Raw genomic sequence first — 109,341 nt, 5'->3', positions numbered from 1 at the left:
TTTGATTTGCCTGCTGCTATTTGGTTTGTTGCTTTCAACCCCAAAGCATTTTCCCAAAAGAAGACAGGAAGGGAAGGAGAGAAAAATCCTAGAAACAGGACCGCTATGTATTGATTGGATGGTAGGGAATATCTGAGGTAAACAATTTTGGTGTTTTGGTTTAACTGCATTATAGCTAAGAAGAAAAAAAATAGATGTTGGACTTGTTAACAGTTTTTCGTGTCTATACTTTCAACTGGTAGGAGGCTGTATCCCACTGGGCTGTTAAAGAAAATCACTGTCTTCCCATTTGTCCCCGAATCAAAATAATGTGGGTTTGAGGGGGAGAATAAGTGGAATTCAGTAAGAAATATATTTAGAGGAGATAACAGCATGTGTAAGAAAAAGTCTCACTTTAAGAAAATTCAGTTTCTTTGTGCACTTCAAGCTTACGATGATCTAGTTCATACATTCTCTTTTTACATTTAACCCACATAAAGGATTATACAGGTATTCTTTTTCTGAGCTGCAAATGATCCTTAATATGCTCTTACACTGTTAGGCCATGAAGGACAGACATTGGACTTTTTTTTTTTTTTTTACATGTTTGACAAAGACTAGCATTTTATGGTCATTCAGTGGTTACTAAAGAAAAATGATAATGATGAATTGAAAATTTCCTTTTTTACCCTTACTGAAAAATCTGCCTGTAGACTGCTGCCAAATGAATCTTCATAAAGTTTTCATAATCTAGAGTAATAGTTAAGAGCACAGGTGCTGCAGTCAGACTGCCTGGCTTCAAACCTTCCTTCCCTGCAAGCATACTTAAGTAAATGTATTCCTACGTGACCTTGAACAAATTATATAATCTCTCAGAGCCTCTGTTTCCTTAACTATAAAGAGGAGATAATAACTATATCTCTCACAGTACTGTTGTGAGAATCAAAACACATATAAAGTTCTTAAAACAACATACAGTATATAATATAAACTCACTAAGAATGAGTTATTATTACCAGTATCTACCCTCTCCCAAAACCTTCAGTGGCTCACCATTGCCCGATAATAGCAAACAATGACAGAGCATCTATCATGTGAAAGGCACTTTGCACTCATTATCTCTAACTTCTAAAACACCACCATGGAGATAGTATTACCACCATTTCATCTGATTTCAAATGAGGAAATCAAGGTTCAGCAAGCTGAAGAAACTTGACTGAGTTCGTCTGGCTAAGAAGTGGTCCCCTCATTGATCTGACTCCAAAGCCCATGCTCTTTCCATCACCCTACACCGTGGTCAGGATAAAAGCCAAGTTCCTCATCTGCTTTCAAGGTGCCACGTTTACTCACTCAATACATTAAAGTCACCCTTAGTAACCATAATCTGACCTTTCCTTATCTATTTAAACTGGAATTCTACTCCTCAGCATGAATGTGCCCTTCTAATCAGGCAATCTAGTCATTATCCACCCCCTCATATCTGGTCTAAAGTGGCCAAAAAAGGATTTCTCTCAGAATGGCTAGAAGACCAAACAGGCATCACAGCACTTGTTTGATGGGCTTTAAACAAACTAACTAGATTGGGAAATTAATACATTAAACAGAGACATGCACGAACTTTAACCCTCATTATCTAGGAACCTTCTCTTACTATCTTATCACATCTTCTACTTCTCTTTCCATCTAGTATTCCTGGTCCTCCATAGCAAGTTCAAAAGCCAAAGATGACTGCCAAAGGAAAACAACCAGCACAAGAAATGTTCGTTGATTAATTCCTAGATCAGAGCCACATTTTAGAATATTCTATGTTTTTCTAGCGATGGATTGGTCTTGTTTCCTTCACATCATCACTAAAAACTTGCAAGTATTTTGCCTTCCTTTAGTGTGTGTGTTTTCCTGTCTCCTTCACCAGAAGATGAGCTCCATGAAGACATGAATGGCATCTTTCTAGCTCATGGTGTACCCCAGAGCTCAGCCTAATGTCTCGTATTTAGCAACAGATGAGTGAGTGAATGAAGTCTCTTGGCTTACTAGTTATGTAATCCTGGGAAAGTCGTTTTATAGTAACGAATTTGTAGATAACATTTGAAATAAAGTTATATACAAACCAAAAAAGATAACTCAGGGGATGCCTGAGTCAGTAAAGCATGAGACAGGCTCAGTCAGTAAAGCATGGGACTCTTGATCTCAGGATCATGAGTTCAAGCCCACGTTGGGCAGAGAGCCCACTTAAAAAAAAAAAAAAAAAAAGATAATTTAGTGATGAAAAAGTTAAAATTTAAATTTATCTGAAATAGCTGTCTCCAAATAAAGCATCACAAGGATCAACACTCACTGAGGGATAAACTCTTTACAGTCAGGTGACCGAAAGCAAAAAGATGAGTTCCACTTGGATTATTCTTAGTCCCTACTGTGAGCCAGGTACCTTCTAGATGTCAAACATAATGAGTAGACCAGTTCCCTGCTCTCAGAAAGCTTACATGCTAGTGGAGGGAGAGAGAAGATTAATAAATGTCAGATGTAACACTACGCAGAGATTTAAAACAGACTGATAGGGGCACCTGGGTGACTCAGTTGGTTAAGTGTCTGACTTTAGCTCAGATCATGATCTTGCAGTCCAGGAGTTCAAGACCTGCATCGGGCTCTGTGATGACACCTCAGAGCCTGGAGCCTGCTTCAGATTCTGTGTCTCCCTCTGTCTCTACCTCTCCCCTGCTCATGTTCTGTCTCTCTCTCTCAAAAACGAATAAACATTAAAATTTAAAAAAAAAAAAAAGACTGATAATAATGACTTGTGGCTTATTCTACCCTGGATGTCAGGGACAAACTCTTCAGAGAGTTTGACATTTAAGTTGAAATCTTTAAGTTGAAATCTGAAGAAGCAGCTAATCATAAGAACATAGGAGCATTGGTAACTACTAATGCCAAAGTCCTCAAGTGTGAGGCTGAAACATGCTGAATCCAGCAGTGTGTCGAAATGAGGAGGGAGTGATAAGAATATGAAAGATTCTACAGGTTAGAGAAAGGAGTTTGATTTCATTCTTTGTTTAAAATGTTTATTTATTTATTTTGAGAAAGAGAGAAAGTGCTCACGCACACAAGTGGGGGAGGGGCAGAGAGGGAAGGAGGGAGAGAATCCCTAGCAGGCCCCACACTGTCAGTGCAGAGCCCAATGCGGGACTCCATCCCATGAGCCAGGAGATCAGGACCTGTGCCAAAATCAAGATTCGGATGTCTAACTGACTGAGCCACCCAGGTGCCCCTTGATTTTATTCCTAGGTAGAGGAAAGCCTGTGAAGGTTTTCAACAGCAGAATGACATAATCTAACTCAGATTTTGAAAAGATCTGGCTGTTTATGTGTCAAATGGATTAAAGAGGGGGTACGGGTGAAAGCAAGGAAATTAGTTTGAAGGTCAAGTTGCAGTAATACAAAGCTGACTACAGTAGTAACAGTGAAAACGGGGAGAAGTTAATGGATTGAGGATATGTTTAGAGATACAAGGTTGTTTTTTATTGCGGAGCTTTTTCTTTCTTTTTTTTTTCTTTCTTTCATTTGTTTTTACCACATGGAATATTACATTCAGTGTGCTCGGTTTCACAGCTCTCAAAGTTTAACTCCCCCCACCCAAGCCATCAGCACTTACACACAAAGAAAATCAAGATACCATAAAACGTTGAAAGATTAGGGAAGAGCTAGGAAATAATACCATGTTTGAAAAAGAAATATTAAAAATAAGAAATATTAAAGTTATTATATAGGGCTGAGTTCTGTGCTGTGTTGACTCTACTTCTAAAATAGACTGAAACTATAAATGCCAAGGAGAAGAAATGAAAAAAAATTCAACTCCAAAAAAACCCCAAAAAACCCCCCTGGCTATCCATACAAAAGAAGACAAAATATTTTTACTCCTTTCTACCCTCTGGTGGCTACATATTACCATCAAAAGTTTGTCATTTTTGAAGCCCTGAGTAGGATGGCCATTTATCATTCCCTTTAGAAATTCTACTATCACTAGATTTAACTACAATAGTGTTGGATTAAAGAAGCAGAAACCAAGAAGGGAGTCCTCTCCAGTTCTTGAAAATTAATCTAATCCTAATAACAATAAATTCATGAGGAGGTATAATATTTATATTTTTCTTACAAGCCCACAGGATCACCTCTACTGGTACTCCAGCCACCTACTCAAGTCTTGAGTCCACAGTAACAGATAGCATAAACAAGCATTGTTCTGCCTTCTCTTTTTTCTTCTTTTTGCTTGCTTGTGTGTCCTCCTTCTGCTAAGTTTTATGTCCTTTCACGAACTGCTTCCTCTTCAAAATATAACTGCAACCTAAAATGTCTTCTGTTCCTTGATCTTTTTTCCGTCTTGAGAGCAGAGGTCTCAAACTAGGAAAATATTACCTGACTTGGAAATCCACCCCATCCCCCCATATTTGTCAACCTTCTCAAATCCTATACAAAAACCAAAAAAACAAAAAAAAAAAAACAAAAAAAAACCCAAAAAAATCCTTAAAAAAAATTTTTTTTTTAACGTTTATTTATTTTTCAGAGACGAAGAAAGACAGAGTGAGCAGGGGAGGGGCAGAGGGAGAGAGGGAGATACAGAATCCCAAGCAGGCTCCAGGCTCCGAGCTGTCCGCACAGAGCCCCACGCAGGGCTCGAACTCACAGCCGTAGTTGAGCGCACCGTACTTTACTCACCTCTCTACACTGATCCTTTGCAGGTTCCCCGTGTCTTAGGCATCTTCGTGTCCTGTCTCCGGGTGGCCTCCGTGAAGGCTGCTCCGTTTTAATTCGCCGCACTCTGTCACCAATGGCTTTGGATTCAGCTGTCTTCACCTAGAGCTGGACATCGCGGGGCGTGGAAGTGAAGCCAGGCCCCAGGTCCTAACACACACACGTGGGGAGGAACCGCTGTCCAGATTTAAAACGTGGGCTGGCATTCTCTCTAAATGTTTAATCTTGAAATCATTTGTTACATCACTCCTGAAAACAGCTGCTGCCAGTCAAGAGGTGCGCTAACTAAATCATCTCTGGAAGGCCACTGCAGGCCCCGCCACACCCGAAGTTCCGTAACCCCCTTGGTCCCACCAGTTTATAGTGGAGCGGGATCTGTGAAAACCGGATTCCAGACACTAGCCCAACAGCCTTGTTCCCGAACATCCCTGGCCTAAGGAGCTATCAAGGTTAGAAAGATCTGATCAAGGTGCGAGGAGAGCCATCCAGTGGCTTTTTCCTCCGAGACGCCTTCCTCAGCGGGGCCTGGGCCCCTTCAGCGTCTTCAAAGGGAAGACGGAGGTGTCCTTCAACCGCCTTGGAGGCTGCCCTACTGGGGAATCCTGACCCTGTCCTCCCTGTGATTTCGTCGAGTGCCGTGGGACAAGACGGCCTCCACAAGAAACCCTCCCGGGCGGGCCTTCCCACCTACCTCTTGCAGCCCGACCATCTTGGCTCAGCCCTCAAGTCCCTCGAGACGTAGCCTCCCGCCCAAAGCGCTCCTCCCCCTGTGATTGGCCGCCTGAGGAGCCTTCAGCCAATGGGGATGACGTATTCAGGCAGACGTCAGCCCGCGGGCTGGGGGAGGAGGAAGGACGTCGGGCCCCGCGACGCGCCGTGCGCGAGGGCCACAGCGCGAGGTGTGTGGCGCTGGCCGCGTGGCCTCAGGCCCTGGCTGTCACCACCTGCCGGTGCATGAGGGTGCCGGGCCCGCAGCGGTAAGAGGGCACCAGGGAGTGGCTGCAAAGCTCGCGTGGCCGGAGGTGGTGGTGAGGGTGAGCCCTGAATTCGGGCCTCCGGGAGCCTCACGCTCCATTCCCAGAAACCTTTGCGCCTAGAGGTCTCTCTTCAAAGGAGTTGGGCCGGGGCGCCCAGAGCGTGAGGGGCGCCCAGCCTTCCAGGGCCTGCTGTGAAGCCCTGCTTTTCCCGCCAACCCCGATTTCTTGCTTCTGGACGCGGAGCGGAACCCTCAGGCCGTGGGCCCACCTGTGCCGCTCTGCTAACCCTCCCCGCGCAAGGCTCAACTTTGGGAGGAAGCAAGGCAGGCTGGACAGAGGACCCGAGCACCAAGAGGACGCCAAGAGCAACTTCTGCAGAGCTATTCCAGGTCGGGTCTGGGGGCCAGGCGGGGGGCTTGGTGGATCGGGAAGCTTCCCCAGAGCCTATGTTTGGGAACCTTGCAAGAGCTGCCATCCTCCGCCCCCTTCAGCTCTCCGGCTGAAATTGGCATGGAGCCTACCCTTTCTGAATTCACCTTTCCGTCCCCTTCTTTCCTGATAGTTTGACGGGAACCGTTCAGAGCCGTCGGTGCCACCTGACAGAAAACTGCATGCCAGGAAAGGAACGCCAGCTGTGCAGTGAGTGTGGGGGTTTCAGGGCAAAAAGCTGGAAATGGAGTGAGCCTGAAGTCAGAATAGCCAGCTTGTTTCGGAAAGGGAAGGATGCTTAATTATCCTTGCTCCGTTGTTAGCCAGGTGATTAACCAGCCTGACAAACCGAACGGCCAAATCCTTTGCCAGTTTCCAGGCCGCGTGAGGCTCGCTTTGGTCAAGAACATCTGAAGCAAGGGTGGCAACGTCCTTATTTCTTTCTGTGAGAGACCTTCCCACGGAGTCCAGCACCTGCTTTTCTTTACTGTGCACCCTCTGCTGGTTAGTGTGATAGAGTGAGCTCAAAGAAAAGAAGGTTGTGTACAACCTCCTAGAGAATTTTATGTTCTATATTGTTTCTTTAAAAGTGTTAAATTGGGGATTATACCCATGGAACTCAGAAGTGTGGTGCTCGGGAAGAATAGGAGTTGTCAGCATTATTGGTGTTGAGTCTCAGTGGTAACATGAATGAAGAAGGTTTAAACATAATGGTAAGAGCTACCTTTTTTTTTTTTTTTAAAGTTTATCTGTTTATTTTGAAAAAGAGAACAGGGGCAGGGCAGAGAGAATCCCGAGCAGACTCTGCACTGTCAGCACAGAGCCCGACACGAAGCTCAAACTCACAAACCATGAGATCATGACCTGAGCCGAAATCAAGAGTCAGATGCTTAACCAACTGAGCCACCCAGGTGCCCCAACCACAGCTACCGTTTTGGAAGTGATAGTTATTATGTGCCAGGCACTCACAGTACTAAGCAATTTTACCTGCATTGCCTCATTTAACCTGTAAAACAGCCCTACCAGGTAAGTACTGTTATCATTACCATTTCAGAGATGAGAAAAGTGAGGCTCAGAAAAGTTAGGTCAATTGCCTGAGATTATACAGCTAGGCTAATACATAACAGAACTAAGATTCAAATGTGCACATGCTTCTGAGCTCCTACATGTAACCACTATGAAATTCTTTGTTGAGATACCCTTGGCACAATTTCTGGGCTTATGGTAACTCGACTCACGGCTATTCTCTCTCACTTTCAAAATTTCCTTGTCATTTCAAAGACAAAAAGCAAATTAGGTGCAGCCATTCCTCTGAAATGTACTATCTCGTCCACAGGAATCCGATCTTTGAAAACGTAGGTTAAGAGACCAACATGTGCTCTCCTGCCAGTTCCAAAATCCTATATAGGAATCCCCGGTTTCTGCGGTTGGCTTTTGTGCAGCTTCATCACCAGCAACAGAGTGGTGTGTTCTGCGATGTCCTTCTGCAGGCAGAAGGTAAGAGACTGGTGGGGACCCGCTTGAAAAGCCACTCACTATAGGATACTCACGATGGAATAAGATAAAATGAGTTCAGGGCCAGGGAGTAGAGCACAAAACCAAGAAAAGGTATTATCATCACCTTTGAGTATTGTACATTATTTGGTAAAGAACTGTTTGTTTCGAGGACAGTTGGCTGTTTTCAAGAATGAATAGGAGACTGTGCTCTTTTTCTTTTAAATCGTGAAACTAATTGTAAAGTTTAGTAAGCCTAGAAATTCTGTAAAAGATGGATAATATTGTAAGAGGATGATTGTGAAGATGGAGTTAACATACAGCGCTCAGAACGGCGTTCTTCATGAATTGAGCACAATGTAAGTGTTAAATAATACTATTACTTATTTTCCCATTTTCTCGTCAAGCTGCTGCTTTACTTTTCTCATCTTAAAATTGGTGGGTTTTGTTGTTTGTTGTTAGACCTAAAAATAGTTAATTCCCACTCCTTCCCTTTACACTTACAATGGTTGAGCAGCATGAAGTAGAGCCTGGAATCATGTAAAAGGCCCAACACTAGGAATCAGAGTTTTAGTTTTTTTTTTTAAGTCTTAGTTTTGTTACTCAGTAACAAAGTGACAAATGGGCAAGTAAGTCCCACTCATCTCTCGGGAGCTCAGTTTCTTCATTTATAAAAAAGGATTATGAGGGATGCCTGGGTGGCTCAGTCGGTTGGGCGTCCAACTTCTGCTCAGGTCATGATCTCACGGTCCGTGAGTTCGAGCCCCGCGTCGGGCTCTGTGCTGACAGCTCAGAGCCTGAAGCCTGCTTCAGATTCTGTGTCTCCCTCTCTCTCTGACCCTCCCCCGTTCATGCTCTGTCTCTGTCTCAAAAATAAACGTTAAAAAAAAAAAATTATGACAACCAACATCGTGTAGCACTCTACAGTTTGCAGAGTACATCCAGTATAGTGTCTTATTTGATTCTTAAGACAGCCTTATGAGGTAAAATATTATGTGGTTCCAATCTTAAAGATGAGTGAATCAAGGCCTAGAGAGTTAAGCGACTTGCCTGTTGGTTCTCTTAGTAAGCACAGAATTGGGATTCATTCCTTAATTCATACTAAAAAACACAATTGCCTGTTGTATACTAGAACAGTGTACTAGCATGGGCATATAGTATATATGAAGATAAAGTCCCTCTTTGTACAAAAATCATGTAAAGGGGAGACCTTCGGATAACCAGTGCATCCAAGTAACTGTGCAGTATAGGAGTAAGTAAAGGATGATGGAGGAGCACGTGAGAGGGTTACCTTCCCAGACTTGAGGTTCGGGGACAGTGGTTAGGGAGATTTTCTTGGAGAAAATAACCCCTCAGCTGAGATCTGGAGGACAAACAAGTAGAAGGGTGAGGAAAGATTTCCCCAGGCATGGAGAACAGCATGTACATAGATGTGACCAGGGATTTGCGAGTGGTTCACTATGGCTAGAGTGCAGACTGCAAGCGTATTGATCAGAGATATGGCTAGAGAATTAGCAATGTAAGGTCTGAAGTGTTATGCAAAGGAAGCAAGTCTTGTCCTCAGAACATTGGGAAATGTATTCATCGGTTTTCAGAAGAAGGTCATGATCATGTAAAAGGCCCAAGCTTTAGAAATAACACTTGGGCTGCATGAGAAGAATTATTGGATTGTTGTTGAGCCCAGATAGAGGGCTATTTTGGAATCCAAGAGAAGGAATGGTGACCTAAACTAAGGCATTGAGAATAGAAATGTATGGTTTATAATCAGAAAGAATTTACAAAACTTGCTGCAGTTAAGGGCATAGGCTCTGTAGACAAATTCCCTGGATTCAAATCCTCTCCCTGTGACTTGCTAACCATGTAATTGTGGTGAGCATATTACTTAGCTATGCCACAGTTTACTCATCTGTAAGAACAGCTGCTTCACAGGATTTCAGTGAAGATCGAATAAATGAATACTGGTAAAACCCTTACTTAGTACATTATATGGCATGCAAGAAGGACTCAAGAAATAGTCGCTTTTTAAACAAAATTAATGTTTGGGGGCACCCGGCTGGCTCAGTCAGTAGGGCATGTGACTCTTGATCTCAGGGTTGTAAATTCAAGCCCCATGTTGGGAGATTACTAAAATATATGTATTTATCTATAGATCTATGTATATCTCTCTATACAGAGATATATTTAAAATAAATAAAAATAAATTTAATATGTTTGATAGATACAATGAGTAAAGGAGAACAAAGACTTCTAGTTTTCAGGCTTGGGAGTAAAGTGCATACTTATTTTGAAGTAAGAAATGGGAGGTTTTGGGGTTGAGGAATGGAGTTCACCTTCTACAAAGGTTGATGCAGGTTATGGCATGTTCAGTGTCTTGGGAAAGGTATCTAGGCAGAGGTAGGACCTGGGAGTCAGCATCAAGCCTTTGGAAACTGAAGTCATGAGAGATACCAACTAAGATTGACAGGGAAGTGCCCATAAAGAAGGTGGCTCACGATAGACAACTGCCTGGTAGGCAGTGCCTAAGAGGTCGGGAGAGAAATGAACCCTGGTTATATGCATCCAAAGCTCATATTCTGTTAGAGCACAAGCAGCTTCTGTAAAAAAATTTAAATTCTTGTGAGTCAAAAATTTGATGCCCTCCTTTGTGTGAAGTGGTGGGTATATCTTAGCGAACAAGATAGATATGGTCTCTGTCCTCAGAGTTTCACTTTAGTGAAGGAGATGGATGGTTCTAACACTGATACCTAAGTGCTCTGACAGCTAGAGTACCTCTCTGTGCCCGGGAGCAGCTAACCTAGACTGGAAGTGGGGTGGGGAAAGGCTTTCTGGAAGAAGTGATGTCTAAACTAGATTTTGAAGGATAAAAAGTGAGTTAGCTAGGTAATGTCAGAAGGTTCCAGACAAACAGAAGGAACAGACTTCTCCTATTTGAACTTCCACAGAAGGAAGTTGGAAGTAGCAGCACGTTTGGGTAGTAAAGACTCTGCTTAGCCTGTGAACATGCCAGTTTGCAGGAAATAACAAAAGTGTTTGGATTTCCTTCCAGGTGAGGCAGTTCCAGCCCATTGCTGCATCCTGTCAGCCTGCAGCCCCTTCTTCACAGAGCGCCTGCAGCGGGAGAGGCCAGCTCAGGGTCGGAAGGTGGTCCTGGAGTTGGGGGGCTTAAAGATCAGGACACTCAGGAAGCTGGTGGACTTCTTGTATACCTCAGAGATGGAAGTATCTCGAGAAGAAGCCCAGGATGTGCTTTCTGCTGCCCGTCAGCTCCGTGTCTCTGAGCTAGAATCCCTTCAGCTAGAGGGTGGGAAGTTGGTGAAGGCCCCCCCGGGCCGAAGACTGAACCGGGAGTGCTTACAACCTCCAAGTCCTGCACCAATCTCTGCCAGGGTGGTGGCATCCACCCGCCGCCCTCGGACTCCACTGCCTGTGACCCAGACTCCTTGTCCTCTTGGACTAGTGAGACTGAAGTCCTTGGGAAAGGAGGAGGGGCCCCTGGAGAAAAGCAACCAACAGAACGCAGAGAACTCATCTGGCAATCTTCTGCTCAAGAGGAAGGCCAGAGCTTGCCCAACTCCACAAGAAAAAAGCTCTTCACCATCAAGCCACAGTCAGGGACCTAAAGAGAACAAGAGCGACTCTGCCCTTGCTCCTACAGCAGTTTCCCCGCCTGGTATGTACCCCTCTGTGGATGAGCGACTATTGCCCAGAAAGATCAGACTGAGTCGCTCAAAACCATCTCCTGATGTCTGTACACCCAAGTCTTCCAGCACTGTGAGTGGACCCAGCTCAGTACCGACAGCCCCTGGCCGGCGTCTTTGGCGGCAGAAGAGTATAAATAAAGGACCAGAAGACAAGGAGAAGCCAGGAAGAGCTAGTCCTCTCCAAAGCATCCCAAGCCCATCTGGTCTTGGAAACACAGGTGGGAACAAGAAGCGGAGCCCTGAAGTCAGGGCACCAAACTCAGACTCTGCAGAGGAGGGGCAGGTTGGAAGGGTGAAACTTCGGAAGATTGTCAACGGGACGTGCTGGGAGGTGGTACAAGAGCCTCCCCTCAAAAACTCTCAAGAGAGCCCTCAGATCCCAGAACCTGAATGCTCGGAAGAGCCTGCAGGGACGCAGCCATCCTCCATGAACCAGCAGGAAATGTTATCTGCCAGAGTAGATCTGTGTCAGGACTCCCCCGTGTGCTCCAGGCTACAAGATCTCCTGCTCTCTGCTAGCCACTCCCCAGACCACCCAGTGGCAAAGTCTGAGTTTGGGTCCAGTCCAGAGCCGGTAGGGAAGGAGCCCGGGTTGGATATGGACTGCAGAGAGCACTACGCGTTTGACGCAGCCCTGCTGGGGCAGCCGTGCGAGGCTGAGGAGTACCGCATCACCAGTGCCGCTGCCACCAGTGAGCTGGAGGAGATCCTGGACTTCATGCTGTGTGGCTCAGACATTGAGCCCCGCACAGGGTCTCTGGAGAGTCCTGGAGCTGAGGGCTGCAGGACCCCTAATTATCACCTGGCAGATACAGGAAAGAACTGGATCGAAGGGGAAGAATGGTGTCTGCCAGACATGGAACTCTGGCCCAGGGAGCTCACAGGATTGGAAAAGGAACCTGTTGGGGAGAACAAAGAGCCAACAGAGCCCTTTAGCCCCCTTGTCATGCCCTCTGAGAACAAAGAGCCAGATGAGTCCCTAAGCCCCCTTGTCATGCCCTCTGAGGTGAGTGAAGAGGGGGTACTTTCAGTAGGAAGCCCTTGGACTCCGGATCTGGAAATTACCAGTTCCCAGCCACTGGATGGTCAGAGAGAGAAGCTTCTCCACATTGACTCTCTCGACGTTCCTCAAAGGTCCTATGAGGATCTCTCACCCCCCTGTTCAAACTGGATGGACGCTAGGCCGGAAGTGTCCCTAAGTATGGATGAGGTATTATACCCTGCTCCAGAGGCAGGCAAGGAGGAACTTGGCAACTCCGGATCGTTGGACCCACTTCCTGCCAGCTCGGAAGAGGAAGAGATTGATGTTGTAGACTGGACGTCAGAGGGGAGGCTGGTGCCCACGGGTATTCCTTCTGTGTGGCCCGACCCTTCCTCAGAGTCAGACACAGAGGTAGACATACTAACGTAGAACAGGTAGTGCAGGTTAGCAGCAGGGGGAGAGTGGGAAACGTTGACTAGCAAAAGGTGTATTGATAGAGGCTAGCACAGGCCCTGTCCCCTTAGCAGGAGAGGCGGGTGTACTCCCAGCTCTTGGTCGGTCCCTTCCTCTCCTCCCCAGGCTTTGGGAGCCAAGCAGAAGTAGTACCATGGGTACAGAATTATGAACCTGAACCATCTTATTTCTTTGTAATCTATTTTCCAGTTAGTGATAAACAAGTCAAACTATAAACTGTGTGGTCCCCAAATCTACTAGGTCATAAATAACCAACGCCAGGTATCCTAAGTCATAAGACCTCTAGTCACTGCTAATTTAATAATAAATGAGAAAAAACACCCTCTGAAACAAAGCGTTTCAGAAGGTTCGAAACAGTGCTGGGGTGGGACAACTGGGTAAGAGTGATAGGACATTTTCCAGTACCTACTGTGGGGCTTATTCAATCCATTACTGAAGTTCCAGTCAAACCTCTGCAGGGGCCAAAAAGATAGAACTCCCATCATCACTTCCAAGAAGTGAGTTAAAAAGAAATACATGCTTTTAAAAAAAATAAATTTACTTTTTTCCCATAATTTTTGCAAGTATTTCACATGCTGTGCCAGACAGCCTAGGAGCTCCAGGATAATTGGTGACCTTAGAATATGAAAAATAGAAAGGGAGCCAATCCCACAAAAGCTGAGCTCTGTCCATCTAATACCATAACATCAAGTTATTACTCAAATACTTTGTTTCAATTTTTATTAGGCAAACCAAATCCAAGAACTTTTCAGTGCCTTACTAGAGGGCTGCCTCACAACTGAACCATCATTTCTGGAGGGGAAGAAACCAGGGCTTCAGGCACATGACTGAAATTTGGCCATGTCCCGTCATAAATGCTCCAAACGTCACCAGGGACCGAAGGCTGTGAACATGAGAAGGGAAAAAAGGGTTAGAGAAGGGGCCCAGGCAATCCTAAAGCCTGAGAAAGACGTGTCCCCCACCCTGGAGCCCACAAACCCAGGAGAGTTCAAGGATTGCATCCTACCCGCCACATTTCACTCAGCTCATCAGTCAGCTGTCAGTGCCTGACAACATGCAGGAGCATTAGGGACAAAAAACCAGTCAGATCCTTGGGGCCAGGAGTGACAGTACAGTGGTTCTCCCACGGGATCAAGAGAAGGACAACCGCATCTTCCAAGGGCACAAATTGCATTTCTATAGGGTCATTTACATTACCATCAGCATCCTACGACTTAGCTCAAGGACAGTGAAACGTGCAGTTTAGCCAAAAGCACACTGATAAGAAACAATTTTATTGCCGACTTCTAGCTTTCCTACCAGTAATAAGGGGACATCCTGAGAGCAAGAAGAGTTACGAGTGGTAGATCCCGTGTGATATGGGGTAGAGGGAGGGCTGCTTCGCAAATAGCCACAATCCACCCCTCCCGCCCCCTTCAAACCTCAGCGTGAGGACTTCTGCTCAAAACACCCTACGAGAGGTACTTCTTCAGCTCCTTCACCACCTCTTGAGGCTCAGGGAACTTGAGTTTGCGTGGGGGCCCCTTCTTAATCCCAGTCCAGAGCTCCACACCTGGGAAAAGACCGAGAGCTAAGTCATTTCGTCGTGCACCAGCCTCTCCCCCACATCCCGAGGTGCCGGCGGTCTGAGACCGGCGCTTCCCGCCTGCCCCCGGTCCCGGGTGCCCACTCACTGCTGCCGTCCGGGCGCAGCAGCGTCACCTCGAAGCTGCCCCTCCGAGGCCTGGCAGGATTCACTTCCACCGGAAGCTCCGGGGTGTCCAGGCGCAGCGCCTGGCTCAGGGCCGCGGCGTTGCGCCCGTAGACGCGTCAGCTCGTGCTAGGGAGAGACGGGGAAGCTCAGAGGCCGGGGCCTTGGTGTGCCCTGGCCCGCCTCCCCGTGCCTCTCCAGGCCCCTCACCAATGCTCGATCACGACGGTCGCCTCCTCCACTCTCTTCCGGTCGCCCGCCGGCTTCTCCCGCTTCTCCGCCGCCGCGACCACCTCCGCTTCGGCCTTCCGCTTCCTGCCGCGGGAAGCCATGGAGCCGGGAGCCGGGCCGACCTGGGGGGAATAGGGTGGAGACTCGGGCACCGAGGGGGCGAGGACTCCGGCCGGAGCCGCTCTAGCCCCAAACCACAGTCCAGAAAACCCGCCGCCAGGACCAAGCCCCTCCCTCGCTGCGGAAAGCGTGGCCGGGGCGCACACGTGGCCTGGAGGCGGGTTCTCTGGGCACAACCACTCAGCCCGCGGCCTGGGGGTGGGGGTGGGGCCCTGGGCGCAACCACCCAGCTGGAGCCCGGAGGGGGGGGGCTCCCTGGGCACAACCATTCTGCTCACGGTCGGGGGTGGGGAAGGGGAAAAAGTTCCCTGGGCACAACCACTGCCCGCGGAGGGGGGTAAGGTACAGGCAGCCCCCGACGGAGCCACTGCACTTCGGGAGGATCGCCGACTAAGTAGCTCTGAAAACAAGCCGGGCTTCGCACTGGCCTTTCTGTAACCATCCGTCCGGCTAAAGAGCGTGCCCCACACCCCACCACCCCCCACGCCCCACCTCCTCCTTGGGAACCCGCGCACCAATCCCAAACAAAACCCACAAACTAACTTGGCGAGGTCAGGACTCTAAGATTACGGAAACTAGTCTTCCCCAACTCTCCCGGATCCTGGGAACCAATGCCAGGCAGGTGAGGTACACACTTCCTCTGCAGTTGCCAGGCCTTTCTAATAGGCTAGGAACACACAAAGGCGCAATCAAAAGGAAATCCCAGTCTTTATTATTGAAAACCATCAACTGGGTGTTGGGAGTAGGTAGGAGACTGATACCCCATACCTGCCCAAGGGCGGCTTTCTCCTGAGCCCCACCATACAAAGGAACGTCTCAAACCTATTCCCGTTCCTCCCAAACTCCAAAAATTAGGGGGATTATTCAAAACTATCTCCAATGAGTAAGCTCAGTGGTTAAAGGTTTCTCCTGGGGACCAATGACAAAGTTAGCCTTATTAATGAAGGCCACAGACCAAGCCAGAAATGCCTAAAAGAAGGGTCCTTGAGGGAAAAATCCTAGTGCAGACTCCATACCTAGGCATTTTCTGTTAGGCTTAATATAATATAGGTAGACTGTGCAGGTCCACTAAGAGGAAGGATGAAAACACCGCACGGTGGAGACATGTGAGTGGTGGACAGCAGCTGATACTCGGACCCAAGCTTGGAAGGCAAGCATTTCCTCCTCCATCATCAGAGATCTCTCCCTTCTTCCAGTGAAAGTTGGCCACAGCAGTGGAGGCCTTCCCGGAGGGTGCCTGTCAATTCCCTGAAAGCCTCTTTAAAATCAGAAGCAGCACCCTGCCTGACTGAGGCAGAGCCAAAGGGGAAACATAAATAAGAGGCCCAGGCCTCAGGCAGGGCCTGTGGTTACAGAAGGGGCAGGGCCTCAAAGGTGGCAGGGCCTCAAAGGTGAGGAAGCACTGAGAAGGCAGGGATTCTATTTGTCCTTCTTGCTTTCTCCCTCTGGCACTTCCGTGGTGGTTGGGGCCACAGGCTGCTCCTCAGGGATGTGATCTCCAGCCTTTGATAGCTTCTTGGCCCTTTGATACAGCTCATTCAGGTTGAATTCTCGGATCACATTCTCCTGCGCAAAAGAGGTGCACACATTAGGGTTCCAGTTGGAAAGGAGAGTTCTTACTAGGAAGTCAGAAATATTTAAACACAGTGTAGGAGAGAAGGAAGGAGAGGACAGAACCAACTCTAACCTAACTCTCCCTTTCTGGGTACTGGAAAAGTCAACCCTGTACAGTTAGTTAAGTACCTGTTATGTGACCATCACTGTACCAAGAATTACAGCTACACTTGTACTCTACGAAAAAACCCTGTGATCCACAGGCCTACAGACTGGGTACGAGGGCCTTTGAGACTGAATCGTAACTAATAACCATTCCCCAGTACTAGCAATTCTGGCACATGGGAGAAGCACAACAAATTTGCTGAATAAATTCATGAATTAAATCTGGTAACGAGTGCCCTCTCTCAAAACTAGGGGGCATGTGGCAGAGCCAGGAATCAGAGTGGAGCTCCAAAGCCTACCACTGTTCCACACCCTTCTCCAAACCGTTCGCTCACTCTTTCAGATACCTCAGAGAAGGTCCAAGAGACAGCTCGTCCTTTTTTGTCAATCTGGGGCCGCCGCATGACCTCCTTGCCACCTTGGAATAGGATCAGAGTAGGGAGTTGCTTGGTAAGGGGCGACGTGCTCACTTTGTACCTACAGGGCCCAGAAAGTACTCTGTAAGTGCATCTGTCTACGTCACTTAAAGTGATTTATTGCTCAGACCCTCTGTCCAGGCCTTTACATACCGTGTACTAACATCAGTGTAGCGTCCAACGTCCACCTTCCCAAAATTTAGCCCTGTACAGTTGTACCTGAGAAAAATACATTATTTAACATAGTGAAAGAAGGGAATGGATCAAGGGAAGAAGTCCACATATTTGGGGAGGGGGGAGAAACGCCATTAGCTGGGGCACCTGGGTGGCTCTCTCAGTGGGTTGAGTAACTGACTCTTGGTCTCTGCTCAGGTCATGATCTCTCAGTTCGTGAGTTCGAGCCCCCCATCGGGCTTTGTGCCACCGTGCAGAGCCTGCATGGGATTCCCTCTCTCTCCCCCCCATCTCTTGCTTGTCCCCTACTTGCGTGTGTGCATGCTTTCTCTCTCAAAATAAATGAGTTAACTTAAAAAAAAAAAAAAAAGGCTTTGGTTGCAATGTGCAAAAATCAAGGCCAAAAACAATGAGAGGGAGAGTGCAGCACCTCAGTTCCCTTCCTCCCCCACCCTCTGCGGTACTCACTTGAGGGAGAGGTCAGCATAGATAGGAGCAAACGACTGGCAGTCATTAGACCAATTGGCAAAGAACTCCACGATCCAGGTGACCCTCCTGTCCCGCTCCAGCTCTTCCTGCCACACACAGGGAAGAAACAGTGAGCTGGACCACACAGGCTCCCGGGTCTGATTCCTCCCCCTGGCTTTCCCTCTCCCCCCACCGCTCCCTAGCTCTGGTAATGAACCGCAGGGCCCTTGACTTCCATTCTGAAGCACCGTTACTCCTCCTAGCGAGGAAAAAGCACAGATACAAGGTCACCCACGAGGGACCCAAGAAACAGGAAAGAGCACTCACATCAATGGTTTTGTCATTGAAGTACTTGATGTACTCAGGGCCCATATACAGGGGGGGCTTGCACGTCATCAGGAACACTAACCAGAAAAAAGATGTCAGAGGAAACATATAAGGCCTTCAGCAGGGGATTTACTTGCAAACCGACTCGAAGATTTCAGGCACCAAAGAATACACTTTGTGGACACACACAGACCACGGACACGTTTCTCTCTTCCTAAAGTTTCCGTAGATTCTTCTCACCTGAGCCACACACGTAGTTCATGAGGTACAACATACAGAAGAAGGGTATGGAGAAGCCTGTTTGGGGTCGGAACTCGGGTCCCACAACCAATCTCCTTACCTATGCAAAGTGTGATGTAAAGCAGGCCCATGCGAATATCCAGACGGAAGAAAAGAATTGCATTGGCCACTTTACTGAACATGAAGATGTTGCCTATATGTTGCTCCACAGTGACTGAAACACAAAGATGTCACAGGTCAGGCTGGGCTGCATACTCCTATATCCCGTTTGTCTCTCTTCCTGTGGTACTTTGGATTGGGAGAGGGGGGAGAGGATAAAAGTTCAAGATCAAATTCAGCCTTGGCGCGGAATGTGGGACTCCTTCACCAAATCATGCCCCTCGCATAATAAGAATGAAAGCACGACCGGAGGGCAATAGTCCCAACCTCGAGAAGCTGAGGTGCAGGCTACACTTACTAGATCTGCGGTTTTTCATCATCACAATGGCACTGAGGAACATCAGGATCTCTACTTCTCTCTGGAAGAGAACCAAAGTGACAGGAAATGCCATAAACAGAGATGATGTGGGTGGGGAAGGGAGCCAAAAAGGGAAGAAAACCCAGCAGAGCTCCACTCTGGGAATGGTGTCAGCAAAGACAGAAAAGAACCAGAGGGGCGCCTGGGAGGCTCAGTTGGCTGAGCATCAGTTGGTTGAGATTCTTGATTTCAGCTCAGGTCACGATGTCAATGTTCGTGGGTTCGAGCCCTGCCTTAGGCGTCTCTGCTCCAAGCAGTGGTCCTGCTTGGGATTCTCTCTCTCTCTCTCTCTCTCTCTCTCTCTCTCAGCCTCTCCCCACCGCTCAAAATAAATAAATAAACATTAAAGAAAAGGGGAAAAAAAGAAAATAACTGCAGTCAGCTAAGATGTAGTGGGAAAACCACCAGTCAGGGTCCACCCCTGCCGCAAACTGGCTGGTGTCTTTCAGCAGATCACTTAACCTCTGAGTTTTGGTTTCCTTGATGGAACTGTATCTATTTGTTCCAATATCTAGTAATATCTATTACTGTGAGGATTAAATGAGATAATGGGTATGAAAGAGTTGCATAAAGCCTGGTACCATATAAAACTGTAAGACAGGGCACCTGGGTGGCTCAGTCAGTTAGGTATCCAACTTTGGCTCAGGTCATGATCTCACCATTTGTGAGTTTGAGCCCCACACTGGGCTCTGTGCTGACAACTCAGAGCCTGTTTGGGATTCTTTGTCTCTCTCTCTCTCCCTCTCTTTCAAAAATAAGTCAATAAAAAAAAAACAAAACTGGGGGTGCCTGGTGGCTCAGTCGGCTAAGCGTCTTCGCTTACCTTGGCTCACAGGTCATGATCTCGCGGTTCATGAGTCTGACCCCTGCATCGGGCTCTGGTCTGACAGCTCAGAGCCTGGAGCCTGCTTTGGATTCTGTGTCTCCCTCTCTCTCTTCCCCTTCCCTGTTTGTGCTGTCTCTCTCCATCTCAAAAATAAATAAACATTAAAAACAATTTTTTTAATAAAAAAATTAAATAAAAATATAAAAACTGTTAAGAAAATATAACCAACTCAGCGTGACCCTGGCAGAATAAAACTTTTCCAGGAAAACCTTCTCTGTAATATTTCATTAATACAGAATTTGGCTATTTCATTTGGGCAGGGGGGGGGGGTTGCTTATGTTAAATCATTCCTCCCCATTCAACAATCATAGTGATAATCCAAGCACCTTTGACCGAATTTGAAAGCTGGCAGAGACCTCAGAGCTTCAGAAACCCTTTTTCAGGATCCTGGGCTCCCAGTTCTTTCTCATTGTCTCAACTGGAAGGTCTGTGAGACAGACAATCATCACAACAAAGAAACAAACAAGGTAATTTCAAAGAGTAAAGACCACAGTGAAGAATAACAAGGACCATGTGAGAGAAAGCATGGGAGGAGGGGCAACTAGAGCTTAGATGGTCTGAGAGGGCTTCCAGACCTTTCTGTTTACAACACAGGTGCCCAAATCACTATTTCAGACAGAGCTAATCAACTGTGATTTACAGCTGGGATTCAGGGACCTCTTAGGTCCTGGATTTTTAGCATCAATCTCCAACAAAAAGTAATTGACTTTAGAAAGAGACCTGTAAAGTGGGGGTCAGGGAATACAACAGACCCTACTAAATCATCCTGAGCAGAAAGGAGCAAGAGTTTTCACAAATGGAATTGGGTTAGAATTGGGACTTAGCAAATATGGAAAAATGAACTTAAAAAAAAAAAAAAAAGGACTGTGGTCTAGCAGGAGAACAAAGATAGGACTGTAAGGAATATTCTCTGAAAACAGAGTGGGTCAATAGCAAAGACTGGCTGTGTATACTCCAAACCAGTTTCTCTTTCCTCCTGGGCGTACTTGGCAGTGAGATGCTCTCTGTCCACCTGCACCTAAGTAGAACTGTGCACCAGTACTCCTGAGTGGCGCGTGAGTAGAAGCGATGTGCCATGTCTGTGCCAGGCAGTAAGAAAGCATGTGGCCTTGCATTCAGCCTTCTGTCTTGTCTGCTGACTGGATGATGCAAGGATGACCATAAGGCAACAGAGTGGACTGGGGTTCCAGACCAACAATGCAAAGCAGCTGCCCCTTTAGTTGTTCTGCCTGCTTGTTCCTAGTTTTAAACCTTTTATTACAGAAAGTTGCAAATACACACAAAAGTAGAGAGGACACTAAAAGGTAGTGGAATTTGCCACCCCAAAATATGCTACTTTTGATTATTCTGCATAATAATTTTGGACTTAAAAGCAATTAAGAATAGATGTAAGAAAAGCTCCTTGGGACGCCTGGGTGGCTCAGTAGGTTAAGCGTCCGACTTCAGTTCAGGTCATCATCTCACAGTTCATGAGTTCGAGCCCCGCATCAGGCTCTGTGCTGACAGCTTAGAGCCTGGAGCCTACTTCAGATTCTGGGTCTCCCTCTCTCTCTCTGCCCCTCCCCCACTCACACTCTGTCTCTCCCTCTCTCTCAAAATTAAACACTAAAAACATTTTTAAAAAAATGGGGGGCCTGGGTGGCTCAGTTGGTTAAGCATCCAACTTCAGCTCAGGTCATGATCTCATGGTTCATGAGTTCGAGCCCCGCATCAGGCTCTGCGCTGACAGCTCAGAGCCTGGAGCCTGTTTCAGAGTCTGTGTGTCTCTCTCTCTCTGCTCACATTGTCTCTCTCAAAAATAAATAAACATTAAAAAAATTTTTTTAATTAAAAAAAAAAAAGAGATAGGAAAAAATTAAAAGAAAAGCTCCTTGCCCTCCCTCTCTGTGTCTAAAAGCAGGACATAAATTTTTAAAGGTGTTCCTCCAACCCTCTCTACCAGGAAGGACAAAAGTTAATCAAGGGAGACAATTTTAGACCCTATCAGCCTGGAGACAGCACCAGAGGAACCTAACATAACTAATGGGACTTTATCTGCCATTAGTTTACCTTCCCACAGTTTGCTGCCCTTTGAAGCCTAAAAGTTCTTTCCTTTGTCCGGTCATTTCTCCAAAAATGTATTGCTCTTTGTTGAGCCAGAGTTCTTTTTTTTTTTTTGAAAAATTTTTAATGTTTTTATTTATTTTTGAAAGAGAAAGAGAGAAAGAGACAGAGCATGAGCGGGGAAGGAGCAGAGAGAGAGGGAGACACAGAATTCGAAACAGGCTCCAGGCTCTGAGCCAGCAGCACAGAGCCCAATGCGGGGCTTGAACCCACAAACTGTGAGATCATGACTGGAGCTGAAGCTAGACACTCAACCGAGCCACCCAGGCGCCCCTATAAGCCAGAGTTCCAATCCACTTCTGAGTTAATTCATTTTCCCTGGGTATCTTCATGTACACATGAGGTATACATATGAATAAACTTTATCTTTTAACTGCTTTTATTTTTTTTTAAGTAGGCTGCATGCCCAGCACAGAACCCAAAATGAGGCTTGAACTCATGACCCTGAGATCAAGACCTGAGCTGAGATCAAGAGTCAGATGCTTGAGCCATCCAGGGGCCCCCCTCTTAATTGTTTTCAATCTGTCTTTTATTACAGGGGTTTCAGCTAAGACCTCAAAAAGGTAAAGAAAACTAATTTTCCACCCCTACAATACTTTAATAAATCCCTACTACTCAGATTTAACAGTAATGTTTTGCCAAAACGGTTCCATTTCACCTATGCTACCCACTTGTTTTGGAGAAACTTAAAGCAAATTCTAACTATTATCATTTCATCTGTAAATACTTCAGTGTGTATCTCTTACAGATAAAGACTTCTGTTTTGTTTTGTTTTTAAGGAACCCTTTTTTTTTTAAGTTTTTTTTTTTTTTTTTAAGTAATCTCTACACCCAACATGGGGCTTAAACTCACAACCCCAAAAGCAAGAGTTGCATGCTCTTCCAACTGAGCCTGCCAGGCTCCCCAGGACTTCTCCTGCTTTTCTTTCTTTCTTTCTTTCTTTCTTTTTTAAACAAACCAAAATAGCATTGTCATATCTAACACAATTAATAATTCCTTGCTGTCATTTACTACTTGGTCCTTATTCAAATGATCCCAGTTATCTCAAACTGTCTTGGTACAGTTGCTTGTTCAAATAAGGAACAAGCAAGGAAGGTCCACACAGTACATTTAGCTGATGTGCTTCTCTGGCCTTCCTTTATCTCTAAAGGCTATCTATTCTTTCTTTTTACCCTAGGCTATGTATCTGTTGAAAACACGCATCCAGGCGCCTGCGTGGCTCAGCCAATTGGCTGAGCATCCCACTTCGGCTCAGGTCATGATCTTGAGGTTTGCGAGTTTGAGCTGCTCACTGGGCTTGCCGCCATCACTGCAGACAAGCAGAAGCCTGCTTCGGATCCTCTGCCCCGCTCCCCCCACCCCTCCCCTGCGCCCCTCCTCCACTCTTGAGAGCTCTCTCTAAAATAAACAAACATTAAAAAAAAAAAAAGAAAAAGACAGTCATATGAACTGTCAACTTTCCCGCTTTCTGGATTTGGCTGTTTGCAAACTGATGCTATGTGTTCTTCTGATGATGATTTTCTATCCACTGTATTTTTTATAAAGTGGCAATGAAACCTAGAGGCTTGCATACAATGAAATCCACATCTTTTGCAAGAAATACGTCATTGGTGGAGTATCTAGCACCACCTTCTACATCCCTTTAGAGATGGTTTTAGCATCCACAGATGATCGTTGCCTAGGTTTATTATTCCATTAGGGGTTGCTACCTGTTTTTTGGTTGGTTGACTGGTTTTTTTAGTAAGCTCTATGCCCAACATACAGCTTGAACTCACAACCCTGAGATCAGGTGTTGTATGCTCCACAGACTGAGCCAGCCAGGCATCCTTGCTAAATGATTTTTAAATTCTATCAGTCCTTCTGTATTTATTAGCTCAAATTTGTCTATTAATAAGTCAACATTCCCTTAGCAATTATTTGGGTACTCTGGAAGACAATATATACAGATAATGCAAAATGATTGATTCTTTCCTTTTATTTAATAAAACAGAAATAAACTTTTGTTAAGTCACTGAAAATCTGAGGTTTACTTTTTTAGAAAATATTTTATTTATTTTTGGGAATAAGGTGGGGAGGATCTGACGCCGGCTCTGCACTGACAGGCTGACAACAGCGAGGCGGATGTGGGGCTCGAACTCACAACCTGTGAGATCACTACCTGAGCTGGAGTCCACACTCAACTGACAAGCCACTCAGGTGCCTCTTGTTATTTATTTATTTTTATTTAGCTGTTATTGCTAACATTATTTACCTTAATACCCTAACTTCTCAGTCACCAAGGTAAATCAGTAAAACATGGGTTTTCCAGGAAAACAAACACTGGCTATAAACTCTAAGTAAAAAAAAAAAAAAAAAAAAAAAAAAAAAAAAATCTATTAGAGAAATAGTAAAATACAAAAACTCCAGTATTTTACATATTATTAAAGGAGAGTATACAAAGAAATTAGTTCTATAAAAGGTCCCTACACTTATTAAAATCTTTACTACTACTACCCACTTATGTCTTGTATCTTTGAGTCCCATTTTGGTTAAATCAGTATAGAATACAGTGGTCCTCCCTTATCTGTGGTTTTAGTTACCTGCGGTCAACCTCGGTCAGGAAACACATCATCCTCTTTCTGACATATCAACAGAAGGTCAATAGTAGCCTAATGCTATGTTACAGTGACTATGACATTCACCTCACTTCATCTCACCTTCCTTTATCATCCGATATTATCATCAGAAGGATGAGTATAGTATGGTAAGACACTTTAGGGGAGGGAAAGAGAGAGAGAGACCACATTGACCTAACTTTTATTACATTATATTGTTATACATGTCCTAGTTTATCATTATTGTGGTTAATCTCTTACTGTACCTAAATTGTAAATTAAACTTTACCAAAGGTATGTATGTATAGGACAATCCATCATATATATAGGGCTCCATGCTATCCAGAGTTTCAGGGAACCACTGGGGGTCTTGCAATGAATATTTACTCCCCACTCACCTCAGATATACAGGGGAGGGGGACAGATGGACTACTGTATTAGATAAAAATAGGACCTTCTAAAGTAGCATGGGTACACGTGAGCTAATTAGGAACACTAAGGACAGAGGAAACATGAATGAGTAAACAAGGAATGGAGGACAAAAATAAGGAGTGGGTTCTGGTAAAGGTCAAGACTCATTTGGGGGTCTGAGAAAAAGACAAAACCCAAGGTTGACCCTCCTCCCTCAGAACACAGCTGCTGTTGTACAGCAGAGAGAGCACAGAGCTTCAAGTCATTTTTCTGAGCGGTCTCTCCTCTCCTACTCAGGAAGTACAGCAAGAGGCTTGAGATAGATTTCTTTACAATTTTTTTTTTTTTTTTTTTTTAACAATCCCTTTTTAACAGACCTAACAACTGTGTTCATTTTTACGTCCGGAGGCCGCAGGGCAGTGCCTAGCAGATAGTGCCCACTCTGGAAATATTAATTGGACTAAGAAACGGCTGATAAGAGTGTGCAGGTGCTATGGCCAAAACAGTGGTTTCAAGTCGCAATCACTCACTAGCTGACTCACTAGTGATTAGTTTGGCAACTCGCCTAACCACGCCGAGATCAATTTCTTCATCAATAAAACGTGAATACTACTACCCGCCTTGTTTATTTCACTGGCTCGTCAAGAGACTTTACATAATGGGCAGCCCTGTAAAACACTGTAAATGTGTAGTTTGGGTACGGCTCTTGGCCAGCAGGAATGCTGAGACAGAACCAGGACTCAAGAACACTAAGAGCTAGCCTGCTGTGCAGGATATCCTGTTTTCCCGTCTTAATTAAACATGAAGTGGTTTAGGCTCGATGATGGTCCAGGCCCTACATTCTAACAATCCGTAGGTCCGCTACAGGCTGGGAACCTCAGGTATCCTCAAAAAGGTGAATCTCGAGGCTCCCGCATGCAACCGCTGGGGACAGGGACAGTCAAGGTCGCGGGGTCCGCTCACCCAATCAAAGTCACACGGGTTGCCGTCTTCTCGTTGCGTGGGGAGACTGCTGCAGAGAGGAGGTAGCTTCCTCACGAGTAGGAATGCAGCAGAAAGCAGGGCTGACAGGAGATAGTAAGGTCGGGCCAGCCATCGTGAAAGTCGTGGCACCGAATACACCAGAGCAATTAAAGGTGCGAGGACCGCCATCTTCCCGGCCCCTGCGGCGCCCGCCGCTCTTCGGCGTCTGTAGGTCTGGCCCCGCCTCTCTCACCATTGAGACTGCCATTGGGCCTAGTCTCGGATGCACCGCCTCTGTGCCCGGAAGTAGATCTCTCATTGGACGCTGCTGCAGGTAAGCAATTAAAAGGGATTTAACACCTTATTGGTCGATCTAGCTGTCGCTTTTTCCACTTAAGTCATTTTATTGGATATGCGACTGTCCCGAACGGAGAACTACAGAGAAGAATTTAATTAGGTTAGATAGCACTTCCTGAACGTTCTCATAAAGCGACGGAAGTAGTTGCCGGAAAAAGGTAGGCGGAACACCCAATGAAAAGCGGCTCCTGAGGAAGGGGGCGGGACACCGTGAAAAGATTGTCCAATGAAAACTACCGACGCCAGACACCGGGACAGGGCCGGGGTGGAGGAGACGATGGAGAATTTCTCGGCGCTGTTCGGTGCTCAGGCTGACCCACCACCGCCCCCAACCGCACTCGGCTTCGGACCAGGGAAGCCACCACCTCCGCCTCCCCCTCCTCCGGGCGGGGGCCCCGGCACGGCCCCGCAGCCCACCTCGGCCACGGCCCCGCCCGGCGCCGACAAGTCAGCGGCTGGTTGTGGTCCCTTCTACCTAATGCGGGAGCTCCCAGGTGAGTACTAGGCCCGGCCGAAAGCAGCCAATCAGATCATAGTGAGGAGATGATGGGCGTGGCTCTCAGCCGGCTGGCGGAGGTGTTAGGTAACCTAGGCAACGCGTGCCAGGACCTTGGAGCTCAAAGCGAGTCGGAAGGGGTCTGAGGATTCCCACCCCTTTGGATGAGTGACGTGAGTTTTTGGCAGGGATTGGGAGGTGGCAGAGAATAAATTTCCGTGACCTTCTTTCACACCATATCTGGCTCTGTCCCTGATCCTGGTTCATGATTGCCTAAAGATTATCCCGAATTTGAGTTTGGAACTCGACAGTCCTCATTTAACATCCCTGGAGACCTAAGGTTTTCCAAATCTGCCACCAACTTGCTGTTGGTTTGAGGCATGTTGCTCTCCTACTCAGGGCCTCCACATTTCCTTATCTGTCCGAAGGAGCGATTAGAATTGAACCAAAAATTTGCTTTGCTGGAGCACCTACTGTGTACCAAGCACTGTTCTAAATGCGTTAAGGTTCAGCTGTGAATAGGGTTGACAAGATCTTTGCCTTTTCTGGAGTTTACATTTCAGAGGAGGAGGCACAGAGTACCCTAGATAACATCAGATAATGGTTAGTGCTAACAGGAAAAAAACTGGTAAAGAATTGAGGAGGCCGAACTACTTTAGCTGGAGTGATCAAAGAAGCCCTCTCTGAGTAGATAATTTCTGAGCTTAAATGTAAAGAGTCAGCCATGTGTGAGGGGGAGAGCTAAATCAACATTCAAGAAACGAGGTCAGAAGCCCTGCTGTGAGGGAAAAGCTTGGAATATCTGAGAGTCAGAAGACCAGCCCAGCCGGACTCCAGTGAAGGTTCAAGGGAAAGAGTTACAGGAGATGAAGGTGAGAAGGGCAGGCAGAGGACTTTGATCTGAAGTTCAGGGGGAGCCATTTTATTTGTTTGTTTTTTAGTACTCTCTATACCCAACATGGGGCTCAAACTCATGACCTGAGATCAAGAGTCGCATGCTCTACTGACTGAACCAGCCAGGCGCCCCTCAGGGGGAGCCATTTTCACACAGGAAAGTGACATGATCTAATTGTTTTAATCACTCAAGCTGCTACATTAAGAATGGAAAGTGGAGGTGGGGGAAAGTGGGGAAGTCAGTCAGAAGTTACTGCTTAGTAGTCCAGGAAAGAGACGTCGGTTTGGACTAGGCAGTAGCAGTGGAGGAGAGAAGTGAACAGATAGATACAGGATAAATGTTAGGGGTGGAGCTTATAGGAACAAAGGATCGAATATAAAAGTAGAGAGGAGGGCACCTGGGTGGCTCAGTAGGTTAAGCTTCCATCTCTTGGTTTCGGCTCGGGTCCTGATGTCACGGTTTGTGAGTTCGAGCCCCTTCAGGCGCCACGCTGACAGTGCAGAGCCTGCTTGGGATTCTGTCTCCCGCTCTTTCTGCCCCTACTCCGCTTGTTCTTTCTCTCTCAACTAAAAACTAAAACTAATGATAATAAGAAGAAAATGTAAAAAAAAAAAAATAATAAGTCTTTAATAAAAGTAGAGAAGAATTGAGAATACTTGTAAATCTCTGGCTTGAATAATTGGGTGGATGGTAGTGCTGAGACCAAGAAGGAACAAGTTTGAGAAGGTGGAAATCAAGAGTCATTTTGGACGTGTTCAATCTCCCAAGTGTCTTTTTTTTTTAATGTTTATTTTTGAGAGAGAGTATGTATGTGCGTGACTGGGGGAGGAACAGAGAGAGAGGGGGTCAGAGGATCCGAAGCAGGCTTGAAGTTGACAGCAGCCAGCGGATGTGGGGCCTGAATTCACTGTGAGATCATGACTTGAGCCGAAGCCGGATGCTCAACTGACTGAGCCACCCAGGTGCCCCTCCCAAGTTGCCTTTCAATTCCTCCCAAGTCCTACTGCTACATCAAGAGTTGAGAGAAATAATAATGCATATTGGTACAGTGCTTTGAAGTTCACAATGCAGTTAAATACGTATGTAATAGAGTTTAATACTTAGAATAGCCCTTTCAGGGCCCCCTGGGTGCCTCAGTCGGTTGAGCATCCAGCTCTTGGTTTTGGCTCAGGTCATGATCTCACAGTTCATGAGTTCTAGCCCTGCATCAGGCTGTCTGCTGTCGGCACAGAGCCTGCTTCGGATCCTATGTCCCCTTCTCTGCACCTCCCCCGCTTGTGCTGTCAAAAATAAACATATAAAAAAAAAAAGCTCTTTGAGGTAGGCATTTTATAGCTGGAAAAAAAAATTAAAGCATAGAGAGATTGACTTTCCTTTGGTTAGTGGTTGATGTCTACCAGAAGTTTCTCCAACCTTATCTATTCTGATGGTACCTGTTTGTATCAGTCAGTTGATAGAGATATTGAATAGGTTTTGGGCAAATGCTGGGTATGTAGGAAGTGGGGTATGTGGTGAGAAGGGGAGAGAACTAATATGTCTAGTCCTTGCTTTTTTTAAAAAATGTTTTTGATGTTTATTTTTGAGAGAGGGAGAGAGAGAGAGAGAGAAAATGAGTGGGGGAAGGGCAGAAAGAGAGGGAGACACAGAATCTGAAGCAGGCTCCAGGCTCTGAGCTGTCAGCACAGAGCCCGACATGGGGCTCAAACCCACAAAACATGAGATCATGACCTGAGCTGAAGTCTGGCGCTTAACTGACTGAGCCACCCAGGCACCCCTAGTCCTTGCTTTTAGAGAGCTTATTTTACTTAGGGATATAAAATATGTGGTTTAAAGATAGTGTCTATATTACTTGTCAAGGCTAATCTCATTACTTTGTGGTCCTGCCTCACATACAACTAACAACTACACGATGGGGGGCCCTGGTTGGCTCAGTAGGTAGAACATGCAACCCCTGATTTTGGGGTTGTGAGTTCAAACCCCACGTTGGGGGTAGAGTTTGCTTTAAAAAAAAAAAAAAAAAAAAAAAAAAAAACAACAACCCAGAAACTACATGATGGTTTTAAAAATGTTTACTATCCAAAATGACAGAAAGAGTTGTCACTTGAGCCAGACCTGGAAAATTCATATTGGTGAAGAAAACTAGAAAAGATGGTCTTATAATTACATCAGTATAAAAACAAATTTCCTAAAAGGAAACAAAATGAGCGTGTTTTTCAGGAGATGATGAGAGACTCATTTGGATGGGTCAGAATTTGGCACAGGGGAGTAGTGGTTGATCACACCCCAAAGCTTACAGTAAGATATGTTTTATCGTGAGTGCCAAAGGAATTTGAGCTTTTTCCTTAGGGTAATAGTACATCATTGAGATTTTTGAGCTGCGTAGTACTGCTTCTAAAAATACCTGGAGAATATGGGTGCCATGTATTGAAACAGAGAAACCATGAGTGAGGTGGGGAGTATTGAGAGTTTAAAAAGATGAATCTGGGGGCGCCTTGCTGGCTCAGTCAGAAGAGCATCCAGGGGTGCCTGGGTGGCTCAGTTGGTTAAGCGTCAGACTTTGACCTAGGTCATGATGTCGCCATTCCCAAGTTCAAGCCCCACGTCAGGCTCTGTGCTGACGGCCCAGAGCCTGGATCCTCCTTCAAATTCTGTGTCTCCCTCTCTCTCTGCCCCTCCCCCACTCAACGCTCTGTCTCTCTCTGTCTCTCTCAAAAATAAATAAATGTTAAAAAAAAATTAAAAAAGAAAAGCATCCAATTCTTGATGTTGGGGTTGTGAGTTCGAGGCCCACGTGGGGCATAGAGATTACTTAAAAATTTTCAAATCTTAAAAAAAATTTTTTTAATTCAAAATTAAAAAATGAATCTGCATGAAATTGACTAAGAGGAAGTTGGAAATGCAAGATTAGTTTTTAGGAGGGGAGTCAGGGCTGGAGGGAGAGATTTATAAATCACCTTCGTGGAACTGACAGTCAAAACGGGAAGTTGGGTGGACGCGTAAAGTGTTCCAGAAAAGCAGGAGTGCCTTCTCACCTCAACCTTGAGCATGACCACCTGGAAGAGGAGAGCCGACCGGGGCGGGTGGGGAAAGCAGGGCACGCTTATGGCAGGAGGCAGTGCCTAGTTTTGAGGAGCAGTACTGTGGCATTGAGTCCCCTGCTGTTACAGTAGACCACTGCTGAAATGTTTGGCATGGAAAAGAAAAAAGGGAAGAAGGGAGGGCCTAGGGGTATGGAGGGGAAAATACCTTGCTCACTTAATAGTTACTGAGCACTGAAGGTGTGTACTGTGTTGGGCACCAGCGACACAGGTATGAACAGGAAAGACCTGGTCTCGGCCCTCAAGGGACTCCCGGTTCAGAGCCGGAGTTTTTCCAAGTGAATGATTATGAACAAGCCACTCTTGTCATTTGTATTCTTCGTGTTCATCATAACTGTAGATGAAACTGTAGGCAGGCTAGACAACTCCACCCTTGCCTCTAGATCCTTACATTACTAAGAAGTTTCTATTCTTTGAAAAAGGTCGGCCGTGCAATATTTGTACTGATAGTGCCTTGCATCTATAGAATATACTTTTCAATGTTTTCATTTAAACCTTGAAAAAAATTAAGTGTGCTTAAGAGAGCTGTTACCCCACTCCAGAGATAAGAGGAAACTGAGGCATAGAGTATGACTAGGATGAGAATCCTGTTTGCTCAGCTGCTAATCAAACATTTCTTTTTTCTAGGCAAAGCATTATACTTTAATTAGGAAGAATAGAGACGGCGGTAACAAGTTAGGCAGCAGTAGCTTAAAAAAAACCCGTTTATTCCCTATGTAATTAGTGGTTCTTGCTATTAAAAAAAAAAAGAAAGAAAAAAAAAGGGGTCCTTGACCAGAGACATTCAAACCATTGGGTCATATCTGGCCCTTACCTTGCTTCTAGTTGAGCTCTGAGGTAACATCCTGCTGGTGTCAGAGAGTATAATTTCTCGCTGTGAAAAGCACTCGGAACTGTGTTTAGCCTGGAGTAAAGATCATGTAAGTTACTACTGCGGTGAGTCCAAGGAAGGGAGAGTGTCTCCTTCATTAGGGAAGAGCAGTTTCCATGTGCCCTGTTTGGATTTTTGCCGACTTGTCTCCTTCCCATTCCAACCTACCCTACCATTCTACAGTAGTATATTTTTTAGTGTTTATTGTATGTTATTTCATTTTGCTGTTTTTTACTTTAAAAATAAATTTAAATCTTTGTAATGCTCACCTAAAAGATTCTTTACAGTCCTTCACTTTCCCTGTGGGGTTCTTAAAAAAATTCTTCAGGGCGCCTGGGTGGCCCAGTCAGTTAAACGACCGACTCTTGATTTCGGCTCAGGTCATGATCTCACGGTTTCGTGAGTTCGAGCCCCACATCAGGCTCTGCACACTGACCGTGCACAGAACTTGCTTGAGATTCTCTCTCCCCCTCCCCTGCTCGCGTGCTCTCTCTCAAATAAATTTTAAAAAAATTTCTCTTGGGACTGATTTTTTTGTTGTTGTTCTTCTCCCTGTGTCCTCTAGGTAGCACTGAGCTGACAGGCAGCACCAATCTGATCACACACTACAACCTGGAACATTCCTATAATAAATTCTGTGGGAAGAAGGTGAAGGAGAAGCTAAGTAACTTCCTGCCTGACCTGCCGGGGATGATTGATCTGCCCGGTTCCCATGATAACAGCAGCCTCCGCTCCCTCATTGAGAAGCCCCCTATTCTTGGTGGCTCTTTTAATCCTATCACAGGGACCATGCTGGCTGGCTTTCGCCTCCACACTGGCCCGGTGAGTCCCCTCCTGGGGAGGAAGAAGGCACATGGGGAGGCCTGAAAGGCATGGAGGTGGTTTTTCTGTCCAAGTCTGTTCCTTCATAACTTACTGAGCAGAACAGATGATGGGAGCAGGGGATCTCCTCCCTCCTCTCACCTGGACCTTCCTTTGGTTCCTTCAGTTGCCAGAGCAGTGTCGTCTGATGCATATTCAGCCTCCCAAGAAGAAGAATAAACACAAGCACAAACAGAGCCGTACCCAGGACCCTGTCCCCCCAGGTAAGAAGCAGTTCTGTTCAAAGCCAGAAAACCTGGATCTGGTTGGACCTTCCTCAGTTAAAAGGCCAGAGAGGTTCCTTACACAGCCCTGGACTCCCAAATTCTCCTGAAACTGATCTCAAGGTAATTAGTGTTCCTTGCAAGTAGGTCTCCTGGGCAAGTAAAAACCTGGAACCGTGCTTTAGCAGTGCCTCCCTATGCTTTCTGGCCGCTACAAGAACAGCAGTTGCCCTCGACTAGGTTTTCCTGTGGTCTTTTGAGTTCCTAGCAGTAAGGAATTTTGAGCTCTGCAGGTGATAAGCACATACTCTCCTACAGAAACGCCATCTGATTCTGATCACAAGAAGAAGAAAAAGAAAAAAGAGGAGGATCCTGAACGGAAGAGGAAGAAGAAAGAGAAGAAGAAAAAGAAGGTAGGGTAGGGGCCTGTTGCTGCAGCCCCCCGGAATCTCCCTACTTCACCCCGCCCCCAGTAGTCCTTTGCCTCAGCTTGGACCCAGGATTGAAAACCCAGGGCACATCGGTTTTTTCCTGTACAGCCCTGATCAAGGCCAAGGCTACTTCCTAGTTGTTCTTACCCTTCCTTCCTTGTCTTCCCCAGAACCGACACAGTCCAGACCACCCAGGCGTGGGCAGCTCTCAGGCCAGCAGCAGCAGCAGCCTCCGCTAACAGGGCTCTACCAGAATGGCTTTTCCTGCCTGACAAAAGCTGCCTTCCAGGCTCGGACACTGCCTTGGGAGCATCCCCTGCAACCGGGACAGAAGCCAGCTCCTGCTGTGCTTGACTGAGATTAACGCATTATATGACAGAAGGGCCATGCTTTTGTTAAGGCTCAGCCCGGTTGGCTTTCTCACGGACCTCTCTTCCTCTCCCAGGAAGCTTTCTTTTCATCTCTTTTGTGCAATTGGTCTGATTTAGGACATTGTCTCATTTGTTAGGGTCTTTCTTTTTTTTGAAAAAAAATTTACATTTATCAAACTGGGTGAACTGTGGCTGCCTATTAAGAGGTAAGTGCCTTTCTATGTGAGTCAGGGTTTAAGCCAAGGCATTCAAAGATCAGATCGAACTTGGGTCTTATCATTATGTTATCTCATTAGCAGGCAGGGAAACCACCAGAGTAAGATCTGGGAGCATGGTCACAAGTAAGGCAGAGCTTGCTAATACCTGTCTACAGCAGACACATAACACTCTGCCCATAGTGTTGAGAACCAAGCACCTGGATAGGGCTCCATCTGAAGAGTCAATCCAGTTAAGTCTCAACTGTCTTCTGAGTCAATCTTGCATTGAAACAGAATCGCCAACTGAAAAAGCACCCACAGTCACCAGTGTAGTTCAACAAGGTTAATTCCTGGTCAAGCCTGTGATTTTTTTTTTTTTTTTTTTAAATAAACCTCTGGCAAGCAAAGGTAAATGTTTTTCTCGTCTTCATAGGAGTCTTTGAAGTGCCTCATTCCTTAATTAAGACAATTAAATTATTTGGCTGATTCGAAAACATTTCTAAGCTAAGACAGCAACAAAAAGGCAGCCTAAACCACCAAAATGCAATAGAAAACCCAAGCTAATGTAATCTGACTTTAAATAAACTTGACACAGAAGAGTTAAAATCTGTTGCCATGAGCCAAGGTTGTTACTTAGATCAGTAGGTGGAAAACCACTCGTTCAGCGAGTTTTAATCTAGGATATCAGAGCAAGAGCGTATATACTTAAGTCATGGACAGCGAAAATAATGGGTTCTGGTCAATTGCTGAAGATTTAGTATCTGAGGAGGCCTATTTAAAACTAGGGCACAGCCTTTTTGCTTCTGACAAACAGAAGAGACAAAGTGAGATACCAAATTAAAGTGCCAGCCATATCCATCCAGTCAGTCCGCCTCTAACAGGCTTTTTCATCCCTCAATCATCCACTGTCTCACCTTTGGCTACATCCAAAAAGGGCTTTACTTTCCAGAGACAAAATTCTGTATTAAAGAACTGTGGCAGTCAAGATTCTCTAAGCTTTGAAATGACCAGGAGTTTTGACGGTCACAAAAGACTTTTCAGGAATTTTTAAATTAAATCACCAAAATAAAAACAGGACCTGTCCTGTAACGTTTCAAGTAGTTATTTTCACTATAATCCTGCCTAAAGGTGAGCCAGGACAAGAGAAGCTTATGAAGTTTTCTTTGTAACTTCCCACCAGAGACCATTCACCCTGCCTTAACCAGACAAAATAACACAAGTCAGGGGGAGCTGGTTAGATCAGGATTTCTTTTTATTCCTTGTTGGTTTAAAATGGCTAATCAGAATAAAAAATAAAAGGGCCTCTGTCTAGAGGCTGGGGTCTCCCCTATTTAGAGGTTAGAACCCAGGTACCCCCACTATCCAGCACCATACTGAGGTGGGCAGAGGGGTAACCCCCAAGGGACAATCGGAGGGGCCTAGGCCTGCCGCTCCTTCTCTCTATCCCATTTTTGGCATGTGATGAAAAATATTGCTTTTTGGATTCATCTCTCCCGGCCTTGGATTTAAAAATAATGTTAACCGTATGAGTTGGGGGAAGGCTCTGAGGGGACTAAAGGAGCCCACCCTAATCCCTCTCCCCCAAGAAGCAGGGGGGATTATCCAATATTGTTTCTGGAGTTCAGCCAAGCTCGTTTCCTGATCTCCCCACCACCACCAAAGTCATGGGGCTGTGACCCCTTTCCTGGGGAAACTAAGTGCCAGTGAGCCTAGAAAACTAACTCTCCTCTCCAAGTCCTTCCCTCCTCTGACCAAGACCCCAGACTCGCCTCTCCCCCAGGTGTCTTTCCTGATCACTATGCACCAACAACAGGGGGTGCTGTTTCCTTAGTGGGTAACTGGGACAAGAGAGGGAACCACTGGAAAAGGAAGACTTCGATGGATGTCCCCACTTCTTTCCTGCTGGTCTGAGGAACGGGAAGAGTAAAATACCCCTCCTACATATCCCTCCCTCATTTTCCCATCCCAGGATAGATATAGAATTTCTTTGATATTTATAATATATATATATGTATATATATATATATATATGTACACACACACCTGGTAACGCAGAGAGGAAAAAAATAGAATCCGTAACAATAATAAAAAAAATTATTTCTGGTTTAAAAATGATCTGGTTCCCTCCAGGGCGAGCAATTGCACAAATGTCCACTGAGTCTGGTCCAGGGGTTAAGGAAGGGAAGGTCTTAAAAGGTGAAGGGGATTGCTACCCCAGTCTCAGGGCCCCAACTCTCCAACTCCCCAACCCACTGCATTTTATAAAACGCTCCTCATCCTCTTGGAATCGGTGGTTTAAAAAAATGTCCATGCAGGGGAGGGGAGCCCCTTGAGGAAAGGAAGGTGGCCACCTGGGGCCCTTTGGTGTAGGCGCAGAGGCGTGGGGCGGAAGGGAGGTGCTGAAGGCTCACACGGAAATCTCATAGGTGGTACCACCCACCCCTGACACCTTCTTGACTCCACCCCTTGTGGGGCTGCTGAGCGGAGGCTGGCCTGGGCCAGGGGAGGCAGAGCCTATACTCTTGGGCTGCCCGTTGGATTTGCTGTAGGCGGTCTTGAGCTGTACTTCATCTCTAGGAGGGAAAAAAGATAGGTGTCATCAGAACTGGGACACGAAACACAGAAAAGGGAGACTGTTTTAAAAATTACTAGAACGGGAGCCTGGGTTAAGGGCCCGACTCTTGATTTTTTTTAAGTTTATTTATTTATTTTGATGGGGGCAGGGGGCAGGGAGAGAGGGAGAGAGAGACTCCCAAGCAGGCTCCACACTGTCAGCACAGAGCCCGATGTGGGGCTCGAACCCAAGAACCGTGAGATCATGACCTGAGCTATAACCAAGAGTTGGATGCTTAACCGACTGAGCCACCCAGGCACCCCCTGACTCTTGATTTTGGCTCAGGTCATGATCTCACGGTTCACAGGCTCTAGGTCCGTGCTTAGGATTTTCTCTCCCTCTTCTTCCCCACTCGAGCTCTCTCTCTCTCTCTCTCTCTCTCTCAAAATGAATAAGCTTAAAAAAAACGTTATGAGAACTGATGTGCTTTTCTACATGCATACTTTCTTATCCAAACGTTCCCACCTATTTTATTGCCCTGCTTAACACAAACCTGATGCCCTATCTCCCCTATTTATTCCTTCTCTCCAACAGCGGCTACCTGAAATACTTGCTCTCAGGCAAATAAATACATTTGGGGAAGACAGGATAAAGATAAAAGTATTGCTCTTTAGGCTTTTAACAGGAATAGCCCATGCAGGCAGCTGGAGAGAGTGAGCGAAATGAGCGATCTACAAGCAGGCGCCTCTGAGTCCACCTGCACACAAGTGAAGTCATGACACCTTATGTAGGCCCCGAGGCGAACTTTAAAATCCACTGAGGGTCAAGAAGGACTCATACTTACTTGGGGGTCAGTAATGGCTGCAAGGCTACTTCCTCTGCCTCGGAGACACCAGGTGGGGCTTTTTGGCTGCTGTAAGACATAGATCGGCCCAGGTATGGGGCAGTTGGGCCTGGTTCAGGGGACCCTAGTCCCCGGCCCCTTAGCCCATCTGGCTTGCCAAAACGGGGGGCAGCTGGGCGTCCCAGTGGAGTCTTAACCAAGGGTGATCTCTTTGAATCATCTGAGGAGGAACTAGTACGAGGGGCATGGCCTGAGCCCGGCGTTGACTGAATGCCTGAGTCCCCCAAGCCTGGTTCTTCCTCACGGCCCGGGAGTGGGGGTGACTGGCGTAGCAGCTTCTCTCGTTCCTGGAGGGAGGCCACAATATGGCGCGACAGATTGTCGTACCGGACTGGCGAGGGCTCTCGGTGCGTTGGACCAGTTGGCACCAGACGTGGGTGCCTCTCGGCTTCCCGTTGCTGGGCCAGCCGGGCTGACAGGAAGGGAGAGGTGTAGCCTAAAGGTGGGTCTGGCTCAGGCCCTGCCTGCACGGACTCGAAATCAGGGCTGTCTGAAGGAGTGAGCAGGCTGTCATAGGACAGGCTTCCGTTGCGTGTCTGGTTGGCCAGGCTCTTATAGGAGGTGGAGGTTGTGCCCTCTGAACGAATGGACTGCAACTGGCCCAGCTCAAAGCCAGTGCCCTGGGCCGACTTGAGGCTGGAGGAGCGTGAGCCACTGGACAGTGGATCGAAGTGAAAGCTTTTGCCGAAGGTGGGAGAACGGAAGCTCTCTGGCTCCAAGCTGGGCTCCGAGCGGTAGCTGGGATGGCGGCTGCTCTCCGCAATCGAGGTTGGCTCCTTCAAGCTGTCCCCACGGCTCAACTGAGGGAGAAAATAAAGCGTGCTCTTAGCACTCCTCCTCTTGTGACGGATCCTAGGCCCAAGAGCCTAGGCCCAAGAGTCAGTCAGAAACAGTATTTGTTACATGCCGCCAGTATGCTCAGAACTTTTACACGCATCATCTTGTTCAACGCCTAAAGCACACCTACGAGTTGGAACAAGTATCTCATTTTAAGATGCAAAAAATGAGGGACACCTGGGTGGCTCAGGTGGTTAAACCTCCGACTCAATTTGGGCTCAGGTTGTGAGCCCAGGGTCATGGGATCGAGCCCGGGGTTGGGCTCGGCGCTGAGGGTGGAGCGTGCCTCAAATTCCCTCTCCCTGGGCCGCTCTCCCTGGCTCACGCACACTCTCTAAAATAAATAATTTTATTTCATTTATAAGTTATCTAAAATAAAACAACAAATATATGAAATAAGATACAGAAAACAAGGCTCAGAGAGGTCAGGTAACTTGCCCACGATGCATGCTGAACTCAGATGTGGTGCTATCATCAGTGCTTTTATCTAGTCTGCTACGTTGCCCCCTCTTTGAAGGACACGCTGTCAAGGAGACTCAAGCCCATTAATGCCAACAATTGGTAAAATGTCTTCAGTTTCTTCCTTCCCTTCTCCGATATTCTTTTTCCCAGAACAGCTGACCTACATCAGAGCCTTACTTCTCACAGAGTACTGAGTACCTTGGCGCTGGAGGAATGAGGCATAGCGGCTGACGTACTGCTGCTACTGTAGCCCGGCCGGTACTTGTACATGGTGGGTGTGGGAGGGCTGTCCTTGCCCAAGAGGCTGCTATCTGTGGGAAAAAAGGCCCGGGGACACCGCTTTACAAGCCGTTCTCTTAACGTGGCCAGCGCTCCTTGAAGGACGGAGGGAGAACAAGGTACGAACAGATACACCCGGCAACAGAAAAGTCCCAGGAACGTGACTTTGCTGCAGCCGAGACTAAAGACTCATACCGGCCCAGAACCCAGAGAGACAGAATGCACCAAAGAGGTCTAGGAGGTTCTTTGGTCTATCTGAAGGCCAACAGTACCCCCACCTCCCCCGCCCCCACCCAACGACAAAAGTTCAGTTCACTGCAAACAGCTAAGTGGCATCCCCTTTCTCCTGTCCCGGCTGTCCAAAGAAGCGGCCCGAGGCCCACCTGTTGGGTGTTCTCAGCCACCCAACCTTGGCTCCCCACCCTTGGCTGCCCGTCTTCTCCACAGCATACAGCAACCTTCTCACATCTGCCACTGCTCTTACCCTCATTAGTAGCCAGGCTGAGGTGTGTTCGTAGCCCTGTGTAACGGCTCAGGTCCGGCTTAGGAGGAGGTGGGGGTTCGGCATCTGCAGACTGGCTCTCCGTTATCTCCAAGCTTCCCTTAGACTGGATAAATGAGGGAAAATCAGATTTGGAGAACTGGGTGTAAGGGCAGCTCCAAGGATTAATTAAACTGGTACAAGCGGGGCGCCGGGGCGCCAATTATGTATTTCTAAACTGGGACTAGAAGACAAGGGACAAGAGCCATTTGAGGGATGACAACAGATAAAGAAAAGTCTTCAACAAGGTTTAATTCTGTCACTTATTTGTTCATTTCCACCAACTATTTGTTGAGCTCCTACCATCTGGAAGCTGCTACATTAAGTCCTATGAAGACATGGAAATGAATGGACTCAAATTCTACCGTCAGTGAACCCACAATCTAATGGAAAGAAGAAGATATGTACTTAACTAGTTCTTTAAAAGATTTTCTTTCATTTATTTAAGTAAACTCTCTACTCTCAGTGTGGGGCTCGAACTCATCACCCCAAGGTCAAGAGTTGCATGCTCTACCAGCTGAGCCAGCCTGGCACCCCTGTACTTAAGTAATTTTTAACACAAGTCAGAGAGTGATAAATACCGTTAAGAGTAATGTCAACTAAAATCAAGTTTCCATCTCTTTGCCATGCAAGTCCCCAAGTTACCTACTTTACTTCCCTAAATTCCTCACCTTGCTTCTCCTCAGCTCTCCCTGGATACCATTGTCCATGATCTTCACAGTTATCTGCCCATCTGACACTTCTGGTCGAAGGAAGGGAGGTCTGATAACAATCGTCTTCTCTTTCTTTGGTCTTCCCAAGTACCTGAGTGTCAAGAGTGAGACGGCTTTCATTCACTCATTCTAAAATATCTATTGGTTGCCTACCTTGTATTAAGCATTTTTACAAATACAAGCACGGTCTCACCAAGGCAGCAAAAAGCTTAGCGCTGAACTGATTTCTTAGATGCCATGAAGAACTGCACCACGACTAGGCCTCTGGGCAGATACCTAGATCAAGCCTCTCTGCAATAAATCTCACCCTGAACTCTCAAAGGAGAGTAACCATAATACCTGAGGAATGTCAACTGAATTCAGAAGGTCCACTACAGGATGCCATTTCTCTCCCTTGTAGGCACTTCCCATTGTAAGAGAACCCTCCCTAACTGGCAGTCTCCCACCACCCCCCCCCCCCAGACTAGAACAAGCCCAAAGACAAAAGCTTTGACCAAGAATGAACACTAGACCAGAGGGGTGGGTGTACCTGGGTGCTGGGGAACTGCAGAGCACACGGCTGACGTTGTTACAGCAGCCATTGGTGAAGGGATTCACACCTCCTCGGAATTTACCCGTAACCTAGAAGGAGCAAAAAGGCCCTATCAGTCAGACGATGGGACCTTGATCCCCAAAGGCCAAAACAAATCAATTATTGTGCACCCACCATTTGGGAGATAAAAAATGAGTAAAACACAGTCCTGCCGTCAAGAAGCTTCTACTTGTCATGGCTAAGAATGGGGACTCCAGAATCAGGGTCTTCAGTTCAAATCCTACATCTACTTCATGGTAGCTACTTGACCGTAGGCCCAGTGTTCTCATGTGAAATGGGGATACGCAGATAACATACACGTAAGCAAGTAAGGTCACTGCTATTACGTGCATGGAGATAAGTGTCTTCCTTTAAGCAGCTCTAGAAGCTTTCTGAGCACTGGCCTAGGTTTATTACTGTTTCCATCAGCTCAGAATTCAAACTGTCCAGTATATGAGTGAGCATTCTGCAAATGGTTGTTAACTGAGAATGGCTCTGTGCTCATGCCTGCATGAGGAGCGTGGACACTGCATCACAGAAAGTACCCATCAAGCAGCCATCTACGGAAGCACTCCACTCCACTCCTACTGGAGGGCTAAGACTCCCGCGTCCAGCTCTACAGAGGTTTCCCAGCCCTTCTCCCCGTACCTGCTCATTGGTTGTGCGTCCCCTGGCCACCAGCACCACGTGAAATCCTGTGAGGCCAGCTACAGGGATGAAGAATAAGCCAGCCACACACATCACTGCCATTCTAAAGCCAAAGAATCAAGGAGAACAGAGCGGCTCGATCCCACCATCCCCGGCCCCTGCAACAGCCACGTGACCTTTGACCCGCGCCACCACAGCACTCAGCTTTCCTCCTCCTCCCCCCTCCCCAGCCCGAAACCCATAGGCCTTGAAGGATACGTGACAGCCGTGCGGACCCCTGAGAGTTCCTCCATGTGGTAGAGGACGTAAAGGAGGCCAAAGCCAAACACACCCATAATGTGTGCTGTCAGGGAAAGGAGGAAGAGGAAGAAATAACGGTAGTTCCGGCGACCAATACAATTGTTCACCCAGGGGCAGTGATGATCAAATTCCTAGGGGCAAAAAGAGAAAGAATGAGAAGCGTCCTTGGACCATAGCCCTAAATCGCTTCTGTCAACAGCAGGAACAAATGTCAGAACTGAAGTTTTACTTTCAGTAATACGTGATCAAGCTCACCGTTCAGCTGCAAAATTAACAACAGGCTCATGCAGTTTATCTTGCTCTATCAAGCTGTAAGGAAGACCTCCCAGAAGCTGATCAAAGTTTATCCAATGTGACCAAAGAACTCCAAAAGGGATGAATATCAGAGACTTTGCAAAAACATCAAGATTCACAAGAAGAGAGGCCTGGAAGGAAAATCTGGCAGACCACTGCTTCCAGCTAAGTAAAAACTGATTGGAAAAAAAGGGTTTAAAAATAAAAGATGAGGGCTGCAGCAGTTCAAGCAGGAAGAGAAATATAGCTGTAAAGTCTGAATGCAACGGACTGCATGATGTAGTAGATGCAAAAAGTAACACAAAGCCAGGACCAATAACCAAAGAGATGAGTCAAGGGACAGAAGGCTAGGGCTATGAATCCTGGTGTCAGGAAAGCCCATTCCCATTTGGGGTCCCTCCTATAACAGACAAATAGTTATGCTCTCTACCTCTCGGGCGGACAGCCTTTTTTTTTTTTTTTTTTAATGTTAATTCATCTTTTGAGAGAAAGAGAGAGAGAAAAACAGAGCACAAGCTGGGGAGGGGCAGAGTGTGAGGGAGACACAGAACCCGAAGCAGGCTCCGGGCTCTGAGCTGTCGGCACAGAGCCTGACACAGGGCTGGAACTCACCAACCACAAGATCATGACTTGAGCTAAAGTCGGACCCTTAACCGACTGAGCCACCCAGGCGCCCTCGCGTGTACATCACTGGTAACACTTTTTGACAGAGCTTCCAAAAGGCCCAGACCGTTAGCCAGGGCTGTATTTCATCCATGGCCCAGAATCCAGAGGATTCAATTCTTCTTCCAAGGGCGGGAAGAAGAGAACTCAGAGTAGGCACCCAGGCCGACCCCACTCAGGGTGCTTACCTCCACACAATTGTCACAGACACTGCAGTGGGAACAGCGGGGAGGACGGTAGAAACGGCAAGTGGCGCACCATTTCATGCGCACTTGGATGCCCTTAATCTCCACCGTTTTGTAAAGGGGAGCTCGGAAGTCATCTTCCTTGTCTTCATCCTCCTCAGCTGCAAGAGAGGAATAATCAATTAAAAAACAACGGTGCCAGGACCGGACTCAGCACGAGGGATGCAGTGATATGTAAGTATGGCCTCTGCCTTCAAGGAATTCGGTCTAATGGGTAAGAGAGAACAGGAACTAGTAACTAAAACCGTGAGATCAGCTCTGTACCCAATGCCACGGGAACACGGTGGGAAATGAGGTTCGGGAGAATATGACTCAGAGGTAGCTCTGACATGGGTATGCTGACACTTGGTTTACATATTACGAATTACATTTTTGAGGAAATAATTTACATATCAAAGCACATACACAAAGAGTCGGCATAATAGTTCAACATCTATACGTGAAAACTACAGCAATCCAAGAGAGGAACTAACAGCAAGCTTTTTTTCCACGCACAAACCCCTTCCCCAAAAGAGCTTCCCCTATTCTATTAATCTCCTGTATATTTCAGCATTGTTTGCTGGCTCAAGACACTCTCCTTACCTGAATGCCCTTTCAATTTTCAACTATCAGAAACTCATGATCCTACTTCAAAACTGAAAGTACATTATTTGCCTTCTCATCTGCTGTGTACAATTTTTATTTTTTATTATTAATCTAGAAAAAATACATGTGGGAAGGAAACATTAAATAAACGAAGGAGCAGGGATTAAAAATTAAGTTTCCAACTTTTACTGATCTGGGGAAGTGTTTACAATACAGATAGGTAAAAAAATGCAAGGTAAAGAACTGTACAAACAAAAAGATCGTTTTGAAAACAGACACAAAAACACATACACGTTTGCTACAGATAAGTGGTACATATAAATGTTATATACATAAATCCTCAAAACACTGAAGGGAAATATAAATAGTAGTTATCTTTGGGCTGTGTAATTACAGGTCATATATTTCTTTTTTATGCTTTCTGCATAATAAATACTCACTACTTATTAAGGTCTTTTAGAAAAAGTTTCCTCTTGGGGTTCCTGGGTGGCTCAGTCGGTTAAGTATCCGACTTTGGCTCAGGTCATGATCTCACAGTTCGTGAGTTCGAGCCCTGCATCAGGCTCTGTGCTGACAGCTCAGAGGATGGAGCCTGCTTCGGAGCCAGTGTCTCCCTCTCTCTGCCCCTCCCCTGCTCGCTGCCTCCCTCTCTCTAAAAAATAAACAAACATTAAAAAAACAGATAAAAAATAAAACAAGCTTCCTTTTAAAGGAAAAAAATTAAAATGCTACTTATTTTGAAATTTCTGATCTTTCCACACCCATCATCTATCAGAAACAAGCGCTTTCTCTTCTTAAAACACCACACGGTTCTTTAGTTACTCTTAGACCTTAGCACACAGTACAGGACATTTATTCATATAAACGTCATCCCTATTTGTCCTTCCACACTGAGCTATTTGAAAGCAAGAACCTTTAAAAAAAAAAAAAAAAAGTCATCCCAAATGACCACGATAATGCCTTCCATATTAGATCAATAAATATTTAATATATGAACATTAAAGGCTCATTAAAACAGTCCTCTTTGGCTTTAGGGACTCCAAGTTCCTTCGGTTCAACTAATCTTTGAGACAGGAGTCACAAAGCACAGCGACACAGGCTTTGTGAGTGCAATGATCTCAGGAAAACCTCATCTCTCACTCTTAAAAGCTAACTTCACGTTTGACAGAAAAACTGGTTATCAGCAACAACCCTTATCGACTTCTAACTCTAATGACGGTTCCTGACTCTCACCTCCTCTCCCAGAACAGCCTGCTTCTTCTGTAAGCACAACCCTTCCAACGTGTGCAGGAAAGCACACCCTCACTCTGGAAGGCCTCTCTTCCACCATCTCCCTCGCCTCTCTGGTTCCACCTCCTCACGTGACCAGAGTGCTTCCATCTTCTCTAGCACGCAAAAAAGAAAAAGGCCAAAAGCCTCTCCCTCTTTCGTAAGACATCCATCCTCTGCCTTCTCTAACTTCTTGAAAGAGTAATCCTAACATTCATGGACTCTGCTTCCTCACTGCCCATTCACTGCCTTCCAAACCATGGCAGTTTGGTTTATTATTTACCTGTATTTTTCCCACACACATACATACCTAAACACACTATGACAACTATTCTCGTCAAGATCACAAATTCCAACGGGCAGTTCTGAGTTTTTCATACTGGATCGAATTTCTGATACTGCGAACCATCATGAACTTCGTGATCCTTTCTTATTAGTTCCCACTCTGTGCAGTTTCTTCTCCTACTAACCTTCTTACTCAGTCCCTCTTCAGTGGCTCCTCCTCCTCCTCTGCTCATTAAAATGTCAATGCTGGTCAGATCTGACCTTGGTTCTTTCCTTACCTTGAACTTTCTCTAGACAACCTTACTCCCATTGCTTCAAACACCACATGGCTGAAGCCTATGAGACCCAGGTCTCTGACCAAACTGCCAGCTGGCTGACTATACCTATCATATAGGTATGACCCATAACTATCTCAAGTTCAACATGTCTAATGGGCTGTATTCCTTCCAAACCTGTTCAACATTCCTATAACTCATATCTTGTTTTATAAAAATCAGCATCCAACTATCTCCCAAGTTAGGAACCTTGGGATGACCCTAGACAATTCCTTCACTCTCCTACTCTCCCCCAATAAGCAAACGGTCATGAAGAACTCTGTTGAGTCTACTGAAAAAAAGTCTATAAATCCAGCCTCAAATTCAAGTTCTCATCTAGTTTACATTATTGCAATTGCCTCCCAAAAGGTATCTGTACATTTTTATAAGATTTATTTTTGTAAAACAAAATCTGATCCCATGATTCCTCCAGTTAAAGACCTCTTGCTGTCCAAAGGAAGAAACAGCATCCATTAATTTAGCACACCAAAGTCTTTCACCATTTGGCTCTTGGTTTACCTCCTACACCGTCTGGCCCCACTGTGCACTCTGTCTGCTACCCCACTAAGCATGGCATTCGTGGCTCCTGCTGCTTCCTCAGCCGAGAACACACTTCCCTGCCATCCTCCGCTTGAAGTCTTTCCTGCCTCCTCCTCGCAGCATTTCCCCAATTTATTTGGGCAGCTCTAAATGCTCCCTTTTCTGTGTTCTCCCAGAACCCTGCCTATGCCCCCACCAGTTTACCCCATACTGTGATAACCGTCTAATCCACTGTAGATTATCATTGTGCCTACGGATAATGCCCAGCCCACGTGCTTGAAATGAATTTCTGATGAATGAGTAACTGAAAATCAAAGAGTTGACCCAAAGTGAATCACATGACTAGAAGTTAGGACATCTATTCCAGAAGACCCCAACCCGCTTTTCGCCTTAGACTACAGAAGTATCCCAAATCCCTAGGAGTCCTAAGGCCCGGGACCAAACGTGTATGTCAAAAATCACTAATTTTCAAAGGTAGTGAGGAGGTTCCAAGAGGAGAGAGAGATCTTACCTCGAGGGAAAATCCCTGGGTCCATGAAGGTGGCCATGCTGAAGTTGGCCAGCACAAAGAGAAAAACAATGGCATTGTAGATGGGCACTGCAGGTGACACGTAGAGGCTGAGTCCTGGACAGCTGTACGGATAATAAAGAAAATGAGGGGATGCTCCACCACTCTGGACACCAATCATGCAGCCCCACAGCTAGAAATCTTGCGTGTGCCACCTCTACGGTCTCAAATTATCTTTATCCTTCTCCACAAGTACGTCTAGTTTCCCACAGAAACACTCATTGTAGATCAAGGTACAAGACTCAGAATCTCTCCTACTGTAATCCCTTGTACTGAGGCCTGTGTTCTTCAGATTCATTCCTCCCCAGTGAATCTTTCCATGTTTCAGAACCTGTCCTCACCTCCTTTTAGCCAGGCACAAGAGCTGGGACCAAGTATGTAACTGACACCAGCCACATTCCCTTCTCGAGCAGCCTCAGGCTGCTGGATCTCAGCCATGCCCCACTGACCTGCACATTGGCACAAAGCATGGGATACCACCTGCCTCTCTGGCTCCCCTTCCCTCTTCCCAGCTGGCTTTGAACCACTCTCAACTGCCTAAAGTTTCTTCCCTGCATCAGATATTCCTGAGAGTTTTATTCAACTAAAAGCTAGTTCTCAAGGGAGGCAGGGGGACCACACACAGAAAAGACTAGCTACCAAGACACAGAACTAGACCTCTTGAGGCCTATAAATGAAGTAGAAGAGTGGCAGGGCCGGGGGTGGGGGAGAGCAGGTATCAGACCAAATCAGCCCTGAATTCTATAGGAAAAAGAAACTAGCCAAACATATCCAATATTCCAAGGGTCCAAACCAAAAGATATGCTTTAGGTTAACTTTCTTTGACAGAAGACAAGAAGAAAAGGGTGCCCTAGTCCAGGGTTACGCGCCATTTCTGTGAGGACAGGAGTCTGAGTAGGAACGCCATAAGACCTCTTCCTTTCTCTGGGAGCTGGAAGTTTCAGAACATCTGATGCGCTGGTTGTTTTGTCAGTACTATCAAGTACCCTCTCTCCTATCTCAGCTCAGGAAGAACTTCCCCTTACAAGACAGTGGCTAAGTACCCTAATCTGCTTTGTGGCTGAGAACTTAATCTCCAGAATGAGGACAGCATCTGTCCTTGTCCCCTTTATCTAGACCAGCCAGAAGGAAAACGGAGAGTTCACTGAAAGAAAGGAAGAAGGGGCCAGGAGAACAAGACAGCAAATGAGTCGGGAGAATTAATCCACAGCAGCCCTGGATTCTGCTGACAGAGGAGCTCTATCTCCATCAAATCAAAATGCACAGCCCTGAACAAATCAGGACAATTTTCAGGAATTGAGCTCTCCAATCAGATATAAACTAATAAGAGCCAAAACTGATGGTCACAAAGCATCTCACAAGTCTTGACCACCTCCAACTATTTATTCAAATTCCATTTAGCCATTCATTAAAACCAAAAAATGTAAGTCAATGTTTATTGCGTGCTAGGCTTTTTACATAGTAAATATCAATTAACTCTTTGTTTCTCTTGGCGGGTCAGCACATAACTGGGAAACAAAATAACGAAGCAAGGCGCAGGCCCTGATTTCAAGGGAAAACAGAGCCTCCATCACAGCTCTCGTCTTACTCCAGCCACGTCTCCCACGGAAGCCTCATCCTGTGGCAGTTCTCTGGCTCAGAAAAGATGTCCCCGTACTCTGGCAGGGTTTGGGGTGAATACAAGCAAGAAGAGGCCTTACACAGCCCCACCCAAAGCCTGACCTCCTAGGCTCCTTAGGAGGGAGGGAGAGAAACTGAAAACCAGTCATCCAGGTCAGAGCCCCTCCCTAGCACTTAGCTGTCGCTTCAATTTCCGCCAGGGGAAGAGGAGAAGGGGTGACTCACTGGACTCCTACAGCCTGGGAAGATAATTAGAAGGGGAAAAAGAAATGGAATCCTTAGAACACAGAGGTGCCCATGATTTAAAAGTCTCATTCCTAGAATGGACAACTGTAGCCACTGTGGCCTCTTGAGCTTCCGACAAACTACAGGTTCCTCAATCCCTGAGGGAAACTGAGGTGAAGGAGGAGGAGATGTCAGCCCCTCCAAGGCCCAGATGGCCGTCTTTCTGACCCCATTCCTTCTTCAGCTTCTCCATTTCCAAGTGAAGAAAATCACCCAGTTTTTCTTGGGTGTGCTGCCAACCACCACCCCTGGATAGTTGACGTCACTCCTGCAACCTTCTTTTTCCCCTCCAAAGACTTTAAGAGTAACCTCTACACCCAACGTGGGGCTCAAATGCACACCCCCAAGATCAAGAGTCGCCTGCTGCACCGACTGAGCACGCCAGGCGCCCCACTCCTGCAACTTCGTATCAACTCTTCCCGGCTGAAGTGTGTAACCCCAGAATCCAGTTCTGGTATCTGTTGCCAAAATAAAGCCCACCCCCACAGGAGCAGCATCTAGAAATGATGCAAGTAAGTCAACTTCACAGGCAGCACCTGCCCCTAGATCGAAATCCAACCCACTGCTTCCAACCTTCACACTCTAGCTGAGGGAACACCCCACCAAGGAGAGGCGTGAAGGAACAGAGTCCGTTCCTGCCACATCCCATACTCTGCTTAGCTCGTGGAGAGGTTTGCAGTTGCTATAGTACTTTGCCAGATTCCTAGGTGACCACTCCAAATGGCCTGTCTGAATCTGTTGCCTTCGATGGAAGGAAGGGAGGAATGAGCTGAGGAGGAGCTGTTGGGGCTGGTCCTCAGCCTATGGCAATAATCACAGGGCTCCAAAGCCTAGGGAGTGGCCGTAGCCCAGAAGGCTGGCTGACTCACTGATGAGACTCCCAGACCTATACCAACCCAGGAAGAACAGGTTCTTCTGCCCACCCATTCAGTACTCCTGTTCTCAGGGAGAGTGGGTTTCATTACCTACACTCCCCGGGGCACCTGGCTGGCTCAGATGGAAAAGCATGCGACTCTTGATCTCAGGGTCGTGAGTTTGAGTCCCGCACTGAGCATGGAGATTACTTGAAAAAAATAAATAAAATTAAAAACAAAAAACCCCACATTTCTGAAAATCTGTTTCCAAGCCCTCTCTAACACTTCCCTGTTATAAAAAATGGTTAAGCTGCTGGTAAGAAAAAAGTAGGAGTCAAGGAGCTTTGGCTCCTAATCCCATCTCAATCAATGCTTTGCTATGTAGCCTTAGGTAATCTGCGAACTCCAATCGTGTTACTTCAGCTACATAATAGATATGAGAATGAAGGAGACATATCTGAAAAGATCCTGGAATTCTTTTCTAAACCAGCTGTCTTAATACTGAGCATTCACTGGATAGAAGGCATCCCCCCACACCAAAAAAAACCCCACATGATTAACAAACACCCTCATCATCAATTATCATTCCAGCCCCACCTTCATCCTTAATTCCACTTCCCCTCTGTGAGGTACTAGAAATTCAAGAACACTTAAAACAGAGGCGCTAAGCTCCTGAAGCATAGGTCTATGCATTCCACCGATGCCTGGCACATAGTCTATGGCTACTGCTCCTTGTTGATGAGGCAAGGCTGGAACGAATATTCCACTTCCCGCCGCTGGGGATCCTCAAGATTCCAGGAGAAAACAATTTCTCCCCTTCTGGGTAGGTAAGTTTCTCTTAAAACACTTGATTTGCGGTGTCTTTACGCACACTTTCAAGCAGCCGAGAGCAAGATGTAGGACTTGGGCACTTATTCCTGGATGTGAAAACAACGTGGGAAGTAAAAGGAACATCCACTGCTCAATTAATGCCCTAAATCACGAGGCTACTCCCACTCAAATCAGGTGCTAGCACCTCTGCAGTCAAGAAAAAAAGGACCAGAGGGAGAGGCACTGAGGTTACCCAACACCGTGGGTAAAAGAGTTGGGAGGGGCTAGAGGCAGGAGCTGAACAGCAGAAAGCACTCTCATGGATGGGACACACTGGAAACACCATCATGGATTTCCGGACAACCCTGACTTTTTTTCCTTCCCGCAGAGGACCCCCTGCAGCAGAGATCTTACCCCTACGCCCTCCCTCCAACTTGAGAAGTAGACACACAAAGAGACAGGAGCTGACTTAACTCACAGCTCAAGGAGATTTTAGGAGAGGCAATTCAGTGGTTTATTTCAAACCTTATTGCCAGGAGTCCTAAGAAAGACTCAGGGATCCCCGAAAGAGGCAAAGAGGAGACACCAAGCAGCTGGGCCTCTCCACACCAGCCTCACTTGAAGCAGAGCAGCCCCCCTCTCGTGTCTTATGCACTGGGCTTCCACGGAAGATCTCACTGGATAAAGGGTCATGGTGCTTAAATAAACTCCTCAAGGTCAACTTCTTCATTACACAAAGAATAGCTCCACAACAGTGAACAGACTTTACCAAAATTAGTCTCCTGACCCCCAAAACAGTGCTGATTCCTCTTACCTGGCACTGCCCCCCACCCTTGCCAATCACGAAAGGGGACTTAAACTAAGATAGATGATGATCCAGACCCATTACCTTAAACACAGCATCTAGGACCTAACTGAGAGGAAGACACTCTCCTTCCCAGACAGCGAAAGAGGAAAAGAATGAAAACAGAATCCTCAATAACTCTCCCGCTCAGTTTTGGTACAGGGCAAACTGAGCGAATGGGAAGGAAGGGTTAGAGTTCTGAAGGGAAGGCCTCAACTGTTCTACTCAAGCTTTTCCAGGGCACAAGGTCACCCTTTGATGACCAAGCCCAGCCAATAATTTCTGCTCACAGCTTTCCCTACCTGACAGAGAAAGACGGAGGGTAAATTGTTCCTAATGAGTTCCTAAGGCTACATGCCTGCACTAATTATGTCAGCCGACTGAGAGGGACTCTCCCTCCCACTTCAGGTTCTCTACGCCCCAAAGTCATCCCCTCTTGGGACTCAGACTGATGTAAGAACAGACAGTTACAGGCTAGCGAAGAGAACAGGAGGAGGACAGAGCAGTTACAGATTTAGGGTCCCAAATAGGAGCTGATTCAAAGAGAGCCTTTCCCTGGGACGCCTGGTTGGCTCAGTTGGAGGAGCGCTTGACTCCTGATCTCGCGGTTGTGAGCTCAAGCCCCACGTTAGGTGTAGAGACTACTTAAAAATAAAAATTTTAAAAACAAAAACGAGTCTTCCTCTGGTCTATCTGAAACCAGAAATTCTTTTTGAGGTTGTAAATAGTTTCAAACAGGGAGGTTCTCCAAAGAATTGAACCTTAAAAGAGATAGAATCCACGGGGGAACAGTTTTTGAGAACAGCAGCAGCTCAGCCCAGACCTACACCTACAGAGGAACCGCTACGGTCAGATGGAAAGGAAAAGATGATAATTTCACAGGTACCAAGAGGTAGGTGATAAAGAGAAATAGGGTGTTTGTCTCCATGGGGAAGAAACGAGCCCAGAAACTGGTCCTGAGGAAACTGCCAAGGGAGACTCCAGCTAGGACAAGGCTCTTCTTCGAACTCTGGATTGGAGGCAGTCATTCCAAAGTCCATACTGTCCAAAATTCTTTTTCCTGGGGCTGAGACACCATGGAATTAGGAGGGCCCCTACTTCCAGGCACCAAGGAATGAGAAAGTAGGTTAAATAGCTTCAACTATCAGTTGAGAAAATGCCTACGTCAGGACAACTCTTTGTGGCGAAACTGGTAGAACCAGCCAAGCACTTTAATGGCTCCAGATTAACAAAATAAGAATGGGGCTTCTCCCTGCCCTATCTCAGGAATAGGTGGGTGAGAAGAAAGAAACCGCTCCGTGAGTCCCTTCAATTTCTTAGCTGCCCCAAGGCTGTGCCTTTTTTTTTTTTTTTAATTTTTTTTTCAACGTTTTTATTTATTTTTGGGACAGAGAGACAGAGCATGAACGGGGGAGGGGCAGAGAGAGAGGGAGACACAGAATCGGAAACAGGCTCCAGGCTCCGAGCCATCAGCCCAGAGCCTGACGCGGGGCTCGAACTCACGGACCGCGAGATCGTGACCTGGCTGAAGTCGGACGCTTAAGCTTAACCGACTGTGCCACCCAGGCGCCCCAAGGCTGTGCCTTTTGAAGGAAAACAGACCCTCCCGAATTAAGCAGGCCTAAAGGTGTCAACCTGGTCTTATAATCTATCCCTCCTGACACAGCACCGCAACTGCCACAAGGATATACACATCCCTTGGTTAAAATGCTGATTCAAGGGGAGCCCGGCTGGCTCAGTCAGCAGAGCAGGAGACTCTTGATCTTAAGGTTCTGAGTTCCAGCCCCATGTTGGATGTAGAGATTATGTCAAAATTTTAAAATCTTAAAAAAAAAATGCTGATTCTACTTGCTGGCCGTAATAGCAGAAACCAAAACAAGTCATACTGAAGACTCACACCTCCTTCTCGATAATCAATGCACGAAGGACAGAACACTGGGGGTGCCTGGGTGGCTCAGTCGGTTCAGCATCTGACTCCTGGTCAGGAGATGCTGCTCAGGAGATCAAGCCCCGCATCGGGCTCTGTGCTGACAGCATGGAGCCTGCTTGGGAATTTTTCTTCCTCTCTTTCTGCCCCTCCCTGGCTCACACACATTCTCTCTCTCAAAAGGAATAAACTTAAAAAAAAAAAAAAAAAAAAAAGGACAGAATACTGAACATGTTGAATTTAAGCAAGAGAGACAAACTATGAGAGGTAAAGTCAGAGAAGAGTAGGGCTGCTTTAGATCCTTGAGGGACTCAACAGGCATGCTCAGGCTGGAGAGCTGAGGGCCAAAGAATCCTCCAGCCTCCAGAGGAACAGGTGAAAGTTGGAAGATGCTCATACCTCAGATAAGAGATTCATTTTTTTTCCTCGTTTAAGACTCAACAGAAAAACATCATTGCTTTACTGACTCTACTAGCCAAGCAACACAAATCTTTTAGAATTCCTTTTGGCATCTGAAGCTCAACTTGGGGCAGGAGGTGGGGGGGTGGTCTTCCTCCCCTCCTCGAATTTAATAACAGTTCTCGGTTTCTCCGCATAATAGTAACTGCTCCCCTCTCCCCCCACCGCCAGCAATTCCTGCTTCATTTTTCCTTTAATGAGTCGAAACTGCTTTTATTCCCTATCCCGTCGAACCATCTCCTTCCTCTTGCCAGCAACCTAACACTGCTCTCAACAACACCTCACAATTAGGTCTGAGCCTCAATCTCGGCAAAGTGAACTCCCCAGAAAAATCTAGCATGCTCTGATTGTTCCAAGAGCTACAGCTAGAACACTAACTCAGTGACTCAACAGTTTAAGGCTCGGAAGCCGGGTACACGTTAATTTATAAACAGGTAACAGCAAAGAGGCTGGCCAGGTGGGTAAGAGCTAAAATACAGGATGAGGGAAGATCAATCAGTCTCCTCCAGTGACCGGCAGATGAACAAAGTCTGAATACCCTAAGCAGGAAACCTTTCGATGCCAACGGCTCTTCCTAATAGGACCAGGGAATGCAAGAATTACTGCCATCCCCTCAGCAGGGAGGGATGTGAAGGCAGCCCGCCAGGGCTCTTCCTAAATAAAGCCTGCCCTTTCCCAGTGGCCTTCACTTCTCCAGGCGTCGGCTCTTAAGAGTACAGAGAAAACCATCTGAGTAACACAAAAAGCCCAGCTGTCTCATTGGTATATCTTCTAAATCAATCCTGCAATTCTCCAGTATGCTCAGCTCCAGAGAGCCCGGGGAAAAGCCATTACTCTGTGAAAAACCTCTCATCTAGTCTGGTTCTTTCTCTCACAGAACTGATTGCTTGAGCTGCTTCAAGCCTCTCTGGTGGTTTCCTCCTACTTCCTTCCTAGTTCACGATCATCTCGTGATGGAGCTGGATAGGAAAACACAAAGACATCTGTGATTCCAAAGGAAGGGAAGCAATGAAAGGTAGGGGATTCAGAAGAGTACAATTCATACACAGCAAGGCTGACAGGACAGGCTTTTTCGCACTCGTCTCCCCAGGTCTCTGAGGTTTGTTTTCATCTCTATCGGACACCAAGCCGCCCAGGCCTGGCAAGTAACTGGCAAAACTCCAGAGAAACCGCACCCCCACCCCACCTCCCACGGAATGCCCCCCCCAGATACCACCACTGGGGGAGAACTCACGTAAAGGCAAAGAAGAGGGTCGTAGCTCCCACTAAGAAGATGGCGGCTGCGGAGACTGGAACATACTTGCTGGGCTTGAATCTCTTTCCAGACTCTGCGGGCATGTTGGAGCTCTGATGGGAGGTCTGCCCTGCCGCATAGCCCAGGCCCACACAGCGGCAGAACAGACAAGAAAATGGGATGAGGGAAGCAGCGGACAACGAGAGCACAGAAGGAAACCAGGGGAAACCGAAATTGTGAAAGTATCACCCTTCCCCCTCCCAAATAAAACCAAAGGTCAAAAGATCTCAAATGAAGGAAAGCACATGGGAGGGGGAAAGGTGATTCGAAATGATGAATAACCACCTCCCCAGAACAAGGCAGAAGGAGAGATTAAGAAACACAACTCGTACAGTCTACAAAGAGGGGACAAACAGCAGGCTGTACACATGCAAATGGTTGCGGGTGGAGAACATAGGCCACCAGACAGATCGAGGAACAGCTCATGGATGGAGGCAAGTCTTCCAAGGGCAAGAAGGGGAGACTGTCAGGCAGGGCAGAACACCTCGGGCAAGGCAAAAGTCTTCTGAGGAGACACTATAGCACCTCCAGGACTACCACACTCCACAAGATGTGAGGTGTCCCTCAGAGAGGTGCGCCCTGTGTTTCTATTTTAATCCAAAAGGGAACCTGAGGCCCCTTCCAGTTCTGAGGAGAAGCGGTTTTCACTGCGGTCCTTGTCCCTTTTAGGCAGTTTCCTCAATGCCACCACTCCCACACCTTGACTTCAGGGTCTGTAGTCCAGCAATGGTGGTTTAATTTTATTTATTTTCTCTTGATGGCTAAAGCTGGGCAGCAGCTGTTACAAGGTTGAGTTGCAAATCCTTTTCTTCAAAGGGGGAGGGAAAACAGAGAGAGAGAGAGAGAGCGAGCATGCAAGCGAGCTTGTCGGTCTTCAATCTCTTCTTGTCATTCCCAAGCCCCCTAAGGGCTCCGTTTCCTATCAAGTTCATGCAAAACTAAGGAGAATCGTAAAATCCCTGAAGCCATGTTCTTCCCAACAAGCGAAATAAGATGAAGAAATCAATTCCACTCAACGATAGTTTTAAAAGGGTACTGTGGATGATGAAACCAAAGTCCCAAAGAAGTCCCTGTTTCCAGGTTAGTCAATGTCTCTGATCTTTCTTCTTCAGTCTTGGGCTTTCTAGATGCAGAATTCAACTGGGTTACAGTGATTCACCTGGGGGGAAAAAAATACCTTTATCAGATAAATTCTTTCAGGGAATTTCTTGAAAACATCATGACTAAACCCCACAGGCTACTCTGTTTAAAAAGTGCCTTTTATGGCATACATTTCACTTATGTGCAGGTGGGAAAGGACTCTGAATTGAGAGAACAACGGATTCACAATCTTTACTTCTTCTCAGTGCCGTTCATATTGGAAAGAAGAACATGGCTTCACTGGCCTAAGGTCATCAAAGAACTAGCTCTTGTAAGGGGTGCGTCTCACCTGACACCAACGGGCAGTAACAAATATCAAGAATATCAAAATCTAAAAACATACAAGGGCACCGCGGTGAAGGGCAGTCCTAGAAAAGAGACTTCTCTTTGGAAAAAGAGAGTATTTATTGCAACAATGAAAAAAGAAGAAAGTAACCTCAAAATTAGGACAGTATGTCTCATTTCCTTTCTGTGTAGGTCTCTGTCTCTTATCTCTCTATGCTTTTTAGTTATAACCCTGAAGAGGCAGATGCTGAGTTTTTGGTCTGCTGGAATAACCCATGAAAGGACCTGGGTGAGAAATGTCCTTGAACTGAGAGGTGAGCCACTCTCTATGAGACTCCGAGTCAACCATAGGGGCTGGTCCTGTTCTTGCCAATTCAACACCTTATTCCTACACTGGCCTATCAGAAGTTCAACTGCGCCCCACATTCCCCATATGATTAAGAGTAACAATTATTTCTGTTGACGGTAGTACCCAAATAACACCAGCACTTTGGATTTTATAGGATGCTTTTCATCTAGTGATCTCAAAGCACTTAACTCACATTATCTGGTGACACAGTCCCTTACCCCACTCCATAAAATTGAAGGCTAGAGAATGCCTGAGGCCATTCTACTTAATCGCTTGAACAGTCAGGTTAAGAACCAGAGTTCACATGCCCCTTTGCCAAACCAAAGCCTTTCTACCACTTTCTCATCACTACACTACTTGCCCAGTGATTACATTTGGGAATCTGAAGACCAAAAATTTTACTTAAGTTAGAATTTAAAAATAAAAGTTCAGGAGTGCCTGGATGGCTTAGTTGGTTAGGCATCTGACTCGTGATCTTAGCCCAGGTCTTTATCTCAAGGTAGTGAGTTCAAGCCCTGTGTGGAGCCTACTTTAAAATAACTAACTAACTAAATAGATAAATAAATAAATAGGTAAAAAATAAAAGTTTATTTGACCAAAGCAGCCTGCTATTTCCCTTAATACCAAAGGCAGAGATTCAAATGTCAGAAGATTCAGACAGCAAAATACAAATGTGCCCTGGAATTTACCGCTTCCTCTCTTACCTGTGGTATGGAAGGCAAAGGCACCTTCCTTCAAGATTCACTGTCTCTTTCCTTAAAAAAACAGAGTTTTACAGGGCCAAACAGCAATATTAGAATACAGTGAACACTTAGAGACTATAAGAAATTGTTAAAGGCCTAAAAAAGATAAATCCCCTCTAGCTCTTGATTTTATGATTATTTAACACTGAGTTTCTATAGGACTGAAAGCCCAACCGTCTCAATTTAGGCCTGAGTAACTTTGTAAACACTGAGAAGCAAATTCTTGGTTTGTGGGCAGTACTATTAAACTTACCCCTCAAAAGCCCAAAGATGTACAGAAGGCAGAAAGCTGCACTGCTTAGATTTTACCCGAAGTAACAGCATTTAGACACCTTACTTTATTTCAGATTGTATTTTCTGACAAGAAAAAAGTCACATGGGCTCATATTGCCACAGCAATACAGGGTCACAGGGTCATAAAAGGCCATGCAATTTGGGGAGTACTGTGACGGGAAACAAAAGAGATCAGCATCTGAAATCTTTAGGGCACATATGTGAGAAGGGAGAAGACAAAAACTGAACAATTTACTCGGCATAATAAACACACACCAAGTCTTAACAGAAGAATGTGCTACGGGCAGTAGGGATGAGACTGCAAGGTGAGTGTGGTTCATCACAGCCAGCAGTCTGGATCCACACCAGCATGAGAAAGGTGTACAAGAATGTGTATGACACATGCAGACACAGAGTAATCTACCGAATGGAAATATGTATATGTAAAACAAACTATACAGGGCTCGCTATAAAGGCTTAACACAAGTGGGTACCTCCTTAAAGGGGGCGAATGGGTATGGGCAGTATTACCATAACACAAGTATTATTTGTCGAAATAAAGTAATGTTAACAGAGCAATATAGTAAATCTGAACACAAAGCAACCAAGGTATCATGGAATAATCCACATGTCAAGATGTTGGCTGGAGTCAAGCATAAGTTTAATACTGGTGTTACTACCTAGGAGGTATGTATGTATGGCAATACAATTCCTGTAAGCATCCGGCGGATTTTTAAAAATGGGTGATTATGAGCATTCTGAAGAGATTTGATGGAGTACAGAGGGATACTGGGACAAAAGGACAGGGATGCTAATATAAGATCAACCTAGACAAAATGGTACTAACCAGGAAGTGAAAAATCCAACGCAAATAAAAGGACCAGAATATAACACATATCCGATCCTACACCTCCTTCCATAACTTTTAAATCACTTTCTTACTTCTCGTTAAACTGTTTTCATTTGGCCAAGTGGGTAAAACACTTTCCACCCCTTTGTCCCACAAAGAGAGACCTATAGGTAAAATATTGGCCAACACATTCGAGCTCCACTAGCAAAAAGTACAAAGTACTAAAAGCACGGAGCACCCAGCTGGTGGGGGTAGGGGGAGAAAGCGGACGGATGCGAGAGAACAGGTAACAGGATGAGGCTTGAGCCAAAATAAGTATCAGCAGAGGAGGGCAAGGGACCTGAAATGCAGGGAGGCAAAAGGGGAACAGCACCCAATCGCCACCCTGGAGCTGGAGACGGAGAATCACCATACGGGGCAGAGCTGGCTGAGACCGAGAAGACGGAATCCGCGGCCGCAGGGCCCACCGAGGCTGCGGGAGACGGCAGAGCCCGGGGGCGCAGGACCGGGGGCGGAAGGGGCGGCGGCCGGGCGCCAGGCGCGCAGGGACCAGGGTCCCGGGCCAGGACCGGGCGGCCGGGCACTAACCCGTCCAGAGCCCCGGCGGCCGCGGATCCCCGGCCTCTACTCGTCGTCCGTTTCCGGGGCCCACGGGTCCCGCCGCAGTTGGATGACCCGGCCCGGAGCAGGAATGGGGCCTCAAACCACCTCCCCCCTTTCTCGGTCCCCCTTCCCTAGAGGTCACTCTCCCCTCCCACCTCCCTGGCCCGGCACTTCCGGTTCCGCAGGGGCCGGTGTCCCCGGTACTCACCCCCGGCGCGGTTCCCGTCACCGCCGCCGTCGTTGTCGCCGCCGCCTCCCGGCAGTGCCGTCCGGCCTCTGAGAGGCCGCGCGCGGCCCCCGCACGCTCCACGCCCGCCCTGCTACGCGCGCTCCCGCTCGGCGACGCTCGTCTTCGAGCCGGCGCGCGGCCGTTGCCCTCAGTGCCGGGTCTCGAGCCTTCCCAGCGTTCCCATTGGCTCCCCGTCCCGGGCGCGCGCGACGTCTCGCGCGGGGCACGTTTCTCTCATTCATGCGGCTCGCGCCGCCGCGCCCGCCCCCGCTCACTCTCCCATTCACCCATAGCCCCCACCCCCACTCCGCTCCAGGGCGTGCGCGCGAACCCGGCGACCGCGGCGACCTCGCGTCCTGATTGGCTGCAGGAGCACGGCGCCGTACACACGCGAGAGAACGAGCGCGCGCGCGCAGGACCGTCGGGTTCCGCAGACGACTGGGAGAGGAGGATTGGCGTACTGCGGAGTCGGAAATGGGGAAATGTCCGGGAAAGTCTTTTTCCTGCTTCCCATAGGCTAGCCCCACAGTATCCAGGAAGAAATCCTTGGAAGTAAAAATAATTACATGTGTGTGCTGGAAATACTCAAAAGCAAGGACCTAGCCTCTCTCATTCTCTAGAACCCCTCCAAGGAAGTGTGGTACGACCCAGACAGGCTTCCTGTGTAACCAATCGCCAGTCGGCCCCGCGGTCCTCGCCTTTCAGCCCCTTCGTGCATTGGCTAACCCGTTGGAGACGAAATAGCTCCCACCCAGCCAACCACCTCCATTTTTTTTTTTTTTTTTTCTGGATGGCGAAAACTTTATTTAAAGCAATCTTAACGGAGGAGTCCTCAGTCGAGCGAGCTCCCTAGTGCCAGCAGAATCCCGGGATAATGGAATGGTCTGGATGGGGCTCGCGCACGGTGGGGGCTCCTGGACTAGAAGAGTCGTGTGGGGCGAAGCTCCTGCCCGAGGCCCCGGAGGAAGAGGAAGGAGAGGGGCGCCAGTCTTGCAGCGTCCGTGGTGCCGACGGTGGCAGGAGGCGCAGGGAGCGAGCGCCTTGTGAGGCGGTGGCAGTCCCCCTGAGTGCCAGAGGGCTCTGGGCTTCATTTCCTTAGTTTCTCACTGCGGCACAGGGGATGGGCGCCCGCTTCCCTAACTTTGCCCAGTCCGGGAATGCAGGCTGGAGGACGGCTGTCAGCCCTGGCGAGCTGCTGGCCGACCGCGAAGATCACAGTGCCACACTTTGCCCTAATTAGCCCTACACAGCTGTGAACCCAAGAGGAAGGCCAGGTGTTGTTCTCTCCTCATTTAGCTCAAGGCCATTTCTCTTTTGAAAGCAGCTCTGGCTATTACATAACCAAAGTGTTCCAGCAGCCACTTCTCTGAAATCAAGGTTCTTCACCTGTAAAGTGTGATTCTAAATCCTGCGGTGTGTCCTCGGGTTTGGTGTCAAATGTTTCTGGTTTAACTGTGGTCTGATACTTTAGTACTAGGCAGCAAGATAAAGGACAAAGGTTTTCTGGGATCTAGTCTAGCTCCTCTGACATGGCGTATATAATCAGGTTCTAGTTCATTCTTTAAAAAAAAAAAATTAACGTTCATTTATTTTTGAAGGGGAGAGAGACAGAGTACGAGCGGGGAAGGGGCAGAGAGGGAGACACAAAATCTGAAGCAGGCTCCAGGCTCTGAGCTGTCAGAACAGAGCCCCATGCAGGGCTGGAACTCATGAGCCCAGAGATCATGACATGAGCAGAGGTCAGATGCTTAGCGGACCAAGCCACCCAGGCGCCCCAATTCATCCCAATTCAGGATTTCAGTCCATTTACTGCAACACACTATAGAATTCTTTTACTGGCAGTGTGTACTAGAAAATGAAAGCCCCCCCCCCTTTTTTGATAAAAAATGAAATCTTGATAACATTTTAGACCATATAAAAGGCAAAGCTAAGGTATTATTGGAGACACAGTATTTCTTTTATTTATAGAGGCTTTTCTATCTGTAAATCAGGTTAATTTGTTTCTTTAGGAAATCATATTTCACTTTTCTACTGCATATTTTTGATTTTAAGACTTCATTTCCCCAAATTCACAAATCGGGCGTCTTTCTTTTCCTACTTTCAACACTCTAATAACCTGTCAGTTGTCTTGTCTTTTAGCTAGAGACACTACCAAATGAAAATAAAAATTTCATCTTCCACCAACCAACCACACAGCTAAAACTCCCCTAGGACACTTGACTACTAGATGCCAGCCTCTTAGCCGGAGGAGCAATAATGGTGGCATAATCATTATCCCAAGATTTAGATGAGATTCCATTTTCTTGTCCCGTTTGTTTTAGGATCATGCAAGATATTTCCTGGAAAGGATGTTTAGTAGAGCATAAGGTTTAAAGTACCAGCCACTTCTGAAAACTACTGCACAGTAAAATCTAGGCTAAAACAATGAGGTATCCACACCACTCAAACTTCAAATAAATTAATTTGCTATGTAGATCAAATAACACCTTATAGTTTTTGTCTATAGTTTTCCAGTCCTTTACATCTTCTCATGCTGATAGATGGCAAACTACAAGGTCAATTTTACTTCAACTTACTGGTAAACAGGCAGGGGCGCTTGGGTGGCTCAGTTAGTTAAGTCTCAGACTCTTGGTTTGGGCTCAGGTTGTGATCTCACTTGGTTAGTGAGATGGAGCCCTACATCGGGCTCTTCGCTGAAAGTGCGGCGCCTGCTTGGGATTCTTTCTCTCCCTCTCTCTCTCTGCTCCTCCCACACTCTCTCTCAAAACAAATAAACTTTAAAAAAAAAAAAAAACAGACAAAAACAAACTGCTACCCTTGGATTTAGGCACAGAGATGAATGCCCTTTCAGTACCAAAACCATCAACGATCTTTTATTTTTGTAGTAATCTCTATACCCAACCTTAGGCTTGAACTCACGACCCTGAGATCAAGAGTCACGTGTTCTTCCGACTGAGCCAGCCAAGCACCCCACCCTCTTTATGTTTAAATCCTGCTGCCTTCCCACCTGTCCTTCTGAGAGGTCTCTGCTTATGTTAAAGCACTTTCTCCCCTTGTGCTCTGGATCTCACCCCCTTCACTCCTACATTTTCTTCTGAATTTCTCCTTTGACCTTGTGAAACACAGAAAAAAATAGAATGGTGTCAAGAAGATTCCCATACCAATCATTAAATTCTCTCCCTCTAGTCTGTTGATATGCTGTGTCACCCTATCTAAAAAAAAAACTAACAAACCCTCCCTTAATCCTACATCCAGCCCCCTCTTAGCAAAGCTTCTTGAAAGAGTTGTCTATAGATGTTATCTTTACTTCTTCAGTTCATATTATTTTTTTCAATAATATATATATTTCAATAGGACTTTTATCTCCACCATTCCAAAACTACACTCATAAGGTCAATACTGACCTCCATGCTTTCAGATCCATAGCCAAGTCTCCTTTGCTAGCTCCCGTTATACTTTGCCTCTTATGTTTGGGTGGCCTGAAAGTCCATCTCTATCTTCTGATTTCCATTTATACAGTTCCTAAAGAATTTTATCCAATACTACTGCCTTAAAAGCCTTCTACAAGCCAACAGCTCCCATAAACCTTCAGCCTTAACTTTCCCAAACCTTCCAGATTCTTTCTTTTTTCTACCTGTCCGCACAGCATCTCCATATGGATGACTAGTAGACAGCTGACACTTAATATTGCTAAAGTAGGACTCTTGATATTCTCTCCTCCTTCCATGAATTTCCCCAATATCCTATCCAATCTAGCCACTCAAGTAAGAAATACAGAAATCAGCTTTGATTCCACCTTCTTTTCTCCACCACTTCCATCAGCCAAGTCGTACCTTACCTCCAAAATATCCCAAGGCAATCTACTCACCAATTCCACCTCTGCTAGTCTAATCCCCTATCAATTCTCACACTGAAACTACCCAAGTCTAACTTGTATCCTTGATCCTAACTCTTTCCATTATCCACAGAGCAACGATCTTTTCAAAATCAGACCATTCCTCTGTTTAACCACCTGCTTTAGTCTAAGTGTTTATGTCCCCCCAAAATTCATATGTTGAAATAATAAGCCCCCAAAATGATGGTATTAGGAGATAGGGCCTTTGAGAAATGCTTAGATCGTGCTTCGTGAATGGGATTAGTGCCCTTGTAAAAGAGGCTCCACAGCATATCCCTGGCCCTCTGCAATGTGAGGACATAGCTAGAATTAGGCAGTCTGCAACCCCAAAGTGAGCCATCATCACAATAGGACCTTGCTGGTGCCCTGACCTTGGACTTTCCTGCCTCCAGAACTGTGAGAAATCTCTGATGTTTATAGGCTATCTAGTCTGTGGCATGTTGTTACAGCAGCCTGAAGGAACTAAGACACCACCCCTCTCCCATCATTTGCCACTGCTCTTGGATTATAAAAGCCTTACATTATCTGGTCTCTGCTGCCCCCTCCAGCCTCAATTTTTACCAAGCTTCCCTTGATACACCAGCCTCTCCCTTCATCAAACACATCAAATTTTTTCCTTTCTTAGCGTTTTGCAGGGTTTCCTCCCCCAGGAAGATTTTGTCCCAGTCTCACCCAGCCATTTAGGTCTTAACGCCAAACGTGCTCAGGGGAGGCCTGTCCTGACCACCCAGTCTAAAGCACTGTCCTAGTCACTCTGTCTCAGATCACCCAATTTTCAGTCTCTGCATAGCACTTACTGTTTTTGTTTTTCATTCTATGTCAGCTCTGTAAGACTTTGTCTATGTTGCTCCCCATCTACAATAGCAAATAACAGATACTCAATAAAGATCTTGTGGAAAGAAGGGCATCACATATTTACTCAATCCAATCTAAACTAGGAACACAAATAATCCGCAAGAAATCAAAAGAGAATGGGCTTTCCCAGCTTCTTACCACCTGAAAAAGCTGAATTTACAGTTGGACCTAGGACCCAGTTCCCAACCGGACAGACAATAGGAAAGACAACTGCAGCCGAGACAGCAAATGAGCTACGTCTGGAAAACGATCAGGCTAGAAATCTCAATCCAACTTTATCACCAGCCGCTTCAGCTCGTCATAGTAAACCAGCATGGACAACAGATTTAGCATCTATTTACCTATGAGGGAAGGGAAGGGAAGGAGAACTATTATAAAAATTCACTTGCTTGGTTCACAAGTGGGCTCTTGGCTTTCCTCTCCTCTAAGAGTTTAGCAGTAACTCGTTCCAGTGATGTTTCCATAGTGCTTAGGGGAAAAAACAAAATTTTTAAAAATTATACCAACTTCCGTGATATGGCAAAAATATTTATTAAAATTTTCCAAGTTTAAACTTGAAAGAGGCCTCCTGATTCAATCTTTCATCCTGGATAAATGAGATAACAAGTACTATATACAGAATACAAAGCAGTAATAGTAAAAAAATTTCTCCTAAAAATTAGTCCACCAAGTGGACAGTGGCAGAAATGGGACTCTCCAGGGCCTCAGAGAATTCAAAGTGGCACCTTAGGTGATCCAAGAAACCAATTATATTCTCCTAGTTTTCCATTTGGCTCAAGAGTGGAAGAGTTAGGTTACCACCAGCTGTTTCAAGAGGTAGAAATATGCTTTCTACTAGTTCACTATTTACTGGCCCGCATGGCCTCAACAGATTCTCATACCTCAGCCCGTCTGCCTTTGGTGATGACCAGAAGACCTCTACGTCCCAGGCAGTAAGGCTTCCTGCTAGTCTCTACTTAAGATCCATGAACCTGATATCCATGATGAGAAGGAAGTTCTTAGGCAGTGGGCGGGGGGCTGGAGAGAGAACAGTAAACACCTGATGCTCCAGGTCCACGCTGGTCACCACGATGAAGCCAGCGACACTTGTCTCAGAAAGGTTCTCCTCTGTGCCCTCAGCAGTGCTAACACTCAGGAGGTGGTGCACCATATCGCGGCCAGGCGTGACAGGTACTAGCTTGAGCTGATTGTCCTCCTGAGACATGCCCAAAGGCAAACAGGAGTCTGGAATGGTGGGTGCCCCAACTTTGTAGATTTTCACATCTGAAAATTTGACATTGAAGGCATGGGGATAGAAACAGCCCCGGAATCCATAGAAATACTCACGGATACGCTCATCCCTACATTCCCGCCGGAAGTCTTTGGAGCGTTCAACCACACCCCCGGATTTAGGGAGCAGCACAGTGCGTACAAAGTGAGGCAGGTCCCGTTTTAGTTCGTTGTACAGTCGTTCTTGATCCAGAACCACAACCACATCTACCTCAAAGGCTGAGGCAGCGTGCACCAGGGCCTGGTAACCAGAGCCCTTGACCCAGCCACAGGTATTAATGACACAGCCACTCACAGAGGCCCTTCGGTTCACTTCACATCTTTGATTGAACACATCCGCTAAACGAGAAGTAATCTGCAGAAGAAAGCACGAAGGTGAGGAAAAGAGACACAAAACTAGCAAACTCATAGCTATGTAGAATAAGTGGTTATTACGTACAAGAGAAGATGACATTCTTAATGGCTTTTAACCTCATTAACATGGATTTCGTTTTTATGTTGTTTCTTCTATTGTTTCATGTCCTAAGTAGAGATTGAGTTAATTACTTAACAACGGGTCCACAGACTTGTTTAACAATCTGAGGTTGACTTATATCTGAAACGGTCTTTCCCAAAATCATCTGGAAGTAATACCAGCTGAGAGGGAGCAAAGAAATGGCCACAGACGGTTTTAATTAGCACACTTTTGCACAGCTTCCTATCCGGATAGTAGCCCTTCCCTCCATCCCCCCTTGGCGCCGGCTCTGACCTTATTATAAAGCTTGATGTTGGTGCCAGGAGTGGTGGAGCCAAAATGATACACCAGAGGGGCCTGGATAGAGAATCCCTCTTCAACATCTGCCGGCCGCTCAATGTAGAGGGCCCCCATGGTACCAGGGATGGAAACAGAGCCCTGACCCACATCCAGCTCCACGTAAGTAGGACGGCGGCCCAAACGCACTGCGTAGTTGAGCAGTAGACGGCACACTGTGGACTTGCCCACATCAGTGGGGCCCACTACCATCACCCGGGGGCCTCGCTCTTCTTCCTTCTCCGCCTGCCTCCTCATCTGCTCCAAGGCTGTGTGAGTGTTGAGATAAAGTAACATAGGAGTGTCCTTGGAGACATAAGCCACCTCGGTGCGGCCACTCAGCTGTAAAGAACAGCCATGCCAAGTGAAAACAGCCACCTTGGCACCGGCATCAAAAGTGAATTTCTTGTTTCGGGTCAGCTCTGTGCCGAAGATTTCTGCCATCCCAGCCAGCAGCTCCAACTGAACTGACTGAGATGCCTCCACCTCAAAGCGAAGTTCTGTTTCTCGCTCTAGTTCAAATTTAGTTGTTGGCTTCTTGTCATCACTGGCCTCCTCTCCCATCTTTTCTGTGTAGCTGCTGAGCCTAGAACACAAATTAATTATCAGATCTAAACAGAAGTTAGGCCACTGTTCAAAATCCTCCAATGGATACTTCTCCTTACCTGCTTTATTTTTCTCCTTATCTGTGATCACCACCTGTCTCACTATACATTTATTGTCTGTCTACCCCCACTGGAACGTAAGGGTTGGGCAGTCTGGTTTGCTGCTGTATCTCTAGAATCTAGAATAGGACTGGACAACCGGTGGGCACCTCATAAGTACACCGAGTAAATAAATGACTCAGACATAAGAAAACTGTATCTACAGATTGACCTAAGACTTGGTTATATCACCTCCATTGCTCCTTTCGTCACTCGCGGGATACTCGACATAAGAGGGCAACTGATGCCCTCTTATTCAACAAGAAAGGGCGTCTGCAATCTGGATGCAAAGCAGAGAATATGGAGTTTGCACTTGGAAACAGCATTAAGGTCCCGCTCAGCAACTACTAGGTAGTGTCTTTAGACAAATCACCTAACCTTCTCCTCAGCTGTCACCTGGAGTCACTTACACTTCCTCTCACAAAGTGTTGTGCTGGGGACTGTTGGAGGGAAAAAATTACTCCGTAAACTAGAAAACGCCGAGAAGTAATGAAGAATGATTTCCGATCCCGAGCCGCAGCTCTAAGTCCAGCATCTGTCCCGGCACTCCCAGACGCCGAAGTCTGTCCAGGCTCTAAGGGGCGACGGTTGCATTCCTGAGTTTATCATCTCACCTGCACAAGCCACGAACCCAAACCGGTAAAACGACGAGCTCCCCGCCGGACCTAAACCCAACTACACGCCACGCTCGCCCAGTTCCACGCCGGAAACAAAAGCGGTTCCGCACTTGCGCAATGGAGGAGCCGCGGTCGCGCGATGTCCCTTGGGATATGTAGTTGTGCGGGAACGGCCTCGAACTGTTGAGCTCGCGCAGCCGCTCGGCCTTCTGGGAGTTGTAGTTAAAGGATTGTTTTGATCGTGACGCCGAAGGTGGGAGGGGCGGTGGCCCGTATTGTTTGCGAAGCCGGCGCGCCGGGGGGTAGGAGGCGTGGCGGTTACGCCCCGCGCGGGGCGGGAACCCGCCGAGGAGCCAATGGTTGCCGAGGCGCGGCTGCTGCGGATTGTCGCCCCAGTGTGCCCGCTCACCTGCAGCCGGGAAAGGAGAAGGGCGGCGGGAAGCGGGGGTAGGCTCACCATCTGGGTCCCACGACCGTCTGCTTGCCGGGACCACAAGCCAGGATGTGAGAAAATGCGCAAAACCCCACGTGGAACACGAGGAAATCTGAGAGTAAGGAAAGCGAAGGAGAACAGCTTGTCCGAGGCCAGCCTGGGCTGTCATCCCCTACCTGACACAGTGCATGGCACCTAGAGGGCATTAAGATTTTTTGTTTGTTTGTTTTAATAAAAGAATAACAACCCAAGAATTTCTTCCAGTTACTCTCTAGGTCAGTCATTACCCAACAACGTCTCTCCTATCGAGTGGGGAGTTCTGTTGGGGACTCCTTTCCCTCCCTGAATCCCCGTCAGTTATACCAGGCCAACCATTTACCCCGCAGGCAACAGGTTGGGCCACGGTCTGTAATTCTCACGAGCTTGGGCTCTGGAATCTTGTGCTCTGCTATGCCACTTTCTCACTGCGTGACTTTGGGCAGATCAGGCTCAAACTCTGAGACCCAGTTTCTTGTCTAAAATAGGGATAATAACTGTACTCAACCTCTTAAAGTTGTTTTTAAAGATTGAATGGGATGATACATGTAAAGTACTAAGCACACTGTAACACAGCATTTGATTATAGCTTTTTAAGTTTTTATTATAGGTTGAGGAGGGGGAGCACGAATAATGCCATCCATTTGTACAGTAGTTTAAATATTTTTCAAAGCCCTTTTCCCTATCTTCTTTCACAGCCACCCTGTAAAGTCAGTTTTATTATCTCCACTTTCAGACGAGAGAGGAGACTAAGGTAGGTGAAGGGACTTGCTCAAGCTAGAACTCAAACCCAGGATTTGGGAGTTTGCTATTATAATAGCCAACACATAGTGTTAGATGCTAGGTACTATTCAAGGGGCTTGACAGGCGTAAATTCATTTAATCCTCACAAGAATCCTGTGAATATACTGAAATTGTCATCCCCGCTTTACAGATGAGTACTTTCTTCACTCCGGTTACCACGGTTAATCCGGGTCCAGAAACCTGGGATGATTTTCTGGGTTGCCGTTTTCACAGTGGCCCTACCCTAGCAATCATTTGCGTGGGAGTGCCATCCTCACTGCTCACAGCTTTTTCTTTAATGGTTTGCTTTCATTCATTCATTCACCACGGCATGCATTCTCTGGTGACCTGTTAAATATCCCATGATCTTTCACCGTCCTTCAAAAATTCAGTTCCAGGATTCTATTTGCCAATTTTTTTCCCAGAATGAGCACAGCCTCTCCTGTTTCCCTGCAGTCTACCTCCCAGATCTGTTTCTTTGCCTCCACACTCTCTCCCTTGAGGCAATTTCTCCCAAATATCTGAAGGACATCTTTATTTGGATACTGTATAGCCATCTCAAGCTGAATTTCACGCAAAGAAACCCCTCTCCTCCTTTGGACTGTTTCACTTCTTAAACAAAGTGACGGCACAACATATCCATGCTTGCCTAAGCTCTCCTTGCTTTTTAACTTCCACCAAGAGCCCTTGTCATCTGCACCCCCAACAATACGGTCCTCATGTGTCTTATTTTCCTCTCCAGCTGAATCTTTGATCATTTTCTTCCTGAGTTAAATTCATTGGTATCCCTTTTTGCTTCCAAGCTCTCAATCCTGGCCCTAAGAGCTACTCACCTACCCTTTCCCCACTTCTGTCGTTTCCCTGCAAGAGTGGTTCCTCAAATGCCTCCCTCCACTTACCTTTCCTTTCTCATCTGCTGCCCAGACAGAAACACTTCTTCCTTTACCCAGTTCTCTCTCTCACTTCCAAACCTCTGGTGATATCACTCACGGCACCTGCACTGTGTTTTCACAATTTACCTCAAACCCCAGAATCTTCCCTGATTAAATATTCAGAATTCCTTGTATTTTTTCATACCCAGCTAGCAAGGCCTCCCATTACCCACATCTCCCTACTCTTTCCTTCCTTGCATGTGAACAGACAAACCACCCACAAGCTGTCCTTTCTAAGTCCCTATCTTTGTCACACTTTTCTTTCTTTCTTTCTTTCTTTCTTTCTTTCTTTCTTTTTTTGTCACACTTCATTTTCTAGATGGTAGCCTCTGTTAGAAGTTGGGGTTTTTCATCTTAGAGAATGTGTTCTGTGCCCACATACTTTAAAGATATGCACAGGACAGTACTACATGAAAAATAGAATCTGAGTCAAATGAAAAATACTTGGAAGCTGATAGAAAAAATAGCACTGAGAGATATAAGTTCTTCCTAAGATATCAAGTTGGTATGCGTCTCTTGAGATCTCAGAATTTAAGAGTAAATCCTCTCTGGGTTTAAGGATATTAAGTTGAGCACACTATTTTTGAAATAATAGTAGCTGCTGTTATTTATATTTATATTTATATTTATATTTATATTTATATTTATATTTATATTTATATTTATAGCGTGCCAGGCACTTTTTAGGTGTTTACAGGTTACTTCACCTTATTTCACCTCTCCATGGGGTAAATGTCACAAGCTTCATTTAGCAGAAGAGGAAAACTGAAGGACAAACAGGATCAGCAACTCGCCCAGTGGTTCCTCACGAGCATATTGGCAGAGCTGGATTCAAACTCAGATCTCTCTGAGACCCAAGCCAGACACTCGGACCACGTCTGAAGATGCAACTCAGCCGCTGTTTTCTGACCGTCTTCTGGATGCGGGGCTCTGCGCTAGGCACTGCAGTCCTGGGATGCAGAGAGGAGTTTCCCAGAGGACGCTTCTCAGAAAGTTTACAGCCCGTTAGAGAACCTTATGTAATGTGGGTGTTTCTGTCCAGAAAGCACAAGTAGCTTGGAGGTAGCTGAGCAGAGGTTCCTGCTTGTGAGATGTCCAATTTCATCTGTGACCCTTTTGGGGACATTAAGCTGAGGCTTGGAAGTGTCCGGTACAAGCTTGGGGGCACAGTTTGCCCTATGTGACAATTAATATGTCTCTCTTTTCCCTGCGTCAGGGCTGGCATCGGAGCTGAGATGGGAAATATATCATCTTGGATGTGTGTGCACACGCCTCTCTGCATCCGTCTCTCACTGTCACCGCCTGGCCACCTCCTTTCCTCCAGCCCTGCCACCCATACTCCATCCTGGCCAGCCCTGTCCTTCCTCCAGGTTCCTTCTGTCTCCTTGGCCACACCGCCTTCCTCCTCGGCAACCAGCCTTTCCTCCTGCGCCCCCCTGGCCATCCCGGCCCTCTGCTCCCTCCCCTAGCCCCATCCCTCGCCGCCTGCCCCCTCCCTTCCTCCCGACCCGCCTCCTGTGTCTCCCAGCCCTGCTCTGACGTGGGAGGTGAGGGGGTGGGGGGACGGATGACTCACAGTGTTATGATGCAGTTCCACAACACACAGCTACATTCACCCACAGACCGAGGTACAGACGAGAGACAACCTCTGGCCCCCCAGCAGCTGGCCAGCTTGGCAGCCCCAGTCTCGAGCCCCTAACTACTCTCCCCCGCCCCCATCCCCTTCCCAATTGAAGGAGCGGAAAGAGAAGAGAGAAGAGTGAGCAGAGAGATTGAGAGATTGAGAGAGAGAGAGATAGACGGAGATCTCTGGAGCAGACCTCAAGGTGAGGGGGCAGCCCTTCTCCAAATGAATTTTTTTCCCCTTTGCAAATTTCCTCCTCCTGCTGCGTGTTGCTTTCTCCCCATCGCAAAAGCATTATTCATCCACCCTTTGTCCTCCCTTCCCCCTCCCCGCTGCCTCTGCTCCTCTCTCCCTCTCTGAGCTCTGACGGTTCCGCACTTAGATTTCCCGGCAACTTCGGCTGCTGCATCAGGCCTCACTGTTTATTGTTTTGCTGCTGATGCAGACCCCCGAAGCCCGACCGGGGAGCTGGCTGCGCTGCTGATTATTTGGACCATACCATACCGAGAACGCCAGCCCGGGGGGGTGGGGGATGAAACCTCGGAGGAGATGAGAAAATCCATTGTGAGCAGGTGTTGCGTCCGCCCCCCCCCCCTTACTCCCCCAGGCACAGGATTCGCACCTGGTTCCCCGAGCCTCTGCCTGGGCGCCTCTGCTGTCAGCACTGGTTGCTCAGCACACCGCCCGCCCCCCCCCCCAGCCCTCCCTCTCCCCTACCTCCCACGGTCCAGCCCAGGCTCACTTGGGGGAATATCCTCTCCCTAACACTCAGCTTGCCTTTGTTTTTCCATCATTTGCCCAACTTGCTTCTCCCTGTGATCTGAGCCAGGAAAGAAATGAACCCATCTCCCCCTCCCAGCCCCCCCCCCCCCCCCCCCCGCGAGTCATTCTCTGGCCTTCTGTGCAGCCTCTCTTTGGCCTGATGGGGAAGCAGGGGAGAGAGAGGGAGGGAGGCGTGACATAGGCTGGGGAAGGAGCTAGAGAGCAGGGACCCAGCCAGCCCCTTCACAGGTGCACTTAGGTGGAGAGCAGCAGAGGGGAACTCAGGCAAAGTTTGAAGGCAGACCTGGGAAGTGGACGCTGGTGAGGAGGGCCCAGACTCCTGCGGCCAGAGCCCAATGTCACCCTGAACTCAGCTCAAGGTGTCTTTCTGGGGCCCAGCCACAGGGAAAGGACCTCAAACTGAAGATGGGCTCTGTTGGGGGTTCTGTGGAGAGACTGCTGCCTGGCGGCCCCAGGAAATACTAAAATAGCTGGGGCACCAGTGGCCACCACAGAGGACATGATGAGAGCCCCTTTGCCCTGACTACTCGCAGCCACACTGTCCCTGCTCTGCTTAGTAGCCTGGCCTTGCCAGAGCACCGAGCTGGCACCTCTGAACTGGACTTGAGCTAAATCACCCACAACAGGCCTGAAGGCCCCATGAAGGAGACGCCTTATCAGAGGCAACAGAGGACACCTCCCTTCTTATCCTCTGCCTCTTGTACCCTCAGTCACTTTGGGACTGGAGTCTGGACAGATACCAATATCTTTCTCACCATTCCTAACCAGAAACCAGCAATGATTTTATCTGCTGTCACCCACAAGAGTCACTGCTGTTGGTCCCTGGCCCTGGGAAAAGGTGGAAACGTTCTCTGCCTTATGCCCCAGAGCATAGGTTTTGAAAATAAGAATCTCCCACTTCTGCTCCCACTGCACATCACCTAGCCCAGGAGTGCCACCCTCCCCGAAGTGATCCCCACTTCCCATGGCTTCCGGCTGTCAGGTCTGTCTCTCCACGGGCTGAATGTCCACGTCTTTAACTGAGGCTAAGGCAACAGTTAGAGCAGTACAGACAGACCAAGGGGCTCAGAAGCTGAGAAAAGCTGGAACGAGAGGACCAAAGTGCGGGACCGGGCGAACAGCCACATCTGAGGTTGTCAGTACCAACGGAGACAGCCATGAAGTTCTAGTTCCGGGAGTGCAGGACCCCAGGCCCAGGAAAGGGCCGAGCAGGGCGTGTGTACTTGCCCGCCTGCTGGCCTCTCTCCCACGCGACACCTATGAAGGACCAATTGCGTTGCAAATGGAGGCCACAGAGAAGAAAAACCGCCAGGCTTCCCCAACTTGCAAGAGGCTCTGAACCTGAGCCTTCCGGCGCACGTGGGACGCAGACCCTCACCAAAGAGCCAAAACCCAGGCGAGAGCAACTCGCAGATGACGTTGCTCCCATGGCAGCATTTGCACCAGCAGGCTGCTCTCAGTGGAAAATGGTGGAGACTGCTCCCGCCCCAGGAGGGAAAGACACCACCTCCCCGGCTGTGGCACCGGAGGCCTGGAACAGCTGCCAGAGCAGGCGGGAATCCAGGGACCGGGGAGAGAGTGCGACTGGACGCTGCGAGGGGGGGGGGGGGCGCGGGGGAACGATCGTGATGGGGGAAGTAGGGGCAGGGGAGGGCTGAGCCCATCTTCCCCGTTCCCTCGGGAGGGGCTCTCCTGATCCACTCTCCCCTCTTCCCAGGTGACTTCCATTTCTATCTGGTTCACGTCTGGGGGGGCCCTGGCCGGGCAGCCCCCCCACATTTCTCCTGCCCCGAAACACGGCTCTAGCCAACCTGCTTCGCTGCTTCACCTGCGACCGACTGTGTGGGGGCTGCACGGCGCCAGCCCCTCCAGCCCGCCAGGGCATCGTCCTCCAGCCCGTCATGCCCAGCTGCGACCCGGGCCCGGGCCCTGCCTGCCTCCCCGCCAAGACGTTCCGCAGCTACCTGCCTCGTTGCCACCGCACCTACAGCTGCGTCCACTGCCGTGCGCACCTGGCCAAACACGATGAGCTTATTTCCAAGGTACGCCAAGCAGGGGGGGCCCGCCGCTCGGCCCTGCCGGCTCCCACCAGGATTGTCCAAACTCACCTGGCGGAGAGGCAACAATGCCCACCCGCCCTCTTCCTTGCCCCTGGGGGACCCAGGCAGTGGGGCCCAGGGCATCCCGGCAGTCATCGTCTGTCCTATGTCTCCACAGTCTTTCCAAGGGAGCCATGGCCGAGCCTACCTGTTTAACTCCGTGTGAGTCTACCTCTCTCTTTGTGTGTATGTGTGTGTGTGCGTGTCTGAATGACTTTCCGGTGTGGGAAAGGGAGGTGAGCCATCCGCAGGTGGCCTGGCGCCTCCTGCTTTGGCAAAGGGGGCCAGAGACCCAGTGTGCATTTCTCCCGTGGAGCATGTGGGCAGAATTGGAGAGGGAAGGCCCGGGCACTAGTCATGAACGGGTGGATTGCTGCCGGCAGGCCTTCCAGTTGGGCAGGGCTCAGCGCTCTCCAGATGGCAGTTCCTTTGGGCTGTTTGGGGGCTGAACTGATGGAACAACTCCACTGGTGCCCGGTCCTTCCTCTTTCCTGAGACAGGGTCAACGTGGGCTGTGGACCAGCCGAACAGCGCCTCCTGCTCACGGGGCTCCACTCGGTAGCTGATATTTTCTGCGAGAGCTGCAAAACCACGCTGGGCTGGAAATACGTAAGTCCCAGGAGAGAGGGCCACCCTCTCAAGCGGACAACCAAGCCCCCCCCCCCCCCCATGGCCAGGTTTTTGCATGAGGCCCAGAGGCAAGAGGGAGTTAGTTGCTGGGTTGCGGGGGGGGGGGGGGGGGGGGGGCTCTTGGGAGGCAGGGGTAGTACAGCAGTAGTAGCAGGTCCTGGAGGGGGTCTGCTTTGTCCTGCTTTCACTGCTTCCCCTCCACCAGGAGCAGGCTTTTGAGACGAGCCAGAAGTACAAGGAGGGGAAGTACATCATTGAAATGTCACACATGGTGAAGGACAACGGCTGGGACTGAGGGGCTCAGGCAGGCTGTGCCCTTCCTCCGCATGCCCACCCTCCCCGCACCCGTCCCCGGGCCCTGCCAAGCAGTCCATACCAGCATGAGTACTGCCCCACCCCTGGGGGGAACCCAGCTCCCGGCACCCCTCCCCCGCCTCCACCTCATCACCCCCAGGCCCCTTTGGAACAGGGGTCTGGGGTACCCCAGGGGTGTTCAAGGCTCAGGAGTGGGCAGCAGTCAGGGAGAGCCAGAACTGGGGAAAGGGGATGGTTGCGGGTTCTTCTAGCCCTAAGATCCTGAAAATGGAGGTGAGGGCAGGGCGGAGATCAGGCAGAGGACCAAGGGAGGACCCGTTTCTGCCCCAAACTCTTTTTGAGTGAACGGAGGACAAGTTTTGAGGCATGGGGCTGGTAGATCCCAGCCCACAGAATAGCAGGTGAGAAGGGGCTCGAGTTGGGAGTGAAATCTTGGCTTCAGACACTGCGACACACCGGAGTCTGAGGGTGAAGTTTCCCACCCCTGTTTGTAGGAGAAAGCATTCGGGGGTGGAAGGAAAGAAATCCCAGATCCCAGGCCCTGGGAAATGAAAGAATCACAGGGGTTTCCATTTTACTCCACTTGTTAGTTTATCTTGGCACTAAAGAGGCACTTTCGAGTACGTGACTTTCGCCAGGGGGTGGGGTGGGAGAAGCTGCCGCTGGAACAGCCCCCACCCCCCACTGGCTGTTTCCAGAGCGAGCAGTCCGTACGGGCATTCTGAGGCCCAGCCACTGCTCCCTGGGACCCAGTCCCTTGGAGGGGAGGTGGGACATCAGTGCCACGGGGCCAGGCTTCCTCGTGGCTGCCACCAGCGAACGAAACTTTTGTATGATACATAAAGTGTTTGGGTCTATTTTTAATAAAAAGGGGAAAAGCAACCGTGAGGCACTCTCTCCTCTTGACTTTGCTTCCCATGCACAGACCTTAACACTATTCTGTCACACTCCCCCCCAGTACCTGTCCCTTTAGGCCACTAGAGGGCAGCAATTGCTTTGTCTGTGTCGAGACCCCACTTGAGCCCTCACCAGGGGGATGGGTCTTCAGGTGAGGTTTGCTTAGTGAAGCGAGGGCTTTTGTGAGCAGTGTTTCCAAAGGGGGCAACCAAAACAGCGCCTCTTCCAGAGCCCTTGACAATGAATTAGGTATTGCCAGGATCCAGGATTGGGCACCTGGAAGAGGCTCACCCCTGAACAAGGGTGTTCTTGGGTCCTATTGCCTTTCAGCCTGGACTTGGAATGTTTGGGTCAGCTCATGGCCACACTCGAGGCTGAAAGGAAAATCGATCAAGCAAGGCAGCTTGATCCAAAGTGGAACTGAACAGCTCAAGATGGCAGCCATCAGTGCAACCATGTGACCCACGTGCATTTTCGGGGCAGTGATGTGAAATTCCCACTGTTGTTGGGTCACTGACAACCGCAGGGAGGACTGTACACATCATAAAAATCACCTTTTGTAAGCTAGCTTGTTATCCAGATTCGTTCATTGATATTGCAGATCTTTGCAAAGCACCTGTTACCTGCCAGGCATTGTGTCATGCACTGGAGATGCAGTGGACAGCAGGGCAGCTGTGGCCTGACTTGGGGGGGTGGGTGGTGCTCTCGATCTAATGGGAGGACAAACAGTAATCAGATGATTCCAGAACAAGGGCTCTGAGCAGGGATGGGGAGTAGGCTCAGGGGCTCCTAGCAGAGGCTCAGCCTAGATATGAGGAGTCAAGGGAAGACTTCACAGAAGTGATGACTGAAGGCACGTGGAAGAGACATCGAGTGGACACAGGAGAAATGGGGAGGGGCATATTTCAGGCACAAAGAACTGTGTGCCAAGGCTTGAGCTTAGTTAATTGGAGGAGGGAATAGAAGTTTCCCCAGAAAAACAGACCATTTGGGGAGCTAGATTTCATCCCAAGGGCATTGGGAAAACACTGAAAAATTCTTAAGAGTGGAATGACATCATCAAACAGCTGTTTTGTGCCCAGAGAAGAGGCTCAAACAGAAACGGTAAGATGCTGAAGAAAGTTAAGGGACAGAAGCTAACTGTACTACCAAATACCATATGGTCAGTGTCAGAATGGAGAGGCTGTTTGGGCAGAAAGGGAGAACTGGCAGATAACAGAAGTGTGTGAAGAAGGCAGATACAAGCCCTGAAGGAATGACGGCCAGCACCTCCAAGACCTCGGAGGCGTCTGTCCCGCCATTCACTTTCTGCGTGCCTGGTGATGCCTAGAGATCCAGAAACCCAGAAACCCTCAGTCCTACTTCTGGTGTCAAAGTTCAGGAAGGGTTCTCTTCTCAAGCCCCAAGCACTAACCCTGAAAATCAGGCACAAATGAGCTACCTTCTTAAAGCTCCCCCAAACTGCCCCCCCTTTGCTTACTTTCACAACTTATTTCCTAGGCACTGTGGGAAACAGAGAAGTAAATGGTGTAGCCATTGTTCTCAAGTTCTTTGTCATCTCCCCAGAAGGAATCGTTCTGTGGCTTGGCTCCAGGGATCCTATTTAATCTCTAAGGTCAGGCCATGGGCAGTGCTGCCCAAACCTTGGATGCCCAGACAGGTGTACCCTGGATAAGCATCAGGACCAAACACTCTTATTTCCCAGCAGGGTTGTGCGAGGAACTACAGGTGGAGATGAGGGATCCTTTTTATTCCCCAAGAGCCAGGGGAGGAGCTGCAGGTGCAGAATGCAAGGTGCACACAGGTTCTTGTCCCTGGCGAGCAGTCCTTCCAGGTCAGCCCTATCTCCTTTCCTGTGCATCCAGTTTTTCTCATGGAGGTCCACTTGGGTCCTATCGGTGACTCTCCCAACCTTCTCCACGCACCCTCCGACCCCAGGCTGAGTCTGGGAACTCTTCCTTCTGAAAGGTTTGAGGCTTTGGAAGATACCCCCCTACAACCAGCAGGTGGCATCAAAACCTTCCAACCCTCAGCTCAGGCAACCTCCCCGCGTACAGAACCTACTCCAATCTCTCCAGATAGGTCTACAAAAAAGACCGGTGAGCTGTCAGACTTAGGACAGGGTTATAGCTAGGCGCTGCAATGTAAGAGCTGTATAACCATGGCCCACACTGCTTAAACCTGCCTGGCCCTCAGTTTTTTCATCTGTAAAATGGGGATGTTACTTGCCAGGAAGTTATTAGTATGACGTGCCTAGTGCGTGGAAGTGCTTCCAGACGTGGGAGCGGTTAGTGCCGCTAACAGGCTTCCCAAATTCTCACCAGGAGGATAGCTGATTGGTGCCCAGATGGGAGAGGGAGTCTTGATACAGGAGACAGCCGGCGCTGGGTAGCACTACACGGCCAATGCCCTTTTAACATTGCACTGCTAGTGGTAGGTGCAGACAGTAGCACAATGTGAAAAGAGCTCCGGCCCGCAGCAGAGGCATGCCGGCCCTGCCTCCTCGCCCCTTCTCCCAGGCCCCGGCCCACTCAGCTCTCTTGGCCTCCCTCTGCCCCTTCGCATCTTCAAGACAGCTTCCCTCCCTTCTCAATACTAACCCTTTATTTTCTTTCCCTTCCTCCTCTGGCCTCCTTCCTCATACCCTTCCCAGAAGAGACTGCCTTTTATCTTAGTGTTTTGGGGCGCAGGAGGGGAGGCGGGGTCCATGGAAGCGGCTAAAGGGACACCTTGAGCTTGGCACTCAATTGGAAGTGACCGGTAGCAACCCCAAGTGTTTGGGGGTACACTCACATGAAACTGTTTCCCTGGATTTGATCTCTGCCAGCTTCTCTCCCGAGGGAGCTTGCTGACCAGGACTGCACCACACTCTAGTCCTCCCTGCTCAAAAGCTCTCTCCTCTTCGTTCAGATAAAGGGGAGTTCTAGGCCTCCAGGGGACCACCTCAGATGCACCTCCAGGACCAGAGGGAGGAGTATAGTCACAGCTCCCAGGCAGCACAGTGAAGCTTCCAGGTCTAGAGGAGGAAGCCCCACCCCTGCATCTCCCCTCTGTGGTCTTCAAATCCACCTTACGGAGTTCACATTGAACAACATCGTGAGGATGAGCCCCTCTCTTGTACTGAGCGTCAAGGATGGGCTTTCAATGGCAATGAGAGCAGAATCGGAGTTGTTCCCAGACTCCCCTTAGAGTCCAAGCTCACTCACAACTTGCCCATCCTGGCCCAGGGAAGGGGGCTTAAACACTGGATAAACAATCCTGAGACTGATCAAAAGCCAAAGCCAGAAGACTGCCTCCAAGGGGCACCTGGAGAGCCCCGCAGGACCCGCTCCTGGCTAAAGCGGTGGTCCCAGAAGCCGGACTCCAGTTCTGACCCGGTAAGCGGTGTGTGACCCAAAGGGGCAGAGGCTGGAGGGTGATTCCTCAGGCACACTGATCTGTGAAGGCCTTCGCGGGATGGAGCTGCCTCTGGGCCATACCCTCGTCCCCACTCCACCGCGGGCAGGAGGCACGGTTCCGGTTAGGAGCCCTTCCTCCGGGCTTCCCCTTCCAGCTTCCTCCCGCCCCTCCAGGATCCGCAGACAAGGGGCCCTGTCCTGCAGTTTGCACAGTTGCAATGACGGAAACCAAGAGCCCGCTAGGGTCAGTCATCAGGCCTCTGTGTGGGGCAAACCAGTCCGGGCTGGGAAGTGGATCATGCCCACAGGGAGCAAAGGAGTGAAGGTGGGACTGCCCAGCCAGTCTCGGGGGGTGGGGGCGGGGGGCAGTGAAAGATTATATTCACCGACGAGCGCCCAGATCTCTCCTTGGGGAGGGCAGGGAAGGGAGGCTAGGGCCAAGATCCCCTCAGCTCTCACACCCAACTCCTTCCAGAGCGGGCCTTGCGATTCACCAGCCAGCAGGGCCCCTCCCCCACCTTGGGCCCAGGAGCCATCCCCCAGCTCCTTCCAGAGGCGGGTGTAGAGACCGAGGAGGAAATGGGGGAGGGGAGGCCCCGGCTCAAGTTCTCTCCACTCCCCCTCCTCATTGGCCACCATCTTCCGGCCCCTGCCCCCCAGAGCAGCAGGGGATGGGGCCCAGCCTGTGGAAGGGAGAGAAAGGGCAGGTGGAGGGTTAGCCGGAGCAGCAGGGGCAGGGGCAGGCCCCAACTGTCTCCTCCCACCCCCTCCCCGCAGCCATGGCGACAGGCGGAGGAGACCAAGAGGGTCCTGAAAGCCGTGTTCTGTGAATGGGATGAGAAGGGCAGGGCAGGGGGTGGGGAGGTGGGGGGAAGAAGGGGGTGCGGGGCTCTCTGCCTCAACACCCAACTGTGCTGTACCACCCCCCGCCCCCCCCCCCCCACACCTCCAGGCTGGACCACACACGCGCGCACACAAACTCCCAGCCATACTTGCCACACAGCTCAGCCCTTACTCCACACTTACCCAAACAGCAAGCGCTGGAGTGTGAGCACACAGCTCCCCCACATCCCCGCACCCCTGAACACCGCACACTCGCAGCTCAGGAGCGGGCCTCCCACCCACCCCCAGCCCCTTGGCTCACCCCACAACTTCTCGGGATGCAGAACTCCCTGCCCGGCTCCAGCCCCTTCAGCCACGGCGTCTCCCCCCGCCCCGCCCCCCCACCCCAGCCAGGCCCCCTGTGCCCCGCACCGCCCCCCCCCCCAACACACACCCTCCCACACACGCCCGGGCACGGACAGATGGCCCAGCCCCAGCCCTGCCCAGCCGAGCCCCCCGCCCCTTCCCCACCACACCCCCCGCTGGAAAATGACAGGGAAGCCACCCCGGCGAGACGTGCCCAGTGCTTCCCAGTTGCAGTTGTTTCGAAAGGAGAGACCGAAGAGATGCCCACGAGTGGGGGAGCATGAAGAGGGGAGCGGGAAGACGAGAGAAAGAGCCCAGACCACCCCCTCCCCGCCCGAGAGAGAATAAAACCGAGAATCGGTGGCGTTACCCTTCTGGGAGCTCCCGATACCTACACATTTCTCTTCGTTACGTTCCTCTGCCTGCCACCTCCTTCTTCCCGGGCTCTTTCTCTGCCCTGCCCTCCCTCTCGGCTTCCCTCCCTGGCCTCGCTCCCCCTCTCGCACGCCCTCCCGCGCCCCGCCGGCCCCTCTCCCGGCCGGGGCCCCCGGCCCCCCGGCCCCCCGCGCCCGCCGCGCCGCCCGCCGCCCGGACCAAGTCCCGAGGCCGGCCGGCCGCGGCGCCCGCGTCTCTGCCCGGCTCGCTCTTTCCCCCTCGCCCCCTTTCTCCTTCCACACTCCCTGCCGTCCATCTTGAATACTTGGGATTCTTGAATGGAGTGAGCAGGATCCGCTCCCCCAGGCTCCCATTGGCTGTGGGTTAACCCTTTTGAAACGAGATCCTCCCTCCCATTGGCTGCCGGGCTCCCCTCTTCTCCCCCAACCCCCATCCCCTCCGCCTCCCGGCAGCCGGCGAGGTCAGGGCGCTCCCGGGCGCCCCCTCCCCTGGCCTCTCGCCCCCTGCCCCCACCCCGGGACGCCCCTCTTCCTGCCCTTTCTCTCACACCGCCCCCCGCGCCCCCCGGCGCAGGGCGGCAGGTGAAGGCAGGTCCCGTTCCCGCCAAATGGGGCCCCAAGGTTGGGTCGGCAGAAACCTTGTTCCCAGATGCCCCTTGTGCTGGACTTGGAGACCTTGTTAGACGCCGGGGTGCAATTTCCTGCCCCCCTGCAACCCCTCCTGGAGCAGAAGTACCTCTCCAACGGGGAATCCGCGCAGCTTTTCGGCCTCACCCCGGAGATCGGGGAGCTCGGGAGCGCTCCTGAACCAGGCAGCCCCCTGGGCTGGGCAGGAAGAGGGCAGCTCCGGAAAGAAGATCTGAGGCTCTTCAGAGAAGCTAATTCCCTGAGTGCCGCGGGGCAGGTCTGACCCTACCAGGAATGTGCAGCATCTGGAGCTCTGCTCAGTCACAAACATCGCCTGGGACCAGCTCGGCCTGGCCCACGTGCTGGGCCCACTGGGGGCTCTGAGTTGGGGGAGCCCAGAGAGGCATGGGGGAAGGAGGCAGCAGGGAGTAAGGGATGAGTCAGGCCCGGCCTAACATGCATGGGGAACCTTTGTTCTAGGCCCAGATCCGCCCATAACATGCTTGGCGAGGTCATGCCTGCTTGGCTGGGCCTCAGTTTCCCCATTTGCAATAGATTGGTCTAGCAGAACACTGTCCTATAGAAGTTTCAGCGGGAACACGGAAATGGTCTGTATCTGTGTCATCTGATGTGGTGTCCACTAGCCACATGTGGCTACTGAGCACTTGAAATGTGGCCAGTGTGACTGAGAAACTGGCTTTTTAACCTGATTTAATTGTATTTTTTTTCCTTTTTTTAAGGTTTGGTTTGTTTTTGTTTTTGTTTTTGTTTTTTGAGAGAGAGAACACCCTTGCGTGAGCGAGCAGAGGGGCAGACAGAGAGGGAGAAAGAGAGAACCCTAAGCAGGCTCCCCACTGTCATCGGGGAGCCTGAAGAAGGGCTTGAGCTCACTGTGAGATAATGAAGCCAAAATGAGCCAAAATGAAGAGTCAGACGCTTAACTGACTGAGGCACCCAGGTGCCCCAAATTGTAATTTTTAAAAAGATTTTTAAAAAATTTTTGAGTCATCTCCACACCCAATGTGGAGCTCGAACTTGCAACCCTGAAACCAAGAACAGCATGCTCTATCGACAAAGTGAGCCGGGCGCCCCTGTAATTACTGTTAAATAGTCACATGTCGCCAGTTGGCTATCATTTTGGACAGTGCAGGTCTAGAATCCTTGTGGTCCTGCTGGTGAATAACATCCTATGATTCTTGTTGGGGGAGGCGGGAGTGGGGAAGTCCTTTCACTTCATCTTCAGGTACAAAATGTTCTAGATCCAAATCACAAATCGCCAAGGGCATCAATACCCGGGAAGTGAGGCTCAAATCCCCGCCACCTCTATCAGGAATCGCTTTCTTATGCTCATCTCTGTTCTGAGAAGGGATCTGAGGTACACAAACCCGCAGTCCCGTGGCGGATTTGGGCTAGCAGGGAATTTGCGGGTTTGCCCAACCTTCTTGGTTTTTCAAGGATGGAAACCACGATGTTGATGAGGGTGAGGGTGGTGGATGTCACTTGCCCAAGGGGGAGCAGCAGGTTACTTTGCTTATAAGTTAACACACACCCATACATTTAGCACATGTCTTTGGGCCTCTGCACTCCCCCCACCCCCCCCCCCCCACCACATATGACTCATGAAGTCCATTCGATAACTGTACTTCTCTGACCCAGGACAAATGTATGGCTGATGTCAAGGGATAGCCATCTCCATGGGAGGGCCAGACAGGCTCCTGGGTATGCCACCTGTTCCCTGAATTCGTGTGCTTGAGAGACTCCGTTGTGGCATCTTCGACCACGAGGAAAGAAAGCTATGGGGCAGAAGAGTGACTCTGGGCTGACTGGGAAGCAGAATTGGCGAGGGACCGAGTCTTCTGGAGGAGGAGGGGTGCAGGGTGTCAGGATTCTGGTAGCTACAGGCTGGGATGGGTGCATGCAAGGCCCTAACACCAGCAGGGACAGAGCTCTACAGGAAGCTGGCAGAGTGGAGACTTCTGTGCCAGCCTGAGCCAGTGCAGTATTTATCCACTTCCCACTTCCAGAGGTCCTCTGCCTGGCTGATGTGCCACAGGGGCGGGGGGAGAGGAAGACACAGCACCTCCTGGGGAATGGCTTCTGTCTTCAATACTCCCTTACTTTCAGGTGGAAATTGCTAAATGCCTTGTCTGGGTAACAGACGGATAAGGAGTTCAGCGGAAGAAGGACCACTTCCGATAGAGAATGGAATCTAAGAAGGCATCCTGGAGGAAGTGGCATCTAAGACTCCAAGGCTAAAAAAGATTTGGAGATGAGATGGGAGAAGGGAGGACAAGGGAACGTGAAGGAGAGGAAACAACACGCACTGAATGGTGGGATGTGTTCGGGGTGGGTGGGAAATTCAGTGAGAACCTAGGATGTACAAAGGGGAATAATAACAAGGATGAAAAGCTGGGCTGGGACAGATCATGGAGGTCTTGAACATGTCCATCTTTCTTCTTGTTTTTCTTGAAGTTGCTCGTCTCCTTTTCCCACCAAGAGACGCGTCCCACCTACTCCTCCCTCTACCTCAGTGCCTCCACCCCCAGCTCTCTGCTGCTTTCACTTTAGCCCGCAGGCCCCCTGTCCACAAGTGTCCTTCCTGGGGCACAGTGGACACCAGGCCAACAGGGGACTCTCCTGGGTCCCTCTCAGCTCAGTCTCCAGTCTCTGGATTCCCCACGCCCAGGAATGAACTGCATGGAGAAAGCTTCCTGTTTCGCTTGTCACCTTCTAAATCCCTGCTTGGCCCATTCGTCCTCAGGAAAGAGTTGGAAGGAGGCCAGGAACAGCCAGACGAGGTCCAACCTGTTGTAAGAGTGTAAACCCCACCCCACCTCCGAGTCCTTCCCTTCTCCTCTGGGAGTTCCAGAATGCGCCTGGGCTTTGTCGTAGTCTCCATTTCCCATTGTCCTCCTAGCAAATCCAGGACCATTTTGGAGGTGCCCCCTCCGCCTCCCTCCCCAATCCCCAGAGTCCTACCCAGCTCTCTGGGTGCACCCCGTGGAATTCTGTAATTGTGAGGCGGGGAGACCATCTGCCCCAATCCTCCCCCTCTCGGAAGTACTGAATCTGGAATGTTTGGGAAGAGTTGCCTCCCTTCAACATCAGGGGGTCTAACTTGGTTGCTGATCGGTGGCTCCCATGTCACTGAGATGATACAGGCCTTTACATGTGAGCCTCTGCAATTTCCTCTCCTTCCAGGATAAAGTGCCTCTGCCTTTTTACCGCCCTGCTTCTCTCCACCATTTCTGTGTCTCAGCGCTTCCTGTGTGGAAGGCTGGGAAACATCCCTGGCCCTGAGGTGCTCACAGTTGAGGAGTACAAGGCAGACACACAAAGAGGGAGTCAGGCTGCAAAGGTACCCAAATAAATGTAAGAACCTTCTTTCTGGGGCGCCTGGGTGGCTCAGTCGGTGAAGCGTCCGACTCCAGCTCAGGTCGTGATCCCACAGTGTGAGTTTGAGCCCCACCTCTCTGCTGTCAGCATAGAGCCCACTTCAGATCCTCTGTCTCCCTCTCTCTCTCTGCCCCTCCCCTGCTCGTGCTCTCCCCCCCCCCCAAAATAAACATTTTTTTTAAGTCTAAAAAAAAAAGAACCTTCTTTCTGAAGCAAACCCATTTCTCTGAGGTCTTAGTACTATTCTTGCTTTATCATCTGCCCCATGTATTAGGCCCCCCAATCCCTTTCCATGAGCCTAGAGCAAGGTCAGCGAACTACAGCCCACAGGCCAAATCCTATCCTCTGCCTGTTTGTGAATAAAGCTCTTTGGGACACAGAGGTGCCGATTCCCTTAAGGATGGTCTCCAGTTGCTCTCACACGACAGCAGCAGAGTTGAGTACTTGTGACAGAGACCACACGGCCGGCAAAGCCTAGCACAACTGGCTCCTTATAACAGGAGTTGGCTGACACCTAGTTGGTAGGTAGTTTGGGACCCTGTTGGCTCAGCAAGATATAAGGGAACTCAGGAAAGATGACCGAGTTGGGAGTGGAGGGGCCTAGCCCAGACTTTCCTCCTCAGCCTACACGTACGCTCAAGACTTCCAGAACCTACAGGGAAACCTCTCACTGTGCTAGTCGGCTTCCTACCTCTCTGTTTCATGTCCCACCCATTCCTAAGCCCACACAGCCGGGCCTTGCCCCTATCTTCAACTGAAATGTTCCCACTAGGACCACCAATGACCTCCTCATTACCGATTCCATTTTTTTCCTCAGTCCTCCTCATACACAACGTCTCTTAAGCATTTGCCTCTATTGACTATGTCAGAAATTCCCATGGCTTCTGGGAAGACTGGTCTCTCTTGGATCGCCTCCTATTTGTACAGCTACTTTCTCTGGTCCCTTCTCATGTGTCCTCTTCCGTCCCCCTGCTACCTACATACACGCGGTCTGCAAGGATTTGTCTGGTCCTCCTCTCCCTCCATACTCTGTCACTGGGACAAAATCATACACGTGCCTGATTTCACCTGTCACTTTTGTATTGATGGCTTCCCAATATACAACCTCTGAACTAAAGGCCCAGATTTTTTTTTTTTTTTTTAAAGTAGGCTTCATGCCCAGCATGGAGCCCAACTCGGGGCTTGAATTCCCGACCCTGATAGACCGAGATTTCTAACAGAAGTCAACCTCTGTGGCTCCTCAGATACACGTCTTACTGGCCAAACTGCATCTGTCCAGCATCAAACGCTGTCTTCCTCTACCTCTCTTCTCGCCTAATCGCCTTTGCTCTTCTTCCAGCTGCCCCTTTATTTGCTGCTGTTCCCAATAGATCCGCCCTCGACCCTTCTCTTTTGGGAGCAGTTGTATCCATTCTTACAGTTCTGACAGTCGCCAATCCCCGAATCACTGCCCAAGCTATGTCGCCAGATGTGTTTCCAGCTGCCTCCTTACATTCCCAAATATTTGTATGAGGTAGACATCTGATGCTTTTGCCTGCCCAGATTTCATCCCCCTTCTGGTAACTACACCTTCGCTTTCCTTCGTGGAGACACCTATTCTCCACTTTGAGTCCCCATGATTCACCCGAGGCTGACCTCACCTACCCCTCCAGGGGCAATCACACAACCCAGTTGTATCAGTTGTCTGTTGCCGTGTAACCATTTAGCCCACAGCTTAATAGCTGAGGACAACACACATTTATTTTCTTGCGGTTTCTGTGGGGCGGGAATCTGGGCAGGGCTTAGTTGGGTCCTCTGATCATGATGTCTCAGGTAGCTGCCCTAAGAGTGTCTGTCACTCAGGGCAGGGGTTCATCTGAAGGCTCAGTGGGCACAAGGAATTGCCTGCAAGCTCACTTTCTTGGTGGTTGGCAGGATTTCGTTCCTTGAGGCCCTCATTTCTTTGGTGGCTGTTGGCTGGTCCTCGGTTCCTTGCAATGTGGCTGTGTCCAGCATGGCGGCTTGCTTGCGTCATCAAAGCCAGCAAGCGAGAGAGTCTTTTGGCAAAGCGCAATCTTTTGTCACCTAATCACAGAAATGACAACTCCTCAGGGCGCCTGGCTGGCTCAGTCAGAAGAACGTGCAACTCTTGATCTTAGGGTGGTGAGTTCGAACTCCACGCTGGGTGTAGAGATTACTTAAAATAAATAAATAAAATGAAATTTAACATTCTTTTAATGTTTATTTTTGAGAGAGAGAGAGAGAGAGAGAGACAGAGCGTGGGGGGGGAAGGGCAGAGAGAGAGGGAGACACAGAATCCGAAGCAGGCTCCAGGCTCTGAGCCGTCAGCACAGAGCCCGACACGGGGCTCGAACTCACGAACCGTGAGATCGTGACCTGAGCTGAAGTCGGAAGCTTAACTAACTGAGCCACCCGGGCACCCCAAATAAATAAAATAAACTTAAAAAAAAAAAGTGACAACTCCAACGTTGCCATATACTATTAGTTAGAAGTAAGCTACCCAAAAGAAGGGGATTACAAATACTGGGAAGTACCGTCACTAAAGGGCCAACTTGCAGACTGTCAACCACAGAGGATTTGGCCAATTAAATCACCGTAATTGATTCAAGGATGGGTATCCACTCAGAGTCCATCAGCATTAAGACCCGAGAGGTTGGCTGGAACCTTGGGGACAGTGGCATTGCTGGGGGGTTGTTATGCTGGCGAAAGGCAAGCTTGAAATTGCTGATGGCCTTCTTCTATTCACATAGGGTTTAGGACCCTGTGACCCACAAGCCAAAGGTTCCCAGCTGATCAAAAGTCTCAGGGATGCCTTGGATTCAGTTTGCCCAAACCCACGTTGATTACCATACCTTCGTCTTTCCCACAGACCCACTTCTCTCCCTAGGTTCTTCTTCACCATTAAAACTATAGCACAGTCGCTCAGGCTGAAAACCTTGGAGTCACCTCCAGCCTTCCTTATCTGCTGTGGAGATTGGAATGACCCATGCAACATGGCTTAATTCTATAGAACTGTAAGAGAGACCTGCTGTATTTGCAGAGATGGGGGAGGCTCTGAGGTGACCCCCTGACACCATTTTCATATAGGCAAACAAGTCACTCTAGGTTTTTCACCAAGCCACTAGAATCTTACAGAATTTCTGGATGTGAAGCACATGGTGTAGAGAATGAGAATAGGGCGTCTGACTCTCCTAGCAAAATGCACCATAGGCTATGGGGAAATTCTGGCAAACTGCCTGGTAGTTTGTGGTTTGGAAGGCACCCTGGGCTGGATTGGTGAGAATATTCCTTCTGTCTCTAAGGCAAATTAAAAGAAATTGTGCCGATGGGATGTCAACTGTACTCCCAAAATTAAAAAAAAAAAAAAAAAAAAAAAAAAAAAAAAGAGGGTGGGTCTGTCGGTTGAGCATCCGACTCAGCATTTCGGCTCAGGTCATGATCTCACAGTTGTGAGTTTGAGCCCCACATCAGGCTTTGTGCTGACAGCTCGGAGCCTGTTTGGGATTCTCTCTTTCTGCCCCTCCCCTGCTCTCTCTCTCTCTCAAAATAAATAAGTTAATTAAAAATATACTGAAAAAATAAAAATAAACAAATACAAAATTAAAAAAAAAATTTTAGTGTTTATTCATTTTTGAGAGACAGAGAGAGACAGAACATGAGTGGGGAAGGAGCAGAGAGAGAGGGAGACACAGAATCTGAAGCAGTTCCAGGCTCTGAGCTGTCAGCACTGAGCCCCATGCGGGGCTCAAACTCACAAACCTTGAAATCATGACCTGAGCCGAAGTCAGCGCTTAACTGACTGAGCCACTCAGGCGCCCCAACAAATACAAAATTAAAAAAAAAGAAATTGTGTGGTTTGAAAATCAGTCACAATGTCCTTTATATCTTCTTCCTTAGGGTTCCAGTCATAAAGCTAATCCGTACCTCTCTTTCCCTATGCTACTTTCATCCAATTGACCTAAATCCTGGGCTCAGATGTTCCTATTTTCACCATTCCCCTGCCAGCTGAATATCAGCCTCTGAAAACTTTCCCCCCCCTTTTTTTTTGTTTAATGTTTGTTTATTTATTTATTTTGAGAGAGACAGATAAAAAGCAGGGGAGAGGCAGAGAGAGAGGGAGACAGAGAATCTCATGTAGGCTGTGCATTGCCAGTGCGGAGCCCCACGCGGGGCTCGAACTCACGAACCTAGAGATCACGACCTGAGCTGAAATCGAGTCAGATTCTCAACCTACTGAGCCACCCAGGTGCCCCTGAAAACTTTCCTCTTAACCTCCGCTCCGTCAGAGTGCAAGTCCACAACACAAACCTCCTATCGTTCACCTGCCCCAAATTGTGATGGCTCCCTAATTGCTTCCTGACCTTTAATAGGTCATGGACTCTTTTTTTGAGAAGGTGATGGAAACTGTGGGTAACTCATTCTAGAAAAATCTGTATTTTGTGTTTGGGTGTACATCACAAGGCAAAATGAACCCTCTGGATTCTATTTGCATACTGCCTCCCTGACAACATACCCTCCCATCTTCCTCCAAGTTAGACCTTCGTAAAAAGGATGTAGTCCAGATTTTTTTTTAAGCAAGGTATACTTTCTGTTTTTCTTCTCTTTTTATTTTTGAGAGAGAGTATAAAGGGGGAGGAACAGAGAGAGAGACACACACAATCTGAAGCAGGCTCCAGATTCTCAGCTATCAGCACAGAACCCGACCTGGGGCTTGAACTCATGAACTGTGAGATCAAGACCTGAGCCGAAGTCGGACATGCAACCAACTGAGCTACCCAGGGGACCCCTCTAGCCCAAACGTTTTTGCACAGTATTCAGGACCTTCCAAATTCATCTCCACTGCCTTTTTAGCTGCACCTCTGCCTTGTGTGATTATTGTTATTTTATGTCTGTTCCCCATCAGACCAAAATCCTCCCTGACAGCAAAGACTGTGTGCCCTCTCATTTTTCCTTGTTACATCTCCCCAGATGGAATGAAAGTTTCTCTGGAGCACTAATCAGAACACCTAGCTTAGTCTAGATAAAGTGTTGGCTCACTGTTAGACTTTAAAAAAAAATTATTTCATTGTGTTCAGAGCACTTAACATGAGATCTGTCCTCTTAACAAATTTATAAGTGGACAATACAGTATTGTTGACAATAGACGCAATGTGTTCAGCAGATCTCTCGAACTTACTCAGCTTGTTTAACTGACATCTTATGCCATTTGATCAGTAATTCCTCACACCCTCCCCCCACCTTCGGCTCCTGGTAACCACCATTCCACTCTTGGATTCTAAGGGCTTGACTATTTTGGATACCTCATAGAAGTGGAATCATGCAGTACTTGTCTTTCTGTGTCTGGTTTATTTCACTCAGCATAATGTCCTCAAGGTCCGTCCATGTTGTTGCATCTTGAAGAATTCCCTCCTTTTTTTAAGGTTGAATAGTATTCCAGTGTGTGTGTGTGTGTGTGTGTGTGTGTCCATCTGTATATACATATATATATGCGTATATATATACTTTTTTAAAAGTTTATTTATTTATTTGGAGAGAGAGAGAGGGAGCACGAGCAGGGGTGGGGGGGCAGAGAGATAGAGGGAGCGACAGAATCCCAAGCAGGATCTGCACTGTCAGTACAGAGTCCAGTGCGGGGCTCGATCTCATGAACCACAAAATCATGACCTGAGCCGAAACCAAGAATCTGATGCTTAACCGACTGAGCCGCACAGGTGCCCCACATTTTCTTTATCTATTCATCTGTCGAACATTTGGTTTGTTCTTTCTCCTTGGCTATCATGAATAGTGCTACAACAGACTGCTGGGTTTCTAGTAATTTCTAACAGCAAAGGGGTTTTAGGGTGATGGGCCTAGATGATATGATACAATGTCATAGTTCCCAATCTATATTCTAGTAGAGTTCTGAGTTCAAAACTTTTCAGTTTTAGTGGACCCCATGGAAATGGGTATTTCTTAGACCTTGTGACATGATTTTGGCTTGGGAAAATATAGGTCCCCACAGGTGAACTTAGCACATTTACCATTACTGTTGCCAGGAATCCTTTTTTGGTAGCTGGGGCCCTTCGGGGTCCCACAGAAACTTAAAGAACTGGCCTAGTTGGTGGACTCTTAGATGAGTTTATTGATTCATATTGTAGACCTGACCCAATTCCAACCCCCAACACAGGTCAAGGCAGGAATGTCCCCTAGGTCCCTGCAAAATAGGCCTTGTGGAGAAATCTGGGACAAAAGAAAATTGCCCCTCCTTGGTCACATTTCAAGATCCCTCCCACATTTTGTCCTTACCCCCACACCTCTCACATACACTGGGATATTTCATACCACATGGTAGAAAATGGGAGGAAGACAGTATCAGTCCATAAAAGTGCGTGTTCTGAGGGGACAGAGACTCTGTTTGTCTTGTTTGACGTTGTATTTCCAGTGTCCAAACAGTGCCTAGCATGTAGTACGCACTCAGTTAATACTTAATGAATGAATGAAGGGGGCATTGAGAGAAGTCAGTGGATCTTTAGCTTCCAATCTGTAAATGCCTTGTAATTTCATCCAACCATAAGCACTGAAGGATCTGGGTCACACCAAGCATGGCAGCACCAATGGGATGACTTCAGATTTCTCCTACATGCAACATATGGAACACTGAGAAACCAGGCGTACTCACTGTGTGCAAGGGTTTCATGTGACAACATCAACATGCTGTGGTTTGGATTACAGGTTCAGATTTGATTCTGCCTCAAGCTCTGGCCATCGTGTTTTATCCCAGCCAGCAGAAGGGAGGAAGAGGGACTGAAGAAGGGTGTGTCCCTATTTTAAGGACCCCTCCCAAAAGTTATCCTTGACACCTTTGCTTACATCCCATTGGCCAGAACTTAGTCACATGTCCACAACTACCTTCAGGGGAGGTCTTCATTTCAGTTGGCCAAGTTGCCAGCTAAAAATCAGGGGTGCTGTTACAAAGGAAGAAGTGGGGAACATATATGGGGAGACACTGTTGATGTGGTTGGGGAGGTGGTTTGACATGGGAAGTCTGGCCTTGCAAAACCAGAGAAGCCTGTCTGAACTCAAGCTCCCAACTCACTGTTCTTACCTATAGAGTGAGGGTCACCAGGCCAATGCCACCTGGGGTGCAAGAGTGTGCTCTGTGGGTAAAAAACATGGCTGCTGAAGTCAGGTGGCCATGGGATCAAATACATCGCTGGATCTCTTCCTTTCTTTCCATGTATGAAGCAAGGACAACAATACCCATCGAATAGGTTATGATGAGTATTTTACTACTGGGAAATCCCTGGGACAAGGTTGTCACCCAAGAATGGTGCTTTTTCTTATTATTATTCTTGTGGTAAAACACATATAACATAAAATTTACGCTTTTAACCCATGTTTAGTATACAGGAGTGTTAATATATGCACACTCTTGGGGTGTCTGCCTGGCTCAGTGGATAGAGCATGGGACTCCTGATGTCGGGGTCATGAGTTCAAGCCCTACCTTGGGCATGGAGCCTACTTTAAAAAAAAAAAAAAAGAAGAAAACAATACAGTAAAACCTTGGTTTGCAAGCATAATTCGTTCTGGAAACATGCTTATAATTCAAAGCACTCATGTATCAAAGCGAATTTCAAGAACCATTGGCGCACGTTGGGATCATGTGACATTGGCGACCCATACTACTCGGATTGCAAGACAACGCTTGTTTATCAAGTTAAAATTTATTGGAAATGTTTGCTCGTCTTGCAGAACACTTGTAGAATGAGTTACTGGCAATCCAAGGTTTTACTGTATATATATATATATATATATATGCCCATTCTCGAGCAACAGATCTCTAAAATCTTTTTGTCTTGCAAAACTGAAACTCTACACCCACTGAGCAAGAACTCCCTTCCCTGTCCTCCTACCACTCCCTGGTAGCCACCTTTCTACTTCCTAAGAGCATGACTACTTTACATAACTCAGACGGAGACTCATGCAGTATTTGTCTTTTCGTGACCTGTTTCTTTCAGCTGGCCTGCTGGCCTGAAGTTCACAGTCATGCTGTGGCATACGGCAGGATTTCCTGCCTTTTTGTGGCTGAATAATGTTCTGTTGTATGTATACACCACATGTTCTTTACCCACACATTCTTCGTCTAACGGACATTTAGGTTGCTTCCATCTCTTGGCTGCTGTAAAGCTATAAGCATGGCAGTTCCTATCAGAAACTGGTTTGGTTAGTATCAGAAACCAGTTCGTATCGGAAAGTAGTTCTCTCCTTTTTTTAAAAAATGTTTTTAATGTTTATTTATTAAAAAAATTTTTTTTTAACATTTATTTATTTTTCAGACAGAGAGAGACAGAGCATGAGCAGGGGAGGGTCAGAGAGAGAGGGAGACACGGAATCTGAAACGGGCTCCAGGCTCTGAGCTGTCAGCACAGAGCCCGACACGGGGCTTGAACTCACAGACCGTGAGATCATGACCTGAGCTGAAGTCAGCCGCTTAACCGACTGAGCCATCCAGGAGCCCCAAATGTTTATTTATTTTTGAGAATGGGGGGGGGGTGGGAAGGGGGAGAGAGAGAGGGAGACACAGAACGTGAAGCAGGCTCCAGGCTCCGCGCTGTCAGCACAGAGCCTGGTGTGGAGCTCGAACTCAAGAACGGCAAGATCATGACCTCAGCCGAAGTCAGAAGTCAGATGCTTAAGCCACCCAGGCGCCCCTATTGTCTCCTTTCTTTTAATACCCTTGCCGGGGAACTTCATGGTTTGTTTGCTTTTTCTGCATATAACTAATTGTTAGGTTAAACACTTCAGGTGCTTGGACATGGGAATTCTTTAGATACTACATATCAATTAGGGGGAAAAGGGAAAACACCCCCTCTCCCTCAGGATGATAACAGAGTATAGATTCTCTTTAGGTGGCCCATTTGAATAGAAAAAGAAAGACAATCTATCTGCGGGTTGTCACAACTGTTTAATCCTACAGCTACAGTTCCAGACTCCAGATGTTGCCTTCCACGAAGGGTGCAGAACCATCCCCCAGTTCCGACTGAAGCTGTCCATCCGTGGAGTCCTAAATTCTGACCCCAGGAATCGAAGACGGGGGGCAGCGGTGAGGAAGAAAGACCACCCACACAAATGTGTAATTCCTTGGTAGAGAGAACACTTGTAAGGCAAGCCTCTGGCCGATAATAACCGCAAGAAGCTGTGCTTTGGTATTCCTTCCTCTAGTGGTTTCCTGAGGAGACACATTAAGTAAGAATAACATCAATGTCATCATTATAAAGTAAAATCTTTACCCAAATACGGACATTGCACGCTCTGTGGGTTTTTTTTAAAAACCATTTTTTAATTAAGCTCTACGCCCACCCGATACAGGGTTTGAACTCAGGACCCCCGAGATCGAAAATCTCTTGCTCTACCAACTGAGCCAGCCAGGCACCTCTAGACATTGTACACTTTGAATCAAAAGCTTTTGCTGCACGTTTATAGGCATAGGTGGTGCCACAGAAGCACAGTGCGAATCAGGTTCCCAAAGGAGCTTCCTAGTAGTTGGAGTGAAAAGGCAAATACTCATGAACATGTTACAAGTTATGTAAGGCAATATATGCTCAGCCTGGTGCTTGGAGGAGGGCGTGGTGCTATTGGCTGGGAAGACCAGAGAACACTGCTGGCTGGGGGATGGGGATTTGCACTGGACTCAGAATGGCAGCATTTAAATAAGTAGATAGGATTTAGAAAGTATTTTGTTGTTATTCTCGTGTTTTAGCTGGTATATACTAAGGGTCGGCTCTATAGATGCCAGGCCCCATACTTGAAGCTGAAGATAATGACAAAAAACCACGGTCCCGGCCTTCAAGGAGGTTTTCAGAATTATTTCAGCATGGGAGCAGAGTTTTCCAGTGAGGCCCACACTGCCCTGGCCCCAGAAATACCTCCAGGACACTCAGTCCCCACGAAGTGGAGCTAGATGACCAGGGATTGGGGATCCAGGGCTGACAGTCTGGCTCTGATGCTGTGTCCCGAAGCCAGCCACGTCCAGCACACTGGGACCACACCGGTGGGCCCCATGGTGGAGTCATTGCAGCCTGGCTGGCTCAGCGCCCTGCATTTTCTGCTCAGCCCCCGACCCTTGGCCCTTGAGGCTGGTATTTGGTATTTGAAGGTGGGACTCCTTCAGACTTTGACTCTTTAGTTGATTTAGGAGAGAAGACGAGGAAGAAGTGCCAGTGTGGCTCCCAAGAGAAAATGCTCAGCAATGATCTGGCAATGTGGGGAGTCACCTGCCTGGAGGTGGCAGGGGGTGGGCAGTGGGAGAAGCACGGGGATTCTGGGATATGCAAGTAGCCGACTCTGGTTTGAATACCTTCTCTAGCCCTCCCCACTGGGTGACCCTGAGCAGGGGTCTGTCTTTTCTTTCTTTGCTTCTTTCTTTCTTTGTTTCTTTCTTTCTTCTTCCTTCCTTCCTTAAGTTTATTTATTTATTTATTTAGAGAGAGAACGTGAGCAGGAGATTGGCAGAGAGAGGGAGAGAGAGAATCCCCAGCAGGCTCTCCGCTGTCAGTGCAGAGCCAGACGCAGGGCTGGAACCCACAAACTGTGAGATCATGACCTGAGCCGAAATCGAGTCGCATGCTTAACCGATTGAGCCCGCCAGGCGCCCCTGAGCAAATTACGTCTTACAGGCTCCTCTTTTTCGTCTGCAAACCTGGCAAAACAATCCCAAGGTGCAGGATTATTGCAAAGTTGCAGTGAAATACTGAAGCCCGGTGTGGAGCACACGGTACAAGCCGTTGGCCAAGGGGTAATAGATGCAAGGGGGGTGGAGGAGTGTTCCGTGAGCTCTCCTCGGTGCAGAGAGGAGTCAAAAGCTAGCAGCTGAGCCAGGGCATGCCCGTAGTTACGATCTTGGACAGCACTGCATTCTCGGCTCCAGCTTTTTGCTTGCGGGAGCCATTCTGCGGTCACTCAAGGAGAAATGGAGTGCAGTGGGGGAGGGGCCCAGGAGGCGGCTGCACGGCCAGCCTGTCGCTCCCAGATGATGGATGAGCCTGTTCCAGGCCTTGTAATTAGTGCTGACTGGCTCTGAGACCCCTACCGTGGGGGAATGTTCCCTGCTTCCCCCATGTCCGGGAGGCCCTCCTCAGGGTCTGGGGCTGGACTGGGTGTAAAGTTTGCCCGGACACTCCAGCACACCCTTCCCGAGACCGGTGTGCATGTGTTTCTGTACACGTGTGTGAATGTGAGTGTCTGTGCCTATCTGTGACTTTGGTGACCGCGATTGTGTGTACATGTGTGTACACACATGTATGAGTGTACTTACACATCTATGAGTGTGCGTGTGCACTAAGTTGTTAGTCGAGCCCAAGATTAAATACGCGATGAACTTTTGGCTTTCAGCCGGGAGGAGGTGAAGGTGCAACTGTCTTTGGTCGCCGTTCATCCAACACCAGCCACCTCCACCAGGCCACCTAAGTTCGACGCCACCAAGATCAAAGTCATATACTTGAGGTGCGCGGGTGGGGAAGTCAGTGCCGCCTCGCTGTAGCCCCGGAGATCAGCCCCCCGGGTCTGTCTCCAAAGCAGGTTGGTGATGATATCGCCAAGGCAACCGGTGATGGGAAGGATCTGAGGATTTCAGTGAAACTGACCATTCAGAGAAGACAGGTTCAGACTGAAGTGTTTCCCTCAAGGAACGGCCAAGAGACGGAAGCAGAAAAACATTAAGCACCGTGGAAATATCACTTTTGATGAGATTGTCAACATTGCCCCACAGATGCAGCACTGATCTTTAGCCTGAGAACTCTCTGGACCCATTAAAGAGATCTTGGGGGCTGCCCAATCTGTGGGCTGCAATGTTGACGGCCACCACCCTCGTGACATCATACGTGACATCAATAGTGATGCAGTGGAATGCCCAGCTAGTTAAGAACTACAAAGGAAAATATTTCAATAAAAGATCATTTGAAAACCAAAAAAAAAAAAAAAAAAAAAAAAAGCAATGAGAGGAATAAATGCTAGTCTTTAGTCTCGGTCACTTGAAGCAGACTTCCTATTTCAAGAAGTCACTTGACTGGCCCCTCTTAGTTATCCAAACATCTGGCAACCCCAGTCCTGAGGGAGGAAATAACAGAAACGTCCATCGCTCTGTGCAGGCTTCCCCTCACTGAGTAGCCACATCAGGCCAGGCAGGAGGAGGTGTTCCACTTGTATAAGGGTTTTTCTGGAATAAGGGGAATTCATATTTCCCCAACAGTTCTTCCTAAGAGTCAAAATTGAGAAACGCTTTTGGGATGGATGAGTGTGATTTCAACCAAGGCTTAGGACAAGGAATATCAGTAAGTTCTGAAAAATGAAATTACCTTGGGGTGCACCTAGCTGGCTCATCAGTAGGGTATGAGGCTCTACATCTCAGAGTCGAGAGTTCATTCCCCACACCAGGAATGCCTACTTGAAAAAATAAAATAAAATAAAGTCTTCAATAAAAGATAAATAAGTAGGGCACCTGGGTGGCTCAGCCGGTTGAATGTCTGACTCTTGATTTCGGCTTGGGATCTCAGGGTTGTGGTATCGAGCCCCATGTCAGGCTCTGTGCTGAGTGTGGAGCCTGCTTGGGATTCTCTCTCTCTCCCTCTGTCCCTCTCCCCCACTCACACTATCTCTCTCTCTCAAAAAATGTGAACAAACAAGCAAACAAACAAAATTAAATTATCTTGAGAGAAAGGGAATCTGCGTTCCTAAGCACTGGGGTCTACTCTCCACCCTGTCATTCATCAACTACGACACCTTAAAGGAGTAGATTAACTGCTTTTGTTTTTTTAAGTTTATTACTTTACTTTTATGTAATCTGTACACCCGTGTGGCTCGAACTCACCACCCTGAAATCAAGAGTCACATGCTCCACCGACTGAGCCAGCCAGTGACACCTGATGAATTGCTTTCGAAGGCTTCATTTTTCATCTACATCATTTACATTTATATATTATGTAAATTTGAGTTATGCACATTTGAAAAACTGCAAATCCCCCTAAATTAAAAAAAAAAAAAAATTCGCTGGGGCGCCTGGGTGGCTCAGTTGGTTAAGCGGCCGACCTCGGCTCAGGTCATGATCTCGCAGTCCGTGAGTTCGAGCCCCACATCGGACTCTGTGCTGATGGCTCAGAACCTGGAGCCTGTTTCAGATTCTGTGTCTCCCTCTCTCCGACCCTCCCCCGTTCATGCTCTGTCTCTCTCTGTCTCAAAAAATAAATAAATGTTAAAAAAAAATTTTTTTTTTGAAAGAAAAAAAAAATCGCCAAGGTTACATGATTTCAAAATCGGTGAGTTGGGGCGCCTGGGTGGCTCAGTCGGTTAAGCGTCCGACTTCAGCCAGGTCACGATCTCGCGGTCCGTGAGTTCGAGCCCCGCGTCAGGCTCTGGGCTGATGGCTCGGAGCCTGGAGCCTGTTTCCAATTCTGTGTCTCCCTCTCTCTCTGCCCCTCCCCCGTTCATGCTCTGTCTCTCTCTGTCCCAAAAATAAATAAACGTTGGAAAAAAAAAATTAAAAAAAAAAATCGGTGAGTTGAGCGGGCCTGTGGACTGCGTTTACAACCACTGTCACGTGACTGCATCCATTGAGCTGCAAAAGTAAATAACTGCTATTCATGTTCATATCGTGTGAATTGAGCCATTGTTTATGCGCATCATACCTTCTGAGAGTGGACGCTAATGACTGATGGGCTGTTACTTTAATATTCAGCCTTAACATTTAAAATATTTTCTGTATCCTAGGGCGATATTTTCTGAGTTCATTAAGTGGTGGCATGAGTGCCAAAAAACACGGTCCAGAATCAATAACTTTTGTAATGGAAGTTAGATATGATAAAACACTCTGAAAAAGCCCAAGGAACTGCCGTGACACGCCAAGTAGTTAATTTAGGAGCGCCTATTCCCTGAAACGTTAGAGTTTCTAGTGTTTAGCAAATAAAAAAAAAAAAAATAGCATGAAGGCAAAGATGTTCTGCAGTGGTTGAGGCTTCCTCCCCACCCCACCCCCACCCTGCCCTTTTACAGTGATTCTTTTGGAAAATACAGTGTCGAAATACTTAAGTCTTGAATGATCCAACATCTTTGGTAGCATCCCCTTTTTATAAGGTGTGATGTCTCCTTAAATGAAATTTTATAATCCATGAAAATTTCTTAGTGTGGCGCCTGACGGCTTGCTAAGTGCTGGGAGCACGTTAGGTTGTTGCTGCTGTTGGGGTTATCAGCCTGGTCCTAAGGGTTAGCCTGGTCAGAACCAGGCTGGTTCTGACACAGCATGTGGCTCAGGAGGTCTTCTGGAATCATCAAGGTATTGATTTGGGGGTGATAATGGCTGAACGAGGGTAAACCATGACTTTATTTTTTATTTTTTATTATTAAAAATTTGTTAATGTATATTTTTTTTTGAGGCAGAGAGAGAAAGACAGAGCCAGCATGAACAGGGGAGGGGCAGAGAGAGAGGGAGACACAGAATCCGAAGCAGGCTCCAGGCTCTGAGCTGTCAGCACAGAGCCCGACGCAGGGCTTGAACTCACAGTGAGATCATGACCTGAGCTGAAGCCCGACGCTTAACCGCTTAACCGACAGAGCCACCCAGGCGTTCCAACCGGAAACTTTAGAATGGAAGTTGAAATCCCCACCTTGGCTATTAAAGTGTCTGGAACCTCATGGGAAAATCACAAATGTCCAAAAGGCTATGCAAGACAAAGTTTCAACAGTGACACCGCGTGGCAGCAAGGACCAACTGCAACGGAGTCCTAATCCCACTTCTAATCACACAGGGTCCTTTCTCAGAATTCCTTCAAATCAAATCCTCCAGATGTGGAGGATTGTGTACTTGGGGAAGGAAGCGGGTCATTGGAACTCGGTGGGCTGACCCATAGGACTTTGTCCTAGAATAAGACCACAGTGCGTGGCGGGGGGGTGGGGGTCCTAGATGTGTGTATGTCTGTGTGTGACCCTCTGTCTTTCCCAAGTGACACGTATGAGGAGTGAGCGCTTGTTAGATATGACACAGAGATAGCAGCAGCAGCAAGAGAAAAACTATACGTAAGCAACTTGAAACTTCACATAATAAATCATGTCTGATATTATGATATAGACCAAAAGTCCTTGATTCTTTAAGGAAAATCTCAGAGCAGCCAGTTGCTTGGGAAAGTTGCTAATAGTTTTTCTACAGATATGTAAGATCACTATAGTGGCCACAACTATTCGTGCTTCCTTACACCCCGGCTCTTTGCAGAGTGAATTTGCAGGATACTTTTAAGACCGTGGAGACCTGGGGCGCCTGGGTGGTTCGGTGTTGGTTAAGCCTCTGACTCTTGGTTTTGGCTTGGGTCATAATCTCATGGTTTGTGGGTTCAAGCCTCGCATCGGGCTCTGTGCTGACAGTGCGGATCCTGCTTGGGATTCTCTCTCTCCCTCTCTCTCTTTCTCTCTCTGCCCCTCCCCCACTTACTCTGTCTTTGTCCCTCTCAAAATAAACAAATAAACTAATTTTTTTAATGTTTATTTTTGAGAGAGAGAGGCAGAGTGTGAGTGGGCAAGGGGCAGAGAGAGAGGGAGACACAGGATCCGAAGCAGGCTCCAGGCTCTGAGCTGTCAGCACAGAGCCCAACGCGGGGCTTGAACTCACAGACAGCGAGATCATGACCAAAGCCAAAGTCGGACGTTTAACTGACTGAGCCACCCAGGCGCCCCTAAATAAATAAACTTGGAAAAAAAAAGAAGTGGAGACTTGTTCCCTCCACTTTCATTCTGAGGTGGTCTAGAACGAGCATTCAGTGCCTGTTGTATTACTTCCCAGTTTCAGACTCAAGAGACTTTGCACACCTCTGCTTCCACTCTTAGGCTCCTTTGACCTCCACGAGGGAGCCCGGACTAGCCTCCTAGCAGATGGGAGACGATGTGGAGCAGAGCAGATCAGCTGACCCATCTCAGCCAAGATCCAAGATGTGCAAAACAGACCCTATGAGCTCAGCAAAGCCAAGCTTCATCAGACCTTCGAGCGAACCCCTCAGCTGACTGCAGTCAATGTACAACCAGGGCCACCCAGAAACTGTCAGGCCCACATTGACTCAACGACGCATAAATGTTTATTGTTTTAAGCAAACAAACCTAAAAAAGTGACACATGTTCTCTTAGAAGAAAATCCCCAGATCAGAAAATATTTCAGTTCTCTCCAATTCCAGATTTTCTATTCTTTCCTGCTACCAGGATGTGGTGATTCATTCAATCATTCATTCAATAGTTTATAGTGTGTGTGTGTGTGTGTGTGTGTGTGTGTGTTTTAGTGTAAGGCACTTTAATAGGTTTGGTGGGGGTATATGGTTGCGGAGCATAAGAAAACACAGATACAGGGTTGCCTGGCTGGCTCTGCTGGTGGAACTTGTGACTCTTGATCTCAGGGCTGTGGGTTCAAGCCCCACATTGGGTACAGAGATTACGTAAAAAGAAAAAAAATCTTTAAATTTTTATTTATTTTAGAGAGAGAGAGAGAGAGCATGCACATGCACATGAGCTGGGGAGGAGCAGAGGGAGAGAGAGAGAGAGAGAGAAGAGAAAGAGAGAGACAATCCTAAGCAGGCTCCATGCTCAGCACTGAGCCCAACGTGGGGCTTGATCCCACAACCCTGGGATCATGACCTGAGCCAAAATCAGGAGGCAGATGCTCAACTGACTCAGCCACCCAGCCTCCTCTAAAAAAAATCTTTAAAAAAAGGAAAAGAAGGGCTCCTGGGTGGCTCAGTCGGTTAAACGTCCGACTTCGGCTCAGGTCATGAGCTCACGGTTTGTGAGTCCGAGCCCCGCATCGGGCTCTGTGCTGACAGCTCAGAGCCCGGAGTCTGCTTGGGATTCTGTGTTTCCCTCTCTTTCTACCACTCCCCTGCTCGTGCTCTGTCTCTCTCCTCCCTCTCAAAAATAAATAAACATTAAAAAAATTAAAAGAAGTACAAAAAGAAAAGAAAAGAAAAAGAAAAAGATCTGATTTATAGTTTAGTTTGGAAGGAAAGGAAGCCTGGCCTGATAAACTACCTACTAAATTTGAATTCCGACACCAGTGGGATCAATTTACAGCTGTGTGACCTTTGGATAGTTACTTAACCTTTCTGAGTTTCAGCTTCCTTATCTCACAAACAGGAGTAAAACCTGGCTTTCAGTGCGGTGGACAGGGTCCAAAAAATTTACAAAGTGCTGTGCCCATGGGTCAGAATCATTTTCCACCTCCTGACTTAGCTTGTCTGTATCTCAGGTGGGTACTGAGCACGTACCCCAAGGAGCGACCTTCAGGTCAGGGTCTCCCCAAGGAGCGATGAACCTTCCAGAATGAGCAGGTAGGGGCCTTTGCTTTCAACAACCGCTCCCATAGGAATCAGCCCAGACAGGAAACGTGGCATCTTCCCAGCGGCCTGCGATTGACTTTTGCCCCCTGTGAAAGGGAACGATGTGCAAAGATCACCCTGCAAATCAGGCCTGTTGGGAAGTGGTGAGCTCTCCGTGTCCACAGAGCTACAGGTCATCTGGGTGGCCCTTGTCTGGTTCTCAGCCTCGGCTGGGAGACTGAGCTGCAAGGAAGGCCTTTGACCTGGGACCTGCCCTCCTGAGGCTTCGCCCCAGGAACAGTCCACGGTACACAGGGGAGCAAGTGTGAGAGCAGAAAACAAGGTGATAGGTGAATACAGGGGAGGGGACAAGCCAGGAGTACCTCTCATGTCTTCTTCCCGCCTCTCTGAGAATTCCGACGTCCTCCAGAACGTGCATGGACGAGAGGACGCTGACCAGTTGAGGCATTAGGGAGCCGACGTGCTTGGTGATCAGAATCCATCCCGTGCCAGTCCGGCCAATGTTTACCGAAGCTGCATCACCGCACGCCGGAGAGAGAGGAGCCGGACTGAAGGCTGAGGGCGGGGAGCCTGGCTGCAGTACCCAGCTTGGCCAGTGATTGCACGGCCCCCCTCCCCACGCCTCAGTTTCTCCTCATGACCAGGGTGTTCACTGAGAAGGGGGATGGGGAAGCCAGATGCTACAGGCAGCAGAAGTCCCTGGAGCAGGAGGCAGCGGTGATGTGGTGGCTTTGATGGCCTTAGGAAATCACTCACTCTACAGAAGCAGCTCAGGCAGGACTAGCTTGACTGAGGTTAAGACCCTGTCAGAAAATCAGGGCACCTGGGTGGCTCGGTCTGTTGAGCGTCTGACTCTTGATTTCAGCTCAGGTCATGATCCAGTGTCGTGGGATTGAGCCCAGCGTCGGGCTCCGCACTGAGTGTAGAGCCCGCTTAACATTCCCTCTGTCTCCCTCTCTACCCCTCTTCCCTGCTCGTGCTCTAAGGAAAAACAAAAAAGACCATTGGGGCGCCTGGGTGGCTCAGTCGGTTAAGCGTCCGATTTCAGCCCAGGTCATGATCTCACCGTTCGTGGGTTCCAGCCCTGAGTCGGTCTCTGTGCTGACAGCTCAGAGCCTGGAGCCTGCTTGGGATTCTGTGTTTCCCTCTCTCACTACCCCTCCCCCACTCATGATCTCTCTCTCAAAAATAAATAAACATTAAGAAAATTAAAAAAAAAAAAAGACCCTATCAGAAAATCAAATCTTCCTGTAGGGCACATGCCTGATGAAGCTCTTGTGGAACAGGGATACATCCAGAAACCAGTCCTCCTGTTTGGGTTGACAACACTGTAACTGGGGGGGGGGGGGGGGGGGGGGGAAGAAAGGGGTACAGACACATTTGGCAGGGAAATAGGGACAGGGGACTGAAATAAAAATGGGATGAGAAGGGGAGAGAGGGAAAAAGGGAGCTAGAAGGGCTAAAAATTGGAAGAAAGGGGCGCCTGGCTGGCTCAGTCGGTTAAGCGTACAACTTTCGGCTCAAGTCATGATCTCATGGTCCGTGAGTTCGAGCCCCACATCGGGCTCCGTGCTGACAGCTCAGAGCCTGGAGCCTGCTTCAGATTCTGTGTCTCCCTCGTTCTCTGCCCCTCCCCCACCCACATTTTGTCTCTGTCTCTCAAAAACAAATAAACATTAAAAAAAAAAAAAGGAAAAAAAATTTAAAAAAATAAATAAAATTTAGAGGGAACATTAGCGAGTCAAAGAGCAGAAGGCAGACATGAGAAAAACACATTGAGACATCTTCAGGGATGCAAAGAACATTCAGTATTAAAATCTATCTTTTAAAAAAATGTTTATTTATTTTTGAGAGGGAGAGAGAGAGAGCACGCATGAGCAGGGGAGGGGCAGAGAGAGAGGTAGACACAGAATCTGAAGCAGGCTCCAGGCTCTTAGCTGTCAGCACAGAGTCTGACGTGGGGCTTGAACTCATGGACAGTGAGATCAGGATCTGCGCCAAAGTTGGAGGCTTAACCCACTGAGCCACCCAGTTGCCCCTAAAATCTATCTTCTTACAGGCATCTGGCTGGCTCTGTCAGGAGAGCATGAAATTCTTGATTTGGGGGTTGTGAGTTTGAGTCCCTTGCTGGGTATAGAGATTACTAAAATAAATAAACAAAACTTTAAAAAACTACTAAATACGAAATTATATCTTCCTATTTGTCTCGTCAAGCTGTAGGTTTTGAAGGCAGGCACTAAATTTAAGTTATCTGTACACTTTCGGTGCTTAGCATAGTGCCCGACACGTCCTAGGTATTCAATGAACAGATAATTAGATATTTAAGAAAAGTCAGGATTTTAAGACAGAAGGGCACAGAGATATAAGAGAGTAGCTCTGAATTTTCAGAGTTAGAAACATGCTTTCAAATCCATTTCCTAACTGTGTGACTTCGAGCGAGACTTCATCTTTCTGAAGTTTTCCATATGAAGTTGTGGCAAGCATTAAAGGTCTGCAAAGTTCAGAGCAGATTGCCCGTGTAAGCTCCCAACATTAGTGACTGTTAGTGTCGCAGTTGTTTGCAGACAAGGGACACGGGGACTGTGGTAAATGCAGGTCACCAAGAGCCCCCGACTCATGGCCTCGTCTGGAACTTTGTAGTGCCCTTCCATTCTCACACTAGATGCGGGCAAATGACTTGCTCTGGCTGATGGTAAACTTGATGCAGAGGTGTGGAAAAGACCGCTCATTTCTGACTCTTTCTTGGAACCCTGCCTGCAGGAAGGATGTGGGAGACCTGCAGAGGAGAGCCAAGGTATCCCAGTGGAATCCATTATAGATCGGTCATCCCCCAACTATTAGAGATGCATGAACAATTCCCGGGAAGATCAGCCAGGTCGGTAAGACCACTCCTCCACTCCCAAGACTTAGGTGAAATAATAAGTGGTTGCTATTTTAAGCCACTAAGTTTGGGATGATTTGTTACCCAGCAATACTAGCTGATACAGGGGCCATGGGAGCCCTTGTCCTCAAAAATTGAAAGGCAAATAAGAGAGGAAGTCATGGTCTGCCAGGTTTTATTTGTAGAGTCTGGTGAACTTGAGCCAGAGAAAGCTGCAAACAAGTGTTTTGGGGAGCCATAGGGAAGGGACATTAGATGTAGGTCCCTCAGCAGACCCCGAGGGCACCCTTCACATGGAGGCAGGGAACACACGAGGCGGGAAGTGGCTGGAGGTCAGTCCAGGCAGGCAACAGCAAGGCTGCCACCAGAAGGGCGAGGCTTGAGGGGGAGGGCTTGCCTTAGCCTGGTGGCCTGCAGGTCTCAGATCCTGGGGTCATACACCCGCCCCATGAAGACAGGGAATTTGTGTTGCTGGTCCCAGATCAGGAAGAGGAAGGGCTGCTGCACTTCAAAGACTAGCAAATTGCGGGCCACGGAAACAGCCGAGGCCGCAGCCGCCTCCACCCCGGACTCCGTCAGCTCTAGCACGGCCTGGTGCTGCATCGCAGAAACCTGAAGATCCGTGTCATCTGTCAGCCCGCACAGGTTGAGGTCGTAAATAAAGTCAAAGAATTCTAGAGCAGACCAGAGAAAAACAAAGAGTCAAAGACCAGCAGGAGGGATGCCTGGCTGGCTCAGTCAGTAGAGCGTGCAATTCTGGATCTTGGGCTTGTGAGTTCGAGCCTCACATTGGGTGTAGAGATTATTGAAAGAAAGAAAGAAAGAAAGAAAGAAAGAAAGAAAGAAAGAAAGAAAGAAAGAAAGAAAGAAAGAAAGAAAGAAAGAAAGAAAAAGAAGGAAAGAGGAAGGAATAAGGAAAGAAGGAAAGAAAGGGAACAAGCAAGAGAAAGGAAGGAAGGAAGGAAGGAAGGAAGGAAGGCCGACCAGAATGAAAGCCTCAGCTGCTGAAGACATTTGTCCTATATTGTCTGGGTTAGAACCAAGCCCCAATACTCTCTTTGTCCACTTCCCTTGCTTGTCAAATTATATATTGTGCCTTCTGGTCCACTTTCTTAGATCCTGTAACAGTGGGCTGATCTTCACTCCAACTACCACCCTCTCCGAAGAGGTGAGAGGCCTTGCCATACCCCCCCACCAAAGAACATTGAGAAATGATATTCTTGCTTCCTTGGACCTTAGAAGTGAGGTCATACACCAGAAAGAGGTCATATGTTACCAAATGAGGTCATATACTAGGAAACAAGTTCACCTATTAGAGGGTTCTATAACAGAAAATGAAATGATATATCTGGACATGAGGTCAAAGATTTGGAAGTGAGGCCAAAAGTCAGGTAAGAGATCTCTGTTGCCTCCCCTAAACTCAGAAGCCTCCAGACTCTATTATGCAGATAGCTTCTTGCATAGTCCATGGGGTGGCTGCGTGTTGTGAAAGGTCCCTGGGGAAGGAGCATCCATAACCCATCCTGGGCACCTGTCCCGGTGTCTATGACACGATGAACCAGAGTAGGAATAGTCGAGATGGAGACCTGGGTTGATGTTCTTGTTCATTTCTAATGAGCTCAAGGGACCTTGGGTGAGTCATGTAAACACCAAGTCTCAATTTCCTCAATGATCCAATGGGATGATAGCATCTTCCCCTCTAACTCACAGGACTGAGGAATAACCTGAGATGACGGAGGTATAAAATATCCTAGAGAGTGCTAAACCACATCCTAAGGATACCCTCCTCTCCACCCCAATGGCCTCGGAGTAATCCTGAGCTGCTAGAGCTTACTTAGGTTCTCCACGACCGTCAGCAGGTCTTGCTTGCTCATCACTTTGATGCGGGGTAGCGTCAGGAGAGTGGGCTGGAATTTGGTCATCTCCAGCTTCTTCATGACAGCCTTGAAGACAGTGGGGCTGAGAGCCCGTTCCAGGTCTTCAAGATGGTGTTTCGTGTTCTGGGGCACCAGGATCACCAAGCTGAGGTTGTGGGAGAGCTGCAGCTGCCCCACCTGGAGGGTAAGAGATGCGCCTTCTCAGCCTTCCGACCCCGGCTCTCCTGGCTCCCACCCCCTGCGTCCCGAGGCTTATCGTTGGTCTGCCGCCATAGTCTGCGCTACCGCAGCAAGCCGCAGCCGGACCGAGGCTCCCAAGCTTGGCGACAAAATGGGGAGGCTGGCTGGGTGAACGGTGCCGGTCTAGCTCTGTGAGTTGCATCTCTGGCGAGATGCAGAGAGAATGAGTATGGCTTTCTGATCACACAGGCGGAGGACTATACCCTGACTCCGCTGCTGACTAGCTACACAATATAGGCAAGTAAGGGGGCACCTGGGTGGCTCAGTCGGTTAAGCGGCCAACTTCGGCTCAGGTCATGATCTCGCGGTCCATGAGTTCGAGCCCCGCGTCGGGCTCTGTGCTGACAGCTCAGAGCCTGGAGCCTGTTTCGGATTCTGTGTCTCCCTCTCTCTGACCCTCCCCCATTCATGCTCTGTCTCTCTCTGTCTCAAAAATAAATAAACATTAAAAAAAATTAAAAAAAAAATATAGGCAAGTAAGTTGATCTGAGCCCTGTTCCCTTCCCCTCCACTGTGCTGTGCATAATGTATATAACAGAGTCATCACATCAGTCCTTTTATTTATGTGTTTAATTTTTTAAAAATATTTTTGAGAGAGAGAGAGTGAGTGCATGAGCTGGGGAGGGGCACAGTGAGCGAGGAATCCAAAGTAGCTGTCAGCTACTTCTGAACGATCAGCAAGGAGCCTGAGATGGGGCTCAAACCCACAAACCATGAGATCATGACCTGAGCCGAAGTCAGATGCTTAACCAACTGAGCCACCCAGGTGCCCCAAATGCTTATTTATTTTTGAGAGAGAGAGAAAGTGGGGGAGGGGCAGAGAGAGAGGGGAACAGAGGATCTGAAGCAGGCTCCGTGCTGACAGCAGAGAGTCCGCCGTGGGGCTCGAATTCACGATCTGTGAGATCATGACCTGAGGCAAAGTCAGAGGCTTAACCAACTGTGCCACCCAGGTGCTCCAGATCAGTCCTTTGAAGGACGTTTTAAAAATTTTTAAGATATCTTTACACCCACCATGGGGCTTGAACCCACAACTGTAAGATCAAGAGTCACATGCTCCAAAGACTGAGCCAGTCAGGCGCCCCAGTCCTTTTAAAGACTTTTGGTGGCTCTTTATTGTCTATGAGATTAAGTATAAATCTCTTCATGTGGCATTTGAGATTGTGTACAAGCTGATCCTAGCTTACCTGTCAAGCTTGCCATTAAAAGGACTTCCAACTGGTGGTCAGACAGAAGTGTGACACAAGTACAGGACCCATAGGTCTAATACAGAGGGGCTCTCAACCCAGGGTGAATTTGCTCCCAGTGGACACTTGACAATGTCTAGACACATTTTGGTTGTGACAATTGGAAGGGAGGGGACCCACAGTGCTGCTGGCATCTAGCGGTAGAAGACAGGGATGATGCTAAAATCTACACAGTGCCCAGGATAGCCCCTCATAACAGAATTATCTAACCCGAAATGTCAATAGTGCCAAGGTTGAGAAACCATAGTCTAATAGGATGTAAGAGACTATAATTACAAGGGCACCATGGTTGAGGTTGGGATAGGAATGAGAAGAATCTAGAATGCAGAATTCAACTGGGCAATAAAGAAATTAATGGAAACCCATCGATTGATGGAATGCAAAATAATGGCCCGGAAGAAACTGGCAATAAGCTGATATCAACTGAAGAACACGGACAAAGGCTCCCTGTTGGCATAGGCACTGAATAGGGCAGACTCATCTGGAAATGGATACCCTTCAGGTCCTGGGTACAGACCTTGAATCTCTTACCATAAGATTACCATGTTGTGGTCTTAAATTTTCAAGCCAGTAACCCTTGTATTCCTGAATCGGTAAATCTAACCTCCTTAGTTGGGTAAATGTTCTTGAGTCCCAGTAAGCCTTAGAATTAAGTACGAGTTTAACAAAGTAAATCAACTCCATAGTATTAACATCAGAGTATATTCAGGGTGGTTGGTGTGTTCATTATTCAAAATGGTGTTTATAATTTTTAAGAGAACAGACATTGGGGCGCCTGGATGGCTCAGTCGGTTGAGCATCCAACTTCAACTCAGGTCAAGATCTCACGGCTCGTGGGTTCGAGCCCCACACTGGGCTCTATGCCAACAGTGTGAAGCCTGCTTCAGATTCTTTCTCCCTCCCACCCTCTCTCTGCCCCTCCCCCGCTCATGCTCTTCCCCATTCTCTCTCTCAAAAATAAATAAACATTAAAAATATAATAAATAAATAAACTCATAAGAGAATCAGACATCTTAGTTTTATGCTTTTAAGCAAAAAAAAAAAAGGTGTAGGATAATTAAATTTGAGAATGATATTGAGATGTTGGTGGAAAGTTGATTTACTCTTCAAATTCAATTTTTACTTTACAGTAAGATTTAGGTGCTTGGAAAGATCCAGGCAACAGGGGGGTTGTAATTCAGCCCTGATGGGTATCTGGCAGGCTTAAAAAGAAAATCAAGTATATTAAACTTATAAAGTATTTTTATAAAGCAAAATATATGGACAAGCTCAAATTGCTTGTGGAAATATGAACCATATTTGTAAATGGAATAAATAGTTTAAAGGAGTTTAATCTGGCGGCGCCTGGGTGACTCAGTCAGTCAAGTGTCTGACTTGGTTTAGGCTCAGGTCATGGTCTTGTGGTTCATGAGTTCGAGCCCCACGTTGGGCTCCACGCTGACAGTGCAGAACCTGCTTGGGATTCTCTATCTCTCTGCCCCTCCCCTGTGCATGCTTGCTCTCTCTCTCTCTCTCTCTC

At 48.1% G+C, this 109,341-nt stretch overlaps 8 protein-coding genes across 17 annotated transcripts in view; 3 read left to right on the top strand and 5 right to left on the bottom strand.

Annotated features, from left to right (window-relative positions):
• Window positions 1-5,637: 5,637 nt before the first annotated feature.
• On the top strand, window positions 5,638-12,736 carry BTBD18 (BTB domain containing 18). The gene is made up of 4 exons (XM_047878986.1): window positions 5,638-6,087; window positions 6,261-6,337; window positions 7,464-7,624; window positions 10,668-12,736. Exons 3-4 carry the CDS (start codon window positions 7,501-7,503, stop codon window positions 12,731-12,733), a joined length of 2,190 nt encoding a protein of 729 aa, XP_047734942.1. The 5' UTR covers window positions 5,638-6,087; window positions 6,261-6,337; window positions 7,464-7,500; the 3' UTR covers window positions 12,734-12,736.
• A 748-nt stretch (window positions 12,737-13,484) lies between these two features.
• SELENOH (selenoprotein H) lies at window positions 13,485-14,983 on the bottom strand. The gene is made up of 4 exons (XM_047876727.1): window positions 14,679-14,983; window positions 14,452-14,597; window positions 14,200-14,330; window positions 13,485-13,661 (listed from the first exon to the last, which is right to left on the bottom strand). The coding sequence occupies exons 1-3, from the start codon at window positions 14,798-14,800 to the stop codon at window positions 14,230-14,232; spliced, it is 369 nt and encodes a 122-aa protein (XP_047732683.1). The 5' UTR covers window positions 14,801-14,983; the 3' UTR covers window positions 13,485-13,661; window positions 14,200-14,229.
• A 525-nt stretch (window positions 14,984-15,508) lies between these two features.
• TMX2 (thioredoxin related transmembrane protein 2) lies at window positions 15,509-26,251 on the bottom strand. Of its 3 annotated transcripts, XM_047877755.1 has the most exons (8): window positions 25,638-26,251; window positions 18,621-18,681; window positions 18,264-18,377; window positions 17,924-18,000; window positions 17,597-17,703; window positions 17,108-17,173; window positions 16,886-17,015; window positions 15,509-16,385 (listed from the first exon to the last, which is right to left on the bottom strand). In XM_047877755.1, the coding sequence occupies exons 1-8, from the start codon at window positions 25,824-25,826 to the stop codon at window positions 16,239-16,241; spliced, it is 891 nt and encodes a 296-aa protein (XP_047733711.1). In that variant the 5' UTR covers window positions 25,827-26,251; the 3' UTR covers window positions 15,509-16,238. The 3 variants fall into 3 exon arrangements, with proteins under 3 accessions (XP_047733711.1, XP_047733714.1, XP_047733715.1); XM_047877758.1 differs by lacking the exon at window positions 25,638-26,251 and having other exon boundaries at window positions 18,264-18,451; window positions 18,621-18,652; XM_047877759.1 differs by lacking the exon at window positions 15,509-16,385 and having other exon boundaries at window positions 16,923-17,015; window positions 17,119-17,173.
• Window positions 26,221-33,845, top strand: MED19 (mediator complex subunit 19). Its single transcript, XM_047877760.1, has 5 exons — window positions 26,221-26,488; window positions 31,920-32,176; window positions 32,343-32,439; window positions 32,758-32,852; window positions 33,041-33,845. The coding sequence occupies exons 1-5, from the start codon at window positions 26,221-26,223 to the stop codon at window positions 33,107-33,109; spliced, it is 786 nt and encodes a 261-aa protein (XP_047733716.1). The 3' UTR covers window positions 33,110-33,845.
• An 827-nt stretch (window positions 33,846-34,672) lies between these two features.
• Window positions 34,673-58,830, bottom strand: ZDHHC5 (zinc finger DHHC-type palmitoyltransferase 5). Of its 4 annotated transcripts, none has more exons than XM_047877751.1 (12): window positions 58,555-58,830; window positions 54,044-55,262; window positions 45,954-46,075; window positions 42,393-42,550; window positions 41,206-41,378; window positions 40,948-41,050; window positions 40,258-40,349; window positions 39,687-39,819; window positions 38,959-39,082; window positions 38,394-38,506; window positions 36,837-37,696; window positions 34,673-36,011 (listed from the first exon to the last, which is right to left on the bottom strand). In XM_047877751.1, exons 2-12 carry the CDS (start codon window positions 54,145-54,147, stop codon window positions 35,846-35,848), a joined length of 2,148 nt encoding a protein of 715 aa, XP_047733707.1. In that variant the 5' UTR covers window positions 54,148-55,262; window positions 58,555-58,830; the 3' UTR covers window positions 34,673-35,845. The 4 variants fall into 4 exon arrangements, with proteins under 4 accessions (XP_047733707.1, XP_047733710.1, XP_047733708.1 ...); XM_047877754.1 differs by lacking the exon at window positions 58,555-58,830 and adding an exon at window positions 58,332-58,351; XM_047877752.1 differs by lacking the exon at window positions 58,555-58,830 and adding an exon at window positions 57,741-57,760.
• Window positions 58,831-63,837: 5,007 nt separating this feature from the next.
• On the bottom strand, window positions 63,838-66,900 carry CLP1 (cleavage factor polyribonucleotide kinase subunit 1). 5 transcript variants are annotated; one of them, XM_047823963.1, is made up of 4 exons: window positions 66,281-66,899; window positions 66,050-66,179; window positions 65,343-65,970; window positions 63,838-64,949 (listed from the first exon to the last, which is right to left on the bottom strand). In XM_047823963.1, exons 3-4 carry the CDS (start codon window positions 65,946-65,948, stop codon window positions 64,278-64,280), a joined length of 1,278 nt encoding a protein of 425 aa, XP_047679919.1. In that variant the 5' UTR covers window positions 65,949-65,970; window positions 66,050-66,179; window positions 66,281-66,899; the 3' UTR covers window positions 63,838-64,277. The 5 variants fall into 5 exon arrangements, with proteins under 5 accessions (XP_047679919.1, XP_047679921.1, XP_047679920.1 ...); XM_047823965.1 differs by lacking the exon at window positions 66,050-66,179 and having other exon boundaries at window positions 65,343-65,995; window positions 66,499-66,900; XM_047823964.1 differs by lacking the exon at window positions 66,050-66,179 and having other exon boundaries at window positions 66,499-66,900.
• A 3,588-nt stretch (window positions 66,901-70,488) lies between these two features.
• Window positions 70,489-75,798, top strand: YPEL4 (yippee like 4). Its single transcript, XM_047824008.1, has 5 exons — window positions 70,489-70,715; window positions 73,014-73,338; window positions 73,514-73,557; window positions 73,896-74,004; window positions 74,231-75,798. Exons 2-5 carry the CDS (start codon window positions 73,198-73,200, stop codon window positions 74,318-74,320), a joined length of 384 nt encoding a protein of 127 aa, XP_047679964.1. The 5' UTR covers window positions 70,489-70,715; window positions 73,014-73,197; the 3' UTR covers window positions 74,321-75,798.
• Window positions 75,799-104,616: 28,818 nt separating this feature from the next.
• SERPING1 (serpin family G member 1) overlaps window positions 104,617-109,341 on the bottom strand; it is a 12,590-nt gene continuing 7,865 nt past the window's right edge. Inside the window, exons 7-8 of the mRNA XM_047823734.1 lie at window positions 106,293-106,512; window positions 104,617-105,132 (exon numbers count right to left, since the gene is read on the bottom strand). Of these exons, the coding sequence (XP_047679690.1) occupies window positions 104,879-105,132; window positions 106,293-106,512 (474 nt within the window). The 3' untranslated portion in view covers window positions 104,617-104,878. The remainder of the gene's footprint in view (window positions 105,133-106,292; window positions 106,513-109,341) is intronic.

Source organism: Prionailurus viverrinus, chromosome D1 (genome assembly GCF_022837055.1).
Source record: "Prionailurus viverrinus isolate Anna chromosome D1, UM_Priviv_1.0, whole genome shotgun sequence".
Classification (NCBI taxonomy): Eukaryota; Metazoa; Chordata; class Mammalia; order Carnivora; family Felidae; genus Prionailurus; species Prionailurus viverrinus.
Note: the sequence above shows the minus strand (reverse complement) of the source record. Positions and strands in the feature narration are given on the sequence as shown.

Excerpts from the sequence above, each read along its gene's own strand:
- BTBD18 (XM_047878986.1), top strand. The coding sequence starts at position 7,501 with ATGTGCTCTCCTGCCAGTTCCAAAATCCTATATAGGAATCCCCGGTTT. Across the intron at positions 7,625-10,667 it reads TGTCCTTCTGCAGGCAGAAG|GTGAGGCAGTTCCAGCCCAT; the intron begins GTAAGAGACTGG and ends ATTTCCTTCCAG.
- TMX2 (XM_047877755.1), bottom strand. The coding sequence starts at position 25,826 with ATGGCGGTCCTCGCACCTTTAATTGCTCTGGTGTATTCGGTGCCACGA. Across the intron at positions 18,682-25,637 it reads ACCCGTGTGACTTTGATTGG|AGAGAAGTAGAGATCCTGAT; the intron begins GTGAGCGGACCC and ends GTTCTCTTCCAG. Across the intron at positions 16,386-16,885 it reads TCTCTTGGACCTTCTCTGAG|GAGAATGTGATCCGAGAATT; the intron begins GTATCTGAAAGA and ends TCTTTTGCGCAG.
- MED19 (XM_047877760.1), top strand. The coding sequence starts at position 26,221 with ATGAAAACTACCGACGCCAGACACCGGGACAGGGCCGGGGTGGAGGAG. Across the intron at positions 26,489-31,919 it reads CCTAATGCGGGAGCTCCCAG|GTAGCACTGAGCTGACAGGC; the intron begins GTGAGTACTAGG and ends TGTGTCCTCTAG. Across the intron at positions 32,177-32,342 it reads TTCGCCTCCACACTGGCCCG|TTGCCAGAGCAGTGTCGTCT; the intron begins GTGAGTCCCCTC and ends TGGTTCCTTCAG.
- ZDHHC5 (XM_047877751.1), bottom strand. The coding sequence starts at position 54,147 with ATGCCCGCAGAGTCTGGAAAGAGATTCAAGCCCAGCAAGTATGTTCCA. Across the intron at positions 41,379-42,392 it reads TCTGTGACAATTGTGTGGAG|GAATTTGATCATCACTGCCC; the intron begins GTAAGCACCCTG and ends TTTTGCCCCTAG. Across the intron at positions 39,083-39,686 it reads GAGAGCTGAGGAGAAGCAAG|TCTAAGGGAAGCTTGGAGAT; the intron begins GTGAGGAATTTA and ends TCATTTATCCAG.
- CLP1 (XM_047823965.1), bottom strand. The coding sequence starts at position 65,948 with ATGGGAGAGGAGGCCAGTGATGACAAGAAGCCAACAACTAAATTTGAA. Across the intron at positions 64,950-65,342 it reads ACATCAAGCTTTATAATAAG|ATTACTTCTCGTTTAGCGGA; the intron begins GTCAGAGCCGGC and ends TTTCTTCTGCAG.
- YPEL4 (XM_047824008.1), top strand. The coding sequence starts at position 73,198 with ATGCCCAGCTGCGACCCGGGCCCGGGCCCTGCCTGCCTCCCCGCCAAG. Across the intron at positions 73,339-73,513 it reads ACGATGAGCTTATTTCCAAG|TCTTTCCAAGGGAGCCATGG; the intron begins GTACGCCAAGCA and ends ATGTCTCCACAG. Across the intron at positions 74,005-74,230 it reads CCACGCTGGGCTGGAAATAC|GAGCAGGCTTTTGAGACGAG; the intron begins GTAAGTCCCAGG and ends CCCCTCCACCAG.